Genomic DNA, 144,179 nt, shown 5'->3' on the forward strand with positions numbered 1-144,179 from the left:
AAACGCTTTTCAGGCTCAGTACTGGGCTCAAAAGATGCAGCCCTGAGTCACCGTTTTTCATCAGACAATTGAGTTTTTTGGACTGTACGAAAAATGATTCAAAATGTCAATTGGATCGTGCCTCATGTTGAATAACGACTTTTGAAACCAACACAGTGACCAAAATTGCAATTTTTACAGAGTTTTGCTTACTCAAAATCTTAAATATTGACCAATTTCAGGCCCAGAAATTACTTTAAACACAATTATTTTAGTTGAAAAAGTCATAATTCACATCCAACAGTCATTTAGAGTCAAAAGAATAAATGTTAAAATTTCATCCATATTGACCATTTTGGGAGCGTTTGACAGGTCCGGAGTCATCGTTTTTCATCAGAAAATTGATTTTTTGGACTGTACCAAAAATAATTCAAAATGTCAATTGGATCGTGCCTCATGTTGGATAAATACATTTTTAAACCCTCACAGTGACCAAAATTGCCATTTTTATAGAGTTTTGCTTACTCAGAAGCTTCAATTTTGAGCAATTTCAGGCACAGAAATGACTTTAAACACACTTATTTTTGTTGAAAAAGTCATAATTCACATCCAACAGTCATTTAGAGTCAAAAGATTAAATGTGAAAATGTCATCCATATTGACCATTTTGGGAATGTTCGACAGGCCTGGAGTCATCGTTTTTCATCAGAAAACTGATTTTTTGGACTGTACCAAAAATGATTCAAAATGTCAATTGGATCGTGCCTCATGTTGGATAACCACTTTTTAAACCCTCAGAGTGACCATAATTGCCAGTTTTACAGCGTTTTGCTTACTCTAAAGCTTCAATTTTGACCAATTTCAGGCACAAAAATAACTTTAAACACACTTATTTTAGTTGAAAAAGTCATAATTCACATCCAACAATCATTCAGAGTCAAAAGATTAAATGCTACAATTTAATCCATTTTGACCATTTTGGGAACGTTCGACAGGTCCGGAGTCATCGTTTTTGATCAGAAAATTGATTTTTTGTACTGTACCAAAAATGATTCAGAATATCAAGTGGATCGTGCCTCATGTTGGATAACCACTTTTTAAACCCTCACAGTGACCAATATTGCAATTTTTACAGAGTTTTGCTTACTCAAAATCTTCAATTTTGACCAATTTTCAGGCACAGAAATGACTTTAAACACACTTATTTTAGTTGAGAAAGTAATAACTCACATCCAACAGTCATTTAGAGTCAAAAGATTAAATGTGAAAATTTCATCCATATTGACCATTTTGGGAACGTTCGACAGGCCCGGAGTCATCGATTTTCATCAGAAAACTGATTTGTTGGACTGTACCAAAACTGATTCAAAATGTCAATTGGATCGTGCCTCATGTTGGATAACCACTTTTTAAACCCTCACAGTGACCATAATTGCCAGTTTTACAGCGTTTTGCTTACTCAAAAGCTTCAATTTTGACCAATTTCAGGCACAGAAATAACTTTAAACACACGTATTTTAGTTGAAAAAGTCATAATTCACATCCAACAATCATTCAGAGTCAAAAGATTAAATGCTTGAATTTCATCCATTTTGACCATTTTGGGAACGTTCGACAGTCATCGTTTTTCATCAGAAAATTTATTTTTGGGCCTGTACCAAAAATGATTTAAAATGTCAATGGGATCGTGCCTCATGTTGGATAACCACTTTTTAAACCCTCACAGTGACCATAATTGCCAGTTTTACAGAGTTTTGCTTACTCAAAAGCTTCAATTTTGAGCAATTTCAGGCACAGAAATGACTTTAAACACACTTATTTTAGTTGAAAAAGTCATCATTCACATCAAACAGTCATTTAGAGTCAAAAGATTAAATGTTACAATTTCATCCATATTGATCTTTTTGGGAACGTTCGACAGGTCCGGAGTCACCGTTTTTCATCAGACAATTGAGTTTTTTGGACTGTACCAAAAATAATTCAAAATGTCAATTGGATCGTGCCTCATGTTGGATAACCACATTTTTAAACCCTTACAGTGACAAAAATTGCCATTTTTACAGAGTTTTGTTTACTCAAAAGCTTCAATTTTGACCAATTTCAGGCACAGAAATAACTTTAAACACACTTATTTTAGTTGAAAAAGTCATATTTCACGTCCAACAATCATTCAGAGTCAAAAGATTAAATGCTACAATTTCATCCATATTGTCCATTTTGGGAACGTTCGACAGGTCCAGAGTCATCGTTTTTGATCAGAAAATGGATTATTTGAACTGTACCAAAAATGATTAAAAATGTCAATTGGATCGTGCCTCATGTTGAATAACCACTTCTTAAACCCTCACAGTGACCATAATTGCCAGTTTTACAGAGTTTTACTTACTCAAAAGCTTCAATTTTGAGCAATTTCAGGCACAGAAATAACTTTAAACACACTTATTTTAGTTGAAAAAGTCATAATTCACATCCAACAATTATTCAGAGTCAAAAGATTAAATTCTTCAATTTCATCCATTTTGACCTTTTTGGGAACGTTCGACAGGTCTGGAGTCACCGTTTTTCATCAGACAATTGAGTTTTTTGGACTGTACCAAAAATGATTCAAAATGTCAATTGGATCGTGCCTCATGTTGAATAACCACTTTTGAAACCAACACAGTGACCAAAATTGCAATTTTTACAGAGTTTTGCTTACTCAAAATCTTAAATATTGACCAATTTCAGGCACAGAAATTACTTTAAACACACTTATTTTAGTTGAAAAAGTAATGACTCACATCCAACAGTCATTTAGAGTCAAAAGATTAAATGTGAAAATTTCATCCATATTGACCATTTTGGGAACGTTCGACAGGCCCGGAGTCATCGTTTTTGATCAGAAAATTGATTTTTTAGCCTGTACCAAAAATGATTAAAAATGTCAATTGGATCGTGCCTCATGTTGAATAACCACTTTTTAAACCCTCACAGTGACCAAAATTGCAATTTTTACAGAGTTTTGCTTACTCAAAAGGTTCAATTTTGAGCAATTTCAGGCACAGAAATGACTTTAAACACACTTATTTTTGTTGAAAAAGTCATAATTCACATCCAACAGTCATTTAGAGTCAAAAGATTAAATGTGAAAATGTCATCCATATTGACCATTTTGGGAATGTTCGACAGGCCTGGAGTCATCGTTTTTCATCAGAAAACTGATTTTTTGGACTGTACCAAAAATAATTCAAAATGTCAATTGGATCGTGCCTCATGTTGGATAAATACATTTTTAAACCCTCACAGTGACCAAAATTGCCATTTTTATAGAGTTTTGCTTACTCAGAAGCTTCAATTTTGACCAATTTCAGGCACAGATATGACTTTAAACACACTTATTTTAGTTGAAAAAGTAATGACTCACATCCAACAGCATTTAGAGTCAAAAGATTAAATGTGAAAATTTCATCCATATTGACCATTTTGGGAACGTTCGACAGGTCCGGAGTTACCGTTTTTCATCAGACAATTGAGTTTTTTGGACTGTACCAAAAATAATTCAAAATGTCAATTGGATCGTGCCTCATGTTGGATAACCACATTTTTAAACCCTTACAGTGACCAAAATTGCCATTTTTACAGAGTTTTGTTTACTCAAAAGCTTCAATTTTGACCAATTTCAGGCACAGAAATAACTTTAAACACACTTATTTTAGTTGAAAAAGTCATAATTCACATCCAACAATCATTCAGAGTCAAAAGATTAAATGCTTGAATTTCATCCATTTTGACCATTTTGGGAACGTTCGACAGTCATCGTTTGTGATCAGAAAATTGATTTTTTTACCTGTACCAAAAATGATTCAAAATGTCAATTGGATCGTGCCTCATGTTGGATAACCACTTTTTAAACCCTCACAGTGACCATAATTGCCAGTTTTACAGAGTTTTGTTTACTCAAAAGCTTCAATTTTGACCAATTTCAGGCACAGAAATGACTTTAAACACACTTATTTTAGTTGAAAAAGTCATAATTCACATCCAACAGACATTTAGAGTCAAAAGATTAAATGTTAAAATTTCATCCATATTGACCATTTTGGGAGCGTTTGACAGGTCCGGAGTCATCGTTTTTCATCAGAAAATTGATTTTTTGGACTGTACCAAAAATAAATCAAAATGTCAATTGGATCGTGCCTCATGTTGGATAACCACATTTTTAAACCATCACAGTGACCAAAATTGCCATTTTTATAGAGTTTTGCTTACTCAAAATCTTCAATTTTGAGCAATTTCAGGCACAGAAATGACTTTAAACACACTTATTTTAGTTGAAAAAGTCATAATTCACATCCAACAATTATTCAGAGTCAAAAGATTAAATTCTTCAATTTCATCCATTTTGACCTTTTTGGGAACGTTCGACAGGTCTGGAGTCACCGTTTTTCATCAGACAATTGAGTTTTTTGGACTGTACCAAAAATGATTCAAAATGTCAATTGGATCGTGCCTCATGTTGAATAACCACTTTTGAAACCAACACAGTGACCAAAATTGCACTTTTTACAGAGTTTTGCTTACTCAAAATCTTAAATATTGACCAATTTCAGGCACAGAAATTACTTTAAACACAATTATTTTAGTTGAAAAAGTCATAATTCACATCCAACAGTCATTTAGAGTCAAAAGAATAAATGTTAAAATTTCATCCATATTGACCATTTTGGGAGCGTTTGACAGGTCCGGAGTCATCGTTTTTCATCAGAAAATTGATTTTTTGGACTGTACCAAAAATAATTCAAAATGTCAATTGGATCGTGCCTCATGTTGGATAAATACATTTTTAAACCCTCACAGTGACCAAAATTGCCATTTTTATAGAGTTTTGCTTACTCAGAAGCTTCAATTTTGACCAATTTCAGGCACAGATATGACTTTAAACACACTTATTTTAGTTGAAAAAGTAATGACTCACATCCAACAGCATTTAGAGTCAAAAGATTAAATGTGAAAATTTCATCCATATTGACCATTTTGGGAACGTTCGACAGGCCCGGAGTCATCGTTTTTGATCAGAAAATTGATTTTTTAGCCTGTACCAAAAATGATTAAAAATGTCAATTGGATCGTGCCTCATGTTGAATAACCACTTTTTAAACCCTCACAGTGACCAAAATTGCAATTTTTACAGAGTTTTGCTTACTCAAAAGGTTCAATTTTGAGCAATTTCAGGCACAGAAATGACTTTAAACACACTTATTTTTGTTGAAAAAGTCATAATTCACATCCAACAGTCATTTAGAGTCAAAAGATTAAATGTGAAAATGTCATCCATATTGACCATTTTGGGAATGTTCGACAGGCCTGGAGTCATCGTTTTTCATCAGAAAACTGATTTTTTGGACTGTACCAAAAATGATTCAAAATGTCAATTGGATCGTGCCTCATGTTGGATAACCACTTTTTAAACCCTCAGAGTGACCATAATTGCCAGTTTTACAGCGTTTTGCTTACTCTAAAGCTTCAATTTTGACCAATTTCAGGCACAAAAATAACTTTAAACACACTTATTTTAGTTGAAAAAGTCATAATTCACATCCAACAATCATTCAGAGTCAAAAGATTAAATGCTACAATTTAATCCATTTTGACCATTTTGGGAACGTTCGACAGGTCCGGAGTCATCGTTTTTGATCAGAAAATTGATTTTTTTGTACTGTACCAAAAATGATTCAGAATATCAAGTGGATCGTGCCTCATGTTGGATAACCACTTTTTAAACCCTCACAGTGACCAATATTGCAATTTTTACAGAGTTTTGCTTACTCAAAATCTTCAATTTTGACCAATTTTCAGGCACAGAAATGACTTTAAACACACTTATTTTAGTTGAGAAAGTAATAACTCACATCCAACAGTCATTTAGAGTCAAAAGATTAAATGTGAAAATTTCATCCATATTGACCATTTTGGGAACGTTCGACAGGCCCGGAGTCATCGATTTTCATCAGAAAACTGATTTGTTGGACTGTACCAAAACTGATTCAAAATGTCAATTGGATCGTGCCTCATGTTGGATAACCACTTTTTAAACCCTCACAGTGACCATAATTGCCAGTTTTACAGCGTTTTGCTTACTCAAAAGCTTCAATTTTGACCAATTTCAGGCACAGAAATAACTTTAAACACACGTATTTTAGTTGAAAAAGTCATAATTCACATCCAACAATCATTCAGAGTCAAAAGATTAAATGCTTGAATTTCATCCATTTTGACCATTTTGGGAACGTTCGACAGTCATCGTTTTTCATCAGAAAATTTATTTTTGGGCCTGTACCAAAAATGATTTAAAATGTCAATGGGATCGTGCCTCATGTTGGATAACCACTTTTTAAACCCTCACAGTGACCATAATTGCCAGTTTTACAGAGTTTTGCTTACTCAAAAGCTTCAATTTTGAGCAATTTCAGGCACAGAAATGACTTTAAACACACTTATTTTAGTTGAAAAAGTCATCATTCACATCAAACAGTCATTTAGAGTCAAAAGATTAAATGTTACAATTTCATCCATATTGATCTTTTTGGGAACGTTCGACAGGTCCGGAGTCACCGTTTTTCATCAGACAATTGAGTTTTTTGGACTGTACCAAAAATAATTCAAAATGTCAATTGGATCGTGCCTCATGTTGGATAACCACATTTTTAAACCCTTACAGTGACAAAAATTGCCATTTTTACAGAGTTTTGTTTACTCAAAAGCTTCAATTTTGACCAATTTCAGGCACAGAAATAACTTTAAACACACTTATTTTAGTTGAAAAAGTCATATTTCACGTCCAACAATCATTCAGAGTCAAAAGATTAAATGCTACAATTTCATCCATATTGTCCATTTTGGGAACGTTCGACAGGTCCAGAGTCATCGTTTTTGATCAGAAAATGGATTATTTGAACTGTACCAAAAATGATTAAAAATGTCAATTGGATCGTGCCTCATGTTGAATAACCACTTCTTAAACCCTCACAGTGACCATAATTGCCAGTTTTACAGAGTTTTACTTACTCAAAAGCTTCAATTTTGAGCAATTTCAGGCACAGAAATAACTTTAAACACACTTATTTTAGTTGAAAAAGTCATAATTCACATCCAACAATTATTCAGAGTCAAAAGATTAAATTCTTCAATTTCATCCATTTTGACCTTTTTGGGAACGTTCGACAGGTCTGGAGTCACCGTTTTTCATCAGACAATTGAGTTTTTTGGACTGTACCAAAAATGATTCAAAATGTCAATTGGATCGTGCCTCATGTTGAATAACCACTTTTGAAACCAACACAGTGACCAAAATTGCAATTTTTACAGAGTTTTGCTTACTCAAAATCTTAAATATTGACCAATTTCAGGCACAGAAATTACTTTAAACACACTTATTTTAGTTGAAAAAGTAATGACTCACATCCAACAGTCATTTAGAGTCAAAAGATTAAATGTGAAAATTTCATCCATATTGACCATTTTGGGAACGTTCGACAGGCCCGGAGTCATCGTTTTTGATCAGAAAATTGATTTTTTAGCCTGTACCAAAAATGATTAAAAATGTCAATTGGATCGTGCCTCATGTTGAATAACCACTTTTTAAACCCTCACAGTGACCAAAATTGCAATTTTTACAGAGTTTTGCTTACTCAAAAGGTTCAATTTTGAGCAATTTCAGGCACAGAAATGACTTTAAACACACTTATTTTTGTTGAAAAAGTCATAATTCACATCCAACAGTCATTTAGAGTCAAAAGATTAAATGTGAAAATGTCATCCATATTGACCATTTTGGGAATGTTCGACAGGCCTGGAGTCATCGTTTTTCATCAGAAAACTGATTTTTTGGACTGTACCAAAAATAATTCAAAATGTCAATTGGATCGTGCCTCATGTTGGATAAATACATTTTTAAACCCTCACAGTGACCAAAATTGCCATTTTTATAGAGTTTTGCTTACTCAGAAGCTTCAATTTTGACCAATTTCAGGCACAGATATGACTTTAAACACACTTATTTTAGTTGAAAAAGTAATGACTCACATCCAACAGCATTTAGAGTCAAAAGATTAAATGTGAAAATTTCATCCATATTGACCATTTTGGGAACGTTCGACAGGTCCGGAGTTACCGTTTTTCATCAGACAATTGAGTTTTTTGGACTGTACCAAAAATAATTCAAAATGTCAATTGGATCGTGCCTCATGTTGGATAACCACATTTTTAAACCCTTACAGTGACCAAAATTGCCATTTTTACAGAGTTTTGTTTACTCAAAAGCTTCAATTTTGACCAATTTCAGGCACAGAAATAACTTTAAACACACTTATTTTAGTTGAAAAAGTCATAATTCACATCCAACAATCATTCAGAGTCAAAAGATTAAATGCTTGAATTTCATCCATTTTGACCATTTTGGGAACGTTCGACAGTCATCGTTTGTGATCAGAAAATTGATTTTTTTACCTGTACCAAAAATGATTCAAAATGTCAATTGGATCGTGCCTCATGTTGGATAACCACTTTTTAAACCCTCACAGTGACCATAATTGCCAGTTTTACAGAGTTTTGTTTACTCAAAAGCTTCAATTTTGACCAATTTCAGGCACAGAAATGACTTTAAACACACTTATTTTAGTTGAAAAAGTCATAATTCACATCCAACAGACATTTAGAGTCAAAAGATTAAATGTTAAAATTTCATCCATATTGACCATTTTGGGAGCGTTTGACAGGTCCGGAGTCATCGTTTTTCATCAGAAAATTGATTTTTTGGACTGTACCAAAAATAAATCAAAATGTCAATTGGATCGTGCCTCATGTTGGATAACCACATTTTTAAACCATCACAGTGACCAAAATTGCCATTTTTATAGAGTTTTGCTTACTCAAAATCTTCAATTTTGAGCAATTTCAGGCACAGAAATGACTTTAAACACACTTATTTTAGTTGAAAAAGTCATAATTCACATCCAACAATTATTCAGAGTCAAAAGATTAAATTCTTCAATTTCATCCATTTTGACCTTTTTGGGAACGTTCGACAGGTCTGGAGTCACCGTTTTTCATCAGACAATTGAGTTTTTTGGACTGTACCAAAAATGATTCAAAATGTCAATTGGATCGTGCCTCATGTTGAATAACCACTTTTGAAACCAACACAGTGACCAAAATTGCACTTTTTACAGAGTTTTGCTTACTCAAAATCTTAAATATTGACCAATTTCAGGCACAGAAATTACTTTAAACACAATTATTTTAGTTGAAAAAGTCATAATTCACATCCAACAGTCATTTAGAGTCAAAAGAATAAATGTTAAAATTTCATCCATATTGACCATTTTGGGAGCGTTTGACAGGTCCGGAGTCATCGTTTTTCATCAGAAAATTGATTTTTTGGACTGTACCAAAAATAATTCAAAATGTCAATTGGATCGTGCCTCATGTTGGATAAATACATTTTTAAACCCTCACAGTGACCAAAATTGCCATTTTTATAGAGTTTTGCTTACTCAGAAGCTTCAATTTTGACCAATTTCAGGCACAGATATGACTTTAAACACACTTATTTTAGTTGAAAAAGTAATGACTCACATCCAACAGCATTTAGAGTCAAAAGATTAAATGTGAAAATTTCATCCATATTGACCATTTTGGGAACGTTCGACAGGCCCGGAGTCATCGTTTTTGATCAGAAAATTGATTTTTTAGCCTGTACCAAAAATGATTAAAAATGTCAATTGGATCGTGCCTCATGTTGAATAACCACTTTTTAAACCCTCACAGTGACCAAAATTGCAATTTTTACAGAGTTTTGCTTACTCAAAAGGTTCAATTTTGAGCAATTTCAGGCACAGAAATGACTTTAAACACACTTATTTTTGTTGAAAAAGTCATAATTCACATCCAACAGTCATTTAGAGTCAAAAGATTAAATGTGAAAATGTCATCCATATTGACCATTTTGGGAATGTTCGACAGGCGTGGAGTCATCGTTTTTCATCAGAAAACTGATTTTTTGGACTGTACCAAAAATGATTCAAAATGTCAATTGGATCGTGCCTCATGTTGGATAACCACTTTTTAAACCCTCAGAGTGACCATAATTGCCAGTTTTACAGAGTTTTGCTTACTCTAAAGCTTCAATTTTGACCAATTTCAGGCACAAAAATAACTTTAAACACACTTATTTTAGTTGAAAAAGTCATAATTCACATCCAACAATCATTCAGAGTCAAAAGATTAAATGCTTAAATTTCATCCATTTTGACCATTTTGGGAACTTTCGACAGTCCTCGTTTTTGATCAGAAAATTGATTTTTTGAACTGTACCAAAAATGATCCAAAATGTCAATTGGATCGTGCCTCATGTTGGATAACCACTTTTTAAACCCTCACAGTGACCATAATTGCCAGTTTTACAGAGTTTTGCTTACTCAAAAGCTTCAATTTTGACCAATTTCAGGCACAGAAATAACTTTAAACACACTTATTTTAGTTGAAAAAGTCATATTTCACGTCCAACAATCATTCAGAGTCAAAAGATTAAATGCTACAATTTCATCCATATTGTCCATTTTGGGAACGTTCGACAGGTCCAGAGTCATCGTTTTTGATCAGAAAATGGATTATTTGAACTGTACCAAAAATGATTCAAAATGTCAATTGGATCGTGCCTCATGTTGAATAACCACTTCTTAAACCCTCACAGTGACCATAATTGCCAGTTTTACAGAGTTTTACTTACTCAAAAGCTTCAATTTTGAGCAATTTCAGCCACAGAAATGACTTTAAACACACTTATTTTAGTTGAAAAAGTCATAATTCACATCGAACAGTCATTTAGAGTCAAAAGGTTAAATGTTAAAATGTCATCCATATTGACCATTTTGGGAACGTTTGGCAGGTCCGGAGTCATCGTTTCTCATCAGACAATTGATTTTTTGGACTGTACCAAAAATAATTCAAAATGTCAATTGGATCGTGCATCATGTTGCATAACCACATTTTTAAACCCTCACAGTGACCAAAATTGCCATTTTTACAGAGTTTTGCTTACTCAAAAGCTTCAATTTTGACCAATTTTCAGGCACAGAAATAACTTTAAACACACTTATTTTAGTTGAAAAAGTCATAATTCACATCCAACAATCATTCAGAGTCAAAAGATTAAATGCTACAATTTAATCCATTTTGACCATTTTGGGAACGTTCGACAGGTCCGGAGTCATCGTTTTTGATCAGAAAATGGATTTTTTGTACTGTACCAAAAATGATTCAAAATATCAATTGGATCGTGCCTCATGTTGGATAACCACTTTTTAAACCCTCACAGTGACCAATATTGCAATTTTTACAGAGTTTTGCTTACTCAAAATCTTCAATTTTGACCAATTTTCAAACACAGAAATGACTTTAAACACACTTATTTTAGTTGAGAAAGTAATAACTCACATCCAACAGTCATTTAGAGTCAAAAGATTAAATGTGAAAATTTCATCCATATTGACCATTTTGGGAACGTTCGACAGGCCCGGAGTCATCGATTTTCATCAGAAAACTGATTTTTTGGACTGTACCAAAACTGATTCAAAATGTCAATTGGATCGTGCCTCATGTTGGATAACCACTTTTTAAACCCTCACAGTGACCATAATTGCCAGTTTTACAGAGTTTTGCTTACTCAAAAGTTTCAATTTTGACCAATTTCAGGCACAGAAATAACTTTAAACACACTTATTTTAGTTGAAAAAGTCATAATTCACATCCAACAATCATTCAGAGTCAAAAGATTAAATGCTTCAATTTCATCCATTTTGACCATTTTGGGAACGTTCGACAGTCCTCGTTTTTGATCAGAAAATTGATTTTTTGAACTGTACCAAAAATGATTCAAAATGTCAATTGGATCGCGCCTCATGTTGGATAACCACTTTTTAAACCCTCACAGTGACCATAATTGCCAGTTTTACAGAGTTTTGCTTACTCAAAAGCTTCAATTTTGACCAATTTCAGGCACAGAAATAACTTTAAACACACTTATTTTAGTTGAAAAAGTCATAATTCACATCCAACAATCATTCAGAGTCAAAAGATTAAATTCTTCAATTTCATCCATTTTGACCTTTTTGGGAACGTTCGACAGGTCTGGAGTCACCGTTTTTCATCAGACAATTGAGTTTTTTGGACTGTACGAAAAATGATTCAAAATGTCAATTGGATCGTGCCTCATGTTGAATAACCACTTTTGAAACCAACACAGTGACCAAAATTGCAATTTTTACAGAGTTTTGCTTACTCAAAATCTTAAATATTGACCAATTTCAGGCACAGAAATTACTTTAAACACAATTATTTTAGTTGAAAAAGTCATAATTCACATCCAACAGTCATTTAGAGTCAAAAGAATAAATGTTAAAATTTCATCCATATTGACCATTTTGGGAGCGTTTGACAGGTCCGGAGTCATCGTTTTTCATCAGAAAATTGATTTTTTGGACTGTACCAAAAATAATTCAAAATGTCAATTGGATCGTGCCTCATGTTGGATAAATACATTTTTAAACCCTCACAGTGACCAAAATTGCCATTTTTATAGAGTTTTGCTTACTCAGAAGCTTCAATTTTGACCAATTTCAGGCACAGATATGACTTTAAACACACTTATTTTTGTTGAAAAAGTCATAATTCACATCCAACAGTCATTTAGAGTCAAAAGATTAAATGTGAAAATGTCATCCATATTGACCATTTTGGGAATGTTCGACAGGCCTGGAGTCATCGTTTTCATCAGAATACTGATTTTTTGGACTGTACCAAAAATGATTCAAAATGTCAATTGGATCGTGCCTCATGTTGGATAACCACTTTTTAAACCCTCAGAGTGACCATAATTGCCAGTTTTACAGAGTTTTGCTTACTCTAAAGCTTCAATTTTGACCAATTTCAGGCACAAAAATAACTTTAAACACACTTATTTTAGTTGAAAAAGTCATAATTCACATCCAACAATCATTCAGAGTCAAAAGATTAAATGCTTCAATTTCATCCATTTTGACCATTTTGGGAACTTTCGACAGTCCTCGTTTTTGATCAGAAAATTGATTTTTTGAACTGTACCAAAAATGATCCAAAATGTCAATTGGATCGTGCTTCATGTTGGATAACCACTTTTTAAACCCTCACAGTGACCATAATTGCCAGTTTTACAGAGTTTTCCTTACTCAAAAGCTTCAATTTTGACCAATTTCAGGCACAGAAATAACTTTAAACACACTTATTTTAGTTGAAAAAGTCATATTTCACGTCCAACAATCATTCAGAGTCAAAAGATTAAATGCTACAATTTCATCCATATTGTCCATTTTGGGAACGTTCGACAGGTCCAGAGTCATCGTTTTTGATCAGAAAATGGATTATTTGAACTGTACCAAAAATGATTCAAAATGTCAATTGGATCGTGCCTCATGTTGAATAACCACTTCTTAAACCCTCACAGTGACCATAATTGCCAGTTTTACAGAGTTTTACTTACTCAAAAGCTTCAATTTTGACCAATTTTCAGGCACAGAAATAACTTTAAACACACTTATTTTAGTTGAAAAAGTCATAATTCACATCCAACAATCATTCAGAGTCAAAAGATTAAATGCTACAATTTAATCCATTTTGACCATTTTGGGAACGTTCGACAGGTCCGGAGTCATCGTTTTTGATCAGAAAATGGATTTTTTGTACTGTACCAAAAATGATTCAAAATATCAATTGGATCGTGCCTCATGTTGGATAACCACTTTTTAAACCCTCACAGTGACCAATATTGCAATTTTTACAGAGTTTTGCTTACTCAAAATCTTCAATTTTGACCAATTTTCAGGCACAGAAATGACTTTAAACACACTTATTTTAGTTGAGAAAGTAATAACTCACATCCAACAGTCATTTAGAGTCAAAAGATTAAATGTGAAAATTTCATCCATATTGACCATTTTGGGAACGTTCGACAGGCCCGGAGTCATCGATTTTCATCAGAAAACTGATTTTTTGGACTGTACCAAAACTGATTCAAAATGTCAATTGGATCGTGCCTCATGTTGGATAACCACTTTTTAAACCCTCACAGTGACCATAATTGCCAGTTTTACAGCGTTTTGCTTACTCAAAAGCTTAAATTTTGACCAATTTCAGGCACAGAAATAACTTTAAACACACCTATTTTAGTTGAAAAAGTCATAATTCACATCCAACAATCATTCAGAGTCAAAAGATTAAATGCTTGAATTTCATCCATTTTGACCATTTTGGGAACGTTCGACAGTCATCGTTTTTCATCAGAAAATTTATTTTTGGGCCTGTACCAAAAATGATTAAAAATGTCAATGGGATCGTGCCTCATGTTGGATAACCACTTTTTAAACCCTCACAGTGACCATAATTGCCAGTTTTACAGAGTTTTGCTTACTCTAAAGCTTCAATTTTGACCAATTTCAGGCACAAAAATAACTTTAAACACACTTATTTTAGTTGAAAAAGTCATAATTCACATCCAACAATCATTCAGAGTCAAAAGATTAAATGCTTCAATTTCATCCATTTTGACCTATTTTGGGAACGTTCGACAGGTCCGGAGTCATCGTTTTTGATCAGAAAATTGATTTTTTGTACTGTACCAAAAATGATTCAAAATATCAATTGGATCGTGCCTCATGTTGGATAACCACTTTTTAAACCCTCACAGTGACCAATATTGCAATTTTTACAGAGTTTTGCTTACTCAAAATCTTCAATTTTGACCAATTTTCAGGCACAGAAATGACTTTAAACACACTTATTTTAGTTGAGAAAGTAATAACTCACATCCAACAGTCATTTAGAGTCAAAAGATTAAATGTGAAAATTTCATCCATATTGACCATTTTGGGAACGTTCGACAGGCCCGGAGTCATCGATTTTCATCAGAAAACTAATTTTTTGGACTGTACCAAAACTGATTCAAAATGTCAATTGGATCGTGCCTCATGTTGGATAACCACTTTTTAAACCCTCACAGTGACCATAATTGCCAGTTTTACAGAGTTTTGCTTACTCAAAAGCTTCAATTTTGACCAATTTCAGGCACAGAAATAACTTTAAACACACTTATTTTAGTTGAAAAAGTCATAATTCACATCCAACAATCATTCAGAGTCAAAAGATTAAATGCTTCAATTTCATCCATTTTGACCATTTTGGGAACGTTCGACAGTCCTCGTTTTTGGTCCGAAAATTGATTTTTTGAACTGTACCAAAAATGATTCAAAATGTCAATTGGATCGCGCCTCATGTTGGATAACCACTTTTTAAACCCTCACAGTGACCATAATTGCCAGTTTTACAGAGTTTTGCTTACTCAAAAGCTTCAACTTTGACCAATTTCAGGCACAGAAATAACTTTAAACACACTTATTTTAGTTGAAAAAGTCATAATTCACATCCAACAATCATTCAGAGTCAAAAGATTAAATTCTTCAATTTCATCCATTTTGACCTTTTTGGGAACGTTCGACAGGTCTGGAGTCACCGTTTTTCATCAGACAATTGAGTTTTTTGGACTGTACGAAAAATGATTCAAAATGTCAATTGGATCGTGCCTCATGTTGAATAACGACTTTTGAAACCAACACAGTGACCAAAATTGCAATTTTTACAGAGTTTTGCTTACTCAAAATCTTAAATATTGACCAATTTCAGGCCCAGAAATTACTTTAAACACAATTATTTTAGTTGAAAAAGTCATAATTCACATCCAACAGTCATTTAGAGTCAAAAGAATAAATGTTAAAATTTCATCCATATTGACCATTTTGGGAGCGTTTGACAGGTCCGGAGTCATCGTTTTTCATCAGAAAATTGATTTTTTGGACTGTACCAAAAATAATTCAAAATGTCAACTGGATCGTGCCTCATGTTGGATAAATACATTTTTAAACCCTCACAGTGACCAAAATTGCCATTTTTATAGAGTTTTGCTTACTCAGAAGCTTCAATTTTGAGCAATTTCAGGCACAGAAATGACTTTAAACACACTTATTTTTGTTGAAAAAGTCATAATTCACATCCAACAGTCATTTAGAGTCAAAAGATTAAATGTGAAAATGTCATCCATATTGACCATTTTGGGAATGTTCGACAGGCCTGGAGTCATCGTTTTTCATCAGAAAACTGATTTTTTGGACTGTACCAAAAATGATTCAAAATGTCAATTGGATCGTGCCTCATGTTGGATAACCACTTTTTAAACCCTCAGAGTGACCATAATTGCCAGTTTTACAGCGTTTTGCTTACTCTAAAGCTTCAATTTTGACCAATTTCAGGCACAAAAATAACTTTAAACACACTTATTTTAGTTGAAAAAGTCATAATTCACATCCAACAATCATTCAGAGTCAAAAGATTAAATGCTTGAATTTCATCCATTTTGACCATTTTGGGAACGTTCGACAGTCCTCGTTTTTGATCAGAAAATTGATTTTTTGAACTGTACCAAAAATGATCCAAAATGTCAATTGGATCGTGCCTCATGTTGGATAACCACTTTTTAAACCCTCACAGTGACCATAATTGCCAGTTTTACAGAGTTTTGCTTACTCAAAAGCTTCAATTTTGACCAATTTCAGGCACAGAAATAACTTTAAACACACTTATTTTAGTTGAAAAAGTCATATTTCACGTCCAACAATCATTCAGAGTCAAAAGATTAAATGCTACAATTTCATCCATATTGTCCAGTTTGGGAACGTTCGACAGGTCCAGAGTCATCGTTTTTGATCAGAAAATGGATTATTTGAACTGTACCAAAAATGATTCAAAATGTCAATTGGATCGTGCCTCATGTTGAATAACCACTTCTTAAACCCTCACAGTGACCATAATTGCCAGTTTTACAGAGTTTTACTTACTCAAAAGCTTCAATTTTGACCAATTTTCAGGCACAGAAATAACTTTAAACACACTTATTTTAGTTGAAAAAGTCATAATTCACATCCAACAATCATTCAGAGTCAAAAGATTAAATGCTACAATTTAATCCATTTTGACCATTTTGGGAACGTTCGACAGGTCCGGAGTCATCGTTTTTGATCAGAAAATGGATTTTTTGTACTGTACCAAAAATGATTCAAAATATCAATTGGATCGTGCCTCATGTTGGATAACCACTTTTTAAACCCTCACAGTGACCATAATTGCCAGTTTTACAGAGTTTTGCTTACTCAAAAGCTTCAATTTTGAGCAATTTCAGGCACAGAAATGACTTTAAACACACTTATTTTAGTTGAAAAAGTCATCATTCACATCAAACAGTCATTTAAAGTCAAAAGATTAAATGTTAAAATTTCATCCATATTGATCTTTTTGGGAACGTTCGACAGGTCCGGAGTCACCGTTTTTCATCAGACAATTGAGTTTTTTGGACTGTACCAAAAATAATTCAAAATGTCAATTGGATCGTGCCTCATGTTGGATAACCACATTTTTAAACCCTTACAGTGACAAAAATTGCCATTTTTACAGAGTTTTGTTTACTCAAAAGCTTAAATTTTGACCAATTTCAGGCACAGAAATAACATTAAACACACTTATTTTAGTTGAAAAAGTCATATTTCACGTCCAACAATCATTCAGAGTCAAAAGATTAAATGCTACAATTTCATTCATATTGTCCATTTTGGGAACGTTCGACAGGTCCAGAGTCATCGTTTTTGATCAGAAAATGGATTATTTGAACTGTACCAAAAATGATTCAAAATGTCAATTGGATCGTGCCTCATGTTGAATAACCACTTCTTAAACCCTCACAGTGACCATAATTGCCAGTTTTACAGAGTTTTACTTACTCAAAAGCTTCAATTTTGACCAATTTTCAGGCACAGAAATAACTTTAAACACACTTATTTTAGTTGAAAAAGTCATAATTCACATCCAACAATCATTCAGAGTCAAAAGATTAAATGCTACAATTTAATCCATTTTGACCATTTTGGGAACGTTCGACAGGTCCGGAGTCATCGTTTTTGATCAGAAAATGGATTTTTTGTACTGTACCAAAAATGATTCAAAATATCAATTGGATCGTGCCTCATGTTGGATAACCACTTTTTAAACCCTCACAGTGACCAATATTGCAATTTTTACAGAGTTTTGCTTACTCAAAATCTTCAATTTTGACCAATTTTCAGGCACAGAAATGACTTTAAACACACTTATTTTAGTTGAGAAAGTAATAACTCACATCCAACAGTCACTTAGAGTCAAAAGATTAAATGTGAAAATTTCATCCATATTGACCATTTTGGGAACGTTCGACAGGCCCGGAGTCATCGATTTTCATCAGAAAACTAATTTTTTGGACTGTACCAAAACTGATTCAAAATGTCAATTGGATCGTGCCTCATGTTGGATAACCACTTTTTAAACCCTCACAGTGACCATAATTGCCAGTTTTACAGAGTTTTGCTTACTCAAAAGCTTCAATTTTGACCAATTTCAGGCACAGAAATAACTTTAAACACACTTATTTTAGTTGAAAAAGTCATAATTCACATCCAACAATCATTCAGAGTCAAAAGATTAAATGCTTCAATTTCATCCATTTTGACCTTTTTGGGAACGTTCGACAGGTCTGGAGTCACCGTTTTTCATCAGACAATTGAGTTTTTTGGACTGTACGAAAAATGATTCAAAATGTCAATTGGATCGTGCCTCATGTTGAATAACGACTTTTGAAACCAACACAGTGACCAAAATTGCAATTTTTACAGAGTTTTGCTTACTCAAAATCTTAAATATTGACCAATTTCAGGCCCAGAAATTACTTTAAACACAATTATTTTAGTTGAAAAAGTCATAATTCACATCCAACAGTCATTTAGAGTCAAAAGAATAAATGTTAAAATTTCATCCATATTGACCATTTTGGGAGCGTTTGACAGGTACGGAGTCATCGTTTTTCATCAGAAAATTGATTTTTTGGACTGTACCAAAAATAATTCAAAATGTCAATTGGATCGTGCCTCATGTTGGATAAATACATTTTTAAACCCTCACAGTGACCAAAATTGCCATTTTTATAGAGTTTTGCTTACTCAGAAGCTTCAATTTTGACCAATTTCAGGCACAGATATGACTTTAAACACACTTATTTTAGTTGAAAAAGTAATGACTCACATCCAACAGTCATTTAGAGTCAAAAGATTAAATGTGAAAATTTCATCCATATTGACCATTTTGGGAACGTTCGACAGGCCCGGAGTCATCGTTTTTGATCAGAAAATTGATTTTTTAGCCTGTACCAAAAATGATTAAAAATGTCAATTGGATCGTGCCTCATGTTGAATAACCACTTTTTAAACCCTCACAGTGACCAAAATTGCAATTTTTACAGAGTTTTGCTTACTCAAAAGGTTCAATTTTGAGCAATTTCAGGCACAGAAATGACTTTAAACACACTTATTTTTGTTGAAAAAGTCATAATTCACATCCAACAGTCATTTAGAGTCAAAAGATTAAATGTGAAAATGTCATCCATATTGACCATTTTGGGAATGTTCGACAGGCCTGGAGTCATCGTTTTTCATCAGAAAACTGATTTTTTGGACTGTACCAAAAATGATTCAAAATGTCAATTGGATCGTGCCTCATGTTGGATAACCACTTTTTAAACCCTCAGGGTGACCATAATTGCCAGTTTTACAGCGTTTTGCTTACTCTAAAGCTTCAATTTTGACCAATTTCAGGCACAAAAATAACTTTAAACACACTTATTTTAGTTGAAAAAGTCATAATTCACATCCAACAATCATTCAGAGTCAAAAGATTAAATGCTTGAATTTCATCCATTTTGACCATTTTGGGAACGTTCGACAGTCCTCGTTTTTGATCAGAAAATTGATTTTTTGAACTGTACCAAAAATGATCCAAAATGTCAATTGGATCGTGCCTCATGTTGGATAACCACTTTTTAAACCCTCACAGTGACCATAATTGCCAGTTTTACAGAGTTTTGCTTACTCAAAAGCTTCAATTTTGACCAATTTCAGGCACAGAAATAACATTAAACACACTTATTTTAGTTGAAAAAGTCATATTTCACGTCCAACAATCATTCAGAGTCAAAAGATTAAATGCTACAATTTCATCCATATTGTCCATTTTTGGAACGTTCGACAGGTCCAGAGTCATCGTTTTTGATCAGAAAATGGATTATTTGAACTGTACCAAAAATGATTCAAAATGTCAATTGGATCGTGCCTCATGTTGAATAACCACTTCTTAAACCCTCACAGTGACCATAATTGCCAGTTTTACAGAGTTTTACTTACTCAAAAGCTTCAATTTTGACCAATTTTCAGGCACAGAAATAACTTTAAACACACTTATTTTAGTTGAAAAAGTCATAATTCACATCCAACAATCATTCAGAGTCAAAAGATTAAATGCTACAATTTAATCCATTTTGACCATTTTGGGAACGTTCGACAGGTCCGGAGTCATCGTTTTTGATCAGAAAATGGATTTTTTGTACTGTACCAAAAATGATTCAAAATATCAATTGGATCGTGCCTCATGTTGGATAACCACTTTTTAAACCCTCACAGTGACCATAATTGCCAGTTTTACAGAGTTTTGCTTACTCAAAAGCTTCAATTTTGAGCAATTTCAGGCACAGAAATGACTTTAAACACACTTATTTTAGTTGAAAAAGTCATCATTCACATCAAACAGTCATTTAAAGTCAAAAGATTAAATGTTAAAATTTCATCCATATTGATCTTTTTGGGAACGTTCGACAGGTCCGGAGTCACCGTTTTTGATCAGAAAATGGATTTTTTGTACTGTACCAAAAATGATTCAAAATATCAATTGGATCGTGCCTCATGTTGGATAACCACTTTTTAAACCCTCACAGTGACCAATATTGCAATTTTTACAGAGTTTTGCTTACTCAAAATCTTCAATTTTGACCAATTTTCAGGCACAGAAATGACTTTAAACACACTTATTTTAGTTGAGAAAATAATAACTCACATCCAACAGTCATTTAGAGTCAAAAGATTAAATGTGAAAATTTCATCCATATTGACCATTTTGGGAACGTTCGACAGGCCCGGAGTCATCGATTTTCATCAGAAAACTGATTTTTTGGACTGTACCAAAACTGATTCAAAATGTCAATTGGATCGTGCCTCATGTTGGATAACTACTTTTTAAACCCTCACAGTGACCATAATTGCCAGTTTTACAGCGTTTTGCTTACTCAAAAGCTACAATTTTGACCAATTTCAGGCACAGAAATAACTTTAAACACACCTATTTTAGTTGAAAAAGTCATAATTCACATCCAACAATCATTCAGAGTCAAAAGATTAAATGCTTGAATTTCATCCATTTTGACCATTTTGGGAACGTTCGACAGTCATCGTTTTTCATCAGAAAATTTATTTTTGGGCCTGTACCAAAAATGATTAAAAATGTCAATGGGATCGTGCCTCATGTTGGATAACCACTTTTTAAACCCTCACAGTGACCATAATTGCCAGTTTTACAGAGTTTTGCTTACTCTAAAGCTTCAATTTTGACCAATTTCAGGCACAAAAATAACTTTAAACACACTTATTTTAGTTGAAAAAGTCATAATTCACATCCAACAATCATTCAGAGTCAAAAGATTAAATGCTTCAATTTCATCCATTTTGACCATTTTGGGAACTTTCGACAGTCCTCGTTTTTGATCAGAAAATTGATTTTTTGAACTGTACCAAAAATGATCCAAAATGTCAATTGGATCGTGCCTCATGTTGGATAACCACTTTTTAAACCCTCACAGTGACCATAATTGCCAGTTTTACAGAGTTTTGCTTACTCAAAAGCTTCAATTTTGACCAATTTCAGGCACAGAAATAACTTTAAACACACTTATTTTAGTTGAAAAAGTCATATTTCACGTCCAACAATCATTCAGAGTCAAAAGATTAAATGCTACAATTTCATCCATATTGTCCATTTTGGGAACGTTCGACAGGTCCAGAGTCATCGTTTTTGATCAGAAAATGGATTATTTGAACTGTACCAAAAATGATTCAAAATGTCAATTGGATCGTGCCTCATGTTGAATAACCACTTCTTAAACCCTCACAGTGACCATAATTGCCAGTTTTACAGAGTTTTACTTACTCAAAAGCTTCAATTTTGACCAATTTTCAGGCACAGAAATAACTTTAAACACACTTATTTTAGTTGAAAAAGTCATAATTCACATCCAACAATCATTCAGAGTCAAAAGATTAAATGCTACAATTTAATCCATTTTGACCATTTTGGGAACGTTCGACAGGTCCGGAGTCATCGTTTTTGATCAGAAAATTGATTTTTTGTACTGTACCAAAAATGATTCAGAATATCAAGTGGATCGTGCCTCATGTTGGATAACCACTTTTTAAACCCTCACAGTGACCAATATTGCAATTTTTACAGAGTTTTGCTTACTCAAAAGCTTCAATTTTGACCAATTTCAGGCACAGAAATAACTTTAAACACACGTATTTTAGTTGAAAAAGTCATAATTCACATCCAACAATCATTCAGAGTCAAAAGATTAAATGCTTGAATTTCATCCATTTTGACCATTTTGGGAACGTTCGACAGTCATCGTTTTTCATCAGAAAATTTATTTTTGGGCCTGTACCAAAAATGATTTAAAATGTCAATGGGATCGTGCCTCATGTTGGATAACCACTTTTTAAACCCTCACAGTGACCATAATTGCCAGTTTTACAGAGTTTTGCTTACTCAAAAGCTTCAATTTTGAGCAATTTCAGGCACAGAAATGACTTTAAACACACTTATTTTAGTTGAAAAAGTCATCATTCACATCAAACAGTCATTTAGAGTCAAAAGATTAAATGTTACAATTTCATCCATATTGATCTTTTTGGGAACGTTCGACAGGTCCGGAGTCACCGTTTTTCATCAGACAATTGAGTTTTTTGGACTGTACCAAAAATAATTCAAAATGTCAATTGGATCGTGCCTCATGTTGGATAACCACATTTTTAAACCCTTACAGTGACAAAAATTGCCATTTTTACAGAGTTTTGTTTACTCAAAAGCTTCAATTTTGACCAATTTCAGGCACAGAAATAACTTTAAACACACTTATTTTAGTTGAAAAAGTCATATTTCACGTCCAACAATCATTCAGAGTCAAAAGATTAAATGCTACAATTTCATCCATATTGTCCATTTTGGGAACGTTCGACAGGTCCAGAGTCATCGTTTTTGATCAGAAAATGGATTATTTGAACTGTACCAAAAATGATTAAAAATGTCAATTGGATCGTGCCTCATGTTGAATAACCACTTCTTAAACCCTCACAGTGACCATAATTGCCAGTTTTACAGAGTTTTACTTACTCAAAAGCTTCAATTTTGACCAATTTTCAGGCACAGAAATAACTTTAAACACACTTATTTTAGTTGAAAAAGTCATAATTCACATCCAACAATCATTCAGAGTCAAAAGATTAAATGCTACAATTTAATCCATTTTGACCATTTTGGGAACGTTCGACAGGTCCGGAGTCATCGTTTTTGATCAGAAAATGGATTTTTTGACTGTACCAAAAATGATTCAAAATATCAATTGGATCGTGCCTCATGTTGGATAACCACTTTTTAAACCCTCACAGTGACCAATATTGCAATTTTTACAGAGTTTTGCTTACTCAAAATCTTCAATTTTGACCAATTTTCAGGCACAGAAATGACTTTAAACACACTTATTTTAGTTGAGAAAGTAATAACTCACATCCAACAGTCATTTAGAGTCAAAAGATTAAATGTGAAAATTTCATCCATATTGACCATTTTGGGAACGTTCGACAGGCCCGGAGTCATCGATTTTCATCAGAAAACTGATTTTTTGGACTGTACCAAAACTGATTCAAAATGTCAATTGGATCGTGCCTCATGTTGGATAACCACATTTTTAAACCATCACAGTGACCAAAATTGCCATTTTTACAGAGTTTTGCTTACTCAAAATCTTCAATTTTGAGCAATTTCAGGCACAGAAATGACTTTAAACACACTTATTTTAGTTGAAAAAGTCATAATTCACATCCAACAATTATTCAGAGTCAAAAGATTAAATTCTTCAATTTCATCCATTTTGACCTTTTTGGGAACGTTCGACAGGTCTGGAGTCACCGTTTTTCATCAGACAATTGAGTTTTTTGGACTGTACCAAAAATGATTCAAAATGTCAATTGGATCGTGCCTCATGTTGAATAACCACTTTTGAAACCAACACAGTGACCATCATTGCCAGTTTTACAGAGTTTTGCTTACTCTAAAGCTTCAATTTTGACCAATTTCAGGCACAAAAATAACTTTAAACACACTTATTTTAGTTGAAAAAGTCATAATTCACATCCAACAGTCATTTAGAGTCAAAAGATTAAATGCTTCAATTTCATCCATTTTGACCATTTTGGGAACTTTCGACAGTCCTCGTTTTTGATCAGAAAATTGATTTTTTGAACTGTACCAAAAATGATCCAAAATGTCAATTGGATCGTGCCTCATGTTGGATAACCACTTTTTAAACCCTCACAGTGACCATAATTGCCAGTTTTACAGAGTTTTGCTTACTCAAAAGCTTCAATTTTGACCAATTTCAGGCACAGAAATAACTTTAAACACACTTATTTTAGTTGAAAAAGTCATATTTCACGTCCAACAATCATTCAGAGTCAAAAGATTAAATGCTACAATTTCATCCATATTGTCCATTTTGGGAACGTTCGACAGGTCCAGAGTCATCGTTTTTGATCAGAAAATGGATTATTTGAACTGTACCAAAAATGATTCAAAATGTCAATTGGATCGTGCCTCATGTTGAATAACCACTTCTTAAACCCTCACAGTGACCATAATTGCCAGTTTTACAGAGTTTTACTTACTCAAAAGCTTCAATTTTGAGCAATTTCAGCCACAGAAATGACTTTAAACACACTTATTTTAGTTGAAAAAGTCATAATTCACATCGAACAGTCATTTAGAGTCAAAAGGTTAAATGTTAAAATGTCATCCATATTGACCATTTTGGGAACGTTTGGCAGGTCCGGAGTCATCATTTCTCATCAGACAATTGATTTTTTGGACTGTACCAAAAATAATTCAAAATGTCAATTGGATCGTGCATCATGTTGGATAACCACATTTTTAAACCCTCACAGTGACCAAAATTGCCATTTTTACAGAGTTTTGCTTACTCAAAAGCTTCAATTTTGACCAATTTTCAGGCACAGAAATAACTTTAAACACACTTATTTTAGTTGAAAAAGTCATAATTCACATCCAACAATCATTCAGAGTCAAAAGATTAAATGCTACAATTTAATCCATTTTGACCATTTTGGGAACGTTCGACAGGTCTGGAGTCACCGTTTTTCATCAGACAATTGAGTTTTTTGGACTGTACCAAAAATGATTCAAAATGTCAATTGGATCGTGCCTCATGTTGAATAACCACTTTTGAAACCAACACAGTGACCAAAATTGCAATTTTTACAGAGTTTTGCTTACTCAAAATCTTAAATATTGACCAATTTCAGGCACAGAAATTACTTTAAACACACTTATTTTAGTTGAAAAAGTAATGACTCACATCCAACAGTCATTTATAGTCAAAAGATTAAATGTGAAAATTTCATCCATATTGACCATTTTGGGAACGTTCGACAGGCCCGGAGTCATCGTTTTTGATCAGAAAAACTGATTTTTTAGCCTGTACCAAAAATGATTAAAAATGTCAATTGGATCGTGCCTCATGTTGAATAACCACTTTTTAAACCCTCACAGTGACCAAAATTGCAATTTTTACAGAGTTTTGCTTACTCAAAAGGTTCAATTTTGAGCAATTTCAGGCACAGAAATGACTTTAAACACACTTATTTTTGTTGAAAAAGTCATAATTCACATCCAACAGTCATTTAGAGTCAAAAGATTAAATGTGAAAATGTCATCCATATTGACCATTTTGGGAATGTTCGACAGGCCTGGAGTCATCGTTTTTCATCAGAAAACTGATTTTTTGGACTGTACCAAAAATTATTCAAAATGTCAATTGGATCGTGCCTCATGTTGGATAACCACTTTTTAAACCCTCAGAGTGACCATAATTGCCAGTTTTACAGAGTTTTGCTTACTCTAAAGCTTCAATTTTGACCAATTTCAGGCACAAAAATAACTTTAAACACACTTATTTTAGTTGAAAAAGTCATAATTCACATCCAACAATCATTCAGAGTCAAAAGATTAAATGCTTCAATTTCATCCATTTTGACCATTTTGGGAACTTTCGACAGTCCTCGTTTTTGATCAGAAAATTGATTTTTTGAACTGTACCAAAAATGATCCAAAATGTCAATTGGATCGTGCCTCATGTTGGATAACCACTTTTTAAACCCTCACAGTGACCATAATTGCCAGTTTTACAGAGTTTTGCTTACTCAAAAGCTTCAATTTTGACCAATTTCAGGCACAGAAATAACTTTAAACACACTTATTTTAGTTGAAAAAGTCATATTTCACGTCCAACAATCATTCAGAGTCAAAAGATTAAATGCTACAATTTCATCCATATTGTCCATTTTGGGAACGTTCGACAGGTCCAGAGTCATCGTTTTTGATCAGAAAATGGATTATTTGAACTGTACCAAAAATGATTCAAAATGTCAATTGGATCGTGCCTCATGTTGAATAACCACTTCTTAAACCCTCACAGTGACCATAATTGCCAGTTTTACAGAGTTTTACTTACTCAAAAGCTTCAATTTTGAGCAATTTCAGCCACAGAAATGACTTTAAACACACTTATTTTAGTTGAAAAAGTCATAATTCACATCGAACAGTCATTTAGAGTCAAAAGGTTAAATGTTAAAATGTCATCCATATTGACCATTTTGGGAACGTTTGGCAGGTCCGGAGTCATCATTTCTCATCAGACAATTGATTTTTTGGACTGTACCAAAAATAATTCAAAATGTCAATTGGATCGTGCATCATGTTGGATAACCACATTTTTAAACCCTCACAGTGACCAAAATTGCCATTTTTACAGAGTTTTGCTTACTCAAAAGCTTCAATTTTGACCAATTTTCAGGCACAGAAATAACTTTAAACACACTTATTTTAGTTGAAAAAGTCATAATTCACATCCAACAATCATTCAGAGTCAAAAGATTAAATGCTACAATTTAATCCATTTTGACCATTTTGGGAACGTTCGACAGGTCCGGAGTCATCGTTTTTGATCAGAAAATGGATTTTTTGTACTGTACCAAAAATGATTCAAAATATCAATTGGATCGTGCCTCATGTTGGATAACCACTTTTTAAACCCTCACAGTGACCAATATTGCAATTTTTACAGAGTTTTGCTTACTCAAAATCTTCAATTTTGACCAATTTTCAAACACAGAAATGACTTTAAACACACTTATTTTAGTTGAGAAAGTAATAACTCACATCCAACAGTCATTTAGAGTCAAAAGATTAAATGTGAAAATTTCATCCATATTGACCATTTTGGGAACGTTCGACAGGCCCGGAGTCATCGATTTTCATCAGAAAACTGATTTTTTGGACTGTACCAAAACTGATTCAAAATGTCAATTGGATCGTGCCTCATGTTGGATAACCACTTTTTAAACCCTCACAGTGACCATAATTGCCAGTTTTACAGAGTTTTGCTTACTCAAAAGCTTCAATTTTGACCAATTTCAGGCACAGAAATAACTTTAAACACACTTATTTTAGTTGAAAAAGTCATAATTCACATCCAACAATCATTCAGAGTCAAAAGATTAAATGCTTCAATTTCATCCATTTTGACCATTTTGGGAACGTTCGACAGTCCTCGTTTTTGATCAGAAAATTGATTTTTTGAACTGTACCAAAAATGATTCAAAATGTCAATTGGATCGCGCCTCATGTTGGATAACCACTTTTTAAACCCTCACAGTGACCATAATTGCCAGTTTTACAGAGTTTTGCTTACTCAAAAGCTTCAATTTTGACCAATTTCAGGCACAGAAATAACTTTAAACACACTTATTTTAGTTGAAAAAGTCATAATTCACATCCAACAGTCATTTAGAGTCAAAAGAATAAATGTTAAAATTTCATCCATATTGACCATTTTGGGAGCGTTTGACAGGTCCGGAGTCATCGTTTTTCATCAGAAAATTGATTTTTTGGACTGTACCAAAAATAATTCAAAATGTCAATTGGATCGTGCCTCATGTTGAATAACCACTTTTTAAACCCTCACAGTGACCAAAATTGCAATTTTTACAGAGTTTTGCTTACTCAAAAGGTTCAATTTTGAGCAATTTCAGGCACAGAAATGACTTTAAACACACTTATTTTTTGTTGAAAAAGTCATAATTCACATCCAACAGTCATTTAGAGTCAAAAGATTAAATGTGAAAATGTCATCCATATTGACCATTTTGGGAATGTTCGACAGGCCTGGAGTCATCGTTTTCATCAGAAAACTGATTTTTTGGACTGTACCAAAAATGATTCAAAATGTCAATTGGATCGTGCCTCATGTTGGATAACCACTTTTTAAACCCTCAGAGTGACCATAATTGCCAGTTTTACAGAGTTTTGCTTACTCTAAAGCTTCAATTTTGACCAATTTCAGGCACAAAAATAACTTTAAACACACTTATTTTAGTTGAAAAAGTCATAATTCACATCCAACAATCATTCAGAGTCAAAAGATTAAATGCTTCAATTTCATCCATTTTGACCATTTTGGGAACTTTCGACAGTCATCGTTTTTGATCAGAAAATTGATTTTTTGAACTATACCAAAAATGATTCAAAATGTCAATTGGATCGTGCCTCATGTTGAATAACCACTTCTTAAACCCTCACAGTGACCATAATTGCCAGTTTTACAGAGTTTTACTTACTCAAAAGCTTCAATTTTGAGCAATTTCAGGCACAGAAATGACTTTAAACACACTTATTTTAGTTGAAAAAGTCATAATTCACATCCAACAGACATTTAGAGTCAAAAGATTAAATGTTAAAATTTCATCCATATTGACCATTTTGGGAGCGTTTGACAGGTCCGGAGTCATCGTTTTTCATCAGAAAATTGATTTTTTGGACTGTACCAAAAATAAATCAAAATGTCAATTGGATCGTGCCTCATGTTGGATAACCACATTTTTAAACCATCACAGTGACCAAAATTGCCATTTTTATAGAGTTTTGCTTACTCAAAATCTTCAATTTTGAGCAATTTCAGGCACAGAAATGACTTTAAACACACTTATTTTAGTTGAAAAAGTCATAATTCACATCCAACAGTCATTCAGAGTCAAAAGATTAAATGCTTGAATTTCATCCATTTTGACCATTTTGGGAACGTTCGACAGTCATCGTTTGTGATCAGAAAATTGATTTTTTTACCTGTACCAAAAATGATTCAAAATGTCAATTGGATCGAGCCTCATGTTGGATAACCACTTTTTAAACCCTCACAGTGACCAAAATTGCAATTTTTACAGAGTTTTGCTTACTCGAAATCTTCAATTTTGATCAATTTCAGGCACAGAAATGACTTTAAACACACTTATTTTAGTTGAAAAAGTCATAATTCACATCCAACAGTCATTTAGAGTCAAAAGATTAAATGTTAAAATTTCATCCATATTGACCATTTTGGGAACGTTCGACAGGTCCGGAGTTACCGTTTTTCATCAGACAATTGAGTTTTTTGGACTGTACCAAAAATAATTCAAAATGTCAATTGGATCGTGCCTCATGTTGGATAACCACATTTTTAAACCCTTACAGTGACCAAAATTGCCATTTTTACAGAGTTTTGTTTACTCAAAAGCTTCAATTTTGACCAATTTCAGGCACAGAAATAACTTTAAACACACTTATTTTAGTTGAAAAAGTCATATTTCACGTCCAACAATCATTCAGAGTCAAAAGATTAAATGCTACAATTTCATCCATATTGTCCATTTTGGGAACGTTCAACAGGTCCAGAGTCATCGTTTTTGATCAGAAAATTGATTTTTTGAACTGTACCAAAAATGATTCAAAATGTCAATTGGATCGTGCCTCATGTTGAATAACCACTTCTTAAACCCTCACAGTGACCATAATTGCCAGTTTTACAGAGTTTTGCTTACTCAAAAGCTTCAATTTTGAGCAATTTCAGGCACAGAAATGACTTTAAACACACTTATTTTAGTTGAAAAAGTCATAATTCACATCCAACAGACATTTAGAGTCAAAAGATTAAATGTTAAAATTTCATCCATATTGACCATTTTGGGAGCGTTTGACAGGTCCGGAGTCATCGTTTTTCATCAGAAAATTGATTTTTTGGACTGTACCAAAAATAAATCAAAATGTCAATTGGATCGTGCCTCATGTTGGATAACCACATTTTTAAACCATCACAGTGACCAAAATTGCTATTTTTACAGAGTTTTGCTTACTCAAAATCTTCAATTTTGAGCAATTTCAGGCACAGAAATGACTTTAAACACACTTATTTTAGTTGAAAAAGTCATAATTCACATCCAACATTCATTTAGAGTCAAAAGATTAAATGTTAAAATTTCATCCATATTGACCTTTTTGGGAACATTCGACAGGTCCAGAGTCATCGTTTTTCATCAGAAAATTGATTTTTTGGACTGTACCAAAAATGATTCAAAATGTCAATTGGATCGTGCCTCATGTTGAATAACCACTTTTGAAACCCTCACAGTGACCAAAATTGCAATTTTTACAGAGTTTTGCTTTCTCAAAATCTTAAATATTGACCAATTTCAGGCACAGAAATGACTTTAAACACAATTATTTTAGTTGAAAAAGTCATAATTCACATTGAACAGTCATTTAGAGTGAAAAGATTAAATGTTAAAATTTCATCCATATTGACCATTTTGGGAACGTTTGGCGGGTCCGGAGTCATCGTTTTTCATCATAAAATTGATTTTTTGGACTGTACCAAAAATAATTCAAAATGTCAATTGGATCGTGCCTCATGTTGGATAACCACTTTTTAAACCCTCACAGTGACCATAATTGCCAGTTTTACAGAGTTTTGCTTACTCAAAAGCTTCAATTTTGACCAATTTCAGGCACAGAAATAACTTTAAACACACTTATTTTAGTTGAAAAAGTCATAATTCACATCCAACAGACATTTAGAGTCAAAAGATTAAATGTTAAAATTTCATCCATATTGACCATTTTGGGAGCGTTTGACAGGTCCGGAGTCATCGTTTTTCATCAGAAAATTGATTTTTTGGACTGTACCAAAAATAAATCAAAATGTCAATTGGATCGTGCCTCATGTTGGATAACCACATTTTTAAACCATCACAGTGACCAAAATTGCCATTTTTACAGAGTTTTGCTTACTCAAAATCTTCAATTTTGAGCAATTTCAGGCACAGAAATGACTTTAAACACACTTATTTTAGTTGAAAAAGTCATAATTCACATCCAACAATTATTCAGAGTCAAAAGATTAAATTCTTCAATTTCATCCATTTTGACCTTTTTGGGAACGTTCGACAGGTCTGGAGTCACCGTTTTTCATCAGACAATTGAGTTTTTTGGACTGTACCAAAAATGATTCAAAATGTCAATTGGATCGTGCCTCATGTTGAATAACCACTTTTGAAACCAACACAGTGACCAAAATTGCAATTTTTACAGAGTTTTGCTTACTCAAAATCTTAAATATTGACCAATTTCAGGCACAGAAATTACTTTAAACACAATTATTTTAGTTGAAAAAGTCATAATTCACATCCAACAGTCATTTAGAGTCAAAAGAATAAATGTTAAAATTTCATCCATATTGACCATTTTGGGAGCGTTTGACAGGTCCGGAGTCATCGTTTTTCATCAGAAAATTGATTTTTTGGACTGTACCAAAAATAATTCAAAATGTCAATTGGATCGTGCCTCATGTTGGATAAATACATTTTTAAACCCTCACAGTGACCAAAATTGCCATTTTTATAGAGTTTTGCTTACTCAGAAGCTTCAATTTTGACCAATTTCAGGCACAGATATGACTTTAAACACACTTATTTTAGTTGAAAAAGTAATGACTCACATCCAACAGTCATTTAGAGTCAAAAGATTAAATGTGAAAATTTCATCCATATTGACCATTTTGGGAACGTTCGACAGGCCCGGAGTCATCGTTTTTGATCAGAAAATGGATTTTTTAGCCTGTACCAAAAATGATTAAAAATGTCAATTGGATCGTGCCTCATGTTGAATAACCACTTTTTAAACCCTCACAGTGACCAAAATTGCAATTTTTACAGAGTTTTGCTTACTCAAAAGGTTCAATTTTGAGCAATTTCAGGCACAGAAATGACTTTAAACACACTTATTTTTGTTGAAAAAGTCATAATTCACATCCAACAGTCATTTAGAGTCAAAAGATAAAATGTGAAAATGTCATCCATATTGACCATTTTGGGAATGTTCGACAGGCCTGGAGTCATCGTTTTTCATCAGAAAACTGATTTTTTGGACTGTACCAAAAATGATTCAAAATGTCAATTGGATCGTGCCTCATGTTGGATAACCACTTTTTAAACCCTCAGAGTGACCATAATTGCCAGTTTTACAGAGTTTTGCTTACTCTAAAGCTTCAATTTTGACCAATTTCAGGCACAAAAATAACTTTAAACACACTTATTTTAGTTGAAAAAGTCATAATTCACATCCAACAATCATTTAGAGTCAAAAGATTAAATGCTTCAATTTCATCCATTTTGACCATTTTGGGAACTTTCGACAGTCCTCGTTTTTGATCAGAAAATTGATTTTTTGAACTGTACCAAAAATGATCCAAAATGTCAATTGGATCGTGCCTCATGTTGGATAACCACTTTTTAAACCCTCACAGTGACCATAATTGCCAGTTTTACAGAGTTTTGCTTACTCAAAAGCTTCAATTTTGACCAATTTCAGGCACAGAAATAACTTTAAACACACTTATTTTAGTTGAAAAAGTCATATTTCACGTCCAACAATCATTCAGAGTCAAAAGATTAAATGCTACAATTTCATCCATATTGTCCATTTTGGGAACGTTCGACAGGTCCAGAGTCATCGTTTTTGATCAGAAAATGGATTATTTGAACTGTACCAAAAATGATTCAAAATGTCAATTGGATCGTGCCTCATGTTGAATAACCACTTCTTAAACCCTCACAGTGACCATAATTGCCAGTTTTACAGAGTTTTACTTACTCAAAAGCTTCAATTTTGAGCAATTTCAGCCACAGAAATGACTTTAAACACACTTATTTTAGTTGAAAAAGTCATAATTCACATCGAACAGTCATTTAGAGTCAAAAGGTTAAATGTTAAAATGTCATCCATATTGACCATTTTGGGAACGTTTGGCAGGTCCGGAGTCATCGTTTCTCATCAGACAATTGATTTTTTGGACTGTACCAAAAATAATTCAAAATGTCAATTGGATCGTGCATCATGTTGCATAACCACATTTTTAAACCCTCACAGTGACCAAAATTGCCATTTTTACAGAGTTTTGCTTACTCAAAAGCTTCAATTTTGACCAATTTTCAGGCACAGAAATAACTTTAAACACACTTATTTAGTTGAAAAAGTCATAATTCACATCCAACAATCATTCAGAGTCAAAAGATTAAATGCTACAATTTAATCCATTTTGACCATTTTGGGAACGTTCGACAGGTCCGGAGTCATCGTTTTTGATCAGAAAATGGATTTTTTGTACTGTACCAAAAATGATTCAAAATATCAATTGGATCGTGCCTCATGTTGGATAACCACTTTTTAAACCCTCACAGTGACCAATATTGCAATTTTTACAGAGTTTTGCTTACTCAAAATCTTCAATTTTGACCAATTTTCAAACACAGAAATGACTTTAAACACACTTATTTTAGTTGAGAAAGTAATAACTCACATCCAACAGTCATTTAGAGTCAAAAGATTAAATGTGAAAATTTCATCCATATTGACCATTTTGGGAACGTTCGACAGGCCCGGAGTCATCGATTTTCATCAGAAAACTGATTTTTTGGACTGTACCAAAACTGATTCAAAATGTCAATTGGATCGTGCCTCATGTTGGATAACCACTTTTTAAACCCTCACAGTGACCATAATTGCCAGTTTTACAGCGTTTTGCTTACTCAAAAGCTTCAATTTTGACCAATTTCAGGCACAGAAATAACTTTAAACACACTTATTTTAGTTGAAAAAGTCATAATTCACATCCAACAATCATTCAGAGTCAAAAGATTAAATGCTTCAATTTCATCCATTTTGACCATTTTGGGAACGTTCGACAGTCCTCGTTTTTGATCAGAAAATTGATTTTTTGAACTGTACCAAAAATGATTCAAAATGTCAATTGGATCGCGCCTCATGTTGGATAACCACTTTTTAAACCCTCACAGTGACCATAATTGCCAGTTTTACAGAGTTTTGCTTACTCAAAAGCTTCAATTTTGACCAATTTCAGGCACAGAAATAACTTTAAACACACTTATTTTAGTTGAAAAAGTCATAATTCACATCCAACAATCATTCAGAGTCAAAAGATTAAATTCTTCAATTTCATCCATTTTGACCTTTTTGGGAACGTTCGACAGGTCTGGAGTCACCGTTTTTCATCAGACAATTGAGTTTTTTGGACTGTACGAAAAATGATTCAAAATGTCAATTGGATCGTGCCTCATGTTGAATAACCACTTTTGAAACCAACACAGTGACCAAAATTGCAATTTTTACAGAGTTTTGCTTACTCAAAATCTTAAATATTGACCAATTTCAGGCACAGAAATTACTTTAAACACAATTATTTTAGTTGAAAAAGTCATAATTCACATCCAACAGTCATTTAGAGTCAAAAGAATAAATGTTAAAATTTCATCCATATTGACCATTTTGGGAGCGTTTGACAGGTCCGGAGTCATCGTTTTTCATCAGAAAATTGATTTTTTGGACTGTACCAAAAATAATTCAAAATGTCAATTGGATCGTGCCTCATGTTGGATAAATACATTTTTAAACCCTCACAGTGACCAAAATTGCCATTTTTATAGAGTTTTGCTTACTCAGAAGCTTCAATTTTGACCAATTTCAGGCACAGATATGACTTTAAACACACTTATTTTAGTTGAAAAAGTAATGACTCACATCCAACAGTCATTTAGAGTCAAAAGATTAAATGTGAAAATTTCATCCATATTGACCATTTTGGGAACGTTCGACAAGCCCGGAGTCATCGTTTTTGATCAGAAAATTGATTTTTTAGCCTGTACCAAAAATGATTAAAAATGTCAATTGGATCGTGCCTCATGTTGAATAACCACTTTTTAAACCCTCACAGTGACCAAAATTGCAATTTTTACAGAGTTTTGCTTACTCAAAAGGTTCAATTTTGAGCAATTTCAGGCACAGAAATTACTTTAAACACACTTATTTGTGTTGAAAAAGTCATAATTCACATCCAACAGTCATTTAGAGTCAAAAGATTAAATGTGAAAATGTCATCCATATTGACCATTTTGGGAATGTTCGACAGGCCTGGAGTCATCGTTTTCATCAGAAAACTGATTTTTTGGACTGTACCAAAAATGATTCAAAATGTCAATTGGATCGTGCCTCATGTTGGATAACCACTTTTTAAACCCTCAGAGTGACCATAATTGCCAGTTTTACAGAGTTTTGCTTACTCTAAAGCTTCAACTTTGACCAATTTCAGGCACAAAAATAACTTTAAACACACTTATTTTAGTTGAAAAAGTCATAATTCACATCCAACAATCATTCAGAGTCAAAAGATTAAATGCTTCAATTTCATCCATTTTGACCATTTTGGGAACTTTCGACAGTCCTCGTTTTTGATCAGAAAATTGATTTTTTGAACTGTACCAAAAATGATCCAAAATGTCAATTGGATCGTGCTTCATGTTGGATAACCACTTTTTAAACCCTCACAGTGACCATAATTGCCAGTTTTACAGAGTTTTGCTTACTCAAAAGCTTCAATTTTGACCAATTTCAGGCACAGAAATAACTTTAAACACACTTATTTTAGTTGAAAAAGTCATATTTCACGTCCAACAATCATTCAGAGTCAAAAGATTAAATGCTACAATTTCATCCACATTGTCCATTTTGGGAACGTTCGACAGGTCCAGAGTCATCGTTTTTGATCAGAAAATGGATTATTTGAACTGTACCAAAAATGATTCAAAATGTCAATTGGATCGTGCCTCATGTTGAATAACCACTTTTTAAACCCTCACAGTGACCAATATTGCAATTTTTACAGAGTTTTGCTTACTCAAAATCTTCAATTTTGACCAATTTTCAGGCACAGAAATGACTTTAAACACACTTATTTTAGTTGAGAAAGTAATAACTCACATCCAACAGTCATTTAGAGTCAAAAGATTAAATGTGAAAATTTCATCCATATTGACCATTTTGGGAACGTTCGACAGGCCCGGAGTCATCGATTTTCATCAGAAAACTGATTTTTTGGACTGTACCAAAACTGATTCAAAATGTCAATTGGATCGTGCCTCATGTTGGATAACCACTTTTTAAACCCTCACAGTGACCATAATTGCCAGTTTTACAGCGTTTTGCTTACTCAAAAGCTTAAATTTTGACCAATTTCAGGCACAGAAATAACTTTAAACACACCTATTTTAGTTGAAAAAGTCATAATTCACATCCAACAATCATTCAGAGTCAAAAGATTAAATGCTTGAATTTCATCCATTTTGACCATTTTGGGAACGTTCGACAGTCATCGTTTTTCATCAGAAAATTTATTTTTGGGCCTGTACCAAAAATGATTAAAAATGTCAATGGGATCGTGCCTCATGTTGGATAACCACTTTTTAAACCCTCACAGTGACCATAATTGCCAGTTTTACAGAGTTTTGCTTACTCTAAAGCTTCAATTTTGACCAATTTCAGGCACAAAAATAACTTTAAACACACTTATTTTAGTTGAAAAAGTCATAATTCACATCCAACAATCATTCAGAGTCAAAAGATTAAATGCTTCAATTTCATCCATTTTGACCTATTTTGGGAACTTTCGACAGTCCTCGTTTTTGATCAGAAAATTGATTTTTTGAACTGTACCAAAAATGATCCAAAATGTCAATTGGATCGTGCCTCATGTTGGATAACCACTTTTTAAACCCTCACAGTGACCATAATTGCCAGTTTTACAGAGTTTTGCTTACTCAAAAGCTTCAATTTTGACCAATTTCAGGCACAGAAATAACTTTAAACACACTTATTTTAGTTGAAAAAGTCATATTTCACGTCCAACAATCATTCAGAGTCAAAAGATTAAATGCTTCAGATCACGCTCCCGTCTTTGTGGACATTGACCTTATCCCCTACTCCCCTCATTCAGGCCGCTGGAGATTTAATAACTCTCTACTCCTTGATTCTAATTTTTGCACTCAATTTACAAATTTTTCTACTGAATTTTTTACACTTAACCATCTTCCAGACTCTTCCTTTGTCATGATATGGGACTCCTTTAAAGCAGCTGCACGAGGATTTATCATTAATTTCGTTTCACAAAAGAAAAAACAATCTATCTCTAAGTCAACTCAACTCTTAGATAAAATTAAGAAATTGGAATATGCTTACTATAATTCAAAATCTGAGTCTTCTCTTCGCGAACTAATTTCTGCCAAATTTGATTTTAATAAATATACCACCAACGCCGCTTCAAACTCTCTTCTAAAATGTAATTCCCGCTATTACGGTGGACAGAACAAAATGGGCAAACTTCTGGCCAATTATCTCAAAATACGAAAAGAAAGAACAAAAATGTAATCCCTACAAGGCCCAGCTGGTGTTTCTTTCTTTAAAGACAAAGACATATTAGCTCAATTCGTTTCCTTCTACCAAAGTCTCTACACTCCCGAATCTATTCCTGACCCTAATGATCTTCTTACATACTTTCAAGACATCCCCCCTCCAGAATCCTCTCACCTTGACTTCCATTCCTTAGATTTGGACATTACCCCTTCGGAAATCTCTCATGCAATCTCTATTCTTCGTCGAGGTAAAGCACCAGGGCCCGATGGTTTTACCATTGAGTTCTACAATCACTTTTCCTCCCTTCTTCTCCCAAAATTGCATTTGTTATTCCAATCCTTTGCGGCTTCCGGCTCCTCTCAAGGAACTTTCCAAGAAGCATTAATTTGTTTAATACCTAAACCAGATAAAGATCATACTCTATGTAAAAATTATCGCCCTATATCACTAGTAAACACTGATTATAAAATCTTCGCCAAAATTATAGCTCTCCGATTAGATCCCTTATTGCCAGAACTTATAGGCCCTGAACAGTCTGGATTCGTTAAAGGTCGCCTATCATCAGACAACTCTCGTGTCTTCTTTAATATTTTGAGCAAAGCTCCCTCCCTCTCTATCCCCCTCGCTGCTATTTCCCTAGATGCTGAAAAAGCATTCGATAGAATAGGGTGGGATTTTATGTTTCAAGCTCTTCGATGGTTTGGTTTTCCCCCTAAATTTATATCTCTAATATCCTTACTATATTCTAGTCCTCACGCTTCAATCTTTGCAAATGGTATGATTTCCGACTACTTTCCTCTTCAAAGAGGGGTACGTCAAGGATGCCCCCTATCCCCTCTTCTGTTTATTATAGCCTTAGAACCCTTTTTAACTAAAGTCAGACTCGATGAAACAATTACTGGTTTTCAATATGGTCCTCAAAAACAAGCTAAATTATCGGTATACGCTGATGATATCTTATTTTATTGTTCAAATCCTCAAACAACTCTCCCTTCCTTTCTCCATCAAGTTTCTTCTTTTTCCACTGTTTCAGGTTATCGCCTCAACACCGACAAATGCGAAATTCTACCCTTAAACCCCTTATGTCAAAAACATCTCTTTGATTCCTCTGGCTTTTCCTGGCAACCCACGAAGATTAAGTATCTAGGTATCTGGTTTGCTCCCCGTATTCCGGACACTCTTAAATTTAATTTCGAATCTCTCTCTACTAAAATCACTGCATCGATAAATCGTTGGAACCCTCTCTTCCTTTCTTGGTGGGGTCGATTGGACTCCATCAAAATGATGCTAGCGCCCTTAGTTCTCTATTCTGTTTCCATGATTCCCATTCGTATACCAGATCATTATTTCAAGTCTATAGACTCCCTTCTTTTAAAATTTTTGTGGAAAGGCAAAAAATCTCGGATAGCTCTTTCTTCCTTGAAAAAAGATAAATCCCTTGGTGGCGTCAAATTCCCTCACTTTAAATCATATCACAACGCATTTTCTTTAAAACAAGCCATGAGGTGGATCTCTTCTGATCTTCCTCACATTCCCCCCCTATGGCTCTCATTAGAATCTTCTCTACTTCATCCTTATGAATTCGAAGAAGTTCTTTCCTTTTCCTCTAAGGTATCATCCCTATGCTCTCCTATCATCTCTCACTCTTGCTCTCTTCTTCGTCCATATTTATTATCCTCTTACCCATCTGCCTCCTCCACCCACACCCAACCTATCTGGCATAATAAACTTCTCAAAATCCGTAACCGATCCTTATATTGGAAAACCTGGCATTCCCTGGGTCTAAAATGGATCTCACAACTTCTCTCAGACAATCAACCTCTTCCTTTTCAGGATCTCCAAACACAATTCTCGCTACCTTCCTCATCCCGTAAACAGTATTTATCACTACTTCCATCCCTTACTCAATATCTTTCATCGCTCCCGACCTCCAACTCTATCCCTATCACACATCTTTCGATTTCTAATGCTATCGACCAATCTCTTTCTGCTTCTTTTATTTATAAATCCCTACAGTCCTCTACTGACCGTACAAAATCTAAAGTTGAGTTGGCTTGGGAAAAAGATTTATCTCACACATGGTCCCTCATTTTATGGGAAAAAATTTGGTCTAAGATTCACAATACATCCAGAGCTGCAAATACTACACAAACTTTATTCTTTATTTATAATCGTACACTATTCACTCCATTAATTCTGTCATCCTTCTCCCCAGACACTCCATCTACTTGTTGGACATGCCAATCCCCCCTGGCTGATCTGAAACACATGTTATTCGAATGTCCTCATATTTTACGGTTCTGGCACTTAGTTTGGTCTCAATTGCAAAAGATTTTCAACTTTACAGTTTCTTTTTCCATTACACATGTTTTCTTAGGTTCCCTCTCTCCTGTTTTTGCAGAATCCCATCACAAACAAAAATTACTTGATCTCTTTATAGCTATTGCTTTTCACCATATTACATCACACTGGAAACAAGCTAATGATGTCTCTTTTACTGCTTGGTGGAACGCAGTTTGCTTTAATCACAGACTTGACACTAATTTTGTTTCTCCCATTTCCTTAGCAATCAAACGTGATCTTTTATGGCTTCCCCTCACTGAATATTTATCCAAAGTTGCTAGGCCTCCTCCCTCATCTCCGATACGTATTGTTGAAGTTTGTAAACCACCATGAATGCATTTTTCTAGTTGATATTATGTTCTCCAATACATCTATTGTTTTAGCATATTATTTATATACTTTTATAATTTAAAATGTTTCCTCATCTCCCTATATTCCTTACATTCATTGCTTATTTTATTTGTTTATGCATAAGTTTACCTTCACTATTTTACGCCAAGATGTAAGAATGATTTATGTTTCTTATAACTCTTGATTGTTTCTTCATTTTCTGTCTTTGCTTCTTTTTATTTCAATAAACTTCAAACTTAAAAAAAAAAAAAAAAAGATTAAATGCTACAATTTCATCCATATTGTCCATTTTGGGAACGTTCGACAGGTCCAGAGTCATCGTTTTTGATCAGAAAATGGATTATTTGAACTGTACCAAAAATGATTCAAAATGTCAATTGGATCGTGCCTCATGTTGAATAACCACTTCTTAAACCCTCACAGTGACCATAATTGCCAGTTTTACAGAGTTTTACTTACTCAAAATCTTCAATTTTGACCAATTTTCAGGCACAGAAATGACTTTAAACACACTTATTTTAGTTGAGAAAGTAATAACTCACATCCAACAGTCATTTAGAGTCAAAAGATTAAATGTGAAAATTTCATCCATATTGACCATTTTGGGAACGTTCGACAGGCCCGGAGTCATCGATTTTCATCAGAAAACTAATTTTTTGGACTGTACCAAAACTGATTCAAAATGTCAATTGGATCGTGCCTCATGTTGGATAACCACTTTTTAAACCCTCACAGTGACCATAATTGCCAGTTTTACAGAGTTTTGCTTACTCAAAAGCTTCAATTTTGACCAATTTCAGGCACAGAAATAACTTTAAACACACTTATTTTAGTTGAAAAAGTCATAATTCACATCCAACAATCATTCAGAGTCAAAAGATTAAATGCTTCAATTTCATCCATTTTGACCATTTTGGGAACGTTCGACAGTCCTCGTTTTTGGTCAGAAAATTGATTTTTTGAACTGTACCAAAAATGATTCAAAATGTCAATTGGATCGCGCCTCATGTTGGATAACCACTTTTTAAACCCTCACAGTGACCATAATTGCCAGTTTTACAGAGTTTTGCTTACTCAAAAGCTTCAATTTTGACCAATTTCAGGCACAGAAATAACTTTAAACACACTTATTTTAGTTGAAAAAGTCATAATTCACATCCAACAATCATTCAGAGTCAAAAGATTAAATTCTTCAATTTCATCCATTTTGACCTTTTTGGGAACGTTCGACAGGTCTGGAGTCACCGTTTTTCATCAGACAATTGAGTTTTTTGGACTGTACGAAAAATGATTCAAAATGTCAATTGGATCGTGCCTCATGTTGAATAACGACTTTTGAAACCAACACAGTGACCAAAATTGCAATTTTTACAGAGTTTTGCTTACTCAAAATCTTAAATATTGACCAATTTCAGGCCCAGAAATTACTTTAAACACAATTATTTTAGTTGAAAAAGTCATAATTCACATCCAACAGTCATTTAGAGTCAAAAGAATAAATGTTAAAATTTCATCCATATTGACCATTTTGGGAGCGTTTGACAGGTCCGGAGTCATCGTTTTTCATCAGAAACTTGATTTTTTGGACTGTACCAAAAATAATTCAAAATGTCAATTGGATCGTGCCTCATGTTGGATAAATACATTTTTAAACCCTCACAGTGACCAAAATTGCCATTTTTATAGAGTTTTGCTTACTCAGAAGCTTCAATTTTGACCAATTTCAGGCACAGATATGACTTTAAACACACTTATTTTAGTTGAAAAAGTAATGACTCACATCCAACAGTCATTTAGAGTCAAAAGATTAAATGTGAAAATTTCATCCATATTGACCATTTTGGGAACGTTCGACAGGCCCGGAGTCATCGTTTTTGATCAGAAAATTGATTTTTTAGCCTGTACCAAAAATGATTAAAAATGTCAATTGGATCGTGCCTCATGTTGAATAACCACTTTTTAAACCCTCACAGTGACCAAAATTGCAATTTTTACAGAGTTTTGCTTACTCAAAAGGTTCAATTTTGAGCAATTTCAGGCACAGAAATGACTTTAAACACACTTATTTTTGTTGAAAAAGTCATAATTCACATCCAACAGTCATTTAGAGTCAAAAGATTAAATGTGAAAATGTCATCCATATTGACCATTTTGGGAATGTTCGACAGGCCTGGAGTCATCGTTTTTCATCAGAAAACTGATTTTTTGGACTGTACCAAAAATGATTCAAAATGTCAATTGGATCGTGCCTCATGTTGGATAACCACTTTTTAAACCCTCAGAGTGACCATAATTGCCAGTTTTACAGCGTTTTGCTTACTCTAAAGCTTCAATTTTGACCAATTTCAGGCACAAAAATAACTTTAAACACACTTATTTTAGTTGAAAAAGTCATAATTCACATCCAACAATCATTCAGAGTCAAAAGATTAAATGCTTGAATTTCATCCATTTTGACCATTTTGGGAACGTTCGACAGTCCTCGTTTTTGATCAGAAAATTGATTTTTTGAACTGTACCAAAAATGATCCAAAATGTCAATTGGATCGTGCCTCATGTTGGATAACCACTTTTTAAACCCTCACAGTGACCATAATTGCCAGTTTTACAGAGTTTTGCTTACTCAAAAGCTTCAATTTTGACCAATTTCAGGCACAGAAATAACTTTAAACACACTTATTTTAGTTGAAAAAGTCATATTTCACGTCCAACAATCATTCAGAGTCAAAAGATGAAATGCTACAATTTCATCCATATTGTCCATTTTGGGAACGTTCGACAGGTCCAGAGTCATCGTTTTTGATCAGAAAATGGATTATTTGAACTGTACCAAAAATGATTCAAAATGTCAATTGGATCGTGCCTCATGTTGAATAACCACTTCTTAAACCCTCACAGTGACCATAATTGCCAGTTTTACAGAGTTTTACTTACTCAAAAGCTTCAATTTTGACCAATTTTCAGGCACAGAAATAACTTTAAACACACTTATTTTAGTTGAAAAAGTCATAATTCACATCCAACAATCATTCAGAGTCAAAAGATTAAATGCTACAATTTAATCCATTTTGACCATTTTGGGAACGTTCGACAGGTCCGGAGTCATCGTTTTTGATCAGAAAATGGATTTTTTGTACTGTACCAAAAATGATTCAAAATATCAATTGGATCGTGCCTCATGTTGGATAACCACTTTTTAAACCCTCACAGTGACCATAATTGCCAGTTTTACAGAGTTTTGCTTACTCAAAAGCTTCAATTTTGAGCAATTTCAGGCACAGAAATGACTTTAAACACACTTATTTTAGTTGAAAAAGTCATCATTCACATCAAACAGTCATTTAAAGTCAAAAGATTAAATGTTAAAATTTCATCCATATTGATCTTTTTGGGAACGTTCGACAGGTCCGGAGTCACCGTTTTTCATCAGACAATTGAGTTTTTTGGACTGTACCAAAAATAATTCAAAATGTCAATTGGATCGTGCCTCATGTTGGATAACCACATTTTTAAACCCTTACAGTGACAAAAATTGCCATTTTTACAGAGTTTTGTTTACTCAAAAGCTTCAATTTTGACCAATTTCAGGCACAGAAATAACATTAAACACACTTATTTTAGTTGAAAAAGTCATATTTCACGTCCAACAATCATTCAGAGTCAAAAGATTAAATGCTACAATTTCATTCATATTGTCCATTTTGGGAACGTTCGACAGGTCCAGAGTCATCGTTTTTGATCAGAAAATGGATTATTTGAACTGTACCAAAAATGATTCAAAATGTCAATTGGATCGTGCCTCATGTTGAATAACCACTTCTTAAACCCTCAGAGTGACCATAATTGCCAGTTTTACAGAGTTTTACTGACTCAAAAGCTTCAATTTTGACCAATTTTCAGGCACAGAAATAACTTTAAACACACTTATTTTAGTTGAAAAAGTCATAATTCACATCCAACAATCATTCAGAGTCAAAAGATTAAATGCTACAATTTAATCCATTTTGACCATTTTGGGAACGTTCGACAGGTCCGGAGTCATCGTTTTTGATCAGAAAATGGATTTTTTGTACTGTACCAAAAATGATTCAAAATATCAATTGGATCGTGCCTCATGTTGGATAACCACTTTTTAAACCCTCACAGTGACCAATATTGCAATTTTTACAGAGTTTTGCTTACTCAAAATCTTCAATTTTGACCAATTTTCAGGCACAGAAATGACTTTAAACACACTTATTTTAGTTGAGAAAGTAATAACTCACATCCAACAGTCATTTAGAGTCAAAAGATTAAATGTGAAAATTTCATCCATATTGACCATTTTGGGAACGTTCGACAGGCCCGGAGTCATCGATTTTCATCAGAAAACTGATTTTTTGGACTGTACCAAAACTGATTCAAAATGTCAATTGGATCGTGCCTCATGTTGGATAACTACTTTTTAAACCCTCACAGTGACCATAATTGCCAGTTTTACAGCGTTTTGCTTACTCAAAAGCTACAATTTTGACCAATTTCAGGCACAGAAATAACTTTAAACACACCTATTTTAGTTGAAAAAGTCATAATTCGCATCCAACAATCATTCAGAGTCAAAAGATTAAATGCTTGAATTTCATCCATTTTGAACATTTTGGGAACGTTCGACAGTCATCGTTTTTCATCAGAAAATTTATTTTTGGGCCTGTACCAAAAATGATTAAAAATGTCAATGGGATCGTGCCTCATGTTGGATAACCACTTTTTAAACCCTCACAGTGACCATAATTGCCAGTTTTACAGAGTTTTGCTTACTCTAAAGCTTCAATTTTGACCAATTTCAGGCACAAAAATAACTTTAAACACACTTATTTTAGTTGAAAAAGTCATAATTCACATCCAACAATCATTCAGAGTCAAAAGATTAAATGCTTCAATTTCATCCATTTTGACCATTTTGGGAACTTTCGACAGTCCTCGTTTTTGATCAGAAAATTGATTTTTTGAACTGTACCAAAAATGATCCAAAATGTCAATTGGATCGTACCTCATGTTGGATAACCACTTTTTAAACCCTCACAGTGACCATAATTGCCAGTTTTACAGAGTTTTGCTTACTCAAAAGCTTCAATTTTGACCAATTTCAGGCACAGAAATAACTTTAAACACACTTATTTTAGTTGAAAAAGTCATATTTCACGTCCAACAATCATTCAGAGTCAAAAGATTAAATGCTACAATTTCATCCATATTGTCCATTTTGGGAACGTTCGACAGGTCCAGAGTCATCGTTTTTGATCAGAAAATGGATTATTTGAACTGTACCAAAAATGATTCAAAATGTCAATTGGATCGTGCCTCATGTTGAATAACCACTTCTTAAACCCTCACAGTGACCATAATTGCCAGTTTTACAGAGTTTTACTTACTCAAAAGCTTCAATTTTGACCAATTTTCAGGCACAGAAATAACTTTAAACACACTTATTTTAGTTGAAAAAGTCATAATTCACATCCAACAATCATTCAGAGTCAAAAGATTAAATGCTACAATTTAATCCATTTTGACCATTTTGGGAACGTTCGACAGGTCCGGAGTCATCGTTTTTGATCAGAAAATGGATTTTTTGTACTGTACCAAAAATGATTCAAAATATCAAGTGGATCGTGCCTCATGTTGGATAACCACTTTTTAAACCCTCACAGTGACCAATATTGCAATTTTTACAGAGTTTTGCTTACTCAAAATCTTCAATTTTGACCAATTTTCAGGCACAGAAATGACTTTAAACACACTTATTTTAGTTGAGAAAGTAATAACTCACATCCAACAGTCATTTAGAGTCAAAAGATTAAATGTGAAAATTTCATCCATATTGACCATTTTGGGAACGTTCGACAGGCCCGGAGTCATCGATTTTCATCAGAAAACTGATTTTTTGGACTGTACCAAAACTGATTCAAAATGTCAATTGGATCGTGCCTCATGTTGGATAACTACTTTTTAAACCCTCACAGTGACCATAATTGCCAGTTTTACAGCGTTTTGCTTACTCAAAAGCTACAATTTTGACCAATTTCAGGCACAGAAATAACTTTAAACACACCTATTTTAGTTGAAAAAGTCATAATTCACATCCAACAATCATTCAGAGTCAAAAGATTAAATGCTTGAATTTCATCCATTTTGACCATTTTGGGAACGTTCGACAGTCATCGTTTTTCATCAGAAAATTTATTTTTGGGCCTGTACCAAAAATGATTTAAAATGTCAATGGGATCGTGCCTCATGTTGGATAACCACTTTTTAAACCCTCACAGTGACCATAATTGCCAGTTTTACAGAGTTTTGCTTACTCAAAAGCTTCAATTTTGAGCAATTTCAGGCACAGAAATGACTTTAAACACACTTATTTTAGTTGAAAAAGTCATCATTCACATCAAACAGTCATTTAGAGTCAAAAGATTAAATGTTACAATTTCATCCATATTGATCTTTTTGGGAACGTTCGACAGGTCCGGAGTCACCGTTTTTCATCAGACAATTGAGTTTTTTGGACTGTACCAAAAATAATTCAAAATGTCAATTGGATCGTGCCTCATGTTGGATAACCACATTTTTAAACCCTTACAGTGACAAAAATTGCCATTTTTACAGAGTTTTGTTTACTCAAAAGCTTCAATTTTCACCAATTTCAGGCACAGAAATAACTTTAAACACACTTATTTTAGTTGAAAAAGTCATATTTCACGTCCAACAATCATTCAGAGTCAAAAGATTAAATGCTACAATTTCATCCATATAGTCCATTTTGGGAACGTTCGACAGGTCCAGAGTCATCGTTTTTGATCAGAAAATGGATTATTTGAACTGTACCAAAAATGATTAAAAATGTCAATTGGATCGTGCCTCATGTTGAATAACCACTTCTTAAACCCTCACAGTGACCATAATTGCCAGTTTTACAGAGTTTTACTTACTCAAAAGCTTCAATTTTGACCAATTTTCAGGCACAGAAATAACTTTAAACACACTTATTTTAGTTGAAAAAGTCATAATTCACATCCAACAATCATTCAGAGTCAAAAGATTAAATGCTACAATTTAATCCATTTTGACCATTTTGGGAACGTTCGACAGGTCCGGAGTCATCGTTTTTGATCAGAAAATGGATTTTTTGACTGTACCAAAAATGATTCAAAATATCAATTGGATCGTGCCTCATGTTGGATAACCACTTTTTAAACCCTCACAGTGACCAATATTGCAATTTTTACAGAGTTTTGCTTACTCAAAATCTTCAATTTTGACCAATTTTCAGGCACAGAAATGACTTTAAACACACTTATTTTAGTTGAAAAAGTCATATTTCACGTCCAACAATCATTCAGAGTCAAAAGATTAAATACTACAATTTCATCCATATTGTCCATTTTGGGAACGTTCGACAGGTCCAGAGTCATCGTTTTTGATCTGAAAATTAATTTTTTGAACTGTACAAAAAATGATTCAAAATGTCAATTGGATCGTGCCTCATGTTGAATAACCACTTCTTAAACCCTCACAGTGACCATAATTGCCAGTTTTACAGAGTTTTGCCTACTCAAAAGCTTCAATTTTGAGCAATTTCAGGCACAGAAATGACTTTAAACACACTTATTTTAGTTGAAAAAGTCATAATTCACATCAAACAGTCATTTAGAGTCAAAAGATTAAATGTTAAAATTTCATCCATATTGACCTTTTTGGGAACGTTCGACAGGTCCGGAGTCACCGTTTTTCATTAGACAATTGAGTTTTTTGGACTGTACCAAAAATGATTCAAAATGTCAATTGGATCGTGCCTCATGTTGAATAACCACTTTTGAAACCAACACAGTGACCAAAATTGCCATTTTTACAGAGTTTTGCTTACTCAAAATCTTAAATATTGACCAATTTCAGGCACAGAAATGACTTTAAACACAATTATTTTAGTTGAAAAAGTCATAATTCACATCAAACAGTCATTTAGAGTCAAAAGGTTAAATGTTAAAATTTCATCCATATTGACCATTTTGGGAACGTTTGGCAGGTCCGGAGTCATCGTTTCTCATCAGACAATTGATTTTTTGGACTGTACCAAAAATAATTCAAAATGTCAATTGGATCGTGCATCATGTTGGATTACCACATTTTTAAACCCTCACAGTGACCAAAATTGCCATTTTTACAGAGTTTTGCTTACTCAAAAGCTTCAATTTTGACCAATTTTCAGGCACAGAAATAACTTTAAACACACTTATTTTAGTTGAAAAAGTCATAATTCACATCCAACAATCATTCAGAGTCAAAAGATTAAATGCTACAATTTAATCCATTTTGACCATTTTGGGAACGTTCGACAGGTCCGGAGTCATCGTTTTTGATCAGAAAATGGATTTTTTGTACTGTACCAAAAATGATTCAAAATATCAATTGGATCGTGCCTCATGTTGGATAACCACTTTTTAAACCCTCACAGTGACCAAAATTGCAATTTTTACAGAGTTTTGCTTACTCAAAATCTTAAATATTGACCAATTTCAGGCACAGAAATGACTTTAAACACAATTATTTTAGTTGAAAAAGTCATAATTCACATTGAACAGTCATTTAGAGTCAAAAGGTTAAATGTTAAAATTTCATCCATATTGACCATTTTGGGAACGTTTGGCAGGTCCTGAGTCATCGTTTCTCATCAGACAATTGATTTTTTGAACTGTACCAAAAATGATTCAAAATGTCAATTGGATCGTGCCTCATGTTGAATAACCACTTCTTAAACCCTCACAGTGACCATAATTGCCAGTTTTACAGAGTTTTGCTTACTCAAAAGCTTCAATTTTGACCAATTTTCAGGCACAGAAAAAACTTTAAACACACGGAGAAGTGTGGCTCACTGGTTAGAGGAGGCAGACCTGGAAGCAGAGGTCAGCCCGGGACCAGGGTTCAATTCCCGGCTCGGCGGGGTCTTGAGTCCTAAAATGCCCATGGACTCGACAATTCTCGCTGCGGTGCCTACTCAATTCACGGGTTCACACTCTGCGACTCTGGGCAATAGCTTGCTTAATCTCCACAACGGCCCCTCGCGGCGGGATGCCTGGCTTTCACCTTGCGGATACCCTGCCGGGGTTATCTCACAGGGGAATACCAGGACGGGTTCCCTAAGCAAGCGCTTAGAAACCGCTCGGTGATTTGCGCTATATAAATTCCTGTACATTTACATTTACATTTATTTTAGTTGAAAAAGTCATAATTCACATCCAACAATCATTCAGAGTCAAAAGATTAAATGCTACAATTTAATCCATTTTGACCTTTTTGGGAACGTTCGACAGGTCCGGAGTCATCGTTTTTGATCAGAAAATTGATTTTTTTGTACTGTACCAAAAACGATTCAAAATATCAATTGGATCGTGCCTCATGTTGGATAACCACTTTTTAAACCCTCACAGTGACCAAAATTGCAATTTTTACAGAGTTTTGCTTACTCAAAATCTTCAATTTTGACCAATTTCAGGCACAGAAATGACTTTAAACACACTTATTTTTGTTGAGAAAGTAATAACTCACATCCAACAGTCATTTAGAGTCAAAAGATTAAATGTGAAAATTTCATCCATATTGACCATTTTGGGAACGTTCGACAGGCCCGGAGTCATCGTTTCTCATCAGACAATTGATTTTTTGGACTGTACCAAAAATAATTCAAAATGTCAATTGGATCGTGCATCATGTTGGATAACCACATTTTTAAACCCTCACAGTGACCAAAATTGCCATTTTTACAGAGTTTTGTTTACTCAAAAGCTTCAATTTTGACAAATTTCAGGCACAGAAATAACTTTAAACACACTTATTTTAGTTGAAAAAGTCATATTTCATGTCCAACAATCATTCAGAGTCAAAAGATTAAATGCTACAATTTCATCCATATTGTCCATTTTGGGAACATTCGACAGGTCCAGAGTCATCTTTTTTCATCAGAAAATTGATTTTTTGAACTGTACCAAAAATGATTCAAAATGTCAATTGGATCGTGCCTCATGTTGAATAACCACTTTTGAAACTCTCACAGTGACCAAAATTGCAATTTTTACAGAGTTTTGCTTACTCAAAATCTTAAATATTGACCAATTTCAGGCACAGAAATGACTTTAAACACAATTATTTTAGTTGAAAAAGTCATAATTCACATTGAACAGTCATTTAGAGTCAAAAGATTAAATTTTGAAATTTCATCCATATTGACCATTTTGGGAACGTTTGGCAGTTCCGGAGTCATCGTTTCTCATCAGACAATTGATTTTTTGGACTGTACCAAAAATAATTCAAAATATCAATTGGATCGTGCCTCATGTTGGATAACCACTTTTTAAACCCTCACAGTGACCAAAATTGCCATTTTTAAGGAGTTTTGCTTACTCAAAATCTTCAATTTTGACCAATTTCAGGCAGAGAAATTACTTTAAACACAATTATTTTAGTTGAAAAAGTCATAATTCACATCCAACAGTCATTTAGAGTCAAAAGAATAAATGTTAAAATTTCATCCATATTGACCATTTTGGGACCGTTTGACACGTCCGGAGTCATCGTTTTTCATCAGAAAATTGATTTTTTGGACTGTACCAAAAATAATTCAAAATGTCAATTGGATCGTGCCTCATGTTGGATAAATACATTTTTAAACCCTCACAGTGACCAAAATTGCCATTTTTATAGAGTTTTGCTTACTCAAAATTTTCAATTTTGACCAATTTCAGGCAGAGAAATTACTTTAAACACAATTATTTTAGTTGAAAAAGTCATAATTCACATCCAACAGTCATTTAGAGTCAAAAGATTAAATGTTAAAATTTCATCCATATTGACAATTTTGGGAGCGTTTGACAGGTCCGGAGTCATCGTTTCTCATCAGAAAATTGATTTTTTGGACTGTACCAAAAATAATTCAAAATGTCAATTGGATCGTGCCTCATGTTGGATAACCACATTTTTAAACCCTCACAGTGACCACAATTGCCATTTTTACAGAGTTTTGCTTACTCAGAAGCTTCAATTTTGACCAATTTCAGGCACAGAAATAACTTTAAACACACTTATTTTAGTTGAAAAAGTCATATTTCACGTCCAACAATCATTCAGAGTCAAAAGATTAAATGCTACAATTTCATCCATATTGTCCATTTTGGGAACGTTCGACAGGTCCAGAGTCATCGTTTTTGATCAGAAAATTGATTTTTTGAACTGTACCAAAAATTATTCAAAATGTCAATTGGATCGTGCCTCATGTTGAATAACCACCTTTTTAAACACTCACAGTGACCAAAATTGCAATTTTTACAGAGTTTTGCTTACTCAAAATCTTCAATTTTGACCAATTTCATGCACAGAAATGACTTTAAACACACTTATTTTAGTTGAAAAAGTCTTTATTTACATCCAACAGTCATTTAGAGTCAAAAGATTAAATGTTAAAATTTCATCCATATTGACCATTTTGGGAACGTTCGACAGGTCCGGAGTCATCGTTTTTCATCAGAAAACTGATTTTTTGGACTGTACCAAAAATGATTCAAAATGTCAATTGGATCGTGCCTCATGTTGGATAACCACTTTTTAAACCCTCACAGTGACCATAATTGCCAGTTATACAGAGTTTTGCTTACTCAAAAGCTTCAATTTTGACCAATTTCAGGCACAGATATGACTTTAAACACACTTATTTTAGTTGAAAAAGTAATAACTCACATTCAACAGTCATTTAGAGTCAAAAGATTAAATGTTAAAATTTCACTCATATTGACCATTTTGGGAACGCTCGACAGGTCCGGAGTCATCGTTTTTCATCATAACGTTCATTTTTTGGACTGTACCAAAAATTATTCAAAATATCAATTGGATCGGGCCTCATGTTGGATAACCACTTTTTAAACCCTCACAGTGACCATAATTGTCATTTTTACAGTATTTTGCTTACTCAAAAGCTTCAATTTTGACCAATTTCAGGCACAGATTTGACTTTAAACACACTTATTTTAGTTGAAAAAGTAATAACTCACATCCATCAGTCATTTAGAGTCAAAAGATTAAATGTTAAAATTTCATCCGTATTGACCATTTTGGGAACGTTCGACAGGTCCGGAGTCATCGTTTTTCATCAGAAAATTGATTTTTTGGACTGTACCAAAAATGATTCAAAATGTCAATTGGATCGTGCCTCATGTTGGATAACCACTTTTTAAACCCTCACAGTGACCAAAATTGCCATTTTTAAGGAGTTTTGCTTACTCAAGATCTTCAATTTTGACCAATTTCAGGCAGAGAAATTACTTTAAACACAATTATTTTAGTTGAAAAATTCATAATTCACATCCAACAGTCATTTAGAGTCAAAAGATTAAATGTTAAAATTTCATCCATATTGACAATTTTGGGAGCGTTTGACAGGTCCGGAGTCATCGTTTTTCATCAGAAAACTGTTTTTTTTGGACTGTACCAAAAATGATTCAAAATGTCAATTGGATCGTGCCTCATGTTGGATAACCACTTTTTAAACCCTCACTGTGACCAAAATTGCCATTTTTAAGGAGTTTTGCTTACTCAAGATCTTAAATTTTGACCAATTCCAGGCAGAGAAATTACTTTAAACACAATTATTTTAGTTGAAAAATTCATAATTCACATCCAACAGTCATTTAGAGTCAAAAGATTAAATGTTAAAATTTCATCCATATTGACAATTTTGGGAGCGTTTGACAGGTCCGGAGTCATCGTTTTTCATCAGAAAATTGATTTTTTGGACTGTACCAAAAATAATTCAAAATGTCAGTTGGATCGTGCCTCATGTTGGATAACCACATTTTTACACCCTCACAGTGACCAAAATTGCCATTTTTACAGAGTTTTGCTTACTCAGAAGCTTCAATTTTGACCAATTTCAGGCACAGAAATAACTTTAAACACACTTATTTTAGTTGAAAAAGTCATATTTCACGTCCAACAATCATTCAGAGTCAAAAGATTAAATGCTACAATTTCATCCATATTGTCCATTTTGGGAACGTTCGACAGGTCCAGAGTCATCGTTTTTGATCAGAAAATTGATTTTTTGAACAGTACCAAAAATTATGTTATTCAAAATGTCAATTGGATCGTGCCTCATGTTGAATAACCACTTTTTAAACCCTCACAGTGACCATAATTGTCATTTTTACAGAGTTTTGCTTACTCAAAAGCTTCAATTTTGACCAATTTCAGGCACAGATTTGACTTTAAACACACTTATTTTAGTTGAAAAAGTAATAACTCACATCCATCAGTCATTTAGAGTCAAAAGATTAAATGTTAAAATTTCATCCGTATTGACCATTTTGGGAACGTTCGACAGGTCCGGAGTCATCGTTTTTCATCAGAAAATCGATTTTTTTGGACTGTACCAAAAATGATTCAAAATGTCAATTGGTTCGTGCCTCATGTTGAATAACCACTTTTGAAACCCTCACAGTGACCAAAATTGCCATTTTTAAGTAGTTTTGCTCACTCAAGATCTTCAATTTTGACCAATTTCAGGCAGAGAAATTACTTTAAACACAATTATTTTAGTTGAAAAATTCATAATTCACATCCAACAGTCATTTAGAGTCAGAAGATTTAGGGGCTCATTAGGATTGTGGTTTTTCCGCATCCTCCGGGCCGGCGGAAGCCACCGCTGGCCCGGAGGATGCGGAAAAACCGCAGCGGACCCACCAAAGACCCACCGCCACATTAGGATGGCTGGTGGGTCCTGGTTTCCGTCCGCAGCTTTTCCGCCGCGGTTGGCTTACAACCGCGGCGGAAAAGCTGTAATATGGTGACGGTGTCTCTCAGACACAGTCCACCATATTAGGATGCACAGAAAGAAATGCTTTTACACGGCGGATATTCCGCCGTGTAAAAGCATACGGTGCTTCACTGCGGGGCCCGTTGCGGGGCCCGTTGCGGGCCCCCTGAGTGAAGGGGGGGTGGGGGGTGCACATGGGGGGTACCTATGGTACCCCCCTGCATATGTATGCAGCAAGCGGCAGGCACCGCGAGGTGCCTGCTGCTTGCTGCATACATATGCAATGTATGCTTTTTTAACATTGCGGCGGGTGCAGCTTGAAGCTGCACCCGCCGCAATGTTAAATATCCAGGATGTGACTGCCAGGGTGGCGGTCACATCCTAATTTGCACGGAGGGACCGCCGCAGCCCATGCGGACGGTCCTTCCTACTCTAGGGTGGCGGACGGACGCAAGGTCCAGAGTCATCGTTTTTGATCAGAAAATTGATTTTTTGAACTGTACCAAAAAATTATTCAAAATGTCAATTGGATCGTGCCTCATGTTGAATAACCACTTTTTAAACCCTCACAGTGACCAAAATTGCAATTTTTACAGAGTTTTGCTTACTCAAAATCTTCAATTTTGACCAATTTCAGGCACAGAAATGACTTTAAACACACTTATTTTAGTTGAAAAAGTCTTTATTTACATCCAACAGTCATTTAGAGTCAAAAGATTAAATGTTAAAATTTCATCCATATTGACCATTTTGGGAACGTTCGACAGGTCCGGAGTCATCGTTTTTCATCAGAAAACTGATTTTTTGGACTGTACCAAAAGTGATTCAAAATGTCAATTGGATCGTGCCTCATGTTGGATAACCACTTTTTAAACCCTCACAGTGACCAAAATTGCAATTTTTACAGAGTTTTGCTTACTCAAAATCTTAAATATTGACCAATTTCAGGCACAGAAATGACTTTAAACACAATTATTTTAGTTGAAAAAGTCATAATTCACATTGAACAGTCATTTAGAGTCAAAAGGTTAAATGTTAAAATTTCATCCATATTGACCATTTTGGGAACGTTTGGCAGGTCCTGAGTCATCGTTTCTCATCAGACAATTGATTTTTTGAACTGTACCAAAAATGATTCAAAATGTCAATTGGATCGTGCCTCATGTTGAATAACCACTTCTTAAACCCTCACAGTGACCATAATTGCCAGTTTTACAGAGTTTTGCTTACTCAAAAGCTTCAATTTTGACCAATTTTCAGGCACAGAAAAAACTTTAAACACACGGAGAAGTGTGGCTCACTGGTTAGAGGAGGCAGACCTGGAAGCAGAGGTCAGCCCGGGACCAGGGTTCAATTCCCGGCTCGGCGGGGTCTTGAGTCCTAAAATGCCCATGGACTCGACAATTCTCGCTGCGGTGCCTACTCAATTCACGGGTTCACACTCTGCGACTCTGGGCAATAGCTTGCTTAATCTCCACAACGGCCCCTCGCGGCGGGATGCCTGGCTTTCACCTTGCGGATACCCTGCCGGGGTTATCTCACAGGGGAATACCAGGACGGGTTCCCTAAGCAAGCGCTTAGAAACCGCTCGGTGATTTGCGCTATATAAATTCCTGTACATTTACATTTACATTTATTTTAGTTGAAAAAGTCATAATTCACATCCAACAATCATTCAGAGTCAAAAGATTAAATGCTACAATTTAATCCATTTTGACCTTTTTGGGAACGTTCGACAGGTCCGGAGTCATCGTTTTTGATCAGAAAATTGATTTTTTTGTACTGTACCAAAAACGATTCAAAATATCAATTGGATCGTGCCTCATGTTGGATAACCACTTTTTAAACCCTCACAGTGACCAAAATTGCAATTTTTACAGAGTTTTGCTTACTCAAAATCTTCAATTTTGACCAATTTCAGGCACAGAAATGACTTTAAACACACTTATTTTTGTTGAGAAAGTAATAACTCACATCCAACAGTCATTTAGAGTCAAAAGATTAAATGTGAAAATTTCATCCATATTGACCATTTTGGGAACGTTCGACAGGCCCGGAGTCATCGTTTCTCATCAGACAATTGATTTTTTGGACTGTACCAAAAATAATTCAAAATGTCAATTGGATCGTGCATCATGTTGGATAACCACATTTTTAAACCCTCACAGTGACCAAAATTGCCATTTTTACAGAGTTTTGTTTACTCAAAAGCTTCAATTTTGACAAATTTCAGGCACAGAAATAACTTTAAACACACTTATTTTAGTTGAAAAAGTCATATTTCATGTCCAACAATCATTCAGAGTCAAAAGATTAAATGCTACAATTTCATCCATATTGTCCATTTTGGGAACATTCGACAGGTCCAGAGTCATCTTTTTTCATCAGAAAATTGATTTTTTGAACTGTACCAAAAATGATTCAAAATGTCAATTGGATCGTGCCTCATGTTGAATAACCACTTTTGAAACTCTCACAGTGACCAAAATTGCAATTTTTACAGAGTTTTGCTTACTCAAAATCTTAAATATTGACCAATTTCAGGCACAGAAATGACTTTAAACACAATTATTTTAGTTGAAAAAGTCATAATTCACATTGAACAGTCATTTAGAGTCAAAAGATTAAATTTTGAAATTTCATCCATATTGACCATTTTGGGAACGTTTGGCAGTTCCGGAGTCATCGTTTCTCATCAGACAATTGATTTTTTGGACTGTACCAAAAATAATTCAAAATATCAATTGGATCGTGCCTCATGTTGGATAACCACTTTTTAAACCCTCACAGTGACCAAAATTGCCATTTTTAAGGAGTTTTGCTTACTCAAAATCTTCAATTTTGACCAATTTCAGGCAGAGAAATTACTTTAAACACAATTATTTTAGTTGAAAAAGTCATAATTCACATCCAACAGTCATTTAGAGTCAAAAGAATAAATGTTAAAATTTCATCCATATTGACCATTTTGGGACCGTTTGACACGTCCGGAGTCATCGTTTTTCATCAGAAAATTGATTTTTTGGACTGTACCAAAAATAATTCAAAATGTCAATTGGATCGTGCCTCATGTTGGATAAATACATTTTTAAACCCTCACAGTGACCAAAATTGCCATTTTTATAGAGTTTTGCTTACTCAAAATTTTCAATTTTGACCAATTTCAGGCAGAGAAATTACTTTAAACACAATTATTTTAGTTGAAAAAGTCATAATTCACATCCAACAGTCATTTAGAGTCAAAAGATTAAATGTTAAAATTTCATCCATATTGACAATTTTGGGAGCGTTTGACAGGTCCGGAGTCATCGTTTCTCATCAGAAAATTGATTTTTTGGACTGTACCAAAAATAATTCAAAATGTCAATTGGATCGTGCCTCATGTTGGATAACCACATTTTTAAACCCTCACAGTGACCACAATTGCCATTTTTACAGAGTTTTGCTTACTCAGAAGCTTCAATTTTGACCAATTTCAGGCACAGAAATAACTTTAAACACACTTATTTTAGTTGAAAAAGTCATATTTCACGTCCAACAATCATTCAGAGTCAAAAGATTAAATGCTACAATTTCATCCATATTGTCCATTTTGGGAACGTTCGACAGGTCCAGAGTCATCGTTTTTGATCAGAAAATTGATTTTTTGAACTGTACCAAAAATTATTCAAAATGTCAATTGGATCGTGCCTCATGTTGAATAACCACCTTTTTAAACACTCACAGTGACCAAAATTGCAATTTTTACAGAGTTTTGCTTACTCAAAATCTTCAATTTTGACCAATTTCATGCACAGAAATGACTTTAAACACACTTATTTTAGTTGAAAAAGTCTTTATTTACATCCAACAGTCATTTAGAGTCAAAAGATTAAATGTTAAAATTTCATCCATATTGACCATTTTGGGAACGTTCGACAGGTCCGGAGTCATCGTTTTTCATCAGAAAACTGATTTTTTGGACTGTACCAAAAATGATTCAAAATGTCAATTGGATCGTGCCTCATGTTGGATAACCACTTTTTAAACCCTCACAGTGACCATAATTGCCAGTTATACAGAGTTTTGCTTACTCAAAAGCTTCAATTTTGACCAATTTCAGGCACAGATATGACTTTAAACACACTTATTTTAGTTGAAAAAGTAATAACTCACATTCAACAGTCATTTAGAGTCAAAAGATTAAATGTTAAAATTTCACTCATATTGACCATTTTGGGAACGCTCGACAGGTCCGGAGTCATCGTTTTTCATCATAACGTTCATTTTTTGGACTGTACCAAAAATTATTCAAAATATCAATTGGATCGGGCCTCATGTTGGATAACCACTTTTTAAACCCTCACAGTGACCATAATTGTCATTTTTACAGTATTTTGCTTACTCAAAAGCTTCAATTTTGACCAATTTCAGGCACAGATTTGACTTTAAACACACTTATTTTAGTTGAAAAAGTAATAACTCACATCCATCAGTCATTTAGAGTCAAAAGATTAAATGTTAAAATTTCATCCGTATTGACCATTTTGGGAACGTTCGACAGGTCCGGAGTCATCGTTTTTCATCAGAAAATTGATTTTTTGGACTGTACCAAAAATGATTCAAAATGTCAATTGGATCGTGCCTCATGTTGGATAACCACTTTTTAAACCCTCACAGTGACCAAAATTGCCATTTTTAAGGAGTTTTGCTTACTCAAGATCTTCAATTTTGACCAATTTCAGGCAGAGAAATTACTTTAAACACAATTATTTTAGTTGAAAAATTCATAATTCACATCCAACAGTCATTTAGAGTCAAAAGATTAAATGTTAAAATTTCATCCATATTGACAATTTTGGGAGCGTTTGACAGGTCCGGAGTCATCGTTTTTCATCAGAAAACTGATTTTTTTGGACTGTACCAAAAATGATTCAAAATGTCAATTGGATCGTGCCTCATGTTGGATAACCACTTTTTAAACCCTCACTGTGACCAAAATTGCCATTTTTAAGGAGTTTTGCTTACTCAAGATCTTAAATTTTGACCAATTCCAGGCAGAGAAATTACTTTAAACACAATTATTTTAGTTGAAAAATTCATAATTCACATCCAACAGTCATTTAGAGTCAAAAGATTAAATGTTAAAATTTCATCCATATTGACAATTTTGGGAGCGTTTGACAGGTCCGGAGTCATCGTTTTTCATCAGAAAATTGATTTTTTGGACTGTACCAAAAATAATTCAAAATGTCAGTTGGATCGTGCCTCATGTTGGATAACCACATTTTTACACCCTCACAGTGACCAAAATTGCCATTTTTACAGAGTTTTGCTTACTCAGAAGCTTCAATTTTGACCAATTTCAGGCACAGAAATAACTTTAAACACACTTATTTTAGTTGAAAAAGTCATATTTCACGTCCAACAATCATTCAGAGTCAAAAGATTAAATGCTACAATTTCATCCATATTGTCCATTTTGGGAACGTTCGACAGGTCCAGAGTCATCGTTTTTGATCAGAAAATTGATTTTTTGAACAGTACCAAAAATTATGTTATTCAAAATGTCAATTGGATCGTGCCTCATGTTGAATAACCACTTTTTAAACCCTCACAGTGACCATAATTGTCATTTTTACAGAGTTTTGCTTACTCAAAAGCTTCAATTTTGACCAATTTCAGGCACAGATTTGACTTTAAACACACTTATTTTAGTTGAAAAAGTAATAACTCACATCCATCAGTCATTTAGAGTCAAAAGATTAAATGTTAAAATTTCATCCGTATTGACCATTTTGGGAACGTTCGACAGGTCCGGAGTCATCGTTTTTCATCAGAAAATCGATTTTTTTGGACTGTACCAAAAATGATTCAAAATGTCAATTGGTTCGTGCCTCATGTTGAATAACCACTTTTGAAACCCTCACAGTGACCAAAATTGCCATTTTTAAGTAGTTTTGCTCACTCAAGATCTTCAATTTTGACCAATTTCAGGCAGAGAAATTACTTTAAACACAATTATTTTAGTTGAAAAATTCATAATTCACATCCAACAGTCATTTAGAGTCAGAAGATTTAGGGGCTCATTAGGATTGTGGTTTTTCCGCATCCTCCGGGCCGGCGGAAGCCACCGCTGGCCCGGAGGATGCGGAAAAACCGCAGCGGACCCACCAAAGACCCACCGCCACATTAGGATGGCTGGTGGGTCCTGGTTTCCGTCCGCAGCTTTTCCGCCGCGGTTGGCTTACAACCGCGGCGGAAAAGCTGTAATATGGTGACGGTGTCTCTCAGACACAGTCCACCATATTAGGATGCACAGAAAGAAATGCTTTTACACGGCGGATATTCCGCCGTGTAAAAGCATACGGTGCTTCACTGCGGGGCCCGTTGCGGGGCCCGTTGCGGGCCCCCTGAGTGAAGGGGGGGTGGGGGGTGCACATGGGGGGTACCTATGGTACCCCCCTGCATATGTATGCAGCAAGCGGCAGGCACCGCGAGGTGCCTGCTGCTTGCTGCATACATATGCAATGTATGCTTTTTTAACATTGCGGCGGGTGCAGCTTGAAGCTGCACCCGCCGCAATGTTAAATATCCAGGATGTGACTGCCAGGGTGGCGGTCACATCCTAATTTGCACGGAGGGACCGCCGCAGCCCATGCGGACGGTCCTTCCTACTCTAGGGTGGCGGACGGACGCAAGGTCCAGAGTCATCGTTTTTGATCAGAAAATTGATTTTTTGAACTGTACCAAAAAATTATTCAAAATGTCAATTGGATCGTGCCTCATGTTGAATAACCACTTTTTAAACCCTCACAGTGACCAAAATTGCAATTTTTACAGAGTTTTGCTTACTCAAAATCTTCAATTTTGACCAATTTCAGGCACAGAAATGACTTTAAACACACTTATTTTAGTTGAAAAAGTCTTTATTTACATCCAACAGTCATTTAGAGTCAAAAGATTAAATGTTAAAATTTCATCCATATTGACCATTTTGGGAACGTTCGACAGGTCCGGAGTCATCGTTTTTCATCAGAAAACTGATTTTTTGGACTGTACCAAAAGTGATTCAAAATGTCAATTGGATCGTGCCTCATGTTGGATAACCACTTTTTAAACCCTCACAGTGAACATAATTGCCAGTTTTACAGAGTTTTGCTTACTCAAAAGCTTCAATTTTGACCAATTTCAGGCACAGAAATAACTTTAAACACACTTATTTTAGTTGAAAAAGTCATAATTCACATCCAACAATCATTCAGAGTCAAAAGATTAAATGCTTCAATTTCATCCATATTGACCATTTTGGGAACGTTCGACAGGTCCGGAGTCATCGTTTTTCATCATAAAGTTGATTTTTTGGACTGTACCAAAAATGATTCAAAATATCAATTGGATCGTGCCTCATGTTGGATAACCACTTTTTAAACCCTCACAGTGACCATAATTGCCAGTTATACAGAGTTTTGCTTACTCAAAAGTTTCAATTTTGACCAATTTCAGGCACAGATATGACTTTAAACACACTTATTTTAGTTGAAAAAGTAATAACTCACATCCAACAGTCATTTAGAGTCAAAAGATTAATAGTTAAAATTTCATCCATATTACCAATTTTGGGAGCGTTTGACAGGTCCGGAGTCATCGTTTTTCATCAGAAAATTGATTTTTTGGACTGTACCAAAAATAATTCAAAATGTCAATTGGATCGTGCCTCATGTTGGATAACCACATTTTTAAACCCTCACAGTGACCAAAATTGCCATTTTTACAGAGTTTTGCTTACTCAGAAGCTTCAATTTTGACCAATTTCAGGCACAGAAATAACTTTAAACACACTTATTTTAGTTGAAAAAGTCATATTTCACGTCCAACAATCATTCAGAGTCAAAAGATTAAATGCTACAATTTCATCCATATTGTCCATTTTGGGAACGTTCGACAGGTCCAGAGTCATCGTTTTTGATCAGAAAATTGATTTTTCGAACTGTACCAAAAATTATTCAAAATGTCAATTGGATCGTGCTTCATGTTGAATAACCACTTTTGAAACCCTCACAGTGACCAAAATTGCCATTTTTAAGGAGTTTTGCTTACTCAAGATCTTCAATTTTGACCAATTTCAGGCAGAGAAATTACTTTAAACGCAATTATTTTAGTTGAAAAATTCATAATTCACATCCAACAGTCATTTAGAGTCAAAAGATTAAATGTTAAAATTTCATCCATATTGACAATTTTGGGAGCGTTTGACAGGTCCGGAGTCATCGTTTTTCATCAGAAAATTGATTTTTTGGACTGCACCAAAAATAATTCAAAATGTCAATTGGATCGTGCCTCATGTTGGATAACCACATTTTTAAACCCTCACAGTGACCACAATTGCCATTTTTACAGAATTTTGCTTACTCAAAAGCTTCAATTTTGACCAATTTCAGGCACAGATTTGACTTTAAACACACTTATTTTAGTTGAAAAAGTAATAACTCACATCCATCAGTCATTTAGAGTCAAAAGATTAAATGCTTCAATTTCATCCATATTGTCCATTTTGGGAACGTTCGACAGGTCCAGAGTCATCGTTTTTGATCAGAAAATTGATTTTTTGAACTGTACCAAAAATGATTCAAAATGTCAATTGGATCGTGCCTCATGTTGGATAACCACTTTTTAAACCCTCACAGTGACCAAATTTGCAATTTTTACAGAGTTTTGCTTACTCAAAATCTTCAATTTTGACCAATTTCAGGCACAGAAATGACTTTAAACACACTTATTTTAGTTGAAAAAGTAATAACTCACATTCAACAGTCATTTAGAGTCAAAAGATTAAATGTTAAAATTTCATCCATATTGACAATTTTGGGAGCGTTTGACAGGTCCGGAGTCATCGTTTTTCATCATAACGTTCATTTTTTGGACTGTACCAAAAATGATTCAAAATATCAATTGGATCGGGCCTCATGTTGGATAACCACTTTTTAAACCCTCACAGTGACCACAATTGCCATTTTTACACAGTTTTGCTTACTCAAAAGCTTCAATTTTGACCAATTTCAGGCACAGATTTGACTTTAAACACACTTATTTTAGTTGAAAAAGTAATAACTCACATCCATCAGTCATTTAGAGTCAAAAGATTAAATGTTAAAATTTCATCCGTATTGACCATTTTGGGAACGTTCGACAGGTCCAGAGTCATCGTTTTTGATCAGAAAATTGATTTTTTGAACTGTACCAAAAATTATTCAAAATGTCAATTGGATCGTGCCTCATGTTGAATAACCACTTTTTAAACACTCACAGTGACCAAAATTGCAATTTTTACAGAGTTTTGCTTACTCAAAATCTTCAATTTTGACCAATTTCAGGCACAGAAATGACTTTAAACACACTTATTTTAGTTGAAAAAGTCTTTATTTACATCCAACAGTCATTTAGAGTCAAAAGATTAAATGTTAAAATTTCATCCATATTGACCATTTTGGGAACGTTCGACAGGTCCGGAGTCATCGTTTTTCATCAGAAAACTGATTTTTTGGACTGTACCAAAAATGATTCAAAATGTCAATTGGATCGTGCCTCATGTTGGATAACCACTTTTTAAACCCTCACAGTGAACATAATTGCCAGTTTTACAGAGTTTTGCTTACTCAAAAGCTTCAATTTTGACCAATTTCAGGCACAGAAATAACTTTAAACACACTTATTTTAGTTGAAAAAGTCATAATTCACATCCAACAATCATTCAGAGTCAAAAGATTAAATGCTTCAATTTCATCCATATTGACCATTTTGGGAACGTTCGACAGGTCCGGAGTTATCGTTTTTCATCATAAAGTTGATTTTTTGGACTGTACCAAAAATGATTCAAAATATCAATTGGATCGTGCCTCATGTTGGATAACCACTTTTTAAACCCTCACAGTGACCATAATTGCCAGTTATACAGAGTTTTGCTTACTCAAAAGCTTCAATTTTGACCAATTTCAGGCACAGATATGACTTTAAACACACTTATTTTAGTTGAAAAAGTAATAACTCACATTCAACAGTCATTTAGAGTCAAAAGATTAAATGTTAAAATTTCACTCATATTGACCATTTTGGGAACGCTCGACAGGTCCGGAGTCATCGTTTTTCATCATAACGTTCATTTTTTGGACTGTACCAAAAATTATTCAAAATATCAATTGGATCGGGCCTCATGTTGGATAACCACTTTTTAAACCCTCACAGTGACCATAATTGTCATTTTTACAGAATTTTGCTTACTCAAAAGCTTCAATTTTGACCAATTTCAGGCACAGATTTGACTTTAAACACACTTATTTTAGTTGAAAAAGTAATAACTCACATCCATCAGTCATTTAGAGTCAAAAGATTAAATGTTAAAATTTCATCCGTATTGACCATTTTGGGAACGTTCGACAGGTCCGGAGTCATCGTTTTTCATCAGAAAATTGATTTTTTGGACTGTACCAAAAATGATTCAAAATGTCAATTGGATCGTGCCTCATGTTGGATAACCACTTTTTAAACCCTCACAGTGACCAAAATTGCCATTTTTAAGGAGTTTTGCTTACTCAAGATCTTCAATTTTGACCAATTTCAGGCAGAGAAATTACTTTAAACACAATTATTTTAGTTGAAAAATTCATAATTCACATCCAACAGTCATTTAGAGTCAAAAGATTAAATGTTAAAATTTCATCCATATTGACAATTTTGGGAGCGTTTGACAGGTCCGGAGTCATCGTTTTTCATCAGAAAACTGATTTTTTTGGACTGTACCAAAAATGATTCAAAATGTCAATTGGATCGTGCCTCTCGTTGGATAACCACTTTTTAAACCCTCACTGTGACCAAAATTGCCATTTTTAAGGAGTTTTGCTTACTCAAGATCTTAAATTTTGACCAATTCCAGGCAGAGAAATTACTTTAAACACAATTATTTTAGTTGAAAAATTCATAATTCACATCCAACAGTCATTTAGAGTCAAAAGATTAAATGTTAAAATTTCATCCATATTGACAATTTTGGGAGCGTTTGACAGGTCCGGAGTCATCGTTTTTCATCAGAAAATTGATTTTTTGGACTGTACCAAAAATAATTCAAAATGTCAGTTGGATCGTGCCTCATGTTGGATAACCACATTTTTACACCCTCACAGTGACCAAAATTGCCATTTTTACAGAGTTTTGCTTACTCAGAAGCTTCAATTTTGACCAATTTCAGGCACAGAAATAACTTTAAACACACTTATTTTAGTTGAAAAAGTCATATTTCACGTCCAACAATCATTCAGAGTCAAAAAATTAAATGCTACAATTTCATCCATATTGTCCATTTTGGGAACGTTCGACAGGTCCAGAGTCATCGTTTTTGATCAGAAAATTGATTTTTTGAACAGTACCACAAATTATGTCATTCAAAATGTCAATTGGATCGTGCCTCATGTTGAATAACCACTTTTTAAACCCTCACAGTGACCAAAATTGCAATTTTTACAGAGTTTTGCTTACTCAAAATCTTCAATTTTGACCAATTTCAGGCACAGAAATGACTTTAAACACACTTATTTTAGTTGAAAAAGTCTTTATTCACATCCAACAGTCATTTAGAGTCAAAAGATTAAATGTTAAAATTTCATCCATATTGACCATTTTGGGAACGTTCGACAGGTCCGGAGTCATCGTTTTTCATAAGAAATTTTTTTTTTGGGCCTGTACCAAAAATGATTAAAAATGTCAATGGGATCGTGCCTCATGTTGGATAACCACTTTTTAAACCCTCACAGTGACCATAATTGCCAGTTTTGCTTACTCAAAAGCTTCAATTTTGAGCAATTTCAGGCACAGAAATGACTTTAAACACACTTATTTTAGTTGAAAAAGTCATAATTCACATCAAACAGTCATTTAGAGTCAAAAGATTAAATGTTAAAATTTCATCCATATTGACCTTTTTGGGAACGTTTGACAGGTCCGGAGTCACCGTTTTTCATCAGACAATTGAGTTTTTTGGACTGTACCAAAAATAATTCAAAATGTCAATTGGATCGTGCCTCATGTTGGATAACCACTTTTTAAACCCTCACAGTGACCATAATTGCCAGTTATACAGAGTTTTGCTTACTCAAAAGCTTCAATTTTGACCAATTTCAGGCACAGATATGACTTTAAACACACTTATTTTAGTTGAAAAAGTCATAATTCACATCCAACAATCATTCAGAGTCAAAAGATTAAATGCTTCAATTTCATCCATATTGACCATTTTGGGAACGTTCGACAGGTCCGGAGTCATCGTTTTTCATCATAAAGTTGATTTTTTGGACTGTACCAAAAATGATTCAAAATATCAATTGGATCGTGCCTCATGTTGGATAACCACTTTTTAAACCCTCACAGTGACCATAATTGCCAGTTATACAGAGTTTTGCTTACTCAAAAGCTTCAATTTTGACCAATTTCAGGCACAGATATGACTTTAAACACACTTATTTTAGTTGAAAAAGTAATAACTCACATTCAACAGTCATTTAGAGTCAAAAGATTAAATGCTACAATTTCATCCATATTGACCATTTTGGGAACGTTCAACAGGTCCGGAGTCATCGTTTTTCATCATAAAGTTGATTTTTTGGACTGTACCAAAAATGATTCAAAATATCAATTGGATCGTGCCTCATGTTGGATAACCACTTTTTAAACCCTCACAGTGACCATAAATGCCAGTTATACAGAGTTTTGCTTACTCAAAAGCTTCAATTTTGACCAATTTCAGGCACAGATATGACTTTAAACACACTTATTTTAGTTGAAAAAGTAATAACTCACATTCAACAGTCATTTAGAGTCAAAAGATTGAATGTTAAAATTTCACCCATATTGACCATTTTGGGAACGCTCGACAGGTCCGGAGTCATCGTTTTTCATCATAACGTTCATTTTTTGGACTGTACCAAAAATGATTCAAAATATCAATTGGATCGGGCTCATGTTGGATAACCACTTTTTAAACCCTCACAGTGACCATAATTGTCATTTTTACAGAGTTTTGCTTACTCAAAAGCTTCAATTTTGACCAATTTCAGGCACAGATTTGACTTTAAACACACTTATTTTAGTTGAAAAAGTAATAACTCACATCCATCAGTCATTTAGAGTCAAAAGATTAAATGTTAAAATTTCACCCATATTGACCATTTTGGGAACGCTCGACAGGTCCGGAGTCATCGTTTTTCATCATAACGTTCATTTTTTGGACTGTACCAAAAATGATTCAAAATATCAATTGGATCGGGCCTCATGTTGGATAACCACTTTTTAAACCCTCACAGTGACCATAATGTTCATTTTTACACAGTTTTGCTTACTCAAAAGCTTCAATTTTGACCAATTTCAGGCACAGATTTGACTTTAAACACACTTATTTTAGTTGAAAAAGTAATAACTCACATCCATCAGTCATTTAGAGTCAAAAGATTAAATGTTAAAATTTCATCCGTATTGACCATTTTGGGAACGTTCGACAGGTCCGGAGTCATCGTTTTTCATCAGAAAATTGATTTTTTGGACTGTACCAAAAATGATTCAAAATGTCAATTGGATCGTGCTTCATGTTGAATAAGCACTTTTGAAACCCTCACAGTGACCAAAATTGCCATTTTTAAGGAGTTTTGCTTACTCAAGATCTTCAATTTTGACCAATTTCAGGCAGAGAAATTACTTTAAACACAATTATTTTAGTTGAAAAATTCATAATTCACATCCAACAGTCATTTAGAGTCAAAAGACTAAATGTTAAAATTTCATCCATATTGATAATTTTGGGAGCGTTTGACAGGTCCGGAGTCATCGTTTTTCATCAGAAAATTGATTTTTTGGACTGTACCAAAAATAATTCAAAATGTCAATTGGATTGTGCCTCATGTTGGATAACCACATTTTTAAACCCTCACAGTGACCACAATTGCCATTTTTACAGAGTTTTGCTTACTCAGAAGCTTCAATTTTGACCAATTTCAGGCACAGAAATAACTTTAAACACACTTATTTTAGTTGAAAAAGTCATATTTCACGTCCAACAATCATTCAGAGTCAAAAGATTAAATGCTACAATTTCATCCATATTGTCCATTTTGGGAACGTTCGACAGGTCCAGAGTCATCGTTTTTGATCAGAAAATTGATTTTTTGAACTGTACCAAAAATTATTCAAAATGTCAATTGGATCGTGCCTCATGTTGAATAACCACTTTTTAAACACTCACAGTGACCAAAATTGCAATTTTTACAGAGTTTTGCTTACTCAAAAGCTTCAATTTTGACCAATTTCAGGCACAGAAATGACTTTAAACACACTTATTTTAGTTGAAAAAGTCTTTATTTACATCCAACAGTCATTTAGAGTCAAAAGATTAAATGTTAAAATTTCATCCATATTGACCATTTTGGGAACGTTCGACAGGTCCGGAGTCATCGTTTTTCATCAGAAAACTGATTTTTTGGACTGTACCAAAAATGATTCAAAATGTCAATTGGATCGTGCCTCATGTTGAATAACCACTTTTCAAACCCTCACAGTGACCAAAATTGCCATTTTTAAGGAGTTTTGCTTACTCAAGATCTTCAATTTTGACCAATTTCAGGCAGAGAAATTACTTTAAACACAATTATTTTAGTTGAAAAATTCATAATTCACATCCAACAGTCATTTAGAGTCAAAAGATTAAATGTTAAAATTTCATCCATATTGACAATTTTGGGAGCGTTTGACAGGTCCGAAGTCATCGTTTTTCATCAGAAAACTGATTTTTTTGGACTGTACCAAAAATGATTCAAAATGTCAATTGGATCGTGCCTCATGTTGGATAACCACTTTTTAAACCTCACTGTGACCAAAATTGCCATTTTTAAGGAGTTTTGCTTACTCAAGATCTTAAATTTTGACCAATTCCAGGCAGAGAAATTACTTTAAACACAATTATTTTAGTTGAAAAATTCATAATTCACATCCAACAGTCATTTAGAGTCAAAAGATAAAATGTCAAAATTTCATCCATATTGACAATTTTGGGAGCGTTTGACAGGTCCGGAGTCATCGTTTTTCATCAGAAAATTGATTTTTTGGACTGTACCAAAAATAATTCAAAATGTCAGTTGGATCGTGCCTCATGTTGGATAACCACATTTTTACACCCTCACAGTGACCAAAATTGCCATTTTTACAGAGTTTTGCTTACTCAGAAGCTTCAATTTTGACCAATTTCAGGCACAGAAATAACTTTAAACACACTTATTTTAGTTGAAAAAGTCATATTTCACGTCCAACAATCATTCAGAGTCAAAAAATTAAATGCTACAATTTCATCCATATTGTCCATTTTGGGAACGTTCGACAGGTCCAGAGTCATCGTTTTTGATCAGAAAATTGATTTTTTGAACAGTACCACAAATTATGTCATTCAAAATGTCAATTGGATCGTGCCTCATGTTGAATAACCACTTTTTAAACCCTCACAGTGACCAAAATTGCAATTTTTACAGAGTTTTGCTTACTCAAAATCTTCAATTTTGACCAATTTCAGGCACAGAAATGACTTTAAACACACTTATTTTAGTTGAAAAAGTCTTTATTCACATCCAACAGTCATTTAGAGTCAAAAGATTAAATGTTAAAATTTCATCCATATAGACCATTTTGGGAACGTTCGACAGGTCCGGAGTCATCGTTTTTCATAAGAAATTTTTTTTTTGGGCCTGTACCAAAAATGATTAAAAATGTCAATGGGATCGTGCCTCATGTTGGATAACCACTTTTTAAACCCTCAAAGTGACCATAATTGCCAGTTTTGCTTACTCAAAAGCTTCAATTTTGAGCAATTTCAGGCACAGAAATGACTTTAAACACACTTATTTTAGTTGAAAAAGTCATAATTCACATCAAACAGTCATTTAGAGTCAAAAGATTAAATGTTAAAATTTCATCCATATTGACCTTTTTGGGAACGTTTGACAGGTCCGGAGTCACCGTTTTTCATCAGACAATTGAGTTTTTTGGACTGTACCAAAAATAATTCAAAATGTCAATTGGATCGTGCCTCATGTTGGATAACCACTTTTTAAACCCTCACAGTGACCATAATTGCCAGTTATACAGAGTTTTGCTTACTCAAAAGCTTCAATTTTGACCAATTTCAGGCACAGATATGACTTTAAACACACTTATTTTAGTTGAAAAAGTCATAATTCACATCCAACAATCATTCAGAGTCAAAAGATTAAATGCTTCAATTTCATCCATATTGACCATTTTGGGAACGTTCGACAGGTCCGGAGTCATCGTTTTTCATCATAAAGTTGATTTTTTGGACTGTACCAAAAATGATTCAAAATATCAATTGGATCGTGCCTCATGTTGGATAACCACTTTTTAAACCCTCACAGTGACCATAATTGCCAGTTATACAGAGTTTTGCTTACTCAAAAGCTTCAATTTTGACCAATTTCAGGCACAGATATGACTTTAAACACACTTATTTTAGTTGAAAAAGTAATAACTCACATTCAACAGTCATTTAGAGTCAAAAGATTAAATGCTACAATTTCATCCATATTGACCATTTTGGGAACGTTCAACAGGTCCGGAGTCATCGTTTTTCATCATAAAGTTGATTTTTTGGACTGTACCAAAAATGATTCAAAATATCAATTGGATCGTGCCTCATGTTGGATAACCACTTTTTAAACCCTCACAGTGACCATAAATGCCAGTTATACAGAGTTTTGCTTACTCAAAAGCTTCAATTTTGACCAATTTCAGGCACAGATATGACTTTAAACACACTTATTTTAGTTGAAAAAGTAATAACTCACATTCAACAGTCATTTAGAGTCAAAAGATTGAATGTTAAAATTTCACCCATATTGACCATTTTGGGAACGCTCGACAGGTCCGGAGTCATCGTTTTTCATCATAACGTTCATTTTTTGGACTGTACCAAAAATGATTCAAAATATCAATTGGATCGGGCTCATGTTGGATAACCACTTTTTAAACCCTCACAGTGACCATAATTGTCATTTTTACAGAGTTTTGCTTACTCAAAAGCTTCAATTTTGACCAATTTCAGGCACAGATTTGACTTTAAACACACTTATTTTAGTTGAAAAAGTAATAACTCACATCCATCAGTCATTTAGAGTCAAAAGATTAAATGTTAAAATTTCACCCATATTGACCATTTTGGGAACGCTCGACAGGTCCGGAGTCATCGTTTTTCATCATAACGTTCATTTTTTGGACTGTACCAAAAATGATTCAAAATATCAATTGGATCGGGCCTCATGTTGGATAACCACTTTTTAAACCCTCACAGTGACCATAATGTTCATTTTTACACAGTTTTGCTTACTCAAAAGCTTCAATTTTGACCAATTTCAGGCACAGATTTGACTTTAAACACACTTATTTTAGTTGAAAAAGTAATAACTCACATCCATCAGTCATTTAGAGTCAAAAGATTAAATGTTAAAATTTCATCCGTATTGACCATTTTGGGAACGTTCGACAGGTCCGGAGTCATCGTTTTTCATCAGAAAATTGATTTTTTGGACTGTACCAAAAATGATTCAAAATGTCAATTGGATCGTGCTTCATGTTGAATAAGCACTTTTGAAACCCTCACAGTGACCAAAATTGCCATTTTTAAGGAGTTTTGCTTACTCAAGATCTTCAATTTTGACCAATTTCAGGCAGAGAAATTACTTTAAACACAATTATTTTAGTTGAAAAATTCATAATTCACATCCAACAGTCATTTAGAGTCAAAAGACTAAATGTTAAAATTTCATCCATATTGATAATTTTGGGAGCGTTTGACAGGTCCGGAGTCATCGTTTTTCATCAGAAAATTGATTTTTTGGACTGTACCAAAAATAAATCAAAATGTCAATTGGATCGTGCCTCATGTTGAATAACCACTTTTTAAACACTCACAGTGACCAAAATTGCAATTTTTACAGAGTTTTGCTTACTCAAAAGCTTCAATTTTGACCAATTTCAGGCACAGAAATGACTTTAAACACACTTATTTTAGTTGAAAAAGTCTTTATTTACATCCAACAGTCATTTAGAGTCAAAAGATTAAATGTTAAAATGTCATCCATATTGACCATTTTGGGAACGTTCGACAGGTCCGGAGTCATCGTTTTTCATCAGAAAACTGATTTTTTGGACTGTACCAAAAATGATTCAAAATGTCAATTGGATCGTGCCTCATGTTGAATAACCACTTTTCAAACCCTCACAGTGACCAAAATTGCCATTTTTAAGGAGTTTTGCTTACTCAAGATCTTCAATTTTGACCAATTTCAGGCAGAGAAATTACTTTAAACACAATTATTTTAGTTGAAAAATTCATAATTCACATCCAACAGTCATTTAGAGTCAAAAGATTAAATGTTAAAATTTCATCCATATTGACAATTTTGGGAGCGTTTGACAGGTCCGAAGTCATCGTTTTTCATCAGAAAACTGATTTTTTTGGACTGTACCAAAAATGATTCAAAATGTCAATTGGATCGTGCCTCATGTTGGATAACCACTTTTTAAACCTCACTGTGACCAAAATTGCCATTTTTAAGGAGTTTTGCTTACTCAAGATCTTAAATTTTGACCAATTCCAGGCAGAGAAATTACTTTAAACACAATTATTTTAGTTGAAAAATTCATAATTCACATCCAACAGTCATTTAGAGTCAAAAGATAAAATGTCAAAATTTCATCCATATTGACAATTTTGGGAGCGTTTGACAGGTCCGGAGTCATCGTTTTTCATCAGAAAATTGATTTTTTGGACTGTACCAAAAATAATTCAAAATGTCAGTTGGATCGTGCCTCATGTTGGATAACCACATTTTTACACCCTCACAGTGACCAAAATTGCCATTTTTACAGAGTTTTGCTTACTCAGAAGCTTCAATTTTGACCAATTTCAGGCACAGAAATAACTTTAAACACACTTATTTTAGTTGAAAAAGTCATATTTCACGTCCAACAATCATTCAGAGTCAAAAGATTAAATGCTACAATTTCATCCATATTGTCCATTTTGGGAACGTTCGACAGGTCCAGAGTCATCGTTTTTGATCAGAAAATTAATTTTTTGAACTGTACCAAAAATTATGTTATTCAAAATGTCAATTGGATCGTGCCTCATATTGAATAACCACTTTTTAAACCCTCACAGTGACCAAAATTGCAATTTTTACAGAGTTTTGCCTACTCAAAATCTTCAATTTTGACCAATTTCAGGCACAGAAATGACTTTAAACACACTTATTTTAGTTGAAAAAGTCTTTATTCACATCCAACAGTCATTTAGAGTCAAAAGATTAAATGTTAAAATTTCATCCATATTGACCATTTTGGGAACGTTCGACAGGTCCGGAGTCATCGTTTTTCATAAGAAAATTTTTTTTTGGGCCTGTACCAAAAATGATTAAAAATGTCAATGGGATCGTGCCTCATGTTGGATAACCACTTTTTAAACCCTCACAGTGACCATAAATGCCAGTTTTACAGAGTTTTGCTTACTCAAAAGCTTCAATTTTGAGCAATTTCAGGCACAGAAATGACTTTAAACACACTTATTTTAGTTGAAAAAGTCATAATTCACATCAAACAGTCATTTAGAGTGAAAAGATTAAATGTTAAAATTTCATCCATATTGACCTTTTTGGGAACGTTCGACAGGTCCGGAGTCACCGTTTTTCATCAGACAATTGAGTTTTTTGGACTGTACCAAAAATAATTCAAAATGTCAATTGGATCGTGCCTCATGTTGGATAACCACTTTTTAAACCCTCACAGTGACCATAATTGCCAGTTATACAGAGTTTTGCTTACTCAAAAGCTTCAATTTTGACCAATTTCAGGCACAGATATGACTTTAAACACACTTATTTTAGTTGAAAAAGTCATAATTCACATCCAACAATCATTCAGAGTCAAAAGATTAAATGCTTCAATTTCATCCATATTGACCATTTTGGGAACGTTCGACAGGTCATCGTTTTTCATCATAAAGTTGATTTTTTGGACTGTACCAAAAATGATTCAAAATATCAATTGGATCGTGCCTCATGTTGGATAACCACTTTTTAAACCCTCACAGTGACCATAATTGCCAGTTATACAGAGTTTTGCTTACTCAAAAGCTTCAATTTTGACCAATTTCAGGCACAGATATGACTTTAAACACACTTATTTTAGTTGAAAAAGTAATAACTCACATTCAACAGTCATTTAGAGTCAAAAGATTAAATGTTAAAATTTCACCCATATTGACCATTTTGGGAACGCTCGACAGGTCCGGAGTCATCGTTTTTCATCATAACGTTCATTTTTTGGACTGTACCAAAAATTATTCAAAATATCAATTGGATCGGGCCTCATGTTGGATAACCACTTTTTAAACCCTCACAGTGACCATAATTGTCATTTTTACAGAGTTTTGCTTACTCAAAAGCTTCAATTTTGACCAATTTCAGGCACAGATTTGACTTTAAACACACGTATTTTAGTTGAAAAAGTAATAACTCACATCCATCAGTCATTTAGAGTCAAAAGATTAAATGTTAAAATTTCATCCGTATTGACCATTTTAGGAACGTTCGACAGGTCCGGAGTCATCGTTTTTCATCAGAAAATTGATTTTTTTGGACTGTACCAAAAATGACTCAAAATGTCAATTGGATCGTGCCTCATGTTGAATAACCACTTTTGAAACCCTCACAGTGACCAAAATTGCCATTTTTAAGGATTTTTGCTTACTCAAGATCTTCAATTTTGACCAATTTCAGGCAGAGAAATTACTTTAAACACAATTATTTTAGTTGAAAAATTCATAATTCACATCCAACAGTCATTTAGAGTCAAAAGATTAAATGTTAAAATTTCATCCATATTGACAATTTTGGGAGCGTTTGACAGGTCCGGAGTCATCGTTTTTCATCAGAAAATTGATTTTTTGGACTCTACCAAAAATAATTCAAAATGTCAATTGGATCGTGCCTCATGTTGGATAACCACATTTTTAAACCCTCACAGTGACCACAATTGCCATTTTTACAGAGTTTTGCTTACTCAGAAGCTTCAATTTTGACCAATTTCAGGCACAGAAATAACTTTAAACACACTTATTTTAGTTGAAAAAGTCATATTTCACGTCCAACAATCATTCAGAGTTAAAAGATTAAATGCTACAATTTCATCCATATTGTCCTTTTTGGGAACGTTCGACAGGTCCAGAGTCATCGTTTTTGATCAGAAAATTGATTTTTTGAACTGTACCAAAAATTATTCAAAATGTCAATTGGATCGTGCCTCATGTTGAATAACCACTTTTTAAACACTCACAGTGACCAAAATTGCAATTTTTACAGAGTTTTGCTTACTCAAAATCTTCAATTTTGACCAATTTCAGGCACAGAAATGACTTTAAACACACTTATTTTAGTTGAAAAAGTATTTATTCACATCAAACAGTCATTTAGAGCCAAAAGATTAAATGTTAAAATTTCATCCATATTGACCATTTAGGGAACGTTCGACAGGCCCGGAGTCATCGTTTTTCATCAGAAAACTGATTTTTTGGACTGTACCAAAAATGATTCAAAATGTCAATTGGATCGTGCCTCATGTTGGATAACCACTTTTTAAACCCTCACAGTGACCATAATTGCCAGTTTTACAGAGTTTTGCTTACTCAAAAGCTTCAATTTTGACCAATTTCAGGCACAGAAACAACTTTAAACACACTTATTTTAGTTGAAAAAGTCATAATTCACATCCAACAATCATTCAGAGTCAAAAGATTAAATGCTTCAATTTCATCCATATTGACCATTTTGGGAACATTCGACAGGTCCGGAGTCATCGTTTTTCATCATAAAGTTGATTTTTTGGACTGTACCAAAAATGATTCAAAATATCAATTGGATCGTGCCTCATGTTGGATAACCACTTTTTAAACCCTCACAGTGACCATAATTGCCAGTTATACAGAGTTTTGCTTACTCAAAAGCTTCAATTTTGACCAATTTCAGGCACAGATATGACTTTAAACACACTTATTTTAGTTGAAAAAGTAATAACTCACATTCAACAGTCATTTAGAGTCAAAAGATTAAATGTTAAAATTTCACCCATATTGACCATTTTGGGAACGCTCGACAGGTCCGGAGACATCGTTTTTCATCATAACGTTCATTTTTTGGACTGTACCAAAAATGATTCAAAATATCAATTGGATCGGGCCTCATGTTGGATAACCACTTTTTAAACCCTCACAGTGACCATAATTGTCATTTTTACAGAGTTTTGCTTACTCAAAAGCTTCAATTTTGACCAATTTCAGGCACAGATTTGACTTTAAACACACGTATTTTAGTTGAAAAAGTAATAACTCACATCCATCAGTCATTTAGAGTCAAAACATTAAATGTTAAAATTTCATCCGTATTGACCATTTTAGGAACGTTCGACAGGTCCGTAGTCATCGTTTTTCATCAGAAAATTGATTTTTTGGACTGTACCAAAAATGATTCAAAATGTCAATTGGATCGTGCCTCATGTTGAATAACCACTTTTGAAACCCTCACAGTGACCAAAATTGCCATTTTTAAGGATTTTTGCTTACTCAAGATCTTCAATTTTGACCAATTTCAGGCAGAGAAATTACTTTAAACACAATTATTTTAGTTGAAAAATTCATAATTCACATCCAACAGTCATTTAGAGTCAAAAGATTAAATGTTAAAATTTCATCCATATTGACAATTTTGGGAGCGTTTGACAGGTCCGGAGTCATCGTTTTTCATCAGAAAATTGATTTTTTGGACTCTACCAAAAATAATTCAAAATGTCAATTGGATCGTGCCTCATGTTGGATAACCACATTTTTAAACCCTCACAGTGACCACAATTGCCATTTTTACAGAGTTTTGCTTACTCAGAAGCTTCAATTTTGACCAATTTCAGGCACAGAAATAACTTTAAACACACTTATTTTAGTTGAAAAAGTCATATTTCACGTCCAACAATCATTCAGAGTTAAAAGATTAAATGCTACAATTTCATCCATATTGTCCTTTTTGGGAACGTTCGACAGGTCCAGAGTCATCGTTTTTGATCAGAAAATTGATTTTTTGAACTGTACCAAAAATTATTCAAAATGTCAATTGGATCGTGCCTCATGTTGAATAACCACTTTTTAAACACTCACAGTGACCAAAATTGCAATTTTTACAGAGTTTTGCTTACTCAAAATCTTCAATTTTGACCAATTTCAGGCACAGAAATGACTTTAAACACACTTATTTTAGTTGAAAAAGTATTTATTCACATCAAACAGTCATTTAGAGCCAAAAGATTAAATGTTAAAATTTCATCCATATTGACCATTTAGGGAACGTTCGACAGGCCCGGAGTCATCGTTTTTCATCAGAAAACTGATTTTTTGGACTGTACAAAAATGATTCAAAATGTCAATTGGATCGTGCCTCATGTTGAATAACCACTTTTGAAACCCTCACAGTGACCTAAATTGCCGTTTTTACAGAGTTTTGCTTACTCAAAATCTTAAATATTGACCAATTTCAGGCATAGAAATGACTTTAAACACAATTATTTTCGTTGAAAAAGTCATAATTCACATCGAACAGTCATTTAGAGTCAAAAGATTAAATGTTAAAATTTCATCCATATTGACCATTTTGGGAACGTTTGGCAGGTCCGGAGTCATCGTTTCTCATCAGACAATTGATTTTTTGGACTGTACCAAAAATGATTCAAAATGTCAATTGGATCGTGCCTCATGTTGGATAACCACTTTTTAAACACTCACAGTGACCAAAATTGCCGTTTTTACAGAGTTTTGCTTACTCAAAAGATTCAATTTTGACCAATTTCAGGCACAGAAATAACTTTAAACACACTTATTTCAGTTGAAAAAGTCATAATTCACATCCAACAATCATTCAGAGTCAAAAGATTAAATGCTTCAATTTCATCCATTTTGACCACTTTGGGAACGTTCGACAGTCATCGTTTTTGATCAGAAAATTGATTTTTTGAACTGTACCAAAAATGATTCAAAATGTCAATTGGATCGTGCCTCATGTTGGATAACCACTTTTTAAACCCTCACAGTGACCAAAATTGCAATTTTTACAGAGTTTTGCTTACTCACAATCTTCAATTTTGACCAATTTCAGGCACAGAAATGACTTTAAACACACTTATTTTAGTTGAAAAAGTCATAATTCACATCCAACAGTCATTTAGAGTCAAAAGATTAAATGTTAAAATTTCATCCATATTGACAATTTTGGGAGCGTTTGACAGGTCCGGAGTCATCGTTTTTCATCAGAAAATTGATTTTTTGGACTGTACCAAAAATAATTCAAAATGTCAGTTGGATCGTGCCTCATGTTGGATAACCACATTTTTACACCCTCACAGGGACCAAAATTGCCATTTTTACAGAGTTTTGCTTACTCAGAAGCTTCAATTTTGACCAATTGCAGGCACAGAAATAACTTTAAACACACTTATTTTAGTTGAAAAAGTCATATTTCACGTCCAACAATCATTCAGAGTCAAAAGATTAAATGCTACAATTTCATCCATATTGTCCATTTTGGGAACGTTCGACAGGTCCAGAGTCATCGTTTTTGATCAGAAAATTGATTTTTTGAACAGTACCACAAATTATGTCATTCAAAATGTCAATTGGATCGTGCCTCATGTTGAATAACCACTTTTTAAACCCTCACAGTGACCAAAATTGCAATTTTTACAGAGTTTTGCTTACTCAAAAGCTTCAATTTTGACCAATTTCAGGCACAGAAATAACTTTAAACACACTTATTTTAGTTGAAAAAGTAATAACTCACATTCAACAGTCATTTAGAGTCAAAAGATTAAATGTTAAAATTTCACCCATATTGACCATTTTGGGAACGCTCGACAGGTCCGGAGTCATCGTTTTTCATCATAACGTTCATTTTTTGGACTGTACCAAAAATGATTCAAAATATCAATTGGATCGGGCCTCATGTTGGATAACCACTTTTTAAACCCTCACAGTGACCATAATTGTCATTTTTACAGAGTTTTGCTTACTCAAAAGCTTCAATTTTGACCAATTTCAGGCACAGATTTGACTTTAAACACACATATTTTAGTTGAAAAAGTAATAACTCACATCCATCAGTCATTTAGAGTCAAAAGATTAAATGTTAAAATGTCATCCCTATTGACCATTTTGGGAACGTTCGACAGGTCCGGAGTCATCGTTTTTCATCAGAAAATTGATTTTTTGGACTGTACCAAAAATGATTCAAAATGTCAATTGGATCGTGCCTCATGTTGAATAACCACTTTTGAAACCGTCACAGTGACCAAAATTGCCATTTTTAAGGAGTTTTGCTTACTCAAGATCTTCAATTTTGACAAATTTCAGGCAGAGAAATTACTTTAAACACAATTATTTTAGTTGAAAAATTCAAAATTCACATCCAACAGTCATTTAGAGTCAAAAGATTAAATGTTAAAATTTCATCCATATTGACAATTTTGGGAGCGTTTGACAGGTCCTGAGTCATTGTTTTTCATCAGAAAATTTATGTTTTTGGACTGTACCAAAAATAATTCAAAATGTCAATTGGATCGTGCCTCATGTTGGATAACCACATTTTTAAACCCTCACAGTGACCACAATTGCCATTTTTACAGAGTTTTGCTTACTCAGAAGCTTCAATTTTGACCAATTTCAGGCACAGAAATAACTTTAAACACACTTATTTTAGTTGAAAAAGTCATATTTCACGTCCAACAATCATTCAGAGTCAAAAGATTAAATGCTACAATTTCATCCATATTGTCCATTTTGGGAACGTTCGACAGGCCCGGAGTCATCGTTTTTCATCAGAAAACTGATTTTTTGGACTGTACCAAAAATGATTCAAAATGTCAATTGGATCGTGCCTCATGTTGGATAACCACTTTTTAAACCCTCACAGTGACCATAATTGCCAGTTTTACAGAGTTTTGCTTACTCAAAAGCTTCAATTTTGACCAATTTCAGGCACAGAAATAACTTTAAACACACTTATTTTAGTTGAAAAAGTCATAATTCACATCCAACAATCATTCAGAGTCAAAAGATTAAATGCTTCAATTTCATCCATATTGACCATTTTGGGAACGTTCGACAGGTCCGGAGTCATCGTTTTTCATCATAAAGTTGATTTTTTGGACTGTACCAAAAATGATTCAAAATATCAATTGGATCGTGCCTCATGTTGGATAACCACTTTTTAAACCCTCACAGTGACCATAATTGCCAGTTATACAGAGTTTTGCTTACTCAAAAGCTTCAATTTTGACCAATTTCAGGCACAGATATGACTTTAAACACACTTATTTTAGTTGAAAAAGTAATAACTCACATTCAACAGTCATTTAGAGTCAAAAGATTAAATGTTAAAATTTCACCCATATTGACCATTTTGGGAACGCTCGACAGGTCCGGAGACATCGTTTTTCATCATAACGTTCATTTTTTGGACTGTACCAAAAATGATTCAAAATATCAATTGGATCGGGCCTCATGTTGGATAACCACTTTTTAAACCCTCACAGTGACCATAATTGTCATTTTTACAGAGTTTTGCTTACTCAAAAGCTTCAATTTTGACCAATTTCAGGCACAGATTTGACTTTAAACACACTTATTTTAGTTGAAAAAGTAATAACTCACATCAATCAGTCATTTAGAGTCAAAAGATTAAATGTTAAAATTTCATCCGTATTGACCACTTTAGGAATGTTCGACAGGTCCGGAGTCATCGTTTTTCATCAGAAAATTGATTTTTTGGACTGTACCAAAAATGATTCAAAATGTCAATTGGATCGTGCCTCATGTTGAATAACCACTTTTGAAACCCTCACAGTGACCAAAATTGCCATTTTTAAGGATTTTTGCTTACTCAAGATCTTCAATTTTGACCAATTTCAGGCAGAGAAATTACTTTAAACACAATTATTTTAGTTGAAAAATTCATAATTCACATCCAACAGTCATTTAGTGTCAAAAGATTAAATGTTAAAATTTCATCTATATTGACAATTTTGGGAGCGTTTGACAGGTCCGGAGTCATCGTTTTTCATCAGAAAATTGATTTTTTGGACTGTACCAAAAATAATTCATAATGTCAATTGGATCGTGCCTCATGTTGGATAACCACATTTTTAGACCCTCACAGTGACCAAAATTGCCATTTTTACAGAGTTTTGCTTACTCAGAAGCTTCAATTTTGACCAATTTCAGGCACAGAAATAACTTTAAACACACTTATTTTAGTTGAAAAGTCATATTTCACGTCCAACAATCATTCAGAGTCAAAAGATTAAATGCTACAATTTCATCCATATTGTCCATTTTGGGAACGTTCGACAGGTCCAGAGTCATCGTTTTTGATCAGAAAATTGATTTTTTGAACTGTACCAAAAATTATTCAAAATGTCAATTGGATCGTGCCTCATGTTGGATAACCACTTTTTAAACCCTCACAGTGACCATAATTGCCAGTTTTACAGAGTTTTGCTTACTCAAAAGCTTCAATTTTGACCAATTTCAGGCACAGATATGACTTTAAACACACTTATTTTAGTTGAAAAAGTAATAACTCACATTCAACAGTCATTTAGAGTCAAAAGATTAAATGTTAAAATTTCACCCATATTGACCATTTTGGGAACGCTCGACAGGTCCGGAGACATCGTTTTTCATCATAACGTTCATTTTTTGGACTGTACCAAAAATGATTCAAAATATCAATTGGATCGGGCCTCATGTTGGATAACCACTTTTTAAACCCTCACAGTGACCATAATTGTCATTTTTACAGAGTTTTGCTTACTCAAAAGCTTCAATTTTGACCAATTTCAGGCACAGATTTGACTTTAAACACACGTATTTTAGTTGAAAAAGTAATAACTCACATCCATCAGTCATTTAGAGTCAAAAGATTAAATGTTAAAATTTCATCCGTATTGACCATTTTAGGAACGTTCGACAGGTCCGTAGTCATCGTTTTTCATCAGAAAATTGATTTTTTGGACTGTACCAAAAATGATTCAAAATGTCAATTGGATCGTGCCTCATGTTGAATAACCACTTTTGAAACCCTCACAGTGACCAAAATTGCCATTTTTAAGGATTTTTGCTTACTCAAGATCTTCAATTTTGACCAATTTCAGGCAGAGAAATTACTTTAAACACAATTATTTTAGTTGAAAAATTCATAATTCACATCCAACAGTCATTTAGAGTCAAAAGATTAAATGTTAAAATTTCATCCATATTGACAATTTTGGGAGCGTTTGACAGGTCCGGAGTCATCGTTTTTCATCAGAAAATTGATTTTTTGGACTCTACCAAAAATAATTCAAAATGTCAATTGGATCGTGCCTCATGTTGGATAACCACATTTTTAAACCCTCACAGTGACCACAATTGCCATTTTTACAGAGTTTTGCTTACTCAGAAGCTTCAATTTTGACCAATTTCAGGCACAGAAATAACTTTAAACACACTTATTTTAGTTGAAAAAGTCATATTTCACGTCCAACAATCATTCAGAGTTAAAAGATTAAATGCTACAATTTCATCCATATTGTCCTTTTTGGGAACGTTCGACAGGTCCAGAGTCATCGTTTTTGATCAGAAAATTGATTTTTTGAACTGTACCAAAAATTATTCAAAATGTCAATTGGATCGTGCCTCATGTTGAATAACCACTTTTTAAACACTCACAGTGACCAAAATTGCAATTTTTACAGAGTTTTGCTTACTCAAAATCTTCAATTTTGACCAATTTCAGGCACAGAAATGACTTTAAACACACTTATTTTAGTTGAAAAAGTATTTATTCACATCAAACAGTCATTTAGAGCCAAAAGATTAAATGTTAAAATTTCATCCATATTGACCATTTAGGGAACGTTCGACAGGCCCGGAGTCATCGTTTTTCATCAGAAAACTGATTTTTTGGACTGTACAAAAATGATTCAAAATGTCAATTGGATCGTGCCTCATGTTGAATAACCACTTTTGAAACCCTCACAGTGACCTAAATTGCCGTTTTTACAGAGTTTTGCTTACTCAAAATCTTAAATATTGACCAATTTCAGGCATAGAAATGACTTTAAACACAATTATTTTCGTTGAAAAAGTCATAATTCACATCGAACAGTCATTTAGAGTCAAAAGATTAAATGTTAAAATTTCATCCATATTGACCATTTTGGGAACGTTTGGCAGGTCCGGAGTCATCGTTTCTCATCAGACAATTGATTTTTTGGACTGTACCAAAAATGATTCAAAATGTCAATTGGATCGTGCCTCATGTTGGATAACCACTTTTTAAACACTCACAGTGACCAAAATTGCCATTTTTAAGGAGTTTTGCTTACTCAAGATCTTCAATTTTGACAAATTTCAGGCAGAGAAATTACTTTAAACACAATTATTTTAGTTGAAAAATGTCATAATTCACATCCAACAGTCATTTAGAGTCAAAAGATTAAATGTTAAAATTTCATCCATATTGACAATTTTGGGAGCGTTTGACAGGTCCTGAGTCATTGTTTTTCATCAGAAAATTTATGTTTTTGGACTGTACCAAAAATAATTCAAAATGTCAATTGGATCGTGCCTCATGTTGGATAACCACATTTTTAAACCCTCACAGTGACCACAATTGCCATTTTTACAGAGTTTTGCTTACTCAGAAGCTTCAATTTTGACCAATTTCAGGCACAGAAATAACTTTAAACACACTTATTTTAGTTGAAAAAGTCATATTTCACGTCCAACAATCATTCAGAGTCAAAAGATTAAATGCTACAATTTCATCCATATTGTCCATTTTGGGAACGTTCGACAGGCCCGGAGTCATCGTTTTTCATCAGAAAACTGATTTTTTGGACTGTACCAAAAATGATTCAAAATGTCAATTGGATCGTGCCTCATGTTGGATAACCACTTTTTAAACCCTCACAGTGACCATAATTGCCAGTTTTACAGAGTTTTGCTTACTCAAAAGCTTCAATTTTGACCAATTTCAGGCACAGAAATAACTTTAAACACACTTATTTTAGTTGAAAAAGTCATAATTCACATCCAACAATCATTCAGAGTCAAAAGATTAAATGCTTCAATTTCATCCATATTGACCATTTTGGGAACGTTCGACAGGTCCGGAGTCATCGTTTTTCATCATAAAGTTGATTTTTTGGACTGTACCAAAAATGATTCAAAATATCAATTGGATCGTGCCTCATGTTGGATAACCACTTTTTAAACCCTCACAGTGACCATAATTGCCAGTTATACAGAGTTTTGCTTACTCAAAAGCTTCAATTTTGACCAATTTCAGGCACAGATATGACTTTAAACACACTTATTTTAGTTGAAAAAGTAATAACTCACATTCAACAGTCATTTAGAGTCAAAAGATTAAATGTTAAAATTTCACCCATATTGACCATTTTGGGAACGCTCGACAGGTCCGGAGACATCGTTTTTCATCATAACGTTCATTTTTTGGACTGTACCAAAAATGATTCAAAATATCAATTGGATCGGGCCTCATGTTGGATAACCACTTTTTAAACCCTCACAGTGACCATAATTGTCATTTTTACAGAGTTTTGCTTACTCAAAAGCTTCAATTTTGACCAATTTCAGGCACAGATTTGACTTTAAACACACTTATTTTAGTTGAAAAAGTAATAACTCACATCAATCAGTCATTTAGAGTCAAAAGATTAAATGTTAAAATTTCATCCGTATTGACCACTTTAGGAATGTTCGACAGGTCCGGAGTCATCGTTTTTCATCAGAAAATTGATTTTTTGGACTGTACCAAAAATGATTCAAAATGTCAATTGGATCGTGCCTCATGTTGAATAACCACTTTTGAAACCCTCACAGTGACCAAAATTGCCATTTTTAAGGATTTTTGCTTACTCAAGATCTTCAATTTTGACCAATTTCAGGCAGAGAAATTACTTTAAACACAATTATTTTAGTTGAAAAATTCATAATTCACATCCAACAGTCATTTAGTGTCAAAAGATTAAATGTTAAAATTTCATCTATATTGACAATTTTGGGAGCGTTTGACAGGTCCGGAGTCATCGTTTTTCATCAGAAAATTGATTTTTTGGACTGTACCAAAAATAATTCATAATGTCAATTGGATCGTGCCTCATGTTGGATAACCACATTTTTAGACCCTCACAGTGACCAAAATTGCCATTTTTACAGAGTTTTGCTTACTCAGAAGCTTCAATTTTGACCAATTTCAGGCACAGAAATAACTTTAAACACACTTATTTTAGTTGAAAAGTCATATTTCACGTCCAACAATCATTCAGAGTCAAAAGATTAAATGCTACAATTTCATCCATATTGTCCATTTTGGGAACGTTCGACAGGTCCAGAGTCATCGTTTTTGATCAGAAAATTGATTTTTTGAACTGTACCAAAAATTATTCAAAATGTCAATTGGATCGTGCCTCATGTTGGATAACCACTTTTTAAACCCTCACAGTGACCATAATTGCCAGTTTTACAGAGTTTTGCTTACTCAAAAGCTTCAATTTTGACCAATTTCAGGCACAGAAATAACTTTAAACACACTTATTTTAGTTGAAAAAGTCATAATTCACATCCAACAATCATTCAGAGTCAAAAGATTAAATGCTTCAATTTCATCCATATTGACCATTTTGGGAACGTTCGACAGGTCCGGAGTCATCGTTTTTCATCAGAAAACTGATTTTTTGGACTGTACCAAAAATGATTAAAAATGTCAATTGGATCGTGCCTCATGTTGGATAACCACTTTTTAAACCCTCACAGTGACCATAATTGTCATTTTTACAGAATTTTGCTTACTCAAAAGCTTCAATTTTGACCAATTTCAGGCACAGAAATTACTTTAAACACACTTATTTTAGTTGAAAAAGTCTTTATTCACATCCAACAGTCATTTAGAGTCAAAAGATTAAATGTTAAAATGTCATCCATATTGACCATTTTGGGAACGTTCGACAGGCCCGGAGTCATCGTTTTTCATCAGAAAACTGATTTTTTGGACTGTACCAAAAATGATTCAAAATGTCAATTGGATCGTGCCTCATGTTGGATAACCACTTTTTAAACCCTCACAGTGACCATAATTGCCAGTTTGACAGAGTTTTGCTTACTCAAAAGCTTCAATTTTGACCAATTTCAGGCACAGAAATAACTTTAAACACACTTATTTTAGTTGAAAAAGTCATAATTCACATCCAACAATCATTCAGAGTCAAAAGATTAAATGCTTCAATTTCATCCATATTGACCATTTTGGGAACGTTCGACAGGTCCGGAGTCATCGTTTTTCATCATAAAGTTGATTTTTTGGACTGTACCAAAAATGATTCAAAATATCAATTGGATCGTGCCTCATGTTGGATAACCACTTTTTAAACCCTCACAGTGACCATAATTGCCAGTTATACAGAGTTTTGCTTAGTCAAAAGCTTCAATTTTGACCAATTTCAGGCACAGAAATTACTTTAAACACACTTATTTTAGTTGAAAAAGTCTTTATTCACATCCAACAGTCATTTAGAGTCAAAAGATTAAATGTTAAAATTTCATCCATATTGACCATTTTGGGAACGTTCGACAGGCCCGGAGTCATCGTTTTTCATCAGAAAATTGATTTTTTGGACTGTACCAAAAATAATTCAAAATGTCAATTGGATCGTGCCTCATGTTGGATAACCACATTTTTAAACCCTCACAGTGACCACAATTGCCATTTTTACAGAGTTTTGCTTACTCAGAAGCTTCAATTTTGACCAATTTCAGGCACAGAAATAACTTTAAACACACTTATTTTAGTTGAAAAAGTCATATTTCACGTCCAACAATCATTCAGAGTCAAAAGATTAAATGCTACAATTTCATCCATATTGTCCATTTTGGGAACGTTCGACAGGTCCAGAGTCATCGTTTTTGATCAGAAAATTGATTTTTTGAACTGTACCAAAAATTATTCAAAATGTCAATTGGATCGTACCTCATGTTGAATAACCACTTTTTAAACACTCACAGTGACCAAAATTGCAATTTTTACAGAGTTTTGCTTACTCAAAATCTTCAATTTTGACCAATTTCAGGCACAGAAATGACTTTAAACACACTTATTTTAGTTGAAAAAGTATTTATTCACATCAAACAGTCATTTAGAGCCAAAAGATTAAATGTTAAAATTTCATCCATATTGACCATTTTGGGAACGTTCGACAGTCATCGTTTTTCATCAGAAAACTGATTTTTTGGACTGTACCAAAAATGATTCAAAATGTCAATTGGATCGTGCCTCATGTTGGATAACCACTTTTTAAACCCTCACAGTGACCATAATTGTCATTTTTACAGAATTTTGCTTACTCAAAAGCTTAAATTTTGACCAATTTCAGGCACAGATTTGACTTTAAACACACTTATTTTAGTTGAAAAAGTAATAACTCACATCCATCAGTCATTTAGAGTCAAAAGATTAAATGTTAAAATCTCATCCGTATTGACCATTTTGGGAACGTTCGACAGGCCCGGAGTCATTGTTTTTCATCACAAAACTGATTTTTTGGACTGTACCAAAAATGATTCAAAATGTCAATTGGATCGTGCCTCATGTTGAATAACCACTTTTGAAACCCTCACAGTGACCAAAATTGCAGTTTTTACAGAGTTTTGCTTACTCAAAATCTTAAATATTGACCAATTTCAGGCATAGAAATGACTTTAAACACAATTATTTTCGTTGAAAAAGTCATAATTCACATCGAACAGTCATTTAGAGTCAAAAGATTAAATGTTAAAATTTCATCCATATTGACCATTTTGGGAACGTTTGGCAGGTCCGGAGTCATTGTTTCTCATCAGACAATTGATTTTTTGGACTGTACCAAAAATGATTCAAAATGTCAATTGGATCGTGCCTCATGTTGGATAACCACTTTTTAAACACTCACAGTGACCAAAATTGCCGTTTTTACAGAGTTTTGCTTACTCAAAAGATTCAATTTTGACCAATTTCAGGCACAGAAATAACTTTAAACACACTTATTTTAGTTGAAAAAGTCATAATTCACATCCAACAATCATTCAGAGTCAAAAGATTAAATGCTTCAATTTCATCCATTTTGACCACTTTGGGAACGTTCGACAGTCATCGTTTTTGATCAGAAAATTGATTTTTTGAACTGTACCAAAAATGATTCAAAATGTCAATTGGATCGTGCTTCATGTTGGATAACCACTTTTTAAACCCTCACAGTGACCAAAATTGCAATTTTTACAGAGTTTTGCTTACTCAAAATCTTCAATTTTGACCAATTTCAGGCACAGATATGACTTTAAACACACTTATTTTAGTTGAAAAAGTCATAATTCACATCCAACAGTCATTTAGAGTCAAAAGATTAAATGTTAAAATTTCATCCATATTGACCATTTTGGGAACGTTCGACAGGTCCGGAGTCATCGTTTTTCATCAGAAAATTTAGTTTTTGGCCTGTACCAAAAATGATTAAAAATGTCAATGGGATCGTGCCTCATGTTGGATAACCACTTTTTAAACCCTCACAGTGACCATAATTGCCAGTTTTACAGAGTTTTGCTTACTCAAAAGCTTAAATTTTGAGCAATTTCAGGCACAGAAATGACTTTAAACACACTTATTTTAGTTGAAAAAGTCATAATTCACACCAAACAGTCATTTAGAGTCAAAAGATTAAATGTTAAAATTTCATCCATATTGACCTTTTTGGGAACGTTCAACAGGTCCGGAGTCACCGTTTTTCATCAGACAATTGAGTTTTTTGGACTGTACCAAAAATAATTCAAAATGTCAATTGGATCGTGCCTCATGTTGGATAACCACATTTTTAAACCCTTACAGTGACCAAAATTGCCATTTTTACAGAGTTTTGTTTACTCAAAAGCTTCAATTTTGACCAATTTCAGGCACAGAAATAACTTTAAACACACTTATTCTAGTTGAAAAAGTCATATTTCACGTCCAACAATCATTCAGAGTCAAAAGATTAAATGCTACAATTTCATCCATATTGTCCATTTTGGGAACGTTCGACAGGTCCAGAGTCATCGTTTTTGATCAGAAAATTGATTTTTTGAACTGTACCAAAAATGATTCAAAATGTCAATTGGATCGTGCCTCATGTTGAATGACCACTTTTTAAACCCTCACAGTGACCAAAATTGCCCTTTTTACAGAGTTTTGCTTACTCAAGATCTTCAATTTTGACCAATTTCAGGCAGAGAAATTACTTTAAACACAATTATTTTAGTTGAAAAATTCATAATTCACATCCAACAGTCATTTAGAGTCAAAAGATTAAATGTTAAAATTTCATCCATATTGACAATTTTGGGAGCGTTTGACAGGTCCTGAGTCATCGTTTTTCATCAGAAAATTGATTTTTTGGACTGTACCAAAAATAATTCAAAATGTCAATTGGATCGTGCCTCATGTTGGATAACCACATTTTTAAACCCTCACAGTGACCACAATTGCCATTTTTACAGAGTTTTGCTTACTCAGAAGCTTCAATTTTGACCAATTTCAGGCACAGAAATAACTTTAAACACACTTATTTTAGTTGAAAAATTCATATTTCACGTCCAACAATCATTCAGAGTCAAAAGATTAAATGCTACAATTTCATCCATATTGTCCATTTTGGGAACGTTCGACAGGTCCAGAGTCATCGTTTTTGATCAGAAAATTGATTTTTTGAACTGTACCAAAAATTATTCAAAATGTCAATTGGATCGTGCCTCATGTTGAATAATCACTTTTTAAACCCTCACAGTGACCAAAATTGCAATTTTTACAGAGTTTTGCTTACTCAAAATCTTCAATTTTGACCAATTTCATGCACAGAAATGACTTTAAACACACTTATTTTAGTTGAAAAAGTCTTTATTCACATCAAACAGTCATTTAGAGTCAAAAGACTAAATGTTAAAATTTCATCCATATTGACCATTTTGGGAACGTTCGACAGGCCCGGAGTCATCGTTTTTCATCAGAAAACTGATTTTTTGGACTGTACCAAAAATGATTAAAAATGTCAATTGGATCGTGCCTCATGTTGGATAACCACTTTTTAAACCCTCACAGTGACCATAATTGTCATTTTTACAGAATTTTGCTTACTCAAAAGCTTCAATTTTGACCAATTTCAGGCACAGAAATTACTTTAAACACACTTATTTTAGTTGAAAAAGTCTTTATTCACATCCAACAGTCATTTAGAGTCAAAAGATTAAATGTTAAAATTTCATCCATATTGACCATTTTGGGAACGTTCGACAGGCCCGGAGTCATCGTTTTTCATCAGAAAACTGATTTTTTGGACTGTACCAAAAATGATTCAAAATGTCAATTGGATCGTGCCTCATGTTGGATAACCACTTTTTAAACCCTCACAGTGACCATAATTGCCAGTTTGACAGAGTTTTGCTTACTCAAAAGCTTCAATTTTGACCAATTTCAGGCACAGAAATAACTTTAAACACACTTATTTTAGTTGAAAAAGTCATAATTCACATCCAACAATCATTCAGAGTCAAAAGATTAAATGCTTCAATTTCATCCATATTGACCATTTTGGGAACGTTCGACAGGTCCGGAGTCATCGTTTTTCATCATAAAGTTGATTTTTTGGACTGTACCAAAAATGATTCAAAATATCAATTGGATCGTGCCTCATGTTGGATAACCACTTTTTAAACCCTCACAGTGACCATAATTGCCAGTTATACAGAGTTTTGCTTAGTCAAAAGCTTCAATTTTGACCAATTTCAGGCACAGAAATTACTTTAAACACACTTATTTTAGTTGAAAAAGTCTTTATTCACATCCAACAGTCATTTAGAGTCAAAAGATTAAATGTTAAAATTTCATCCATATTGACCATTTTGGGAACGTTCGACAGGCCCGGAGTCATCGTTTTTCATCAGAAAATTGATTTTTTGGACTGTACCAAAAATAATTCAAAATGTCAATTGGATCGTGCCTCATGTTGGATAACCACATTTTTAAACCCTCACAGTGACCACAATTGCCATTTTTACAGAGTTTTGCTTACTCAGAAGCTTCAATTTTGACCAATTTCAGGCACAGAAATAACTTTAAACACACTTATTTTAGTTGAAAAAGTCATATTTCACGTCCAACAATCATTCAGAGTCAAAAGATTAAATGCTACAATTTCATCCATATTGTCCATTTTGGGAACGTTCGACAGGTCCAGAGTCATCGTTTTTGATCAGAAAATTGATTTTTTGAACTGTACCAAAAATTATTCAAAATGTCAATTGGATCGTACCTCATGTTGAATAACCACTTTTTAAACACTCACAGTGACCAAAATTGCAATTTTTACAGAGTTTTGCTTACTCAAAATCTTCAATTTTGACCAATTTCAGGCACAGAAATGACTTTAAACACACTTATTTTAGTTGAAAAAGTATTTATTCACATCAAACAGTCATTTAGAGCCAAAAGATTAAATGTTAAAATTTCATCCATATTGACCATTTTGGGAACGTTCGACAGTCATCGTTTTTCATCAGAAAACTGATTTTTTGGACTGTACCAAAAATGATTCAAAATGTCAATTGGATCGTGCCTCATGTTGGATGACCACTTTTTAAACCCTCACAGTGACCATAATTGTCATTTTTACAGAATTTTGCTTACTCAAAAGCTTAAATTTTGACCAATTTCAGGCACAGATTTGACTTTAAACACACTTATTTTAGTTGAAAAAGTAATAACTCACATCCATCAGTCATTTAGAGTCAAAAGATTAAATGTTAAAATCTCATCCGTATTGACCATTTTGGGAACGTTCGACAGGCCCGGAGTCATTGTTTTTCATCAGAAAACTGATTTTTTGGACTGTACCAAAAATGATTCAAAATGTCAATTGGATCGTGCCTCATGTTGAATAACCACTTTTGAAACCCTCACAGTGACCAAAATTGCCGTTTTTACAGAGTTTTGCTTACTCAAAATCTTAAATATTGACCAATTTCAGGCATAGAAATGACTTTAAACACAATTATTTTCGTTGAAAAAGTCATAATTCACATCGAACAGTCATTTAGAGTCAAAAGATTAAATGTTAAAATTTCATCCATATTGACCATTTTGGGAACGTTTGGCAGGTCCGGAGTCATCGTTTCTCATCAGACAATTGATTTTTTGGACTGTACCAAAAATGATTCAAAATGTCAATTGGATCGTGCCTCATGTTGGATAACCACTTTTTAAACACTCACAGTGACCAAAATTGCCGTTTTTACAGAGTTTTGCTTACTCAAAAGATTCAATTTTGACCAATTTCAGGCACAGAAATAACTTTAAACACACTTATTTTAGTTGAAAAAGTCATAATTCACATCCAACAATCATTCAGAGTCAAAAGATTAAATGCTTCAATTTCATCCATTTTGACCACTTTGGGAACGTTCGACAGTCATCGTTTTTGATCAGAAAATTGATTTTTTGAACTGTACCAAAAATGATTCAAAATGTCAATTGGATCGTGCTTCATGTTGGATAACCACTTTTTAAACCCTCACAGTGACCAAAATTGCAATTTTTACAGAGTTTTGCTTACTCAAAATCTTCAATTTTGACCAATTTCAGGCACAGATATGACTTTAAACACACTTATTTTAGTTGAAAAAGTCATAATTCACATCCAACAGTCATTTAGAGTCAAAAGATTAAATGTTAAAATTTCATCCATATTGACCATTTTGGGAACGTTCGACAGGTCCGGAGTCATCGTTTTTCATCAGAAAATTTAGTTTTTGGCCTGTACCAAAAATGATTAAAAATGTCAATGGGATCGTGCCTCATGTTGGATAACCACTTTTTAAACCCTCACAGTGACCATAATTGCCAGTTTTACAGAGTTTTGCTTACTCAAAAGCTTAAATTTTGAGCAATTTCAGGCACAGAAATGACTTTAAACACACTTATTTTAGTTGAAAAAGTCATAATTCACACCAAACAGTCATTTAGAGTCAAAAGATTAAATGTTAAAATTTCATCCATATTGACCTTTTTGGGAACGTTCAACAGGTCCGGAGTCACCGTTTTTCATCAGACAATTGAGTTTTTTGGACTGTACCAAAAATAATTCAAAATGTCAATTGGATCGTGCCTCATGTTGGATAACCACATTTTTAAACCCTTACAGTGACCAAAATTGCCATTTTTACAGAGTTTTGTTTACTCAAAAGCTTCAATTTTGACCAATTTCAGGCACAGAAATAACTTTAAACACACTTATTCTAGTTGAAAAATTCATAATTCACATCCAACAGTCATTTAGAGTCAAAAGATTAAATGTTAAAATTTCATCCATATTGACAATTTTGGGAGCGTTTGACAGGTCCGGAGTCATCGTTTTTCATCAGAAAATTGATTTTTTGGACTGTACCAAAAATAATTCAAAATGTCAATTGGATCGTGCCTCATGTTGGATAACCACATTTTTAAACCCTCATAGTGACCACAATTGCCATTTTTACAGAGTTTTGCTTACTCAGAAGCTTCAATTTTGACCAATTTCAGGCACAGATTTGACTTTAAACACACTTATTTTAGTTGAAAAAGTAATAACTCACATCCATCAGTCATTTAGAGTCAAAAGATTAAATGTTAAAATTTCATCCGTATTGACCATTTTGGGAACGTTCGACAGGCCCGGAGTCATCGTTTTTCATCAGAAAACTGATTTTTTGGACTGTACCAAAAATGATTCAAAATGTCAATTGGATCGTGCCTCATGTTGAATAACCACTTTTGAAACCCTCACAGTGACCAAAATTGCCGTTTTTACAGAGTTTTGCTTACTCAAAATCTTAAATATTGACCAATTTCAGGCATAGAAATGACTTTAAACACAATTATTTTCGTTGAAAAAGTCATAATTCACATCGAACAGTCATTTAGAGTCAAAAGATTAAATGTTAAAATTTCATCCATATTGACCATTTTGGGAACGTTTGGCAGGTCCGGAGTCATCGTTTCTCATCAGACAATTGATTTTTTGGACTGTACCAAAAATGATTCAAAATGTCAATTGGATCGTGCCTCATGTTGGATAACCACTTTTTAAACACTCACAGTGACCAAAATTGCCGTTTTTACAGAGTTTTGCTTACTCAAAAGATTCAATTTTGACCAATTTCAGGCACAGAAATAACTTTAAACACACTTATTTTAGTTGAAAAAGTCATAATTCACATCCAACAATCATTCAGAGTCAAAAGATTAAATGCTTCAATTTCATCCATTTTGACCACTTTGGGAACGTTCGACAGTCATCGTTTTTGATCAGAAAATTGATTTTTTGAACTGTACCAAAAATGATTCAAAATGTCAATTGGATCGTGCTTCATGTTGGATAACCACTTTTTAAACCCTCACAGTGACCAAAATTGCAATTTTTACAGAGTTTTGCTTACTCAAAATCTTCAATTTTGACCAATTTCAGGCACAGATATGACTTTAAACACACTTATTTTAGTTGAAAAAGTCATAATTCACATCCAACAGTCATTTAGAGTCAAACGATTAAATGTTAAAATTTCATCCATATTGACCATTTTGGGAACGTTCGACAGGTCCGGAGTCATCGTTTTTCATCAGAAAATTTAGTTTTTGGCCTGTACCAAAAATGATTAAAAATGTCAATGGGATCGTGCCTCATGTTGGATAACCACTTTTTAAACCCTCACAGTGACCATAATTGCCAGTTTTACAGAGTTTTGCTTACTCAAAAGCTTAAATTTTGAGCAATTTCAGGCACAGAAATGACTTTAAACACACTTATTTTAGTTGAAAAAGTCATAATTCACACCAAACAGTCATTTAGAGTCAAAAGATTAAATGTTAAAATTTCATCCATATTGACCTTTTTGGGAACGTTCAACAGGTCCGGAGTCAACGTTTTTCATCAGACAATTGAGTTTTTTGGACTGTACCAAAAATAATTCAAAATGTCAATTGGATCGTGCCTCATGTTGGATAACCACATTTTTAAACCCTTACAGTGACCAAAATTGCCATTTTTACAGAGTTTTGTTTACTCAAAAGCTTCAATTTTGACCAATTTCAGGCACAGAAATAACTTTAAACACACTTATTCTAGTTGAAAAAGTCATATTTCACGTCCAACAATCATTCAGAGTCAAAAGATTAAATGCTACAATTTCATCCATATTGTCCATTTTGGGAACGTTCGACAGGTCCAGAGTCATCGTTTTTGATCAGAAAATTGATTTTTTGAACTGTACCAAAAATGATTCAAAATGTCAATTGGATCGTGCCTCATGTTGAATGACCACTTTTTAAACCCTCACAGTGACCAAAATTGCCCTTTTTACAGAGTTTTGCTTACTCAAGATCTTCAATTTTGACCAATTTCAGGCAGAGAAATTACTTTAAACACAATTATTTTAGTTGAAAAATTCATAATTCACATCCAACAGTCATTTAGAGTCAAAAGATTAAATGTTAAAATTTCATCCATATTGACAATTTTGGGAGCGTTTGATAGGTCCTGAGTCATCGTTTTTCATCAGAAAATTGATTTTTTGGACTGTACCAAAAATAATTCAAAATGTCAATTGGATCGTGCCTCATGTTGGATAACCACATTTTTAAACCCTCACAGTGACCACAATTGCCATTTTTACAGAGTTTTGCTTACTCAGAAGCTTCAATTTTGACCAATTTCAGGCACAGAAATAACTTTAAACACACTTATTTTAGTTGAAAAATTCATATTTCACGTCCAACAATCATTCAGAGTCAAAAGATTAAATGCTACAATTTCATCCATATTGTCCATTTTGGGAACGTTCGACAGGTCCAGAGTCATCGTTTTTGATCAGAAAATTGATTTTTTGAACTGTACCAAAAATTATTCAAAATGTCAATTGGATCGTGCCTCATGTTGAATAACCACTTTTTAAACCCTCACAGTGACCAAAATTGCAATTTTTACAGAGTTTTGCTTACTCAAAATCTTCAATTTTGACCAATTTCAGGCACAGAAATGACTTTAAACACACTTATTTTAGTTGAAAAAGTCTTTATTCACATCCAACAGTCATTTAGAGTCAAAAGATTAAATGTTAAAATTTCATCCATATTGACCATTTTGGGAACGTTCGACAGGTCCGGAGTCATCGTTTTTCATCATAAAGTTGATTTTTTGGACTGTACCAAAAATGATTCAAAATATCAATTGGATCGTGCCTCATGTTGGATAACCACTTTTTAAACCCTCACAGTGACCATAATTGCCAGTTATACAGAGTTTTGCTTACTCAAAAGCTTCAATTTTGACCAATTTCAGGCACAGATATGACTTTAAACACACTTATTTTAGTTGAAAAAGTAATAACTCACATTCAACAGTCATTTAGAGTCAAAAGATTAAATGTTAAAATTTCACCCATATTGACCATTTTGGGAACGCTCGACAGGTCCGGAGTCATCGTTTTTCATCATAACGTTCATTTTTTGGACTATACCAAAAATGATTCAAAATGTCAATTGGATCGTGCCTCATATTGAATAACCACTTTTTAAACTCTCACAGTGACCAAAATTGCAATTTTTACAGAGTTTTGCTTACTCAAAATCTTCAATTTTGACCAATTTCAGGCACAGAAATGACTTTAAACACACTTATTTTAGTTGAAAAAGTCTTTATTCACATCCAACAGTCATTTAGAGTCAAAAGATTAAATGTTTAAATTTCATCCGTATTGACCATTTTGGGAACGTTCGACAGGTCCGGAGTCATCGTTTTTCATCAGAAAATTGATTTTTTGGACTGTACCAAAAATGATTCAAAATGTCAATTGGATCGTGCCTCATGTTGGATAACCACTTTTTAAATCCTCACAGTGACCATAATTGCCAGTTTTACAGAGTTTTGCTTACTCAAAATCTTCAATTTTGACCAATTTCATGCACAGAAATAACTTTAAACACACTTATTTTAGTTGAAAAAGTCATAATTCACATCCAACAATCATTCAGAGTCAAAAGATTAAATGCTAAAATTTCATCCGTATTGACCATTTTGGGAACGTTCGACAGGTCCGGAGTCATCGTTTTTCATCAGAAAATTGATTTTTTGGACTGTACCAAAAATGATTCAAAATGTCAATTGGATCGTGCCTCATGTTGAATAACCACTTTTGAAACCCTCACAGTGACCAAAATTGCCATTTTTAAGGATTTTTGCTTACTCAAGATTTTCAATTTTGACCAATTTCAGGCAGAGAAATTACTTTAAACACAATTATTTTAGTTGAAAAATTCATAATTCACATCCAACAGTCATTTAGAGTCAAAAGATTAAATGTTAAAATTTCATCCATATTGACAATTTTGGGAGCGTTTGACAGGTCCTGAGTCATCGTTTTTCATCAGAAAATTGATTTTTTGGACTGTACCAAAAATAATTCAAAATGTCAATTGGATCGTGCCTCATGTTGGATAACCACATTTTTAAACCCTCACAGTGACCACAATTGCCATTTTTACAGAGTTTTGCTTACTCAGAAGCTTCAATTTTGACCAATTTCAGGCACAGAAATAACTTTAAACACACTTATTTTAGTTGAAAAAGTCATATTTCACGTCCAACAATCATTCAGAGTCAAAAGATTAAATGCTACAATTTCATCCATATTGTCCATTTTGGGAACGTTCGACAGGTCCAGAGTCATCGTTTTTGATCAGAAAATTGATTTTTTGAACTGTACCAAAAATTATTCAAAATGTCAATTGGATCGTGCCTCATGTTGAATAACCACTTTTTAAACCCTCACAGTGACCAAAATTGCAATTTTTACAGAGTTTTGCTTACTCAAAATCTTCAATTTTGACCAATTTCAGGCACAGAAATGACTTTAAACACACTTATTTTAGTTGAAAAAGTCTTTATTCACATCCAACAGTCATTTAGAGTCAAAAGATTAAATGCTTCAATTTCATCCATATTGTCCATTTTGGGAACGTTCGACAGGTCCAGAGTCATCGTTTTTCATCAGAAAATTGATTTTTTGAACTGTACCAAAAATGATTCAAAATGTCAATTGGATCGTGCCTCATGTTGGATAACCACTTTTTAAACCCTCACAGTGACCAAATTTGCAATTTTTACAGAGTTTTGCTTACTCAAAATCTTCAATTTTGACCAATTTCAGGCACAGAAATGACTTTAAACACACTTATTTTAGTTGAAAAAGTAATAACTCACATTCAACAGTCATTTAGAGTCAAAAGATTAAATGTTAAAATGTCACCCATATTGACCATTTTGGGAACGCTCGACAGGTCCGGAGTCATCGTTTTTCATCATAACGTTCATTTTTTGGACTGTACCAAAAATGATTCAAAATATGAATTGGATCGGGCCTCATTTTGGATAACCACTTTTTAAACCCTCACAGTGACCATAATGTTCATTTTTACACAGTTTTGCTTACTCAAAAGCTTCAATTTTGACCAATTTCAGGCACAGATTTGACTTTAAACACACTTATTTTAGTTGAAAAAGTAATAACTCACATCCATCAGTCATTTAGAGTCAAAAGATTAAATGTTAAAATTTCATCCATATTGACCATTTTGGGAACGTTCGACAGGTCCAGAGTCATCGTTTTTGATCAGAAAATTGATTTTTTGAACTGTACCAAAAATTATTCAAAATGTCAATTGGATCGTGCCTCATGTTGAATAACCACTTTTTAAACACTCACAGTGACCAAAATTGCAATTTTTACAGAGTTTTGCTTACTCAAAATCTTCAATTTTGACCAATTTCAGGCACAGAAATGACTTTAAACACACTTATTTTAGTTGAAAAAGTCTTTATTTACATCCAACAGTCATTTAGAGTCAAAAGATTAAATGTTAAAATTTCATCCATATTGACCATTTTGGGAACGTTCGACAGGTCCGGAGTCATCGTTTTTCATCAGAAAACAGATTTTTTGGACTGTACCAAAAATGATTCAAAATGTCAATTGGATCGTGCCTCATGTTGAATAACCACTTTTGAAACCGTCACAGTGACCAAAATTGCCATTTTTAAGGAGTTTTGATTACTCAAGATCTTCAATTTTGACAGATTTCAGGCAGAGAAATTACTTTAAACACAATTATTTTAGTTGAAAAATTCATAATTCACATCCAACAGTCATTTAGAGTCAAAAGATTAAATGTTAAAATTTCATCCATATTGACAATTTTGGGAGCGTTTGACAGGTCCTGAGTCATCGTTTTTCATCAGAAAATTTATTTTTTGGACTGTACCAAAAATAATTCAAAATGTCAATTGGATCGTGCCTCATGTTGGATAACCACATTTTTAAACCCTCACAGTGACCACAATTGCCATTTTTACAGAGTTTTGCTTACCCAGAAGCTTAAATTTTGACCAATTTCAGTCAGAGAAATAACTTTAAACACACTTATTTTAGTTGAAAAAGTCATATTTCACGTCCAACAATCATTCAGAGTCAAAAGATTAAATGCTACAATTTCATCCATATTGTCCATTTTGGGAACGTTCGACAGGTCCAGAGTCATCGATTTTGATCAGAAAATTGATTTTTTGAACTGTACCAAAAATTATTCAAAATGTCAATTGGATCGTGCCTCATGTTGAATAACCACTTTTTAAACCCTCACAGTGACCAAAATTGCAATTTTTACAGAGTTTTGCTTACTCAAAATCTTCAATTTTGACCAATTTCAGGCACAGAAATGACTTTAAACACACTTATTTTAGTTGAAAAAGTCTTTATTCACATCCAACAGTCATTTAGAGTCAAAAGAATAAATGTTAAAATTTCATCCATATTGACCATTTTGGGAACGTTCGACAGGCCCGGAGTCATCGTTTTTCATCAGAAAACTGATTTTTTGGACTGTACCAAAAATGATTCAAAATGTCAATTGGATCGTGCCTCATGTTGGATAACCACTTTTTAAACCCTCACAGTGACCATAATTGTCATTTTTACAGAGTTTTGCTTACTCAAAAGCTTCAATTTTGACCAATTTCAGGCACAGATTTGACTTTAAACACACTTATTTTAGTTGAAAAAGTAATACCTCACATCCATCAGTCATTTAGAGTCAAAAGATTAAATGTTAAAATTTCATCCGTATTGACCATTTTAGGAACGTTCGACAGGTCCAGAGTCATCGTTTTTCATCAGAAAATTGATTTTTTGGACTGTACCAAAAATGATTCAAAATGTCAATTGGATCGTGCCTCATGTTGAATAACCACTTTTGAAACCCTCACAGTGACCAAAATTGCCATTTTTAAGGATTTTTGCTTACTCAGGATCTTCAATTTTGACCAATTTCAGGCAGAGAAATTACTTTAAACACAATTATTTTAGTTGAAAAATTCATAATTCACATCCAACAGTCATTTAGAGTCAAAAGATTAAATGTTAAAATTTCATCCATTTTGACAATATTGGGAGCGTTTGACAGGTCCGGAGTCATCGTTTTTCATCAGAAAATTGATTTTTTGGACTGTACCAAAAATAATTCAAAATGTCAATTGGATCGTGCCTCATGTTGGATAACCACATTTTTAAACCCTCACAGTGACCACAATTGCCATTTTTACAGAGTTTTGCTTACTCAGAAGCTTCAATTTTGACCAATTTCAGGCACAGAAATAACTTTAAACACACTTATTTTAGTTGAAAAAGTCATATTTCACGTCCAACAATCATTCAGAGTTAAAAGATTAAATGCTACAATTTCATCCATATTGTCCATTTTGGGAACGTTCGACAGGTCCAGAGTCATCGTTTTTGATCAGAAAATTGATTTTTTGAACTGTACCAAAAATTATTCAAAATGTCAATTGGATCGTGCCTCATGTTGAATAACCACTTTTTAAACACTCACAGTGACCAAAATTGCAATTTTTACAGAGTTTTGCTTACTCAAAATCTTCAATTTTGACCAATTTCAGGCACAGAAATGACTTTAAACACACTTATTTTAGTTGAAAAAGTATTTATTCACATCAAACAGTCATTTAGAGCCAAAAGATTAAATGTTAAAATTTCATCCATATTGACCATTTTGGGAACGTTCGACAGGTCCGGAGTCATCGTTTTTCATCAGAAAACTGATTTTTTGGACTGTACCAAAAATGATTCAAAATGTCAATTGGATCGTGCCTCATGTTGGATAACCACTTTTTAAACCCTCACAGTGACCATAATTGTCATTTTTACAGAATTTTGCTTACTCAAAAGCTTCAATTTTGACCAATTTCAGGCACAGATTTGACTTTAAACACACTTATTTTAGTTGAAAAAGTAATAACTCACATCCATCAGTCATTTAGAGTCAAAAGATTAAATGTTAAATGTTCATCCGTATTGACCATTTTGGGAAAGTTCGACAGGCCCGAAGTCATCGTTTTTCATCAGAAAACTGATTTTTTTGGACTGTACCAAAAATGATTCAAAATGTCAATTGGATCGTGCCTCATGTTGAATAACCACTTTTGAAACCCTCACAGTGACCAAAATTGCCGTTTTTACAGAGTTTTGCTTACTCAAAATCTTAAATATTGACCAATTTCAGGCATAGAAATGACTTTAAACACAATTAATTTCGTTGAAAAAGTCATAATTCACATCCATCAGTCATTTAGAGTCAAAAGATTAAATGTTAAAATTTCATCCGTATTGACCATTTTAGGAACGTTCGACAGGTCCAGAGTCATCGTTTTTCATCAGAAAATTGATTTTTTGGACTGTACCAAAAATGATTCAAAATGTCAATTGGATCGTGCCTCATGTTGAATAACCACTTTTGAAACCCTCACAGTGACCAAAATTGCCATTTTTAAGGATTTTTGCTTACTCAGGATCTTCAATTTTGACCAATTTCAGGCAGAGAAATTACTTTAAACACAATTATTTTAGTTGAAAAATTCATAATTCACATCCAACAGTCATTTAGAGTCAAAAGATTAAATGTTAAAATTTCATCCATTTTGACAATATTGGGAGCGTTTGACAGGTCCGGAGTCATCGTTTTTCATCAGAAAATTGATTTTTTGGACTGTACCAAAAATAATTCAAAATGTCAATTGGATCGTGCCTCATGTTGGATAACCACATTTTTAAACCCTCACAGTGACCACAATTGCCATTTTTACAGAGTTTTGCTTACTCAGAAGCTTCAATTTTGACCAATTTCAGGCACAGAAATAACTTTAAACACACTTATTTTAGTTGAAAAAGTCATATTTCACGTCCAACAATCATTCAGAGTTAAAAGATTAAATGCTACAATTTCATCCATATTGTCCATTTTGGGAACGTTCGACAGGTCCAGAGTCATCGTTTTTGATCAGAAAATTGATTTTTTGAACTGTACCAAAAATTATTCAAAATGTCAATTGGATCGTGCCTCATGTTGAATAACCACTTTTTAAACACTCACAGTGACCAAAATTGCAATTTTTACAGAGTTTTGCTTACTCAAAATCTTCAATTTTGACCAATTTCAGGCACAGAAATGACTTTAAACACACTTATTTTAGTTGAAAAAGTATTTATTCACATCAAACAGTCATTTAGAGCCAAAAGATTAAATGTTAAAATTTCATCCATATTGACCATTTTGGGAACGTTCGACAGGTCCAGAGTCATCGTTTTTCATCAGAAAACTGATTTTTTGGACTGTACCAAAAATGATTCAAAATGTCAATTGGATCGTGCCTCATGTTGGATAACCACTTTTTAAACCCTCACAGTGACCATAATTGTCATTTTTACTGAATTTTGCTTACTCAAAAGCTTCAATTTTGACCAATTTCAGGCACAGATTTGACTTTAAACACACTTATTTTAGTTGAAAAAGTAATAACTCACATCCATCAGTCATTTAGAGTCAAAAGATTAAATGTTAAATGTTCATCCGTATTGACCATTTTGGGAAAGTTCGACAGGCCCGAAGTCATCGTTTTTCATCAGAAAACTGATTTTTTGGACTGTACCAAAAATGATTCAAAATGTCAATTGGATCGTGCCTCATGTTGAATAACCACTTTTGAAACCCTCACAGTGACCAAAATTGCCGTTTTTACAGAGTTTTGCTTACTCAAAATCTTAAATATTGACCAATTTCAGGCATAGAAATGACTTTAAACACAATTATTTTCGTTGAAAAAGTCATAATTCACATCGAACAGTCATTTAGAGTCAAAAGATTAAATGTTAAAATTTCATCCATATTGACCATTTTGGGAACGTTTGGCAGGTCCGGAGTCATCGTTTCTCATCAGACAATTGATTTTTTGGACTGTACCAAAAATGATTCAAAATGTCAATTGGATCGTGCCTCATGTTGGATAACCACTTTTTAAACACTCACAGTGACCAAAATTGCCGTTTTTACAGAGTTTTGCTTACTCAAAAGATTCAATTTTAACCAATTTCAGGCACAGAAATAACTTTAAACACACTTATTTTAGTTGAAAAGTCATAATTCACATCCAACAATCATTCAGAGTCAAAAGATTAAATGCTTCAATTTCATCCATTTTGACCACTTTGGGAACGTTCGACAGTCATCGTTTTTGATCAGAAAATTGATTTTTTGAACTGTACCAAAAATGATTCAAAATGTCAATTGGATCGTGCCTCATGTTGGATAACCACTTTTTAAACCCTCACAGTGACCAAAATTGCAATTTTTACAGAGTTTTGCTTACTCAAAATCTTCAATTTTGACCAATTTCAGGCACAGAAATGACTTTAAACACACTTATTTTAGTTGAAAAAGTCATAATTCACATCCAACAGTCATTTAGAGTCAAAAGATTAAATGTTCAAATTTCATCCATATTGACAATTTTGGGAGCGTTTGACAGGTCCGGAGTCATCGTTTTTCATCAGAAAATTGATTTTTTGGACTGTACCAAAAATAATTCAAAATGTCAGTTGGATCGTGCCTCATGTTGGATAACCACATTTTTAAACCCTCACAGTGACCAAAATTGCCATTTTTACAGAGTTTTGCTTACTCAGAAGCTTCAATTTTGACCAATTTCAGGCACAGAAATAACTTTAAACACACTTATTTTAGTTGAAAAATTCATATTTCACGTCCAACAATCATTCAGAGTCAAAAGATTAAATGCTACAATTTCATCCATATTGTCCATTTTGGGAACGTTCGACAGGTCCAGAGTCATCGTTTTTGATCAGAAAATTGATTTTTTGAACTGTACCAAAAATTATTCAAAATGTCAATTGGATCGTGCCTCATGTTGAATAACCACTTTTTAAACCCTCACAGTGACCAAAATTGCAATTTTTACAGAGTTTTGCTTACTCAAAATCTTCAATTTTGACCAATTTCAGGCACAGAAATTACTTTAAACACACTTATTTTAGTTGAAAAAGTCTTTATTCACATCCAACAGTCATTTAGAGTCAAAAGATTAAATGTTAAAATTTCATCCATATTGACCATTTTGGGAACGTTCGACAGGTCCGGAGTCATCGTTTTTCATCATAAAGTTGATTTTTTGGACTGTACCAAAAATGATTCAAAATATCAATTGGATCGTGCCTCATGTTGGATAACCACTTTTTAAACCCTCACAGTGACCATAATTGCCAGTTATACAGAGTTTTGCTTACTCAAAAGCTTCAATTTTGACCAATTTCAGGCACAGATATGACTTTAAACACACTCATTTTAGTTGAAAAAGTAATAACTCACATTCAACAGTCATTTAGAGTCAAAAGATTAAATGTTAAAATTTCACCCATATTGACCATTTTGGGAACGCTCGACAGGTCCGGAGTCATCGTTTTTCATCATAACGTTCATTTTTTGGACTATACCAAAAATGATTCAAAATGTCAATTGGATCGTGCCTCATATTGAATAACCACTTTTTAAACTCTCACAGTGACCAAAATTGCAATTTTTACAGAGTTTTGCTTACTCAAAATCTTCAATTTTGACCAATTTCAGGCACAGAAATGACTTTAAACACACTTATTTTAGTTGAAAAAGTCTTTATTCACATCCAACAGTCATTTAGAGTCAAAAGATTAAATGTTTAAATTTCATCCGTATTGACCATTTTGGGAACGTTCGACAGGTCCGGAGTCATCGTTTTTCATCAGAAAATTGATTTTTTGGACTGTACCAAAAATGATTCAAAATGTCAATTGGATCGTGCCTCATGTTGGATAACCACTTTTTAAATCCTCACAGTGACCATAATTGCCAGTTTTACAGAGTTTTGCTTACTCAAAATCTTCAATTTTGACCAATTTCATGCACAGAAATAACTTTAAACACACTTATTTTAGTTGAAAAAGTCATAATTCACATCCAACAATCATTCAGAGTCAAAAGATTAAATGCTAAAATTTCATCCGTATTGACCATTTTGGGAACGTTCGACAGGTCCGGAGTCATCGTTTTTCATCAGAAAATTGATTTTTTGGACTGTACCAAAAATGATTCAAAATGTCAATTGGATCGTGCCTCATGTTGAATAACCACTTTTGAAACCCTCACAGTGACCAAAATTGCCATTTTTAAGGATTTTTGCTTACTCAAGATTTTCAATTTTGACCAATTTCAGGCAGAGAAATTACTTTAAACACAATTATTTTAGTTGAAAAATTCATAATTCACATCCAACAGTCATTTAGAGTCAAAAGATTAAATGTTAAAATTTCATCCATATTGACAATTTTGGGAGCGTTTGACAGGTCCTGAGTCATCGTTTTTCATCAGAAAATTGATTTTTTGGACTGTACCAAAAATAATTCAAAATGTCAATTGGATCGTGCCTCATGTTGGATAACCACATTTTTAAACCCTCACAGTGACCACAATTGCCATTTTTACAGAGTTTTGCTTACTCAGAAGCTTCAATTTTGACCAATTTCAGGCACAGAAATAACTTTAAACACACTTATTTTAGTTGAAAAAGTCATATTTCACGTCCAACAATCATTCAGAGTCAAAAGATTAAATGCTACAATTTCATCCATATTGTCCATTTTGGGAACGTTCGACAGGTCCAGAGTCATCGTTTTTGATCAGAAAATTGATTTTTTGAACTGTACCAAAAATTATTCAAAATGTCAATTGGATCGTGCCTCATGTTGAATAACCACTTTTTAAACCCTCACAGTGACCAAAATTGCAATTTTTACAGAGTTTTGCTTACTCAAAATCTTCAATTTTGACCAATTTCAGGCACAGAAATGACTTTAAACACACTTATTTTAGTTGAAAAAGTCTTTATTCACATCCAACAGTCATTTAGAGTCAAAAGATTAAATGCTTCAATTTCATCCATATTGTCCATTTTGGGAACGTTCGACAGGTCCAGAGTCATCGTTTTTCATCAGAAAATTGATTTTTTGAACTGTACCAAAAATGATTCAAAATGTCAATTGGATCGTGCCTCATGTTGGATAACCACTTTTTAAACCCTCACAGTGACCAAATTTGCAATTTTTACAGAGTTTTGCTTACTCAAAATCTTCAATTTTGACCAATTTCAGGCACAGAAATGACTTTAAACACACTTATTTTAGTTGAAAAAGTAATAACTCACATTCAACAGTCATTTAGAGTCAAAAGATTAAATGTTAAAATGTCACCCATATTGACCATTTTGGGAACGCTCGACAGGTCCGGAGTCATCGTTTTTCATCATAACGTTCATTTTTTGGACTGTACCAAAAATGATTCAAAATATCAATTGGATCGGGCCTCATTTTGGATAACCACTTTTTAAACCCTCACAGTGACCATAATGTTCATTTTTACACAGTTTTGCTTACTCAAAAGCTTCAATTTTGACCAATTTCAGGCACAGATTTGACTTTAAACACACTTATTTTAGTTGAAAAAGTAATAACTCACATCCATCAGTCATTTAGAGTCAAAAGATTAAATGTTAAAATTTCATCCATATTGACCATTTTGGGAACGTTCGACAGGTCCAGAGTCATCGTTTTTGATCAGAAAATTGATTTTTTGAACTGTACCAAAAATTATTCAAAATGTCAATTGGATCGTGCCTCATGTTGAATAACCACTTTTTAAACACTCACAATGACCAAAATTGCAATTTTTACAGAGTTTTGCTTACTCAAAATCTTCAATTTTGACCAATTTCAGGCACAGAAATGACTTTAAACACACTTATTTTAGTTGAAAAAGTCTTTATTTACATCCAACAGTCATTTAGAGTCAAAAGATTAAATGTTAAAATTTCATCCATATTGACCATTTTGGGAACGTTCGACAGGTCCGGAGTCATCGTTTTTCATCAGAAAACAGATTTTTTGGACTGTACCAAAAATGATTCAAAATGTCAATTGGATCGTGCCTCATGTTGAATAACCACTTTTGAAACCGTCACAGTGACCAAAATTGCCATTTTTAAGGAGTTTTGATTACTCAAGATCTTCAATTTTGACAGATTTCAGGCAGAGAAATTACTTTAAACACAATTATTTTAGTTGAAAAATTCATAATTCACATCCAACAGTCATTTAGAGTCAAAAGATTAAATGTTAAAATTTCATCCATATTGACAATTTTGGGAGCGTTTGACAGGTCCTGAGTCATCGTTTTTCATCAGAAAATTTATTTTTTGGACTGTACCAAAAATAATTCAAAATGTCAATTGGATCGTGCCTCATGTTGGATAACCACATTTTTAAACCCTCACAGTGACCACAATTGCCATTTTTACAGAGTTTTGCTTACCCAGAAGCTTCAATTTTGACCAATTTCAGTCAGAGAAAAAACTTTAAACACACTTATTTTAGTTGAAAAAGTCATATTTCACGTCCAACAATCATTCAGAGTCAAAAGATTAAATGCTACAATTTCATCCATATTGTCCATTTTGGGAACGTTCGACAGGTCCAGAGTCATCGATTTTGATCAGAAAATTGATTTTTTGAACTGTACCAAAAATTATTCAAAATGTCAATTGGATCGTGCCTCATGTTGAATAACCACTTTTTAAACCCTCACAGTGACCAAAATTGCAATTTTTACAGAGTTTTGCTTACTCAAAATCTTCAATTTTGACCAATTTCAGGCACAGAAATGACTTTAAACACACTTATTTTAGTTGAAAAAGTCTTTATTCACATCCAACAGTCATTTAGAGTCAAAAGAATAAATGTTAAAATTTCATCCATATTGACCATTTTGGGAACGTTCGACAGGCCCGGAGTCATCGTTTTTCATCAGAAAACTGATTTTTTGGACTGTACCAAAAATGATTCAAAATGTCAATTGGATCGTGCCTCATGTTGGATAACCACTTTTTAAACCCTCACAGTGACCATAATTGTCATTTTTACAGAGTTTTGCTTACTCAAAAGCTTCAATTTTGACCAATTTCAGGCACAGATTTGACTTTAAACACACTTATTTTAGTTGAAAAAGTAATACCTCACATCCATCAGTCATTTAGAGTCAAAAGATTAAATGTTAAAATTTCATCCGTATTGACCATTTTAGGAACGTTCGACAGGTCCAGAGTCATCGTTTTTCATCAGAAAATTGATTTTTTGGACTGTACCAAAAATGATTCAAAATCATGTTGAATAACCACTTTTGAAACCCTCACAGTGACCAAAATTGCCATTTTTAAGGATTTTTGCTTACTCAAGATCTTCAATTTTGACCAATTTCAGGCAGAGAAATTACTTTAAACACAATTATTTTAGTTGAAAAATTCATAATTCACATCCAACAGTCATTTAGAGTCAAAAGATTAAATGTTAAAATTTCATCCATTTTGACAATATTGGGAGCGTTTGACAGGTCCGGAGTCATCGTTTTTCATCAGAAAATTGATTTTTTGGACTGTACCAAAAATAATTCAAAATGTCAATTGGATCGTGCCTCATGTTGGATAACCACATTTTTAAACCCTCACAGTGACCACAATTGCCATTTTTACAGAGTTTTGCTTACTCAGAAGCTTCAATTTTGACCAATTTCAGGCACAGAAATAACTTTAAACACACTTATTTTAGTTGAAAAAGTCATATTTCACGTCCAACAATCATTCAGAGTTAAAAGATTAAATGCTACAATTTCATCCATATTGTCCATTTTGGGAACGTTCGACAGGTCCAGAGTCATCGTTTTTGATCAGAAAATTGATTTTTTGAACTGTACCAAAAATTATTCAAAATGTCAATTGGATCGTGCCTCATGTTGAATAACCACTTTTTAAACACTCACAGTGACCAAAATTGCAATTTTTACAGAGTTTTGCTTACTCAAAATCTTCAATTTTGACCAATTTCAGGCACAGAAATGACTTTAAACACACTTATTTTAGTTGAAAAAGTATTTATTCACATCAAACAGTCATTTAGAGCCAAAAGATTAAATGTTAAAATTTCATCCATATTGACCATTTTGGGAACGTTCGACAGGTCCGGAGTCATCGTTTTTCATCAGAAAACTGATTTTTTGGACTGTACCAAAAATGATTCAAAATGTCAATTGGATCGTGCCTCATGTTGGATAACCACTTTTTAAACCCTCACAGTGACCATAATTGTCATTTTTACAGAATTTTGCTTACTCAAAAGCTTCAATTTTGACCAATTTCAGGCACAGATTTGACTTTAAACACACTTATTTTAGTTGAAAAAGTAATAACTCACATCCATCAGTCATTTAGAGTCAAAAGATTAAATGTTAAATGTTCATCCGTATTGACCATTTTGGGAAAGTTCGACAGGCCCGAAGTCATCGTTTTTCATCAGAAAACTGATTTTTTGGACTGTACCAAAAATGATTCAAAATGTCAATTGGATCGTGCCTCATGTTGAATAACCACTTTTGAAACCCTCACAGTGACCAAAATTGCCGTTTTTACAGAGTTTTGCTTACTCAAAATCTTAAATATTGACCAATTTCAGGCATAGAAATGACTTTAAACACAATTATTTTCGTTGAAAAAGTCATAATTCACATCGAACAGTCATTTAGAGTCAAAAGATTAAATGTTAAAATTTCATCCATATTGACCATTTTGGGAACGTTTGGCAGGTCCGGAGTCATCGTTTCTCATCAGACAATTGATTTTTTGGACTGTACCAAAAATGATTCAAAATGTCAATTGGATCGTGCCTCATGTTGGATAACCACTTTTTAAACACTCACAGTGACCAAAATTGCCGTTTTTACAGAGTTTTGCTTACTCAAAAGATTCAATTTTAACCAATTTCAGGCACAGAAATAACTTTAAACACACTTATTTTAGTTGAAAAGTCATAATTCACATCCAACAATCATTCAGAGTCAAAAGATTAAATGCTTCAATTTCATCCATTTTGACCACTTTGGGAACGTTCGACAGTCATCGTTTTTGATCAGAAAATTGATTTTTTGAACTGTACCAAAAATGATTCAAAATGTCAATTGGATCGTGCCTCATGTTGGATAACCACTTTTTAAACCCTCACAGTGACAAAATTGCAATTTTTACAGAGTTTTGCTTACTCAAAATCTTCAATTTTGACCAATTTCAGGCACAGAAATGACTTTAAACACACTTATTCTAGTTGAAAAAGTCATAATTCACATCCAACAGTCATTTAGAGTCAAAAGATTAAATGTTCAAATTTCATCCATATTGACAATTTTGGGAGCGTTTGACAGGTCCGGAGTCATCGTTTTTCATCAGAAAATTGATTTTTTGGACTGTACCAAAAATAATTCAAAATGTCAGTTGGATCGTGCCTCATGTTGGATAACCACATTTTTAAACCCTCACAGTGACCAAAATTGCCATTTTTACAGAGTTTTGCTTACTCAGAAGCTTCAATTTTGACCAATTTCAGGCACAGAAATAACTTTAAACACACTTATTTTAGTTGAAAAAGTCATATTTCACGTCCAACAATCATTCAGAGTCAAAAGATTAAATGCTACAATTTCATCCATATTGTCCATTTTGGGAACGTTCGACAGGTCCAGAGTCATCGTTTTTGATCAGAAAATTGATTTTTTGAACTGTACCAAAAATTATGTTATTCAAAATGTCAATTGGATCGTGCCTCATGTTGAATAACCACTTTTTAAACCCTCACAGTGACCAAAATTGCAATTTTTACAGAGTTTTGCTTACTCAAAATCTTCAATTTTGACCAATTTCAGGCACAGAAATGACTTTAAACACACTTATTTTAGTTGAAAAAGTCTTTATTCACATCCAACAGTCATTTAGAGTCAAAAGATTAAATGTTAAAATTTCATCCATATTGACCATTTTGGGAACGTTCGACAGGTCCGGAGTCATCGTTTTTCATAAGAAATTTTTTTTTTGGGCCTGTACCAAAAATGATTAAAAATGTCAATGGGATCGTGCCTCATGTTGGATAACCACTATTTAAACCCTCACAGTGACCAAAATTGCAATTTTTACAGAGTTTTGCTTACTCAAAAGCTTCAATTTTGAGCAATTTCAGGCACAGAAATGACTTTAAACACACTTATTTTAGTTGAAAAAGTCATAATTCACATCAAACAGTCATTTAGAGTCAAAAGATTAAATGTTAAAATTTCATCCATATTGACCTTTTTGGGAACGTTCGACAGGTCCGGAGTCACCGTTTTTCATCAGACAATTGAGTTTTTTGGACTGTACCAAAAATAATTCAAAATGTCAATTGGATCGTGCCTCATGTTGGATAACCACTTTTTAAACCCTCACAGTGACCATAATTGCCAGTTATACAGAGTTTTGCTTACTCAAAAGCTTCAATTTTGACCAATTTCAGGCACAGATATGACTTTAAACACACTTATTTTAGTTGAAAAAGTCATAATTCACATCCAACAATCATTCAGAGTCAAAAGATTAAATGCTTCAATTTCATCCATATTGACCATTTTGGGAACGTTCGACAGGTCCGGAGTCCTCGTTTTTCATCATAAAGTTGATTTTTTGGACTGTACCAAAAATGATTCAAAATATCAATTGGATCGTGCCTCATGTTGGATAACCACTTTTTAAACCCTCACAGTGACCATAATTGCCAGTTATACAGAGTGGTTTTGCTTACTCAAAAGCTTCAATTTTGACCAATTTCAGGCACAGATATGACTTTAAACACACTTATTTTAGTTGAAAAAGTAATAACTCACATTCAACAGTCATTTAGAGTCAAAAGATTAAATGCTACAATTTCATCCATATTGACCATTTTGGGAACGTTCGACAGGTCCGGAGTCATCGTTTTTCATCATAAAGTTGATTTTTTGGACTGTACCAAAAATGATTCAAAATATCAATTGGATCGTGCCTCATGTTGGATAACCACTTTTTAAACCCTCACAGTGACCATAATTGCCAGTTATACAGAGTTTTGCTTACTCAAAAGCTTCAATTTTGACCAATTTCAGGCACAGATATGACTTTAAACACACTTATTTTAGTTGAAAAAGTAATAACTCACATTCAACAGTCATTTAGAGTCAAAAGATTAAATGTTAAAATTTCACCCATATTGACCATTTTGGGAACGCTCGACAGGTCCGGAGTCATCGTTTTTCATCATAACGTTCATTTTTTGGACTGTACCAAAAATGATTCAAAATATCAATTGGATCGGGCCTCATGTTGAATAACCACTTTTTAAACCCTCACAGTGACCATAATTGTCATTTTTACAGAGTTTTGCTTACTCAAAAGCTTCAATTTTGACCAATTTCAGGCACAGATTTGACTTTAAACACACTTATTTTATTTGAAAAAGTAATAACTCACATCCATCAGTCATTTAGAGTCAAAAGATTAAATGTTAAAATTTCATCCCTATTGACCATTTTGGGAACGTTCGACAGGTCCGGAGTCATCGTTTTTCATCAGAAAATTGATTTTTTGGACTGTACCAAAAATGATTCAAAATGTCAATTGGATCGTGCCTCATGTTGAATAACCACTTTTGAAACCGTCACAGTGATCAAAATTGCCATTTTTAAGGAGTTTTGCTTACTCAAGATCTTCAATTTTGACAAATTTCAGGCAGAGAAATTACTTTAAACACAATTATTTTAGTTGAAAAATTCAAAATTCACATCCAACAGTCATTTAGAGTCAAAAGATTAAATGTTAAAATTTCATCCATATTGACAATTTTGGGAGCGTTTGACAGGTCCGGAGTCATCGTTTTTCATCAGAAAATTGATTTTTTGGACTGTACCAAAAATAATTCATAATGTCAATTGGATCGTGCCTCATGTTGGATAACCACATTTTTAGACCCTCACAGTGACCAAAATTGCCATTTTTACAGAGTTTTGCTTACTCAGAAGCTTCAATTTTGACCAATTTCAGGCACAGAAATAACTTTAAACACACTTATTTTAGTTGAAAAGTCATATTTCACGTCCAACAATCATTCAGAGTCAAAAGATTAAATGCTACAATTTCATCCATATTGTCCATTTTGGGAACGTTCGACAGGTCCAGAGTCATCGTTTTTGATCAGAAAATTGATTTTTTGAACTGTACCAAAAATTATTCAAAATGTCAATTGGATCGTGCCTCATGTTGGATAACCACTTTTTAAACCCTCACAGTGACCACAATTGCCATTTTTACAGAGTTTTGCTTACTCAGAAGCTTCAATTTTGACCAATTTCAGGCAGAGAAATAACTTTAAACACACTTATTTTAGTTGAAAAAGTCATATTTCACGTCCAACAATAATTCAGAGTCAAAAGATTAAATGCTACAATTTCATCCATATTGTCCATTTTGGGAACGTTCGACAGGTCCAGAGTCATCGTTTTTGATCAGAAAATTGATTTTTTGAACTGTACCAAAAATTATTCAAAATGTCAATTGGATCGTGCCTCATGTTGAATAATCACTTTTTAAACCCTCACAGTGACCAAAATTGCAATTTTTACTGAGTTTTGCTTACTCAAAATCTTCAATTTTGACCAATTTCAGGCACAGAAATGACTTTAAACACACTTATTTTAGTTGAAAAAGTCTTTATTCACATCAAACAGTCATTTAGAGTCAAAAGATTAAATGTTAAAATTTCATCCATATTGACCATTTTGGGAACGTTCGACAGGTCCGGAGTCATCGTTTTTCATCATAAAGTTGATTTTTTGGACTGTACCAAAAATGATTCAAAATATCAATTGGATCGTGCCTCATTGGATAACCACTTTTTAAACCCTCACAGTGACCATAATTGCCAGTTATACAGAGTTTTGCTTACTCAAAAGCTTCAATTTTGACCAATTTCAGGCACAGAAATGACTTTAAACACACTTATTTTAGTTGAAAAAGTATTTATTCACATCAAACAGTCATTTAGAGCCAAAAGATTAAATGTTAAAATTTCATCCATATTGACCATTTTGGGAACGTTCGACAGGTCCGGAGTCATCGTTTTTCATCAGAAAACTGATTTTTTGGACTGTACCAAAAATGATTCAAAATGTCAATTGGATCGTGCCTCATGTTGGATAACCACTTTTTAAACCCTCACAGTGACCATAATTGTCATTTTTACAGAATTTTGCTTACTCAAAAGCTTAAATTTTGACCAATTTCAGGCACAGATTTGACTTTAAACACACTTATTTTAGTTGAAAAAGTAATAACTCACATCCATCAGTCATTTAGAGTCAAAAGATTAAATGTTAAAATCTCATCCGTATTGACCATTTTGGGAACGTTCGACAGGCCCGGAGTCATCGTTTTTCATCAGAAAACTGATTTTTTGGACTGTACCAGAAATGATTCAAAATGTCAATTGGATCGTGCCTCATGTTGAATAACCACTTTTGAAACCCTCACAGTGACCAAAATTGCCGTTTTTACAGAGTTTTGCTTACTCAAAATCTTAAATATTGACCAATTTCAGGCATAGAAATGACTTTAAACACAATTATTTTAGTTGAAAAAGTCATAATTCACATCGAACAGTCATTTAGAGTCAAAAGATTAAATGTTAAAATTTCATCCATATTGACCATTTTGGGAACGTTTGGCAGGTCCTGAGTCATCGTTTTTCATCAGAAAATTTATTTTTTGGACTGTACCAAAAATAATTCAAAATGTCAATTGGATCGTGCCTCATGTTGGATAACCACATTTTTAAACCCTCACAGTGACCACAATTGCCATTTTTACAGAGTTTTGCTTACTCAGAAGCTTCAATTTTGACCAATTTCAGGCAGAGAAATAACTTTAAACACACTTATTTTAGTTGAAAAAGTCATATTTCACGTCCAACAATAATTCAGAGTCAAAAGATTAAATGCTACAATTTCATCCATATTGTCCATTTTGGGAACGTTCGACAGGTCCAGAGTCATCGTTTTTGATCAGAAAATTGATTTTTTGAACTGTACCAAAAATTATTCAAAATGTCAATTGGATCGTGCCTCATGTTGAATAATCACTTTTTAAACCCTCACAGTGACCAAAATTGCAATTTTTACTGAGTTTTGCTTACTCAAAATCTTCAATTTTGACCAATTTCAGGCACAGAAATGACTTTAAACACACTTATTTTAGTTGAAAAAGTCTTTATTCACATCAAACAGTCATTTAGAGTCAAAAGATTAAATGTTAAAATTTCATCCATATTGACCATTTTGGGAACGTTCGACAGGTCCGGAGTCATCGTTTTTCATCATAAAGTTGATTTTTTGGACTGTACCAAAAATGATTCAAAATATCAATTGGATCGTGCCTCATGTTGGATAACCACTTTTTAAACCCTCACAGTGACCATAATTGCCAGTTATACAGAGTTTTGCTTACTCAAAAGCTTCAATTTTGACCAATTTCAGGCACAGAAATGACTTTAAACACACTTATTTTAGTTGAAAAAGTATTTATTCACATCAAACAGTCATTTAGAGCCAAAAGATTAAATGTTAAAATTTCATCCATATTGACCATTTTGGGAACGTTCGACAGGTCCGGAGTCATCGTTTTTCATCAGAAAACTGATTTTTTGGACTGTACCAAAAATGATTCAAAATGTCAATTGGATCGTGCCTCATGTTGGATAACCACTTTTTAAACCCTCACAGTGACCATAATTGTCATTTTTACAGAATTTTGCTTACTCAAAAGCTTAAATTTTGACCAATGTCAGGCACAGATTTGACTTTAAACACACTTATTTTAGTTGAAAAAGTAATAACTCACATCCATCAGTCATTTAGAGTCAAAAGATTAAATGTTAAATGTTCATCCGTATTGACCATTTTGGGAAAGTTCGACAGGCCCGAAGTCATCGTTTTTCATCAGAAAACTGATTTTTTGGACTGTACCAAAAATGATTCAAAATGTCAATTGGATCGTGCCTCATGTTGAATAACCACTTTTGAAACCCTCACAGTGACCAAAATTGCCGTTTTTACAGAGTTTTGCTTACTCAAAATCTTAAATATTGACCAATTTCAGGCATAGAAATGACTTTAAACACAATTATTTTCGTTGAAAAAGTCATAATTCACATCGAACAGTCATTTAGAGTCAAAAGATTAAATGTTAAAATTTCATCCATATTGACCATTTTGGGAACGTTTGGCAGGTCCGGAGTCATCGTTTCTCATCAGACAATTGATTTTTTGGACTGTACCAAAAATGATTCAAAATGTCAATTGGATCGTGCCTCATGTTGGATAACCACTTTTTAAACACTCACAGTGACCAAAATTGCCGTTTTTACAGAGTTTTGCTTACTCAAAAGATTCAATTTTAACCAATTTCAGGCACAGAAATAACTTTAAACACACTTATTTTAGTTGAAAAGTCATAATTCACATCCAACAATCATTCAGAGTCAAAAGATTAAATGCTTCAATTTCATCCATTTTGACCACTTTGGGAACGTTCGACAGTCATCGTTTTTGATCAGAAAATTGATTTTTTGAACTGTACCAAAAATGATTCAAAATGTCAATTGGATCGTGCCTCATGTTGGATAACCACTTTTTAAACCCTCACAGTGACAAAATTGCAATTTTTACAGAGTTTTGCTTACTCAAAATCTTCAATTTTGACCAATTTCAGGCACAGAAATGACTTTAAACACACTTATTCTAGTTGAAAAAGTCATAATTCACATCCAACAGTCATTTAGAGTCAAAAGATTAAATGTTCAAATTTCATCCATATTGACAATTTTGGGAGCGTTTGACAGGTCCGGAGTCATCGTTTTTCATCAGAAAATTGATTTTTTGGACTGTACCAAAAATAATTCAAAATGTCAGTTGGATCGTGCCTCATGTTGGATAACCACATTTTTAAACCCTCACAGTGACCAAAATTGCCATTTTTACAGAGTTTTGCTTACTCAGAAGCTTCAATTTTGACCAATTTCAGGCACAGAAATAACTTTAAACACACTTATTTTAGTTGAAAAAGTCATATTTCACGTCCAACAATCATTCAGAGTCAAAAGATTAAATGCTACAATTTCATCCATATTGTCCATTTTGGGAACGTTCGACAGGTCCAGAGTCATCGTTTTTGATCAGAAAATTGATTTTTTGAACTGTACCAAAAATTATGTTATTCAAAATGTCAATTGGATCGTGCCTCATGTTGAATAACCACTTTTTAAACCCTCACAGTGACCAAAATTGCAATTTTTACAGAGTTTTGCTTACTCAAAATCTTCAATTTTGACCAATTTCAGGCACAGAAATGACTTTAAACACACTTATTTTAGTTGAAAAAGTCTTTATTCACATCCAACAGTCATTTAGAGTCAAAAGATTAAATGTTAAAATTTCATCCATATTGACCATTTTGGGAACGTTCGACAGGTCCGGAGTCATCGTTTTTCATAAGAAATTTTTTTTTTGGGCCTGTACCAAAAATGATTAAAAATGTCAATGGGATCGTGCCTCATGTTGGATAACCACTATTTAAACCCTCACAGTGACCAAAATTGCAATTTTTACAGAGTTTTGCTTACTCAAAAGCTTCAATTTTGAGCAATTTCAGGCACAGAAATGACTTTAAACACACTTATTTTAGTTGAAAAAGTCATAATTCACATCAAACAGTCATTTAGAGTCAAAAGATTAAATGTTAAAATTTCATCCATATTGACCTTTTTGGGAACGTTCGACAGGTCCGGAGTCACCGTTTTTCATCAGACAATTGAGTTTTTTGGACTGTACCAAAAATAATTCAAAATGTCAATTGGATCGTGCCTCATGTTGGATAACCACTTTTTAAACCCTCACAGTGACCATAATTGCCAGTTATACAGAGTTTTGCTTACTCAAAAGCTTCAATTTTGACCAATTTCAGGCACAGATATGACTTTAAACACACTTATTTTAGTTGAAAAAGTCATAATTCACATCCAACAATCATTCAGAGTCAAAAGATTAAATGCTTCAATTTCATCCATATTGACCATTTTGGGAACGTTCGACAGGTCCGGAGTCCTCGTTTTTCATCATAAAGTTGATTTTTTGGACTGTACCAAAAATGATTCAAAATATCAATTGGATCGTGCCTCATGTTGGATAACCACTTTTTAAACCCTCACAGTGACCATAATTGCCAGTTATACAGAGTGGTTTTGCTTACTCAAAAGCTTCAATTTTGACCAATTTCAGGCACAGATATGACTTTAAACACACTTATTTTAGTTGAAAAAGTAATAACTCACATTCAACAGTCATTTAGAGTCAAAAGATTAAATGCTACAATTTCATCCATATTGACCATTTTGGGAACGTTCGACAGGTCCGGAGTCATCGTTTTTCATCATAAAGTTGATTTTTTGGACTGTACCAAAAATGATTCAAAATATCAATTGGATCGTGCCTCATGTTGGATAACCACTTTTTAAACCCTCACAGTGACCATAATTGCCAGTTATACAGAGTTTTGCTTACTCAAAAGCTTCAATTTTGACCAATTTCAGGCACAGATATGACTTTAAACACACTTATTTTAGTTGAAAAAGTAATAACTCACATTCAACAGTCATTTAGAGTCAAAAGATTAAATGTTAAAATTTCACCCATATTGACCATTTTGGGAACGCTCGACAGGTCCGGAGTCATCGTTTTTCATCATAACGTTCATTTTTTGGACTGTACCAAAAATGATTCAAAATATCAATTGGATCGGGCCTCATGTTGAATAACCACTTTTTAAACCCTCACAGTGACCATAATTGTCATTTTTACAGAGTTTTGCTTACTCAAAAGCTTCAATTTTGACCAATTTCAGGCACAGATTTGACTTTAAACACACTTATTTTATTTGAAAAAGTAATAACTCACATCCATCAGTCATTTAGAGTCAAAAGATTAAATGTTAAAATTTCATCCCTATTGACCATTTTGGGAACGTTCGACAGGTCCGGAGTCATCGTTTTTCATCAGAAAATTGATTTTTTGGACTGTACCAAAAATGATTCAAAATGTCAATTGGATCGTGCCTCATGTTGAATAACCACTTTTGAAACCGTCACAGTGATCAAAATTGCCATTTTTAAGGAGTTTTGCTTACTCAAGATCTTCAATTTTGACAAATTTCAGGCAGAGAAATTACTTTAAACACAATTATTTTAGTTGAAAAATTCAAAATTCACATCCAACAGTCATTTAGAGTCAAAAGATTAAATGTTAAAATTTCATCCATATTGACAATTTTGGGAGCGTTTGACAGGTCCGGAGTCATCGTTTTTCATCAGAAAATTGATTTTTTGGACTGTACCAAAAATAATTCATAATGTCAATTGGATCGTGCCTCATGTTGGATAACCACATTTTTAGACCCTCACAGTGACCAAAATTGCCATTTTTACAGAGTTTTGCTTACTCAGAAGCTTCAATTTTGACCAATTTCAGGCACAGAAATAACTTTAAACACACTTATTTTAGTTGAAAAGTCATATTTCACGTCCAACAATCATTCAGAGTCAAAAGATTAAATGCTACAATTTCATCCATATTGTCCATTTTGGGAACGTTCGACAGGTCCAGAGTCATCGTTTTTGATCAGAAAATTGATTTTTTGAACTGTACCAAAAATTATTCAAAATGTCAATTGGATCGTGCCTCATGTTGGATAACCACTTTTTAAACCCTCACAGTGACCACAATTGCCATTTTTACAGAGTTTTGCTTACTCAGAAGCTTCAATTTTGACCAATTTCAGGCAGAGAAATAACTTTAAACACACTTATTTTAGTTGAAAAAGTCATATTTCACGTCCAACAATAATTCAGAGTCAAAAGATTAAATGCTACAATTTCATCCATATTGTCCATTTTGGGAACGTTCGACAGGTCCAGAGTCATCGTTTTTGATCAGAAAATTGATTTTTTGAACTGTACCAAAAATTATTCAAAATGTCAATTGGATCGTGCCTCATGTTGAATAATCACTTTTTAAACCCTCACAGTGACCAAAATTGCAATTTTTACTGAGTTTTGCTTACTCAAAATCTTCAATTTTGACCAATTTCAGGCACAGAAATGACTTTAAACACACTTATTTTAGTTGAAAAAGTCTTTATTCACATCAAACAGTCATTTAGAGTCAAAAGATTAAATGTTAAAATTTCATCCATATTGACCATTTTGGGAACGTTCGACAGGTCCGGAGTCATCGTTTTTCATCATAAAGTTGATTTTTTGGACTGTACCAAAAATGATTCAAAATATCAATTGGATCGTGCCTCATTGGATAACCACTTTTTAAACCCTCACAGTGACCATAATTGCCAGTTATACAGAGTTTTGCTTACTCAAAAGCTTCAATTTTGACCAATTTCAGGCACAGAAATGACTTTAAACACACTTATTTTAGTTGAAAAAGTATTTATTCACATCAAACAGTCATTTAGAGCCAAAAGATTAAATGTTAAAATTTCATCCATATTGACCATTTTGGGAACGTTCGACAGGTCCGGAGTCATCGTTTTTCATCAGAAAACTGATTTTTTGGACTGTACCAAAAATGATTCAAAATGTCAATTGGATCGTGCCTCATGTTGGATAACCACTTTTTAAACCCTCACAGTGACCATAATTGTCATTTTTACAGAATTTTGCTTACTCAAAAGCTTAAATTTTGACCAATTTCAGGCACAGATTTGACTTTAAACACACTTATTTTAGTTGAAAAAGTAATAACTCACATCCATCAGTCATTTAGAGTCAAAAGATTAAATGTTAAAATCTCATCCGTATTGACCATTTTGGGAACGTTCGACAGGCCCGGAGTCATCGTTTTTCATCAGAAAACTGATTTTTTGGACTGTACCAGAAATGATTCAAAATGTCAATTGGATCGTGCCTCATGTTGAATAACCACTTTTGAAACCCTCACAGTGACCAAAATTGCCGTTTTTACAGAGTTTTGCTTACTCAAAATCTTAAATATTGACCAATTTCAGGCATAGAAATGACTTTAAACACAATTATTTTAGTTGAAAAAGTCATAATTCACATCGAACAGTCATTTAGAGTCAAAAGATTAAATGTTAAAATTTCATCCATATTGACCATTTTGGGAACGTTTGGCAGGTCCTGAGTCATCGTTTTTCATCAGAAAATTTATTTTTTGGACTGTACCAAAAATAATTCAAAATGTCAATTGGATCGTGCCTCATGTTGGATAACCACATTTTTAAACCCTCACAGTGACCACAATTGCCATTTTTACAGAGTTTTGCTTACTCAGAAGCTTCAATTTTGACCAATTTCAGGCAGAGAAATAACTTTAAACACACTTATTTTAGTTGAAAAAGTCATATTTCACGTCCAACAATAATTCAGAGTCAAAAGATTAAATGCTACAATTTCATCCATATTGTCCATTTTGGGAACGTTCGACAGGTCCAGAGTCATCGTTTTTGATCAGAAAATTGATTTTTTGAACTGTACCAAAAATTATTCAAAATGTCAATTGGATCGTGCCTCATGTTGAATAATCACTTTTTAAACCCTCACAGTGACCAAAATTGCAATTTTTACTGAGTTTTGCTTACTCAAAATCTTCAATTTTGACCAATTTCAGGCACAGAAATGACTTTAAACACACTTATTTTAGTTGAAAAAGTCTTTATTCACATCAAACAGTCATTTAGAGTCAAAAGATTAAATGTTAAAATTTCATCCATATTGACCATTTTGGGAACGTTCGACAGGTCCGGAGTCATCGTTTTTCATCATAAAGTTGATTTTTTGGACTGTACCAAAAATGATTCAAAATATCAATTGGATCGTGCCTCATGTTGGATAACCACTTTTTAAACCCTCACAGTGACCATAATTGCCAGTTATACAGAGTTTTGCTTACTCAAAAGCTTCAATTTTGACCAATTTCAGGCACAGAAATGACTTTAAACACACTTATTTTAGTTGAAAAAGTATTTATTCACATCAAACAGTCATTTAGAGCCAAAAGATTAAATGTTAAAATTTCATCCATATTGACCATTTTGGGAACGTTCGACAGGTCCGGAGTCATCGTTTTTCATCAGAAAACTGATTTTTTGGACTGTACCAAAAATGATTCAAAATGTCAATTGGATCGTGCCTCATGTTGGATAACCACTTTTTAAACCCTCACAGTGACCATAATTGTCATTTTTACAGAATTTTGCTTACTCAAAAGCTTAAATTTTGACCAATTTCAGGCACAGATTTGACTTTAAACACACTTATTTTAGTTGAAAAAGTAATAACTCACATCCATCAGTCATTTAGAGTCAAAAGATTAAATGTTAAAATCTCATCCGTATTGACCATTTTGGGAACGTTCGACAGGCCCGGAGTCATCGTTTTTCATCAGAAAACTGATTTTTTGGACTGTACCAGAAATGATTCAAAATGTCAATTGGATCGTGCCTCATGTTGAATAACCACTTTTGAAACCCTCACAGTGACCAAAATTGCCGTTTTTACAGAGTTTTGCTTACTCAAGATTTTCAATTTTGACCAATTTCAGGCATAGAAATGACTTTAAACACAATTATTTTAGTTGAAAAAGTCATAATTCACATCGAACAGTCATTTAGAGTCAAAAGATTAAATGTTAAAATTTCATCCATATTGACCATTTTGGGAACGTTTGGCAGGTCCGGAGTCATTGTTTCTCATCAGACAATTGATTTTTTGGACTGTACCAAAAATGATTCAAAATGTCAATTGGATCGTGCCTCATGTTGGATAACCACTTTTTAAACACTCACAGTGACCAAAATTGCCGTTTTTACAGAGTTTTGCTTACTCAAAAGATTCAATTTTGACCAATTTCAGGCACAGAAATAACTTTAAACACACTTATTTTAGTTGAAAAAGTCATAATTCACATCCAACAATCATTCAGAGTCAAAAGATTAAATGCTTCAATTTCATCCATTTTGACCACTTTGGGAACGTTCGACAGGTCCGGAGTCATCGTTTTTCATCAGAAAATTTAGTTTTTGGCCTGTACCAAAAATGATTAAAAATGTCAATGGGATCGTGCCTCATGTTGGATAACCACTTTTTAAACCCTCACAGTGACCATAATTGCCAGTTTTACAGAGTTTTGCTTACTCAAAAGCTTCAATTTTGAGCAATTTCAGGCACAGAAATGACTTTAAACACACTTATTTTAGTTGAAAAAGTAATAACTCACATCCATCAGTCATTTAGAGTCAAAAGATTAAATGTTTAAATTTCATCCGTATTGACCATTTTGGGAACGTTCGACAGGTCCGGAGTCATCGTTTTTCATCAGAAAATTGATTTTTTGGACTGTACCAAAAATGATTCAAAATGTCAATTGGATCGTGCCTCATGTTGAATAACCACTTTTTAAACTCTCACAGTGACCAAAATTGCAATTTTTACAGAGTTTTGCTTACTCAAAATCTTCAATTTTGACCAATTTCAGGCACAGAAATGACTTTAAACACACTTATTTTAGTTGAAAAAGTCTTTATTCACATCCAACAGTCATTTAGAGTCAAAAGATTAAATGTTAAAATTTCATCCATATTGACCATTTTGGGAACGTTCGACAGGTCCGGAGTCATCGTTTTTCATCAGAAAACTGATTTTTTGGACTGTACCAAAAATTATTCAAAATGTCAATTGGATCGTGCCTCATGTTGGATAACCACTTTTTAAACCCTCACAGTGACCATAATTGCCAGTTTTACAGAGTTTTGCTTACTCAAAATCTTCAATTTTGACCAATTTCATGCACAGAAATAACTTTAAACACACTTATTTTAGTTGAAAAAGTCATAATTCACATCCAACAATCATTCAGAGTCAAAAGATTAAATGCTAAAATTTCATCCGTATTGACCATTTTGGGAACGTTCGACAGGTCCGGAGTCATCGTTTTTCATCAGAAAATTGATTTTTTTGACTGTACCAAAAATGATTCAAAATGTCAATTGGATCGTGCCTCATGTTGAATAACCACTTTTGAAACCCTCACAGTGACCAAAATTGCCATTTTTAAGGATTTTTGCTTACTCAAGATTTTCAATTTTGACCAATTTCAGGCAGAGAAATTACTTTAAACACAATTATTTTAGTTGAAAAATTCATAATTCACATCCAACAGTCATTTAGAGTCAAAAGATTAAATGTTAAAATTTCATCCATATTGACAATTTTGGGAGCGTTTGACAGGTCCTGAGTCATCGTTTTTCATTTTAAAATTGATTTTTTGGACTGTACCAAAAATAATTCAAAATGTCAATTGGATCGTGCCTCATGTTGGATAACCACATTTTTAAACCCTCACAGTGACCACAATTGCCATTTTTACAGAGTTTTGCTTACTCAGAAGCTTCAATTTTGACCAATTTCAGGCACGGAAATAACTTTAAACACACTTATTTTAGTTGAAAAAGTCATATTTCACGTCCAACAATCATTCAGAGTCAAAAGATTAAATGCTACAATTTCATCCATATTGTCCATTTTGGGAACGTTCGACAGGTCCAGAGTCATCGTTTTTGATCAGAAAATTGATTTTTTGGACTGTACCAAAAATGATTCAAAATGTCAATTGGATCGTGCCTCATGTTGGATAACCACATTTTTAAACCCTCACAGTGACCACAATTGCCATTTTTACAGAGTTTTGCTTACCCAGAAGCATCAATTTTGACCAATTTCAGGCAGAGAAATAACTTTAAACACACTTATTTTAGTTGAAAAAGTCATATTTCACGTCCAACAATCATTCAGAGTCAAAAGATTAAATGCTACAATTTCATCCATATTGTCCATTTTGGGAACGTTCGACAGGTCCAGAGTCATCGTTTTTGATCAGAAAATTGATTTTTTGAACTGTACCAAAAATTATTCAAAATGTCAATTGGATCGTGCCTCATGTTGAATAACCACTTTTTAAACCCTCACAGTGACCAAAATTGCAATTTTTACAGAGTTTTGCTTACTCAAAATCTTCAATTTTGACCAATTTCAGGCACAGAAATGACTTTAAACACTTATTTTAGTTGAAAAAGTCTTTATTCACATCCAACAGTCATTTAGAGTCAAAAGATTAAATGTTAAAATTTCATCCATATTGACCATTTTGGGAACGTTCGACAGGCCCGGAGTCATCGTTTTTCATCAGAAAATTTAGTTTTTGGCCTGTACCAAAAATGATTAAAAATGTCAATGGGATCGTGCCTCATGTTGGATAACCACTTTTTAAACCCTCACAGTGACCATAATTGCCAGTTTTACAGAGTTTTGCTTACTCAAAAGCTTCAATTTTGAGCAATTTCAGGCACAGAAATGACTTTAAACACACTTATTTTAGTTGAAAAAGTAATAACTCACATCCATCAGTCATTTAGAGTCAAAGGATTAAATGTTTAAATTTCATCCGTATTGACCATTTTGGGAACGTTCGACAGGTCCGGAGTCATCGTTTTTCATCAGAAAATTGATTTTTTGGACTGTACCAAAAATGATTCAAAATGTCAATTGGATCGTGCCTCATGTTGAATAACCACTTTTTAAACTCTCACAGTGACCAAAATTGCAATTTTTACAGAGTTTTGCTTACTCAAAATCTTCAATTTTGACCAATTTCAGGCACAGAAATGACTTTAAACACACTTATTTTAGTTGAAAAAGTCTTTATTCACATCCAACAGTCATTTAGAGTCAAAAGATTAAATGTTAAAATTTCATCCATATTGACCATTTTGGGAACGTTCGACAGGTCCGGAGTCATCGTTTTTCATCAGAAAACTGATTTTTTGGACTGTACCAAAAATTATTCAAAATGTCAATTGGATCGTGCCTCATGTTGGATAACCACTTTTTAAACCCTCACAGTGACCATAATTGCCAGTTTTACAGAGTTTTGCTTACTCAAAATCTTCAATTTTGACCAATTTCATGCACAGAAATAACTTTAAACACACTTATTTTAGTTGAAAAAGTCATAATTCACATCCAACAATCATTCAGAGTCAAAAGATTAAATGCTAAAATTTCATCCGTATTGACCATTTTGGGAACGTTCGACAGGTCCGGAGTCATCGTTTTTCATCAGAAAATTGATTTTTTGGACTGTACCAAAAATGATTCAAAATGTCAATTGGATCGTGCCTCATGTTGAATAACCACTTTTGAAACCCTCACAGTGACCAAAATTGCCATTTTTAAGGATTTTTGCTTACTCAAGATTTTCAATTTTGACCAATTTCAGGCAGAGAAATTACTTTAAACACAATTATTTTAGTTGAAAAATTCATAATTCACATCCAACAGTCATTTAGAGTCAAAAGATTAAATGTTAAAATTTCATCCATATTGACAATTTTGGGAGCGTTTGACAGGTCCTGAGTCATCGTTTTTCATTTTAAAATTGATTTTTTGGACTGTACCAAAAATAATTCAAAATGTCAATTGGATCGTGCCTCATGTTGGATAACCACATTTTTAAACCCTCACAGTGACCACAATTGCCATTTTTACAGAGTTTTGCTTACTCAGAAGCTTCAATTTTGACCAATTTCAGGCACGGAAATAACTTTAAACACACTTATTTTAGTTGAAAAAGTCATATTTCACGTCCAACAATCATTCAGAGTCAAAAGATTAAATGCTACAATTTCATCCATATTGTCCATTTTGGGAACGTTCGACAGGTCCAGAGTCATCGTTTTTGATCAGAAAATTGATTTTTTGGACTGTACCAAAAATGATTCAAAATGTCAATTGGATCGTGCCTCATGTTGAATAACCACTTTTGAAACCCTCACAGTGACCAAAATTGCCATTTTTAAGGATTTTTGCTTACTCAAGATTTTCAATTTTGACCAATTTCAGGCAGAGAAATTACTTTAAACACAATTATTTTAGTTGAAAAATTCATAATTCACATCCAACAGTCATTTAGAGTCAAAAGATTAAATGTTAAAATTTCATCCATATTGACAATTTTGGGAGCGTTTGACAGGTCCTGAGTCATCGTTTTTCATCAGAAAATTGATTTTTTGGACTGTACCAAAAATAATTCAAAATGTCAATTGGATCGTGCCTCATGTTGGATAACCACATTTTTAAACCCTCACAGTGACCACAATTGCCATTTTTACAGAGTTTTGCTTACTCAGAAGCTTCAATTTTGACCAATTTCAGGCACGGAAATAACTTTAAACACACTTATTTTAGTTGAAAAAGTCATATTTCACGTCCAACAATCATTCAGAGTCAAAAGATTAAATGCTACAATTTCATCCATATTGTCCATTTTGGGAACGTTCGACAGGTCCAGAGTCATCGTTTTTGATCAGAAAATTTATTTTTTGAACTGTACCAAAAATTATTCAAAATGTCAATTGGATCGTGCCTCATGTTGAATAACCACTTTTTAAACCCTCACAGTGACCAAAATTGCAATTTTTACAGAGTTTTGCTTACTCAAAATCTTCAATTTTGACCAATTTCAGGCACAGAAATGACTTTAAACACACTTATTTTAGTTGAAAAAGTCTTTATTCACATCCAACAGTCATTTAGAGTCAAAAGATTAAATGCTTCAATTTCATCCATATTGTCCATTTTGGGAACGTTCGACAGGTCCAGAGTCATCGTTTTTGATCAGAAAATAGATTTTTTGAACTGTACCAAAAATGATTCAAAATGTCAATTGGATCGTGCCTCATGTTGGATAACCACTTTTTAAACCCTCACAGTGACCAAATTTGCAATTTTTACAGAGTTTTGCTTACTCAAAATCTTCAATTTTGACCAATTTCAGGCACAGAAATGACTTTAAACACACTTATTTTAGTTGAAAAAGTAATAACTCACATTCAACAGTCATTTAGAGTCAAAAGATTAAATGTTAAAATTTCACCCATATTGACCATTTTGGGAACGCTCGACAGGTCCGGAGTCATCGTTTTTCATCATAACGTTCATTTTTTAGACTGTACCAAAAATGATTCAAAATATCAATTGGATCGGGCCTCATTTTGGATAACCACTTTTTAAACCCTCACAGTGACCATAATGTTCATTTTTACACAGTTTTGCTTACTCAAAAGCTTCAATTTTGACCAATTTCAGGCACAGATTTGACTTTAAACACACTTATTTTAGTTGAAAAAGTAATAACTCACATCCATCAGTCATTTAGAGTCAAAAGATTAAATGTTAAAATTTCATCCGTATTGACCATTTTGGGAACGTTCGACAGGTCCGGAGTCATCGTTTTTCATCAGAAAATTTATTTTTTGGACTGTACCAAAAATGATTCAAAATGTCAATTGGATCGTGCTTCATGTTGAATAACCACTTTTGAAACCCTCACAGTGACCAAAATTGCCATTTTTAAGGAGTTTTGCTTACTCAAGATCTTCAATTTTGACCAATTTCAGGCAGAGAAATTACTTTAAACACAATTATTTTAGTTGAAAAATTCATATTTCACATCCAACAGTCATTTAGAGTCAAAAGATTAAATGTTAAAATTTCATCCATATTGACAATTTTGGGAGCGTTTGACAGGTCCGGAGTCATCGTTTTTCATCAGAAAATTGATTTTTTGGACTGTACCAAAAATAATTCAAAATGTCAATTGGATCGTGCCTCATGTTGGATAACCACATTTTTAAACCCTCACAGTGACCACAATTGCCATTTTTACAAAGTTTTGCTTACTCAGAAGCTTCAATTTTGACCAATTTCAGGCACAGAAATAACTTTAAACACACTTATTTTAGTTGAAAAAGTCATATTTCACGTCCAACAATCATTCAGAGTCAAAAGATTAAATGCTACAATTTCATCCATATTGTCCATTTTGGGAACGTTCGACAGGTCCAGAGTCATCGTTTTTGATCAGAAAATTGATTTTTTGAACTGTACCAAAAATTATTCAAAATGTCAATTGGATCGTGCCTCATGTTGAATAACCACTTTTTAAACACTCACAGTGACCAAAATTGCAATTTTTACAGAGTTTTGCTTACTCAAAATCTTCAATTTTGACCAATTTCAGGCACAGAAATGACTTTAAACACACTTATTTTAGTTGAAAAAGTCTTTATTACATCCAACAGTCATTTAGAGTCAAAAGATTAAATGTTAAAATTTCATCCATATTGACCATTTTGGGAACGTTCGACAGGTCCGGAGTCATCGTTTTTCATCAGAAAACTGATTTTTTGGACTGTACCAAAAATGATTCAAAATGTCAATTGGATCGTGCCTCATGTTGAATAACCACTTTTGAAACCGTCACAGTGACCAAAATTGCCATTTTTAAGGAGTTTTGATTACTCAAGATCTTCAATTTTGACAGATTTCAGGCAGAGAAATTACTTTAAACACAATTATTTTAGTTGAAAAATTCATAATTCACATCCAACAGTCATTTAGAGTCAAAAGATTAAATGTTAAAATTTCATCCATATTGACAATTTTGGGAGCGTTTGACAGGTCCTGAGTCATCGTTTTTCATCAGAAAATTTATTTTTTGGACTGTACCAAAAATAATTCAAAATGTCAATTGGATCGTGCCTCATGTTGGATAACCACATTTTTAAACCCTCACAGTGACCACAATTGCCATTTTTACAGAGTTTTGCTTACCCAGAAGCATCAATTTTGACCAATTTCAGGCAGAGAAATAACTTTAAACACACTTATTTTAGTTGAAAAAGTCATATTTCACGTCCAACAATCATTCAGAGTCAAAAGATTAAATGCTACAATTTCATCCATATTGTCCATTTTGGGAACGTTCGACAGGTCCAGAGTCATCGTTTTTGATCAGAAAATTGATTTTTTGAACTGTACCAAAAATTATTCAAAATGTCAATTGGATCGTGCCTCATGTTGAATAACCACTTTTTAAACCCTCACAGTGACCAAAATTGCAATTTTTACAGAATTTGCTTACTCAAAATCTTCAATTTTGACCAATTTCAGGCACAGAAATGACTTTAAACACTTATTTTAGTTGAAAAAGTCTTTATTCACATCCAACAGTCATTTAGAGTCAAAAGATTAAATGTTAAAATTTCATCCATATTGACCATTTTGGGAACGTTCGACAGGCCCGGAGTCATCGTTTTTCATCAGAAAACTGATTTTTTGGACTGTACCAAAAATGATTCAAAATGTCAATTGGATCGTGCCTCATGTTGGATAACCACTTTTTAAACCCTCACAGTGACCATAATTGTCATTTTTACAGAGTTTTGCTTACTCAAAAGCTTCAATTTTGACCAATTTCAGGCACAGATTTGACTTTAAACACACTTATTTTAGTTGAAAAAGTAATAACTCACATCCATCAGTCATTTAGAGTCAAAAGATTAAATGTTAAAATTTCATCCGTATTGACCATTTTAGGAACGTTCGACAGGTCCAGAGTCATCGTTTTTCATCAGAAAATTGATTTTTTGGACTGTACCAAAAATGATTCAAAATGTCAATTGGATCGTGCCTCATGTTGAATAACCACTTTTGAAACCCTCACAGTGACCAAAATTGCCATTTTTAAGGATTTTTGCTTACTCAAGATCTTCAATTTTGACCAATTTCAGGCAGAGAAATTACTTTAAACACAATTATTTTAGTTGAAAAATTCATAATTCACATCCAACAGTCATTTAGAGTCAAAAGATTAAATGTTAAAATTTCATCCATTTTGACAATATTGGGAGCGTTTGACAGGTCCGGAGTCATCGTTTTTCATCAGAAAATTGATTTTTTGGACTGTACCAAAAATAATTCAAAATGTCAATTGGATCGTGCCTCATGTTGGATAACCACATTTTTAAACCCTCACAGTGACCACAATTGCCATTTTTACAGAGTTTTGCTTACTCAGAAGCTTCAATTTTGACCAATTTCAGGCACAGAAATAACTTTAAACACACTTATTTTAGTTGAAAAAGTCATATTTCACGTCCAACATCCATTCAGAGTTAAAAGATTAAATGCTACAATTTCATCCATATTGTCCATTTTGGGAACGTTCGACAGGTCCAGAGTAATCGTTTTTGATCAGAAAATTGATTTTTTGAACTGTACCAAAAATTATTCAAAATGTCAATTGGATCGTGCCTCATGTTGAATAACCACTTTTTAAACACTCACAGTGACCAAAATTGCAATTTTTACAGAGTTTTGCTTACTCAAAATCTTCAATTTTGACCAATTTCAGGCACAGAAATGACTTTAAACACACTTATTTTAGTTGAAAAAGTATTTATTCACATCAAACAGTCATTTAGAGCCAAAAGATTAAATGTTAAAATTTCATCCATATTGACCATTTTGGGAACGTTCGACAGGTCCGGAGTCATCGTTTTTCATCAGAAAACTGATTTTTTGGACTGTACCAAAAATGATTCAAAATGTCAATTGGATCGTGCCTCATGTTGGATAACCACTTTTTAAACCCTCACAGTGACCATAATTGTCATTTTTACAGAATTTTGCTTACTCAAAAGCTTCAATTTTGACCAATTTCAGGCACAGAAATGACTTTAAACACACTTATTTTAGTTGAAAAAGTAATAACTCACATCCATCAGTCATTTAGAGTCAAAAGATTAAATGTTAAAATTTCATCCGTATTGACCATTTTGGGAAAGTTCGACAGGCCCGGAGTCATCGTTTTTCATCAGAAAACTGATTTTTTGGACTGTACCAAAAATGATTCAAAATGTCAATTGGATCGTGCCTCATGTTGAATAACCACTTTTGAAACCCTCACAGTGACCAAAATTGCCGTTTTTACAGAGTTTTGCTTACTCAAAATCTTAAATATTGACCAATTTCAGGCATAGAAATGACTTTAAACACAATTATTTTCGTTGAAAAAGTCATAATTCACATCGTACAGTCATTTAGAGTCAAAAGATTAAATGTTAAAATTTCATCCATATTGACCATTTTGGGAACGTTTGGCAGGTCCGGAGTCATCGTTTCTCATCAGACAATTGATTTTTTGGACTGTACCAAAAATGATTCAAAATGTCAATTGGATCGTGCCTCATGTTGGATAACCACTTTTTAAACACTCACAGTGACCAAAATTGCAGTTTTTACAGAGTTTTGCTTACTCAAAAGATTCAATTTTAACCAATTTCAGGCACAGAAATAACTTTAAACACACTTATTTTAGTTGAAAAGTCATAATTCACATCCAACAATCATTCAGAGTCAAAAGATTAAATGCTTCAATTTCATCCATTTTGACCACTTTGGGAACGTTCGACAGTCATCGTTTTTGATCAGAAAATTGATTTTTTGAACTGTACCAAAAATGATTCAAAATGTCAATTGGATCGTGCCTCATGTTGGATAACCACTTTTTAAACCCTCACAGTGACCAAAATTGCAATTTTTACAGAGTTTTGCTTACTCAAAAGCTTCAATTTTGACCAATTTCAGGCACAGAAATGACTTTAAACACACTTATTTTAGTTGAAAAAGTAATAACTCACATCCATCAGTCATTTAGAGTCAAAAGATTAAATGTTAAAATTTCATCCGTATTGACCATTTTGGGAAAGTTCGACAGGCCCGGAGTCATCGTTTTTCATCAGAAAACTGATTTTTTGGACTGTACCAAAAATGATTCAAAATGTCAATTGGATCGTGCCTCATGTTGAATAACCACTTTTGAAACCCTCACAGTGACCAAAATTGCCGTTTTTACAGAGTTTTGCTTACTCAAAATCTTAAATATTGACCAATTTCAGGCATAGAAATGACTTTAAACACAATTATTTTCGTTGAAAAAGTCATAATTCACATCGAACAGTCATTTAGCGTCAAAAGATTAAATGTTAAAATTTCATCCATATTGACCATTTTGGGAACGTTTGGCAGGTCCGGAGTCATCGTTTCTCATCAGACAATTGATTTTTTGGACTGTACCAAAAATGATTCAAAATGTCAATTGGATCGTGCCTCATGTTGGATAACCACTTTTTAAACACTCACAGTGACCAAAATTGCAGTTTTTACAGAGTTTTGCTTACTCAAAAGATTCAATTTTAACCAATTTCAGGCACAGAAATAACTTTAAACACACTTATTTTAGTTGAAAAGTCATAATTCACATCCAACAATCATTCAGAGTCAAAAGATTAAATGCTTCAATTTCATCCATTTTGACCACTTTGGGAACGTTCGACAGTCATCGTTTTTGATCAGAAAATTGATTTTTTGAACTGTACCAAAAATGATTCAAAATGTCAATTGGATCGTGCCTCATGTTGGATAACCACTTTTTAAACCCTCACAGTGACCAAAATTGCAATTTTTACAGAGTTTTGCTTACTCAAAATCTTCAATTTTGACCAATTTCAGGCACAGAAATGACTTTAAACACACTTATTTTAGTTGAAAAAGTCATAATTCACATCCAACAGTCATTTAGAGTCAAAAGATTAAATGTTAAAATTTCATCCATATTGACAATTTTGGGAGCGTTTGACAGGTCCGGAGTCATCGTTTTTCATCAGAAAATAGATTTTTTGGACTGTACCAAAAATAATTCAAAATGTCAATTGGATCGTGCCTCATGTTGGATAACCACTTTTTAAACCCTCACAGTGACCAAAATTGCAATTTTTACAGAGTTTTGATTACTCAAGATCTTCAATTTTGACAGATTTCAGGCAGAGAAATTACTTTAAACACAATTATTTTAGTTGAAAAATTCATAATTCACATCCAACAGTCATTTAGAGTCAAAAGATTAAATGTTAAAATTTCATCCATATTGACAATTTTGGGAGCGTTTGACAGGTCCTGAGTCATCGTTTTTCATCAGAAAATTTATTTTTTGGACTGTACCAAAAATAATTCAAAATGTCAATTGGATCGTGCCTCATGTTGGATAACCACATTTTTAAACCCTCACAGTGACCACAATTGCCATTTTTACAGAGTTTTGCTTACCCAGAAGCATCAATTTTGACCAATTTCAGGCAGAGAAATAACTTTAAACACACTTATTTTAGTTGAAAAAGTCATATTTCACGTCCAACAATCATTCAGAGTCAAAAGATTAAATGCTACAATTTCATCCATATTGTCCATTTTGGGAACGTTCGACAGGTCCAGAGTCATCGTTTTTGATCAGAAAATTGATTTTTTGAACTGTACCAAAAATTATTCAAAATGTCAATTGGATCGTGCCTCATGTTGAATAACCACTTTTTAAACCCTCACAGTGACCAAAATTGCAATTTTTACAGAGTTTTGCTTACTCAAAATCTTCAATTTTGACCAATTTCAGGCACAGAAATGACTTTAAACACACTTATTTTAGTTGAAAAAGTCTTTATTCACATCCAACAGTCATTTAGAGTCAAAAGATTAAATGTTAAAATTTCATCCATATTGACCATTTTGGGAACGTTCGACAGGCCCGGAGTCATCGTTTTTCATCAGAAAACTGATTTTTTGGACTGTACCAAAAATGATTCAAAATGTCAATTGGATCATGCCTCATGTTGGATAACCACTTTTTAAACCCTCACAGTGACCATAATTGTCATTTTTACAGAGTTTTGCTTACTCAAAAGCTTCAATTTTGACCAATTTCAGGCACAGATTTGACTTTAAACACACTTATTTTAGTTGAAAAAGTAATAACTCACATGCATCAGTCATTTAGAGTCAAAAGATTAAATGTTAAAATTTCATCTGTATTGACCATTTTAGGAACGTTCGACAGGTCCAGAGTCATCGTTTTTCATCAGAAAATTGATTTTTTGGACTGTACCAAAAATGATTCAAAATGTCAATTGGATCGTGCCTCATGTTGAATAACCACTTTTGAAACCCTCACAGTGACCAAAATTGCCATTTTTAAGGATTTTTGCTTACTCAAGATCTTCAATTTTGACCAATTTCAGGCAGAGAAATTACTTTAAACACAATTATTTTAGTTGAAAAATTCATAATTCACATCCAACAGTCATTTAGAGTCAAAAGATTAAATGTTAAAATTTCATCCATTTTGACAATATTGGGAGCGTTTGACAGGTCCGGAGTCATCGTTTTTCATCAGAAAATTGATTTTTTGGACTGTACCAAAAATAATTCAAAATGTCAATTGGATCGTGCCTCATGTTGGATAACCACATTTTTAAACCCTCACAGTGACCACAATTGCCATTTTTACAGAGTTTTGCTTACTCAGAAGCTTCAATTTTGACCAATTTCAGGCACAGAAATAACTTTAAACACACTTATTTTAGTTGAAAAAGTCATATTTCACACCCAACAATCATTCAGAGTTAAAAGATTAAATGCTACAATTTCATCCATATTGTTCATTTTGGGAACGTTCGACAGGTCCAGAGTAATCGTTTTTGATCAGAAAATTGATTTTTTGAACTGTACCAAAAATTATTCAAAATGTCAATTGGATCGTGCCTCATGTTGAATAACCACTTTTTAAACACTCACAGTGACCAAAATTGCAATTTTTACAGAGTTTTGCTTACTCAAAATCTTCAATTTTGACCAATTTCAGGCACAGAAATGACTTTAAACACACTTATTTTAGTTGAAAAAGTATTTATTCACATCAAACAGTCATTTAGAGCCAAAAGATTAAATGTTAAAATTTCATCCATATTGACCATTTTGGGAACGTTCGACAGGTCCGGAGTCATCGTTTTTCATCAGAAAACTGATTTTTTGGACTGTACCAAAAATGATTCAAAATGTCAATTGGATCGTGCCTCATGTTGGATAACCACTTTTTAAACCCTCACAGTGACCATAATTGTCATTTTTACAGAATTTTGCTTACTCAAAAGCTTCAATTTTGACCAATTTCAGGCACAGAAATGACTTTAAACACACTTATTTTAGTTGAAAAAGTAATAACTCACATCCATCAGTCATTTAGAGTCAAAAGATTAAATGTTAAAATTTCATCCGTATTGACCATTTTGGGAAAGTTCGACAGGCCCGGAGTCATCGTTTTTCATCAGAAAACTGATTTTTTGGACTGTACCAAAAATGATTCAAAATGTCAATTGGATCGTGCCTCATGTTGAATAACCACTTTTGAAACCCTCACAGTGACCAAAATTGCCGTTTTTACAGAGTTTTGCTTACTCAAAATCTTAAATATTGACCAATTTCAGGCATAGAAATGACTTTAAACACAATTATTTTCGTTGAAAAAGTCATAATTCACATCGAACAGTCATTTAGAGTCAAAAGATTAAATGTTAAAATTTCATCCATATTGACAATTTTGGGAGCGTTTGACAGGTCCGGAGTCATCGTTTTTCATCAGAAAATTGATTTTTTGGACTGTACCAAAAATAATTCAAAATGTCAATTGGATCGTGCCTCATGTTGGATAACCACATTTTTAAACCCTCACAGTGACCACAATTGCCATTTTTACAGAGTTTTGCTTACTCAGAAGCTTCAATTTTGACCAATTTCAGGCACAGATTTGACTTTAAACACACTTATTTTAGTTGAAAAAGTAATAACTCACATCCATCAGTCATTTAGAGTCAAAAGATTAAATGTTAAAATTTCATCCGTATTGACCATTTTGGGAACGTTCGACAGGCCCGGAGTCATCGTTTTTCATCAGAAAACTGATTTTTTGGACTGTACCAAAAATGATTCAAAATGTCAATTGGATCGTGCCTCATGTTGAATGACCACTTTTTAAACCCTCACAGTGACCAAAATTGCAATTTTTACAGAGTTTTGCTTACTCAAAATCTTCAATTTTGACCAATTTCAGGCACAGAAATGACTTTAAACACACTTATTTTAGTTGAAAAAGTCATAATTCACATCCAACAGTCATTTAGAGTCAAAAGATTAAATGTTAAAATTTCATCCATATTGACAATTTTGGGAGCGTTTGACAGGTCCGGAGTCATCGTTTTTCATCAGAAAATTGATTTTTTGGACTGTACCAAAAATAATTCAAAATGTCAGTTGGATCGTGCCTCATGTTGGATAACCACATTTTTAAACCCTCACAGTGACCAAAATTGCCATTTTTACAGAGTTTTGCTTACTCAGAAGCTTCAATTTTGACCAATTTCAGGCACAGAAATAACTTTAAACACACTTATTTTAGTTGAAAAAGTCATATTTCACGTCCAACAATCATTCAGAGTCAAAAGATTAAATGCTACAATTTCATCCATATTGTCCATTTTGGGAACGTTCGACAGGTCCAGAGTCATCGTTTTTGATCAGAAAATTGATTTTTTGAACTGTACCAAAAATTATGTTATTCAAAATGTCAATTGGATCGTGCCTCATGTTGAATAACCACTTTTTAAACCCTCACAGTGACCAAAATTGCAATTTTTACAGAGTTTTGCTTACTCAAAAGCTTCAATTTTGACCAATTTCAGGCACAGAAATGACTTTAAACACACTTATTTTAGTTGAAAAAGTCTTTATTCACATCCAACAGTCATTTAGAGTCAAAAGATTAAATGTTAAAATTTCATCCATATTGACCATTTTGGGAACGTTCGACAGGTCCAGAGTCATCGTTTTTGATCAGAAAATTGATTTTTTGAACTGTACCAAAAATTATGTTATTCAAAATGTCAATTGGATCGTGCCTCATGTTGAATAACCACTTTTTAAACCCTCACAGTGACCAAAATTGCAATTTTTACAGAGTTTTGCTTACTCAAAAGCTTCAATTTTGACCAATTTCAGGCACAGAAATGACTTTAAACACACTTATTTTATTTGAAAAAGTAATAACTCACATCCATCAGTCATTTAGAGTCAAAAGATTAAATGTTAAAATTTCATCCCTATTGACCATTTTGGGAACGTTCGACAGGTCCGGAGTCATCGTTTTTCATCAGAAAATTGATTTTTTGGACTGTACCAAAAATGATTCAAAATGTCAATTGGATCGTGCCTCATGTTGAATAACCACTTTTGAAACCGTCACAGTGATCAAAATTGCCATTTTTAAGGAGTTTTGCTTACTCAAGATCTTCAATTTTGACAAATTTCAGGCAGAGAAATTACTTTAAACACAATTATTTTAGTTGAAAAATTCAAAATTCACATCCAACAGTCATTTAGAGTCAAAAGATTAAATGTTAAAATTTCATCCATATTGACAATTTTGGGAGCGTTTGACAGGTCCTGAGTCATCGTTTTTCATCAGAAAATTTATTTTTTGGACTGTACCAAAAATAATTCAAAATGTCAATTGGATCGTGCCTCATATTGGATAACCACATTTTTAAACCCTCACAGTGACCACAATTGCCATTTTTACAAAGTTTTGCTTACTCAGAAGCTTCAATTTTGACCAATTTCAGGCAGAGAAATAACTTTAAACACACTTATTTTAGTTGAAAAAGTCATATTTCACGTCCAACAATCATTCAGAGTCAAAAGATTAAATGCTACAATTTCATCCATATTGTCCATTTTGGGAACGTTCGACAGGTCCAGAGTCATCGTTTTTGATCAGAAAATTGATTTTTTGAACTGTACCAAAAATTATTCAAAATGTCAATTGGATCGTGCCTCATGTTGAATAATCACTTTTTAAACCCTCACAGTGACCAAAATTGCAATTTTTACAGAGTTTTGCTTACTCAAAATCTTCAATTTTGACCAATTTCAGGCACAGAAATGACTTTAAACACTTATTTTAGTTGAAAAAGTCTTTATTCACATCAAACAGTCATTTAGAGTCAAAAGACTAAATGTTAAAATTTCATCCATATTGACCATTTTAGGAACGTTCGACAGGTCCGGAGTCATCGTTTTTCATCAGAAAACTGATTTTTTGGACTGTACCAAAAATGATTCAAAATGTCAATTGGATCGTGCCTCATGTTGGATAACCACTTTTTAAACCCTCACAGTGACCATAATTGCCAGTTGTACAGAGTTTTGCTTACTCAAAAGCTTCAATTTTGACCAATTTCAGGCACAGAAATAACTTTAAACACACTTATTTTAGTTGAAAAAGTCATAATTCACATCCAACAATCATTCAGAGTCAAAAGATTAAATGCTTCAATTTCATCCATATTGACCATTTTGGGAACGTTCGACAGGTCCGGAGTCATCGTTTTTCATCATAAAGTTGATTTTTTGGACTGTACCAAAAATGATTCAAAATATCAATTGAATCGTGCCTCATGTTGGATAACCACTTTTTAAACCCTCACAGTGACCATAATTGCCAGTTATACAGAGTTTTGCTTACTCAAAAGCTTCAATTTTGACCAATTTCAGGCACAGATATGACTTTAAACACACTTATTTTAGTTGAAAAAGTAATAACTCACATTCAACAGTCATTTAGAGTCAAAAGATTAAATGTTAAAATTTCACCCATATTGACCATTTTGGGAACGCTCGACAGGTCCGGAGACATCGTTTTTCATCATAACGTTCATTTTTTGGACTGTACCAAAAATGATTCAAAATATCAATTGGATCGGGCCTCATGTTGGATAACCACTTTTTAAACCCTCACAGTGACCATAATTGTCATTTTTACAGAGTTTTGCTTACTCAAAAGCTTCAATTTTGACCAATTTCAGGCACAGATTTGACTTTAAACACACTTATTTTAGTTGAAAAAGTAATAACTCACATCCATCAGTCATTTAGAGTCAAAAGATTAAATGTTAAAATTTCATCCGTATTGACCATTTTAGGAACGTTCGACAGGTCCGGAGTCATCGTTTTTCATCAGAAAATTGATTTTTTGGACTGTACCAAAAATGATTCAAAATGTCAATTGGATCGTGCCTCATGTTGAATAACTACTTTTGAAACCCTCACAGTGACCAAAATTGCCATTTTTAAGGATTTTTGCTTACTCAAGATCTTCAATTTTGACCAATTTCAGGCAGAGAAATTACTTTAAACACAATTATTTTAGTTGAAAACTTCATAATTCACATCCAACAGTCATTTAGAGTCAAAAGATTAAATGTTAAAATTTCATCCATATTGACAATTTTGGGAGCGTTTGACAGGTCCGGAGTCATCGTTTTTCATCAGAAAATTGATTTTTTGGACTGTACCAAAAATAATTCAAAATGTCAATTGGATCGTGCCTCATGTTGGATAACCACATTTTTAAACCCTCACAGTGACCACAATTGCCATTTTTACAGAGTTTTGCTTACTCAGAAGCTTCAATTTTGACCAATTTCAGGCACAGATTTGACTTTAAACACACTTATTTTAGTTGAAAAAGTAATAACTCACATCCATCAGTCATTTAGAGTCAAAAGATTAAATGTTAAAATTTCATCCGTATTGACCATTTTGGGAACGTTCGACAGGCCCGGAGTCATCGTTTTTCATCAGAAAACTGATTTTTTGGACTGTACCAAAAATGATTCAAAATGTCAATTGGATCGTGCCTCATGTTGAATAACCACTTTTGAAACCCTCACAGTGACCAAAATTGCCGTTTTTACAGAGTTTTGCTTACTCAAAATCTTAAATATTGACCAATTTCAGGCATAGAAATGACTTTAAACACAATTATTTTCGTTGAAAAAGTCATAATTCACATCGAACAGTCATTTAGAGTCAAAAGATTAAATGTTAAAATTTCATCCATATTGACCATTTTGGGAACGTTTGGCAGGTCCGGAGTCATCGTTTCTCATCAGACAATTGATTTTTTGGACTGTACCAAAAATGATTCAAAATGTCAATTGGATCGTGCCTCATGTTGGATAACCACTTTTTAAACACTCACAGTGACCAAAATTGCCATTTTTAAGGAGTTTTGCTTACTCAAAATCTTCAATTTTGACCAATTTCAGGCACAGAAATGACTTTAAACACTTATTTTAGTTGAAAAAGTCTTTATTCACATCAAACAGTCATTTAGAGTCAAAAGACTAAATGTTAAAATTTCATCCATATTGACCATTTTAGGAACGTTCGACAGGTCCGGAGTCATCGTTTTTCATCAGAAAACTGATTTTTTGGACTGTACCAAAAATGATTCAAAATGTCAATTGGATCGTGCCTCATGTTGGATAACCACTTTTTAAACCCTCACAGTGACCATAATTGCCAGTTGTACAGAGTTTTGCTTACTCAAAAGCTTCAATTTTGACCAATTTCAGGCACAGAAATAACTTTAAACACACTTATTTTAGTTGAAAAAGTCATAATTCACATCCAACAATCATTCAGAGTCAAAAGATTAAATGCTTCAATTTCATCCATATTGACCATTTTGGGAACGTTCGACAGGTCCGGAGTCATCGTTTTTCATCATAAAGTTGATTTTTTGGACTGTACCAAAAATGATTCAAAATATCAATTGAATCGTGCCTCATGTTGGATAACCACTTTTTAAACCCTCACAGTGACCATAATTGCCAGTTATACAGAGTTTTGCTTACTCAAAAGCTTCAATTTTGACCAATTTCAGGCACAGATATGACTTTAAACACACTTATTTTAGTTGAAAAAGTAATAACTCACATTCAACAGTCATTTAGAGTCAAAAGATTAAATGTTAAAATTTCACCCATATTGACCATTTTGGGAACGCTCGACAGGTCCGGAGACATCGTTTTTCATCATAACGTTCATTTTTTGGACTGTACCAAAAATGATTCAAAATATCAATTGGATCGGGCCTCATGTTGGATAACCACTTTTTAAACCCTCACAGTGACCATAATTGTCATTTTTACAGAGTTTTGCTTACTCAAAAGCTTCAATTTTGACCAATTTCAGGCACAGATTTGACTTTAAACACACTTATTTTAGTTGAAAAAGTAATAACTCACATCCATCAGTCATTTAGAGTCAAAAGATTAAATGTTAAAATTTCATCCGTATTGACCATTTTAGGAACGTTCGACAGGTCCGGAGTCATCGTTTTTCATCAGAAAATTGATTTTTTGGACTGTACCAAAAATGATTCAAAATGTCAATTGGATCGTGCCTCATGTTGAATAACTACTTTTGAAACCCTCACAGTGACCAAAATTGCCATTTTTAAGGATTTTTGCTTACTCAAGATCTTCAATTTTGACCAATTTCAGGCAGAGAAATTACTTTAAACACAATTATTTTAGTTGAAAACTTCATAATTCACATCCAACAGTCATTTAGAGTCAAAAGATTAAATGTTAAAATTTCATCCATATTGACAATTTTGGGAGCGTTTGACAGGTCCGGAGTCATCGTTTTTCATCAGAAAATTGATTTTTTGGACTGTACCAAAAATAATTCAAAATGTCAATTGGATCGTGCCTCATGTTGGATAACCACATTTTTAAACCCTCACAGTGACCACAATTGCCATTTTTACAGAGTTTTGCTTACTCAGAAGCTTCAATTTTGACCAATTTCAGGCACAGATTTGACTTTAAACACACTTATTTTAGTTGAAAAAGTAATAACTCACATCCATCAGTCATTTAGAGTCAAAAGATTAAATGTTAAAATTTCATCCGTATTGACCATTTTGGGAACGTTCGACAGGCCCGGAGTCATCGTTTTTCATCAGAAAACTGATTTTTTGGACTGTACCAAAAATGATTCAAAATGTCAATTGGATCGTGCCTCATGTTGAATAACCACTTTTGAAACCCTCACAGTGACCAAAATTGCCGTTTTTACAGAGTTTTGCTTACTCAAAATCTTAAATATTGACCAATTTCAGGCATAGAAATGACTTTAAACACAATTATTTTCGTTGAAAAAGTCATAATTCACATCGAACAGTCATTTAGAGTCAAAAGATTAAATGTTAAAATTTCATCCATATTGACCATTTTGGGAACGTTTGGCAGGTCCGGAGTCATCGTT

This window comes from Lissotriton helveticus, chromosome 2_1 (assembly GCF_964261635.1).
Source record: "Lissotriton helveticus chromosome 2_1, aLisHel1.1, whole genome shotgun sequence".
Lineage (NCBI taxonomy): Eukaryota > Metazoa > Chordata > Amphibia > Caudata > Salamandridae > Lissotriton > Lissotriton helveticus.